The sequence below is a fragment of the Melanerpes formicivorus genome, unplaced genomic scaffold (genome assembly GCF_026170545.1).
Source record: "Melanerpes formicivorus ecotype bairdi unplaced genomic scaffold, bMelFor1.0.p_v2 SCAF_102, whole genome shotgun sequence".
Taxonomy (NCBI): domain Eukaryota; kingdom Metazoa; phylum Chordata; class Aves; order Piciformes; family Picidae; genus Melanerpes; species Melanerpes formicivorus.
The window spans coordinates 638193-776457 of record NW_027142454.1 but is presented as its reverse complement, the minus strand read 5'-3'; the positions used below and the strand labels follow the sequence as shown (position 1 = coordinate 776457).

Sequence of the window (138265 nt, the reverse complement as noted above, 5' to 3'; positions counted from 1 at the left end):
CCACCTCCTGCATGGTAGGTGCCCCCGCGCCGCCCTGCCCCCCGCGCCGCCCTGCCCCCCGTGCTGCCCCCGCCCTGCCCTCACTCTCTGCCCGCAGGGCGACTCCGGCGGCCCGCTGGTGTGCCAGAAGGACGGCGCCTGGACCCTGGTGGGCATCGTCTCCTGGGGCAGCGCCACCTGCGACCCCCAGGTGCCCGGCGTCTACGCCCGTGTCACCGAGCTGCGCGGCTGGATCGATTCCATCCTGGAGGCCAACTGAGGCCGGCAATAAACGCTGCCACCCGCCCTGCTGTGTCCCGACTGTGGCTGCGGGATGGACGGGGAGGGGGCAGGGGCTGGCAGGCGGCTGGCGACACAGGGCTGGGGAGAGGGGCCCGGGGGGGGTGCAGGGGCGGCTCTCTGGGCATAGGGAGAAGCGGCTGGCAAGCAGGAGCTGGGGACAGGAGGTTAAATGGGGGCGAGCAGCAGGCCAGAGAGAGAGGAGGGCGTGGGAAGAGGCGGCTGGGGGGGCTGGAGGCGCAGGGAAAGGTGTCCAGGTGGGGCCATGAGGCTGGGGGAATGGGGACCCCTGGGCAGAAGGCTGGAGGGGCAGGGACATGGGGTGTCTCCCGGGGTCAGGGAGCTGCGGCCGGCTGTGAGGACACGTGTGGAGGTGCAAGGAAGCAGAGCAGGCAGGGGAGACCTGCCTGGTGCCTCGGAGACTCCTGGCCAAAGAGGGTAGGAGGCCTGGGCACATGTGGGCTCCGCTGGGCCCTTGGCTGCAGGCAGGGGCAGCTGGGCAGAGGCAGGGGCAGCTGAGCAGGCTGAGGGAGATGGGGCTGTAGAGCAGGTGTGTGGGCAGGAGGCAGGTGTGGGACAGGTGAACTGCCCTGGGCACACCTGGGCAGGGAGTGGGAGCTTGGGCAGGCTTGGGGGCCATGGTCAGGTGTGGGGCCAGCAGGGTGGGACGGGGGCCAGCAGGGTGGACACATGGGGCCATGGTGGGCTGTGGGGACCGTGCCCGTGCATGGGGCCCCCACGGCTGGTGCTGGAGGCACAAGATCCGCGTCGGAGAGAGGCTCCATGTGCCAGCCTGGGCCACCTTGAGGTGCCGGAGGTGGTGTCGGCAGGAGGGGCTGTTCCTGGCGCTGGTCCTGGCTCAGCCTGTCCCCACCATGGCTCTGCAGAGGGTGTTGGGTCTGGGGGGGTGGGTGCTGGGGTGCCAGAGCTGCTGATCCAAGGTGGGGCCAGACTGGGGGTGCTGTGGGGTCGGAAGGGACTGGGTGGCAGCGAGGGACAGGAGTAGATCATCCTGGCAGCAATCACTGTGCACCTGAAGGATGGCCAAGGGCTCAGGTCCAGCCAACATGGATTCAGGAAGGGCAGGTCCTGCCTCTCCAACCTGATCTCCTTCTATGATCAGTGACCCGCCTGGTGGATGTGGGGAGGCCTGTGGATGTGGTCTGCCTGGACTTCAGCAAGGCCTTTGACACCGTCCCCCACAGCAAACTGCTGGCTAAGCTGTCAGCTCATGGCTTGGACAGCAGCTCTCTGTGCTGGGTTAGGAACTGGCTGGAGGCTGAGCCCAGAGAGTGGTGGTGAATGGTGCCACAGCCAGCTGGCAGCCAGGCACCAGTGGTGTGCCCCAGGGATCAGTGTTGGGCTCCAGCCTCTTTAACATCTTCATTGATGATCTGGAGGAGGGGATTGAGTCATCAGCAAATTTGCAGGTGACACCAAGTTAGGAGCAGATGTTGGTCAGTTAGAGGGCGGAAAGGCTCTGCAGAGGGACCTCAACAGACTGGACAGATGGGCAGAGTCCAACAGGATGGCATTCAACAAGTCCAAGTGCCAGGTGCTGCACTTTGGCCACAGCAACCCCATGCAGAGCTACAGGCTGGGGTCAGAGTGACTGAGAGCTGCCAAACAGAGAGGGACCTGGGGGTGCTGATTGACAGCTGCCTAAACATGAGCCAGCAGTGTGCCCAGGTGGCCAAGAAGGCCAAAGGCATCCTGGCCTGCATTAGGAATAGTGTGGCCAGGAGGAGCAGGGAGGTCATTGTGCCCTGTGCTCTGCTTTGGTTAGGCCACACCTGGAGTCCTGTGTCCAGTTCTGGGCCCCTCAGTTTAAGAAGGACATTGAGACTCTTGAAGGTGTCCAGAGAAGGGCAACAAAGCTGGGGAGGGGTCTGGGGCACAGCCCTGTGAGGAGAGGCTGAGGGAGCTGGGGTTGTTTAGCCTGGAGAAGAGGAGGCTCAGGGGAGACCTTCTTGCTCTCTCCAACTACCTGCAGGGAGGTTGTAGCCAGGTGGGGGTTGGTCTCTTCTCCCAGGCAAGCAGCACCAGAACAAGAGGACACAGTCTCAAGCTACACCAGGGGAGGTTTAGGCTGGAGGTGAGGAGGAAGTTCTTCACCGAGCGAGTCGTTCGTCATTGGGATGTGCTGCCCAGGGAGGTGGTGGAGTCCCCATCCCTGAAGGCATTCAAGAGGGGATTGGATGTGGCACTTGGTGCCATGGTCTGGTCATGGGTCTGTGGTGACAGGTTGGACTCAAGGATCCTCGAGGTGTCTTCCACCCTTAGTGATGCTGTGAGTCCATGGATCGCTGTTTGTGAGGGTCCCAGCTGCATGGCCCCCAGCCCTGTCCTCGCCCTGGGGTCCCTCTCCTGTCTGCCCCCCCCGCAGCCGCTGCCCCCCGACTTCGTGGGGGCGCTGAGGGCCGTGGTGGGGCTGCCCAACATGGCCACAGTGGTGCAGGAGCAGCACAGGAAGGACAAGTCCATGCACAAGTGGGTGCAGGGCTGGGACCCCTGGGAAGGGCTGGCGTGGGGAGGGGCTACGGAAAGAGTTCAGGGAGGGGAAGGGCCATGGGGAGGAGCAGGACCAGGGGTGGGAAGACTTGAGAAGGGTTTGTGGAGAGGAAGGTTCTGGTTTGGGGAGGGAGCATAAGTGAGGATAGCAATGGGGAGGGAAAGGGTCATGGGGAGGTGAAGGGCCATGGGTATGGGACATTGGGGAGGAAGGGTCTGGTGACGGGTCAGGCCCTGGGAAGAGGGAAGGGTCTAGGGGAGGGGAAGGCTCTGTGATGGGCCATAGTCCTGTGCTGTCCTGTCCCCAGCTGTGCCCCACCTCAGCAGCATGGTATGGCCCCCCCAAACACGTTGCAGGTGCAGCAGCTGGCACCAGTACAGCCTCAAGCATAGCATCAGCACCTTAGCAGCCATTGCCTTGGGTTGGGGGTGGTGGCTTCACTGCCTGGGCATGCCTCATTGCATTGATGCCCCCATGCCAGGGTGGTGTCTCCTTTCACCTGAGCCCCCATGGACACCACAGGGAAGCAAAGGCCCAAAGACTTCTCCCTGGTGGCCACGGGCACCACTATTGTGCACTGCCACAGGGGGTATGCTAGTGGTGGCAACTTCCACCATCTCCTCCTCTTCAACAGCCAAGACCCAGCCTAAGGCCTACGCCTCCACCCCTTCACCAGGAGGGCTGGAGACCCAGCACAGCATCAAGGATGTGCCAAACCTCCACAAACTCATCAGCCCTGGCAAGGTGGTCCAAGGGGACACTGGCTCCAAGATGGTGGGGAGGGGGGCATCTGGGCCAGACTGACCCCATTGCTACCTATCCTTTCTCCCTAAACCCTCTCATTCCTACACCTGTGGGTCAGGAACCCCCACCCATCTCCATGTGCCACAGCCCCTCCCCCACAACCCCTCCCCAGGTGGTCCCTCCCCCCAGCAGGCAGACACAGATAGCCAGGAGCTGGGGGCGTTTCTAGGCAAATCTTTATGCTGGGGGGGGGCAGGGGGCTGAGTCTGGGGGGGGCTGCGACTCCATAGCTTTGGGAAGCAGCAGAAGCTTCCCCTGTGTTCAGAAGGCACCAGTTTGGGTTCACATTGCAGCTCCAGGGGGGTAGAGCAGCACAACCCACGACGCAGGAACACGCAGCTCCCACCCCTCCTTCCCCCCCGCCCCCTCCTCACCCCTCCCCCCTCGGGGACACTTCTGTGCGGCCCCTGGTGCGCAGAGGGACAGCACAACCCCTCCTTGCCCCCCTGTGGCTTTCCCCACCCTTGGACCCTGCAGGAGCAGAGCATCTGCAGCATGGCCCCAAGTTGCCAGCACATCCCTGCCCGAGGGTGAAGCTCCACAGGTTCTACGGTCCCAGGGCCTCCGGGCCAGGCCTGGCAGCCAGTTTCATACTGAGAGAGGAGAGCAGGGATGGAGCAGGCACGAATCCACCTCCCAGCTTCGCTTCATGATGGGTATGGCTCCAAAACCAATCCTGGCCCCCAGCCAGAGGGAGGAAGGAGGACAATGGCCACAGCCCCCCTCTCCCACCAAAGGCCCAGGTGCCCGGTGTGCACGGGAGTCTCTATGTACAGGTCTGCTTGCACCAGGCAGAGAGGCCTCTGGCAGAGGAGGACGAGTCTCAGGGTACAGGGCAGGAGGCCGTGGGGAGGGGACATCAGCCCAGGGCCATCACATGGCCGCCAACTGGCCCAGCACCATCCTGAACTGCTGCGTGCTGTTGGCGAGGTCCTTGACGCGCTCCACCATGTCCTTGGAGGCGGTGGGGGAAGGGTAGTGGAGGGCAGCAGCCTTGGTGGTCACCACGATCTCCTTGAGCATCTCGCAGAGGAGGTTGCTGTAGTGCATCACCTTGTGCTGCACTTCCTGGGCCTTGGCCTGGCGGGACAGCGTGTCCCCGATGAAGACCAGCTTGTGGGCGCTGAGGATGACAAACTTGCTGTGGGCCACGAAGATCTTGGGGGGCTGGTTGGCGCTGACGGCGGTGAGGAAGGCGTCGACGGCGTTGGTGAGGGTGGTGAGGTTGGCCTCGCACTGCTCCAGGTAGAAGAGGAGCAGCTGGCGGTCGGCGGCGCACAGGCTGCCCCCGCCCCGCGCCGGGCTGTAGTGCTGAGGGGGCCTCCAGTTGGCCAGGTCGTTGTCGATGGGGCGAGACACCTCCTGCTCCAGCCGCTCCAGCTGCTTCAGCTGCAGGAGGGACATGGCATCAGGCAGGGGCAGCCCTGGCGCCAGCACCTGCTCCCCTCCCTGCCACCAACGGCCGCGGCCCCCAGCCCCGGGAAACACAGCAAGGGACAGGGACAGCCCCAGGCCAGACAGCCCAGACTCACCAGGAGCAAGGCATCGATGCCCCACTCCACTGGCACAACATGGCATGGGAGGTGAGGAACCTCAGGAAGTTCAACAAGGAAAAGTGTGGGGTCCTGCAGCTGGGGTGGGGGCAATAGCCTCCTGCAGCTGGGGTGTGGGGGAAGCAGCTTTACGGAGAAGGACCTGGGAGTACTGAGGGACAAGAAGTGGCCCATGAGCCAGAAATGTGCCCTTGTGGCCAAGAATGCCAATGGTCAACAGGTGGAGGGGGAAGGCTCTCCTCCCCACCTACACTACCCTAGTGAGGTCACATCTGGAGTATTGTGTCCAGATCAAGAGAGACAGGGAACTACTGGAGAGAGTTCAGTGGAGACGACAAAGCTGCTGAGGGGCCTGGAGCATCTCTGTGAGGGGCAAAGGCTGAGAGCCCTGGGGCCATTAAGCCTGGAGAAGAGCAGCCCCAGAGGGGATCTGAGCAATGCTCAGCGAGAGCTAACGGGTGGGAGGCAAGAGGATGGGGCCAGAGTCTGCTCAGTGGTGCCCAGGACAAGGGACAATGGGCACAAAATGGAGCCCAGGAGGTTCCATCTGAACAGGAGGAGAAACTTCACTGGTGTGAGGGTGCAAAAGCCCTGGAGCAGGCTGCCCAGAGAGGCTGTGGAGTCTCCTCTGCAGAGCTTCCAACCTCCCCAGCCATTGTGCTCCTGGGCAAGCAGCTGTGGGTGCCCTGCTTTAGCAGGGGGGTTGGGCTGGATGATCTCCAGAGGTCCCTTCCAACCCCCACTCTGCTGGGATTCTGTGAACCTATCATGGGGACAGCCACACAAGAAGAGAATATGGTCCAGACCAATGGCAGAGGGTACAAGGGGAGCAGAAACCAAAACTCTGCTGCCCAGCCTAGGAGCTGTGCCCAGCAGCACCCACCCCTGCCAACTGCTCTACCTGTTGGTGCTCCAGCTGGTCCTTGCTCTGCCGGATGATGTTGCCTTTCTCCAGCAGCTCCTTCTGAGTCTTCTCAAACTCCTCCTTGCCCTGTAGTGAAGGAAGGGGCATGACAGGAGGTCAGCAACACCAGCCCCGCTGGGAGTGAGCCCAAACCCGCTCTGGGACGCATTAGGTGCCCAGAGAGACCTCAGGCTGGAGGGTTAAAGCAAGAGGTGGGTGGCAGAAGCACCACCACAGTCAGAGCTGCCCAATCCCCCCGCGGTGGGGAGAGCCAGAGGCCCAAACCCCCTCTCCCCCCTGGCCCATGCCCACCTGGAGATGGACGTAGTCGTAATCCTCCATCCAGCCGCTCTCACTGTTCTCGTAGGGCCCGTCGGGTGACTCCTGGGCCAGCAGCTTGGGCGGGGAGGGCAGGGGTCGTGACTGGATGCTGCTGGCCTTGTCAGAGGGGTGAGGGGGCCCGTGGCCGCCACCCTCCCCCGTCACCTTTGTCCGTTTGAAGAGCAGGGAGGCGTTGCCGTGCAGGAAGGAGGCCAGCTGCTTGGTGTCGTCGGGGATGCCCCGCGAGTGCATGATGAAGTGCTCCAGGTCGTCTGTGCCCGCCTTGCCCCCAGCCAGGGCGCTCGGGACCCAGTGGCAAGCATCCAGCGCTTGGCCGTGCCGCACCAGGGCCTGGTAGACCTCCTCCATCTTCTGCAGCTGCTTGCTGAGCTTGGTGTAGAGGGAACGGTCAGAGGCCTGGGCAGCGTTGCCCACCGCCCCCCGGGCAAACTCCAGCAGGTCCCGGAGGGCCGTCCGGACACCCTCGGCTGCCCCTCGGATGCTGGCGGCGTTGGCCTCCATGTGCTCGGGGTTGCGCCAGTTGGCACCGATGAAGGACATGAGGTAGGAGACGGCGCCGCTGACGCTGTGCTGGAGCTTGCCCAGCATCTCCATGGCGGCGTCCAAGTCCAGGGAGAACTCCTTGCCAGCCACCTTGGCCGGCTCCTTCACAGGCACCACGTCCAGCGAGGAGGTGGAGATGTTGCTGCGGGTGCTGCCCGTGCTGGAGGCCGAGAGGCGCTTGGTGTCTGTGCCCTTGGCCTCACGGTCCACTTGCGGCGGGACATCGTAGATGTACTCCCCCTCCGTGTCCAGGGAGCCCTTGCCCGGGGCGTGCAGGTCCCGAGGCACGTCGTACACCTCCTGGGAAGGGAAGGAGGAGCCACCCAGCTTCTTGAGGCTGGGGGGCACATCGTAGATCTCGTGGGAGGCTGGCGGCTCAGGGGCGCCTTTCCCGGCTGCTGGCGGCACGTCATAGACATCCTCGGGCAGGTAGGGCTCCTGCTGGGCCAGGATGAGAGGGTGGCGAGAGGCTTTCTGCTTGGCAAAGGCAGGGGGCACGTCGTAGGTCTCCTCCCGCGCTGGGCCGTCTGGCACATCCTTGCTGACCGAGGGGGGCACGTCGTACACCTGCAGGGGCAGCAGAAGGCAGCCTCAGCACAACCAGCCCTGTGCTGCATGCAGGATGGCACTGGGTGAGCCCCAGCATAGAGCAGAGCACCCCAGAGCTGCCCCTGTACCCCAGAAGGCTGGCACAGCCCTGCTGCAGCACCTCTAGCCTCCCAGGTGCCTTTTGGGACAGGAATCACAAAATCCCAGTACAGCCCAGATTGGAAGGGGCTTTGAAAGATCATCCAGCCTCAGTCTTTAGATGAGATTATCTAGCACCCCATCCCCTTATCCCCTTGCTTCTGGAAAGCCGCCAGTGCCAGGGACACCACCATGTGCCTGGGAAGGCTGTTGGCACCATAATGAGTATCTGTCTTGCCTGCAGGAGCTGTCAGCTTCCCAGCAGCACTTACAGTTTGATGCAGGTTCTTTTCCACGCTGGGGGGCACATCATAGATCTCCTGCCCTGGATCCTGCCCGTTGGGACCCTTCACTGCCATGGGAGGGGTGTCATAGACCTAGAGGAGAGGACAGAGGATGGTGTGTCAGGGATGGCATGGGCACCCACCCCCTCCCAGGGACTGGCTGGGAAGGATGGAAGTACCAGAAGCAGCCCTGAAGCTCAATGTGCACAGCTTTAGGTGTAACTCAGAATCATAAAATAGTCTGGGTTGGAAGGGACCTTAAAGACCATCTAGTTCCAACCAGCCCACATGGGCAGGGACACTTCCCACCAGCCCAGGTTGCTCAAAGGCCTCATCCAACCTGGCCTTGAACACCTCCAGGGAGAGGGCAGCCACAACCTTCCTGGGCAAACTGTTCCAGGGTCTCCCCACCCTCACTGCCAACAATTCCTTCACAATTATCACCTGACCAGGTTTGGATCCCAAGCTGTGACAGAGCACCTCCAGGACCCTCTTTCTGCCCCCTCCCCTCCCCAGCCTCACCTCCTGGCTGAACTGGCTTGTGACCCCTCCTCGGACAGGTGGCACATCATAGATCTCCTGGGAGCCAGCAGGGAGGAGGTGGCGAGGGAAGTCGTACTCCTCCTGCTCACCCTTGGGCGAGTCATAGACGTACACTTGCCCCACACGGGTGGGCACCAGCACCTGGCAAGAGGGAAAGGGAGATGAGGTAGGGACCACTGAGAAGCCCCCCCCCAAAATCCAGCGAGGGAGCGTGAGAGAGAGAAAGAGAGGTCAGAGGCTGGAACCCACGAGCAAGCTGTCCGGTACCGGGCACACTGCTGCCCACCGGGGGGCGCTCCCTGGCCGGCGTGCGGGCTGCTCCCGGTGCCGGGGGATGATCTCACCGGTTATTTATAGCGGCGAGCCTCGGCGGCAGACAAAGCCCGGCCCGCACGGCCACGGCGTGCAGAAGGCAGGGACCGAGCCGGGCACCCAGACGTGGGCAGGGATCTGCCGACGCCCGCAGGGTGCCCAACCTTCCCCTCCCCTGCGGGTCAAACCAAACCAGCAGGTCATGGCACCCTGCCCAGAGGTGCTTCCCTTTAGGACATTGTCTGTGTCCAGGCCGTGATTTGGCAGACCCGCCCCCGCCCTCCCCCTCCTGTCACCTCCCTGGGTGCTTCCCAGGGCCGTGAGTCAGGGTAGCCTTCCTGGAAAACACGATGCCCAGGACGGGGGGGATGTGTGCCTGTGTAGTTGCGGGCGGGCAGAGCTGGGAGCAGCCCAGAGTCCAGGATGCAGCCATTAGGCTTTCCTGGACAGGGTCCCTATGCGGGCGAGCCCCCAGCCTGCCCACTTCCCCCACCTCCAGTAAAGCCAACCGTGAAGCACTGGCAGGTTCCTGCTGGCACCGGTAGCCTGCCCCTGCCCATGCTCCCAGGTGGAAGGAAACATCACAGCACCATGCTGGGCACCACAGGCTCTGCTACAGCCGCAAGATCCAGCCAGCAGGCACCTCCAAGCAGCTCTTGGGTTACCCTCCACCCACCTCAGGAACCCTTGGGGACACCAGCAGAGCCCATGTGAGAGATCAAGAGGGCTGGAGTGTCAAATGCTGTGCCAGGCTTAAGTCGGGTAGCTCACATTAACTGGGGCACCTCAACCACCACAAGACCCCCCACAGCACCCACTCATGCCAGCAGCATGGGGAAGGATGCCCACACAGCCCCCTGGGATGGGCACCAGGATTTCCCACTCCAAGAGACAGTGGTGGGCAGGTAAGCCAAAGTCCCACAGCCCGGGCACTCCCCACCATGGACTGCAAAGCACCCCACAGCCACACTGCCACCCCCTGAAAGACCCCCATCCTACCTTTCCCTGGGGCTTGTGCCCTTCCCAGCTCCTCATATCCAACGATGGGGGCACCTGGTAGATGTCTTGAGCCTGCCCAGCTGAAGGAGGAACTTGGTAGACATCCTGGGGGGGGCTGGCAGAGCCCCCGGGGTATGCCTCGGCAGCTTGGCCCAAGGAGGGGGGCACCTGGTAGATGTCCTGGCCGGGGCTGGGGAAGGCATGGGGAGGGGTCTGCTTCGGGTAGGTGGGCGGCTGCTTAGTCGGGGCAGGAGGAAACTGTCCAGCAGGTGCTGAGCCCGGGTAGAGACCCTGCTGTCCCTTGTTGGGGCCTGGCATCAGGTAGACGTTGTCTCCTTGGGGGGCATAAGCAGGGTGCATGGGTGTGTACTGCGAGGCAGGCGACAGCGGCGTGTAGCCCCCTGGGTGGTGGTAGGGCAGAGCCGGTTGGGGCACCGGCGCCTGCAGCGGTGTCTGCCCCTGCGCTGGGCCGGCCGCTTGCTGCTGCTGCTGCTGCTGCTTCTTGTCGTACATCCCCACCAGGATCTTGAGGCGGTTCCCGGGAACGATGCCCTGCCGGCCATGGAGCGAGCAGAGCCACCAGCCGTCCAGCCCCTGCGTGTTGCGCTCCAGCACCGTCATGATGTCGCCTTTGCGGAAGGAGAGCTCGTCCGGCGACTCGGCCACGTTGTCGTACAGCGCCTTGGCCAACACGTTCTGCGAGAGAGCCCCGCGCCGGGCCGGTGAGCCGGGCCCCGCCGGCCGCTGCGGAGTCATCCCGGTGCCCGGGGCGGCCACAGAGCCCCGCGGGAGAGAGGATGCGGGGGGCTGTGCTCAGTGGGGTCCCACCGGCCTGATCCCGCTGCTCGGCTCAGCCCCACCGGTCGGATCCCCTTGCTCCGGTGGGGCTCCGCTCCGGCCAGGCGCTCCAGCCGGAGCTCCCGTTCCCGGCCGGAGCTCCCGTTCCCGGCCGGGCCTAGCAGCTCAACGGCTCCGTCTCAGCTGGGCTCACCGGCCGGACCTCCCGCTCCAGCCGGGCTCCCCGCCTCGATCTCCCGTTTCCAGCCGCCTTTTCCTTCCGCCCGGGAGTTCAACCCATCCTTCCCGGAGGTGGTGCTAGGAAGGGGCTGGGCCATTCCACCTCCCGGGTTTGGGGGGGACCTCCTCTGCCTTTCCCTCCCCTTCCCGCCGCCGCTACCCGGGAGGAAGTGCCAGGGCGGTGAGTCAGCCGCAGCCATCCCCGCGCTAGCCACCACCGGGCCCCGGCCCCTTCCGTGTCCCCGTGGCGGACACCGGCTGCGCCACGACGCCTTCTCCTCCGTGCCACGGGGGCACCTGCCAGAGCTCCCTGGCCTCCGACGGGACTTACCGGTGCCATGGCGGCGGTGGGACAGGCCGCAGCCTGCCCCGGGCTCCCGCCGCCGCCTGGGATGGCGGGACCGGACCGCCGCGGCCGGGCAGGGCGGCCTGGGCTGCCTGCTGATGCCTCCGCCCCAGCTCCCTGCCCGCTGCCAGCGCCCGGCTCGCCGGGCGGGGAGGCCCCGCAGAGGCCCCGGTGGGGTATCCCCCAGGGGTCCCGGTGCACCGTCTCCCACCGGGCAGGGAGGCTCCGGGACAAGGCCTCACCGCCCCTTGACTGGGCCAAGGTCACACGAGGGAGATCGGTCGCCCCGGCGGTGGCTGTGACTGATCGCAGGGGGCCGGGCTACGGCCTTCCTCCTCCTCCACACCGGGGAGAGCCTCCCGTGAGCTGTTACCCGGGGTGGGGGGACCCCCCCGCCCATCCGTCCCCGGCTTTCCCCCCGCCCCGTTCCCGGCGGCGGCTCTCACCAGGTAGTTCATCTTCCCGCGGGGCTGCTCCGGCCCTATCGGCGAGGGGCCGGGGGCCGGGGCCGGGCCGGGGGCGGCGGGGCGGGCGGGCAGCGCGGTGGCGGCAGCGGCGCCGTAGGGATCATTATAGCGCCGCGACCGCCCGGGCCCGGCGGCTCCGCCCGCCCCCCAGTGGCTGCCACCGCCCGCCCCCTCATTGGCTGACACCGCCCGCTGGGGGGCGGGGCCGCAGCGGGGGCTGGGGCAGGGGGCAGTCGGGCGCCGGAATCGGGGTGGAGCGGCACCGGGGTGCGGGCACACGGAGAAGCAGCGGTGGGGATGGGCTCTGGGGGGGGATGGCCACCGGCAGTGAGGGGGCGGGGGCTGGCACCGGCGGGGACGGTGGCACCGGCGGAGACCGAGAGGGGTACAACGCTGTGCAGCTGGGGCGCAAACAAGGTGTAACGGGGGTGCAAAGAGTAAACGGTGTGTAAGGGGCGTGCGACGGATGTGCTAAGGATGTGTAAAGGGTAACGGAGGTGCAGAGGGGATGTAAGGGGGTTGCAAAGGCTATGCAAAGGATGTGCAAATAGTAAACTCTGTAGAGGGCGTGCAAGGGGTGTGCAAGGGGTAATGGGGTGTGGAAAAGGCGTGCAAAGGATGTGCAAAGAGTAAACTGGATTATGGGTGTGCAAAGGGAGTGTAAAGAGTAACAAAGGTGCAGAGGGGGTGTAACGGGTGTGCACAGGGCATGGGAAGGATGTGCAAAGAGTAAAGGTTGTGTAACATGCATGTGATGAGTGTGCAAAGGGTATTGGGTGTGCTGTCAGTGTGCAAAGGCTGTACCAAAGAGTAACAGGTGTGCAACAAGTCTGCAATGGGTGTGCTAGAGGAGAACAAAGCAGTACTAAAGGTTAACAGGTGTACAAAGAGTGTGCAGTGGGTGTGCAAAAGGTAGGTGGTGTCCTGTGAGTGTACTGAAGGGTAATGAGGGTGCAGTGGGTGTGTGATGAGTGTGAAATGGGTGACTGGTGTGTAATGGGCATGCAAAGGGCATACAGAGAGTAATAGCTGCAGTGGGCATGCAACAGGTAATGAGCACACAAAGGACATGCAAAGAGTAAGGGGTGTGTAAAAGGTATGCTGTGGGTGTGCAAAAGATAATGGGTGTGCAAAAGGGAAGAGGTGTGCAACAGTGCAGCTGGTGTGCAAAGGGTGTGTGGTGTGTGTGCAGAGGGCATACAAAGGGTAACAGGTGTGTAAAGGGCATACAAAGGGTGCACAAGATATGAAGGGTGTGTAAGGGGTGTGCAAAGAGTAACAGGGGTGCAAAAGGGACCAGGCACACATAATGATGTGCTGCAGCATGGCATGGCACACTAGAGCCCAGCATGGCACACCTTGGTACGCCCAAGCACTCCGTGGCACACCAGGGCAGCTGGCACACTGCCCGCTCAGCCTGTTCCGACGCAGCCCATGGCTGCCCTGCTGGCTAGCGAGCCCAGGCTTGCCCCTGCTGCACGCTGAGCTGCAGTCCCACCTGCTGCTCTGGGGATGCCTGCATCTGCATGGAGCTGGCAGCAGGCTGGGAGGGTGGCTGGGAGGCCCCCTGGGAGCTGGTGGCTGGCACGTGTGTGAGCTGCGTGGGCATGCGCAATCTGCCACGCTTGCAGGGGAGGCACAGCACCTGTGGAACATGCACAAGCTGAGGGGTGAAGTTCACACACCTGAGGGATGGGATCCATCCAGAGGGACCTGGAGAAGCTCCAGAAATGGGCCCAGGTGAACTTCATGAGGTTCAACAAGCCCAAGTGCAAGGTCTTGCACCTGGATCAGGGCAGCCTCCTGTACTGGTCCAGACTGGGGATGAAGAGCTGGAGAGCAGCCCTGGGGAGAAGGGTTTGGGGGTGCTGGAGGGTGAAAAGCTGGAGATGAGGCAGCACCACAGCCCCAGCTGTGCCATGGACTGATCCCCAGCTGCATGGGCAGCAGGGGCAGGGAGGGGATTCTGCCCCTCTGGTGCACTCTGCTGAGACAACCCTGCAGTGCTGGGGCAGCTCTGGAGTCCTCAAGCATGGCACAGACAGGAGGAAGGAGCAGGGCCAGAGGAGGCCACAGCAATGCTGGGAGGGCTGGAAGCCCTCTGCTGTGAGGCCAGGCTGAGAGAGTTGGGGTGGTTCATCCTGGAGAGGAGAAGGCTCCAGGGAGACCTTCTGGTGGCCTTTCAGTGCTTAAAGGGGCCTCTAAGAAAGCTGGGGACAGACTTTTGATCAGGGCCTGCTGTGACAGGACAATAGGTGATGAGTTTCAAGAGGGAGATTCAGACTTGAGAAAAGGAAGGAATGTTTGACACTGAGGGTGGGGAGAGCCTGACCCAGGTTGCCATAGGTCCCACACCCCTGGACCTATGGTTTGGGGCTCCAAGCAACCTGCTTGAAGTGCAGCTGCCCCTGCTCACAGAGCAGAGGGAGGTGCCATGGGGGTGACCAGCAAGTGTGCAGGGAACTGGGAGTTCTAGCAGCCAGCTGGGCACACGTGCAAGTAGATGGATTGCAAACGTGTGCCCTTTCCCCCCAAAGCAGCGCTCATTCTTCTCCCCAGGGACCACCACCACCCCCCAGCAGTGCTGACCTCCTTGTACAGCCCCTGCTCCCAGGCAGGCTCCCCCCCCAAGTGCATCCCCAGGCGAAAGGGGAAACTGAGGCGCAGCAGCGGCAGGGCTGTGGTTGAACCCACAAACCGCAGCCGCCCCGGCAGTGGCAGCCCGAAGACCGCAGTTCCCTTTTGCTGCCGGCAGTGGTGACAGTGGTGACGGTGCAGGGGCTGAGCCCCAGGGCCATTCCTGCCACTCCGAGCTCTCCGGTCCCTCTCCTGCCACCGCAGCCGATCCCACAAGGTTTGGTTTAGAGCCTCTGAGGCCGGCGAGGGCCTGGCTGCCTGGCACCACGGGCCTGTCCTGGCATCCCCGGGTTGTCCCCAGGGTGAACGAGCCGTTGCGTGACTTCAGGCCACAGGCTGTCTGCTTCGGTACTTAAAAGCAGCAGGGATTTGGATCTTTCCCTCAGATCAAAGCCTCCCTACTCAATCCCAGCCATTTTTCAGTGCACTGGAGCCAAACCTGCTGCTTGCATCTGGTTGGCAGCAGCTCCTGCACAAACCCCCAACCCTCCCAACCCTGACACAACATCCCCCCTGCTCCCACCGCTGAGCCCTTGGGGGGTTGACAGGCACCAACAGGTCTCCCTTCAGCTTCCCCCACCTCTAAGAGAACAAAATGCCAGGCAGCAGATCAAAAGGGGAGTGTTACAGACACCCTGGGGCACTGGGGATGCTCAGAACTGGGTTGGTGCAGCCAGAGCAACCCTGTGCCCTGCTGGCCCTGCAGTTCCCACCCTGCGGTCCTTCGCCGGCTCCAGTGGATGCAGGGCTGGGTGATAGGAGGCTTGGGATAGATGCTGCTTGGGATGCAGGTTGCCACAGCAACAGTTGCTATGGAAAACACTTTGGCAGCAAAATTTCCAGCCATATTCCTGTGTCCATCACTGTCTTTGGGAAGGTCTTTGGTGTCCAGTGAGCCAGGCACGGCCAGCTCCAGACCGGGCAGGCTGCCATGGTGGCTGTGGGGGCTCTCTGCACCCAGCTGGCCTTTTGCTGGCTTTTCCCACTGGCTCTTGGCACAGGAAGGTGTTGGAGGAGCCCAGGGTGGAGGTTTGGTGAGCACATTGGGCATGCATGGGATGGGGGCGCAGGCTGTGTTGTGCCATAGTCATTGGTTAATTGCTGATCAAGGCCTCGTCGGCTCGGCCATGGCCTGACTGGGATGTGTTTTGGTAAGCCCACACCCCAGAATCTCAGAATGGAAGAAGGGGTAGGAAGAGACCTCTGGAGATCATTCCCCTGCCAAGGCAGCTTCACCTAGAGAAGGTCACAAAGAAACACAGCCAGGCAGGCTTTGAATGTCACCAGAGATGGAGACTCTACCACCTCTCTGGGCAGCCTGCTCCAGGGCTCCATCACCCTTCAATTAAACTAAGTTCCTCCTCACATTCAGATGGGACTTCTGATGTTCCAGTTTGTGCCTGTCACCCCTTGTCCTGTCACTGGGAGCCACTGAAGGAAGCCTGGTCCCTAAGCCAGGGCATAGGTCCAGGACAGCAGGACATCCTGACACATGGGGTGTCACTGGGACTTTCTGGGTGACTGGGGCCATTCCTAGTGGGGACCAGCAGCTCCAAGCCAGGGCTGCCAGCTCCAGGCTTGCAGCACCTGCCTGCAGCCCCAGCAGGGCTGTGCTCAGGAAAGCTGCCTGGAGCAGCAATAGGATTACACAGCACCGAGTCTCCTAGCAATGAAGGGAGAAATAAATCCTGTAAGGCAGGAGGGGATTTATTGGAGTTCAATATTCTGGAAATAATGAGGACATTTCTCTTGCCTTGTAATATCACGGGACCCAACAGGATCACAACAAGGATTTATCCCCGTGCCTTGCCGTGACGCTGGGCTGGTTTGCAGCTGCAGAGAGGAGATGGTGCTGGGGGAGACTGCTCAGCTTTCCAGAGAGCAGGATGGTGGGGGGCACCCCCTCATCTCCAGAAAAGCTGAGGAGGAGCGTGGGCCTCGGGCTGCCCTGACAGTAGAGGCTCTGTTCCTCTCCCCATTCATCCCCCAGCGAGGGCTGGCGCTGATCCTCACCCCCGTCCAGGGCTTGCTGGCTCCGCCACCACTGCTGGATGGACTTCAAACACCATCAGGAGGTGACCCCAGGGGGGTGACCCTTGTTTGGATGGGGGTCAGAGACCCACGAACTGCCCCATTACTTCCCACTGGTCCTGAACCCACTGCAGCCAGAAGCTTCACTGTGCTGCTGGGTGGGACATTGTTGGGAGGAAAAGAGGCTGAAACCAGCATCACCCCCTGGCCACCAGCCCTTCCTGGGGCCCAGCCCCGTGCTCTGCTCCCTCCCTCTGCCTGCCAGCTCCAGCATGCTGCACCACCCTGCTTTAGAATCCTAGAATCACAGAATGCTTTGGGGCAGAAGGGACCTTTAAAGGTCACCTAGTCTAACCCCCCTGCAGTCAGGAGGGATGTCTTCAACCTTGGCCCTTGGTGCCTTACCCAGCCCTGAATCCCATCGTGGCCCTTAGGATGGCCTGGTGGGTTCCCACGGGATGCGCTCCTCAGGGAGCCATCTCTCAACCCCCTCCCACACCAAGAGCAGGACGTTAACTCCCTCACCGCTGTCACCAAAGCAGCTTTAAACAGAGAGTGCTACCCCCCCACCCATGATTCCGGCACCCTCCCACAAACAGCCTCTCCAAACCCCACCAAGGAGCTCGGGGAGGGCGATCCCCTGGGCATGGGGTGGCCGCAGCTGCTTTTGCCGCAGCTGGGGAGCGCTGCCGCCGCCACCAGAGCCCCGACAACGGTCAGGGCACAGGACACAATCGCTGCCTTGTTCGGGTCCCAGCCACACAAGGGGGCCCTTCAGGCAGCCCGGGAAGGGGGAGCTCCTTGGGGTGAGGTGATGCTCGGGCTGCAAGGGACTCCTTGCAGGGCCAAATGATCCCAAGCAGATGCCCTGGGTGAGTCCTAACCCATGGAGGACATGAGAGCTTCCCAGGGAAGGCAGCTCAAGGTGGGGAGGTCTCAAAGGAGGGACTCACATCTCCTGGGAGCTTTGCTCTTGTGGTTGAGACTTGATGTGGCCCTGAGCAATCTGATGGCGTTGGGAGGTGTCCCTGCTGCCTGCAGGGGGGTTGGACAAGATGACCTCTAAGGGTCCCTTCCAGCCCGATGCAGCCTGTGAATCTGTGAAAGCTCAGGGCTTGGGGTGGATGCTGAGGGCTGGCAGGTACTGCAGCCACCCTGCTTCTTGGAAGGGTGACTGGGCAATGGAAATAGCAAGAAGACTAGAGTTTGGGCTTCATTTGTTTCCTTCCTAAGCAGGTAAGCTGTGTTTTCTGGAGACCTGTAAATCACTCCTCATCTTCAGGAATGAGAGGCAAGGAATACATGATCCAACCAAGCAAAAACGTGGGACACTTGGGAGCGTGCTTGGAGGAAGCCAGGAATTGTCCTCAGGCTGGAGACGGCCTCCAGCCATCCCACTGAGCCTGTCCCAGCTTGCTGGGCCAGGAGCTGGCTCCATATCCTGGCATCCTCGAGCCAAGCTGGGCACACCGTGCTGCCAGGAGCCCGGCAGAGAGGGGAGCAGAGGCTCTGGGCCGCTGCTGTCAAGCTGCACTCATCCAGCAGGTCGAGTTGCTTCCAAGATTGCAAAATTTTCCAAGTTTGCTCAGCTGAAGGGAAAGAAAAACCCCAGAGGAGAGAGGCTGGAAAGCTGGAGCTGGCAGGCAGGATGCTATAACCCAGGAGTCACTGGTTTTCCCAGCGTGCCAGGGGAGCCTGTGCTGGCCAGACCCCACTATACATCATGTCTCCAAGCCCAGAACCTTCCCTCAAAGCCACCTAGAGCCTGATGCTGTTGCCTGCCTCTCTCTGGACACAGCCTGGAGCTCTTTAAGCTTTCAAGAGCAGGGCTGGGGTTGGTGCACTCTGGCCTTCAGGATCTCCAAAGCTTCCTCTGTGGCATTTCCATTCAGCTCTTGCTTGTGATGTGACCCACAGAATTAGCTTCCATTTCTAACCTACCTTCATGCCAAGATGCTGCTCAGCCCTAAAATGCAGCCACACTGGAGGCCCTACAAGGCAGGCAGCCCCCAGCAGCAGCTAGAATGCCCATGGGTAGCAAAGATTTCAGTCACCAGTCCCAGGGGAAACCCACACTGTGGGGACCCAGCCTGTGTGGGGTTTATCCAGCATGCGAGGCTCCAGGGCCAGTCATGAGAGGACACAGGGCAGAGAAGATCCCCCAGTACCTCCTCCTCTCCTTCTCCTCAGCCTCAGCAGAGAGAAAATAACTTTTCCTGCTGCCCATTCTGCTCTTACAGCCCCACTTGAGCTCTCCCAGCCAAGCTGCATCTCACCACCAGTGAGGCTCTGCTGCAAAACAAGCTCGGATTGCCTTGGAGTCCCTGCTGGGAGGGACCCTGGAAGCAGGGCAGGACGTGGTTACCTCCCCATCACATGGGGAGGACAGAGGGGCCAGGGCTACTCCTGCACCACCCTTCTGAGCAGGACAGCAGCCCAGCTTCTGGAGAAGCTCCCTCCAAGATCTAGCCCAGGGCTGCCTGCTGTCAAGCAGAAGTCCAGAGCTGAAAACCTCCCCGCAGCCACCCCTGGACAGGGACTATTTTTGCAACCCAACCCAAAGCAGCAGCTGGCTTGGAAGCATTTGGGGATGAAAAGGTGACAGCACTCCCTCTTGTTTTGTTTCTGTCCCACTTCAGGCTTGCAGGTCCACTGCAGCTGAGTCTGTCTATAACTGGGTGCCCAGGACCACAGCTCCCCCAAGCATGGGGGGTTTTGGTCTCAGCCAACCAGCAAGAGGGCCACAGAGCAAGGGCTGGCACAGAGCAAGGGCTGGCACAGAGCAAGGGCTGACTCAGCAGCTGACACGTGAGGCCGGAGATGAGCCATGGGCAAGGGGCCAGCGGCAGCAGCGGTACTGCTCGCCCCGGCAGCAGGAAGGATGAGGCTCCTGCCGCTTGCCTCCCACCTGCCCTGCTGAGCAGGCTCAGAGCAGGCTCAGAAGGGTCAGTGAGTAGCACCTCTGCTCTGAGGATGAGCACAGGGCAGATGCTGAGAGCTGCTAAACTCAGTGCCAGGCCAAAAGGGATGGCCCAGATGATGGCGTGGTGCTGGCCTCCAGCTCCAGCTGCTTGCTCCATGCCCAGCAGCCTCAGTCTGCCTTCCCAGCCAGTTTTACTTGCTGAGTGTCCTTGCATGGCCTTGGGTAGGTTTCCTTGCTCCAGTGCTGCTGCAGCAGGACCATATTGTCCCCATCGCCCTCCAGTTCTGGATTTAAGCCCACGCCAGTCCCAGTAGTGCAGAGGGAAAGCACTGCCCTGACCCTCAGGCTGCCATCAAGGCAGACACTGGGCACCCCTGGGCAGGATTTTCATGCTCACAGTCAGCCCCTCCATACTGTAGGTGACCTTTCACTCCCTTGCCCCCTGCTTCCCACACAAACCAGGCTGCCAGCACGCCAGAGCGTGGGGATGGAACACTTTATTCATGTGAACGCTCAGATCCTGGCCCATCCTGCCTGCTGCAGCTGCTCCTGATTTCTGGAGAGCATGAACAAGGAAGGATTTCTTCATCAGCTCGTTGAAAACCTCCCCCCCAGCATCATCAGACCCCACAAACAAGTACAGACAGTTCGGCTTTGTCCAGGCAGGAGCGCGGCATGGAGGGGCAGGGAGCGCTGCAGGGCTGGCGGAGAGCAGGGAGAAGGGTTCCAGCCCACAGCAGCCACCAACCCTCCCCACAGCTCTGCTTGCACAAGCTGAGCCTCACCCCAGGCTCCAGCACCCTCCCAGCCTTGGCAGCATCTCTTGCTGCTAGATCACCCCAGACTGGCAAAGGATGGGTGCCACCATCTCTTCTCCTTGGCAAGCTGCCTGCCAGGATCGCTCCGGGTGGCTTCTGTCACCTGCTGAGCCATTTAACCCTTGTGGAGTCCCCTTGCCCCACCACAAACACCCACCCCAAACCAGGACAGTAAAAGGAAAAACCTGCAGGTTGAGACAACACAGGCTGTCTTGGGTAGAGAACGGTTTCTGTGCTTGCTGGCAGCCCCCAGCCAGCGTTTGGGCACAGAAGGGGGCAGGGTACCCCCTGGCCAACCCCTGGCAGGGTCAGGGCTTCATCCTGCTCAGTCTGATGTCACGCTCGATTTCAAACTGCCTGTGGTCCACGCGCTCCAGGAAGGCTTTCCTCTCGATGTACCTGCAGGGAGGCAGAGAGGCAGAGGCTGGAAGCAGTGCCCACAGCAGCCCCAGAGCAGAGCTGACTCCAAGGCACTAGCAGGGAGGGAAGGCATCGCCTGCCTCTTTCTCTCTCTCTCCATGAGCTGATCCCTGGTGCTGAGCCTCTCCCCTCGGGCAGCAAAACTGCTCTGTGGCCTGCTGAGTGTTTCCTGGGGCACTGGCACAGGTGAAGGATCACAGAAGCACAGAGTTGTTTTGGTTGGAAGAGATCTTTAGGATCATCAAGTCCAAACATTAATCCAACACTGCCAGGCCACTACCAAGCCATGTCCCCCAGTACCACATCTCCACGGCTTTGAAACCCCACCCGGGATGGGGACTCCACCACTGCCCTGGGCAGCCTGGGTCAGGCCTTGACAACCCTTTTGGGGAAAGAACTGTTCTTTGTGTCCTACCTGAACCTCCCCTGACACAACCTGAGGTAATTTCCTCTTGTCCTGTTGCTTGTTACCTGGGTCCCTCCCGGTAGGCTGGAGATGCGAGCTGTCTGCTTCTGGTTCCAGCTCTTTTCTTAGGGCTGGAAATGACCTTCACAAACAACTTGGAAGGTCTCAGGGCAGGAGAGGCAGCTCTGATGCTCCTCCCTGACTTCCCAGGTGACCCTGCCCCACACCCTCCTCAGCAAAGCATCTCAAACCCAACCACAGCAGCACGGTACAAGCTGATAATGGGATACAAGGAGCAGAAGGGATGCCAACAGCATCACCCAGCAAGCCTGCAGCAGCTCAGGGCTTCAGGCCAGGGGTTTCCCAGCCACAAACCAGCTCTTGAGTGTTTAATTCTCCCCTCTCAGCAAGGCACCTGAGAAGTGCAAGGGAGGCAGCACCTGGAAAAGCACCTTGCTGCTCATTAATGGCAGGCAGATGAATTTGAATGCCCTTAGCTACAAACACTTGGCCGCAGAGGGCCCCGGGGCTGTGCTACTAATTAACCTACAGAGGAAGCGAAACTGCAGCTCCGAACTGGAGCTCTAATTGAATCATCACAAGTTGTTTTGCTTTTGTTCCAGGGTGGCAAGCACTCAGGGTTGTCATGACAAGGTCACTGCAGCTGGGCCCCACGCAGGGGCTGCTTGCCTTGGGCTTCTCTCTGCCCATCGCTGCTTCTCCTGCACCACAGCTGGTGCCTGCTAAGCAGGGATGTCTCGAAGGCGACTCTGAGAGATGAGCACCACTGGCTCTGTGGGTTTGCCAGGCTGGCAGCGTGCTTCGAGGCATTAAGGTTGGAAAAGCCCTCTAAGATCATCAGGTCCAACCAGCAACCCAACACCACCATGGGCATTAGAATCATAGAATGGTCCAGGCTGGGAGGGACCTCCGAAGGTCATCCCCTCCAACCCCCTCTGCAGTCAGCAGGGACATCCCCAACTAGATCAGGTTGCCCAGGGCCTCGTTGAGCCTCATCTTGAATAGCTCCAGGGATAGGGCCTCAACCACCTCCCTGGGCAACCTGTTCCAGTGTTCCACCACCCTCATGGTGCAGAACTTGTTCCTGATATCCAATCTAAACTTGTCCTTCTCCAGTTTGAAGCCATTGCCCCTGGTCCTGTCACTGCAGGCCGTTGGGAACACTCTCCATCCTTCCTGTAGCCTCCTTCAGGTACTGGAAGGCTGCTATTAGGTCTCCCTGCAGCCTACTCCTCTCCAGGCTGAACAGCCCCAGCTCCCTCAGCCTGTCCTCACATCAGAGGTGCTCCAACCCTGCAATCATTTTTGTGGCTTCCTCTGGACCCTCTCCATCATCAAACCATGCCCCCAAGTGCCATGGCCACACCTTTCTTGAACACCTCCAGGCATGGGGACTCCAGCACTTCCGTGGGCAGCCTGTGCCAACCCCTGACCACTCTTTCAGTCAAGACATTTTTTCCTCATATTCAACCTAAGCTTCCTCTAGTGCAGCTTGAGGCCATTAGCTTAGTTACTTGGTAGAAGAGACCACCCCCCACCTCACCCCAATCCCTTTCAGGAAGCTGTAGAGAGCAATGAGGTCTCCTCTCATCCTCCTCTTCTTCAGACTAACCAACCCCAGCTCCCCAGCCTCTCCTCATAAGCCATGCCCTCCAAACCCCCCACCAGCTTCACTGTCCTTCTCTGCACCTTAAGTTCATGAAAGTGCTCCAGATCCAGCTGCACTGCTTGAAGCCCCCTCCCACCACCACCACCAGAAGCAGTCCCTCCAGGCCAGCGGGCCTCTGCTGCCTCTGGGGACAAGGTCCCTGCTTCATGGCTACAGCTACTGAAGCAGTGCTGAACATGCTGCCGGCACCAGGGAGCCTTTACCCTTGCTTCAAAGGGTGGCCCTGCTGCCCCTGCCTGCCGGGCTGCCGCTGGAAATGCAGGGAGCCCAATCCGCCCTAGTGAGCAATTCCCCCCTGCAGGTCCCTGCTGCCACCCCGCTCCCATCACAGCCTGACACAACTGGGTCAGCTCCTCTTTGCTGGCTGTGAGGGGCCTGGCAGGGCAGGACACAGACCCTGAGCATCAGCAGAGATTGCTCTGCCCCTTGCCCCTGGCTGTCAGAGGAGGGTGGTGGGCCAAGGCCCCCTCCCCAGGCTGGCTCAGGAAGGTGGGCAGGGGAGTGTCATTTCCCTTCTGTCCCTGAGAGCAGGGAGGTGACCTGCTCCTGGGGCCATGGGAAGGAAGTCCGGGTGGGGGTGGGGGGCGGTGTCACGTTGTATACTCTGTGTCACAGCCCTGGGCGTTCGGCTTCCCTCCCCCGCGGCCCCCACACACCAACGGCGGCCACAGCCGGGGGGCACAGGCACAGGGGTTAGCCCTGGCAGCTGGCAACACCCTGACTGCCTGGGCACCAACAACTGCATTTGAAGCTCCTTCACAAAGGCACAGGGGTTGGTTAGCTCTGGCAGCAATACCCTGACTGCCTGGGCACCAACAACTGCATTTGATGCTCCTTCACAAAGGCACAGGGGTTGGTTAGCTCTGGCAGCTGGCAACACCCTGACTGCCTGGGCACCAACAACTGCATTTGATGCTCCTTCACAAAGGCACAGGGGTTGGTTAGCCCTGGCAGCCTGGGCACCAACAACCGCATTTGAAGATCCTTCACAAAGGCACAGGGGTCAGTGCCTGCCTCCCCCTCCCCCTGTGTGGCTGCTGTGCCTCTCCAGCAGGCAGGGACCGGCTCCAGGGGCTGGATATGGATCATGAGGCAGGAATGTGGTCTCACCAGGAGGAACTGTGATGTTACCCTGTGGTGTTGTCCTTGGCCAGCCACAGAAGAGCACTGCAGGAGCCAGCGTAGTGCCCAGGAGGCACCCCCTGGTGTATGCACCAGGGCTTGTGGGGCAGGCATCCTGGGAATGAGCTCAGCCAGTTGTTCTGCATGCAGACAGAGGCTGGAGGTGCTGCTGCACATCTGCAGGGCTGGGGGGAAGCTCCACACTGCACCCCACACCCTGCGCCCAAGCTGCGGCTGGGTCCCTGATTCCCAGCCTGGCCTGGTGCGGCTGGCAGCAAGGCGCTGCCCAAAGACAGTGCAAAGGGCATGAGGGAGGCACAAACACCTGTCCTGAGCTTGGCTAAATAACCTTTGGTACCTGACTCAGTGCCTCCCCAGGAGTTATCAGCCCACATGGAAGTGGAGCAGCTGTGAGACAGAGCAGAGGGAAGGCATTAGCTGGAGAAGAGGTCACCTCTGCTAACCAGGGCAGCTGCAGGCTGCTCTGGAGAGGGATTTCTCAGTGCTGCCAGTCCCCTGCCACTCACCACCAGCCCTCCAGGGCACTCTGTACCTAGAGCAGGGCTGCTTCCCCACTGGGCCCTACAAAGGTGGCCCAGTTAAGAGGCTGCACATTTTGGAACTGGATGATCCTGGCAGTCTCTTCCAACCCTGTCAGTTCTCTGGTTTCCATTTATAAAGCACATCACAGAGATCATCAGCAAAGGAAAGGGGAAAACTGCCTCTGCTCTAGGCCAGGCCCCCAGAATCTGACACAAATGGGCTGCATGAGCCCTGAGCCTGCTGCAAATCATCCTCTGGGGCTGCTGAAAAGAGCAAGGGTGGACAGTGTGCCCTCTGCCTCAGAAACCCCAGGGGCAGGCTGTGGCTGGCTAGCACCAGAAGCAGAAAGGTGCTGCAGCCTGGTTGCTCAGCTGGCCAAGCCTGGCTTGCTGCTGGAGAAGGATTGAGGAGGCACAAAGGAGTTCCAGGCTGTGAGCAATGACTTCTTCAAGGTTACCACAAACAGAAACTCAGCAAAAAGAAATGGCCCCTGCCTCCCTTGACTGCCTCAGCAGGGCGCAGGCACCTCCAGGAACAGGTTGTGGCCTTCCTGGTCAGGAGACATTTACAACGACATCAGGGAGCAGAGATCTGTAACGGCAGTGCCAGGGATAAAGGCAGCACCCCTCTCCCTCCTGCCTGGCTTGAAGGGGTTAACAGCCACTCATCCTGCCTTTTGTAGAGGTGGGTAAATGATTGCCAGCTGAAGGGTGAGCAAAGCTAACACTGTTAAAGGAGAAGAGGCACCAGGGAAGGGACAGCAAGCTCTTGCAGAACGACCTGAAGTGGCTGCTCTGAAATGCAGAGTGCTCTGGGTCCGCCACTGCTCCTCTCTTCTCCCTGCCTTTAGGATAGAATAGGATAGGATAGGATAGACCAGACCAGACCAGACCAGACCAGACCAGACCAGACCAGGTTGGAAGAGACCTTCAAGATCATCGTGTCCAACCCATCAACCAACACCATCTAATCAACTAAACCATGCAACTAAGCACCCCATAAAGTCTCCTCCTGAACACCTCCAATGATGGTGACTCCACCACCTCCATGGGCAGCCCATTCCAATGGCCAGTCTCTCTTTCTGTGTAGAACTTCTTCCTAACATCCAGCCTAAACCTCCCCTGGCGCAGCCTGAGACTGTGTCCTCTTGTTCTGGTGCTGGTTGCTTGGGAGAAGAGACCAACCTCCACCAGGCAACAACCTCCCTTCAGGTAGTTGTAGAGAGCAATAAGGTCACCCCTGAGTCTCCTCTTCTCCAGGCTAAGCAGCCCCAGCTCCCTCAGCCTCTCCTCACAGGGCTGTGCTCCAGACCCCTCACCAACTTCATTGCCCTTCTCTGGACACCTTCCAGCAGCTCAACCTCTTTCCTAAACTGAGGGGCCCAGAACTGGACACAGGACTCAAGGTGTGGCCTAACCAGTGCTGAGTCCAGGGGCAGAACGACCTCCCTGCTCCTGCTGGCCACACTGTTCCTAATGCAGGCCAGGACACCATTGGCCCTCCTGGCTGCCTGGGCACACTGCTGGCTCATGTTCAGCCTACCATCAACCAGTACCCCCAGGTTCCTCTCTGCCTGGCTGCTCTCAGCCACTGTGACCCCAGCCTGTAGCACTGCATGGGGTTGTTGTGGCCAATGTTCAGAACCTGGCACTTGGATGTGTTCAATCTCCTGCCCTTGGCCTCTGCCCATCTGCCCAGCCTGTCGAGGTCCCTCTGCAGAGCCTCTGTGCCCTCCAGCAGATCAACTCCTGCCCCCAGCTTGGTGTCAGCTGCAAATTTACTGATGATGGACTCAATGCCCTCATCCAGATCATCAATAAAGATGTTAAAGAGCACAGGGCCCAGCACTGATCCCTGGGGCACACCACTGGTGCCTGGCTGCCAGCTGGATGTGGCACCATTCACCACCACTCTCTGGGCTTGGCCCTCCAGCCAGTTCCTAACCCAACACAGCTTGGCCAGCAGTTTGCTGTGGGGGACAGTGTCAAAGGCCTTGCTGAAGTCCAGATAGACCACATCCACAGCCTGCCCCACATCCACCAGGTGGGTCACCTGATCATAGAAGGAGATCAGGTTGGTCAGGCAGCCTCTAGACTCCTGGAATGGGACATTTCCCTGGAGAGCCTCACCTACAGGGCTCTAACTGGTGATATTTGCCATGGGTGACGAGCTGCTCTGCCACACCTGCATGGGATGTCAATCTCCTTGCATCTAGGGTCTCATAGCAACACCCTGTCCCCCTCCAGCGCTCCTAAGGAATCTTTCTACTTACTTCAGGTCCAGAACAGACCAGTAGATCAGGACAGACCTGCTGGAGGAGGGGTGTTATGGGAGGCTGCAAGGCCAGCCTGGGAAAACCTTGCCCTTACAAGCCACCGCCCGGAACCACAGCATCCAGCCTGCTGGAACGCAGAAGGTCCTTGAGCCTTTTTTTTCCCCCCACAGGGCAAAAAAAGGACAGCTTCCAACAAAAATCCAGTTTATGAGCTGTCCCAGAGCTTAGCAAAGCACTTGCAGTAGAAACACCACTTCTGATCCCATTATCCCTCCCCGTGGTGCCTGTTATTAACTTTCAGTTTTATTTATGGCCTCGCCATTTGCTTTTACGATCCTTCCCTTAACCTCACTGGAGTGGAGGCTGCTTGATGCACACAGAATCACAGCATGCTAGGGGTTGGAAGGGACCTCTGGAGATCACCCAGTCCAACCCCCCCTCCCCTGCCAAGGCAGGGTCATCTAGAGAAGGTCACACAGGAACCCAAGCGCTGCCCAGCACTGCCGTAATCTTTAATGCACCTCTCCAGCTGTTCCACCTCTGTGTGCATTTTGAGGCAGGAGGAGGGAGGGCAGAGGCAGCTGGAATGTGTCATTTGAAGAACAACAAAAAAACAACCCTTACCTCCCAGTCTGAGACTACAGAAAACCAAAGAGGGCAAAGGCAGTTGGAACTTGTTTCATTTAAAGGTAATGGAGCCCTGGAGCAGGCTGCCCAGAGAGGAGGTGGAGTCTCCATCTCTGGAGAGGTTCAAAACCACCCTGACTGTGTTCCTGTGTGACCTTCTCTAGGTGACACTGCCTTGGCAGGGGTTTGGACTCCTTGATCTCCAGAGGTCCCTTCCAACCCCCACCATACTGTGCTACTCTGTGTGATACTCAGACCAGGTCATTCTGCATGTGCCACTGGCAGGAGAGAAGACAAAGCACAGCCAGGCTCTACCTTAGCTGCACTTGAAGCACAGCCAGGCCCCACTTTAGCTGCACTTGAAGAACTCTCAAGGTTGTAGCACAGAGCAGTAAGTGCTGTCAGCCTTAGAATCACAGAATTGTTTGGGTTGGAAAAGATCTCTAAGATCATCAGGTCCAACCAGCAACCCAACCCCACCATCGCCATCAAACCATGGCCCACAGTGCCATAGCCACACATTTCTTGAACACCTCCAGGGATTGGGACTCCACCACCTCCCTGGGCAGCCTCTGCCAATCCCTGAGCACTCTTGCAGCAAATAAATTTTTCTTTATCTCCAACCCAACCCTCCCCTGGAACCATTTCAGGCCATTCCCTCTTGTCCTATCACTTGGCACTTGGGAGAAGAGGCTGACCCCAGCCAGACTTACCTGTGACACCAGCACAGCTACTGGGTTTAGGTATGCCTAGGAGAAATTTTGGAGCAATCCCATGGGTGTGCTGAACTCCCTGCAGTAAGCAAAGCTGTTCCTACACATAGGGGAAGTGGTGGGATATGCTCAACTCCTACTAGGTGCAGTCTCTCTTACCCATCTTTGCCTCGGTTATGGATCGCCAGCTCCTCCACAATCCCCTCCTCCTCCTTGAAGTTCTCCCAGTCCAGTTTAGACTTCTCCAGTGTGCTCATCTTCTGCTTTTTGGAGTTAATCTTGCCCAGGAGGCTGCTCATACCACTTGGCCTCTTCACCCTGATGGGAGATAAGGGAGCAAATGTTACTCAAAGGCGGGGAGACAACATCAGTTCGCGGTTAAGGCCAGAGCTGACCACATGTCACACACAAGAGCAGTGGTGAGCCACCTCCCCTGAGCAGATGGCCACTAACTCTGGGGCAGCATGCAGGCAGCAGATCCCACTCTGCTGCTTCCCCTTGGAGCTCATCACACACAACTCAAGTGCTTGCTTTCAATGAAAGGGCTTTTTCATTCATCTTATGCAGGGAGTAGAAAGCTTGCAGGCCAAAAGGGATCATTAAATCATCTGCTTTGACCCCTTGTATACACCAGGCCAAGCCATTCCACTGATCACCTCCAGTGCTAAGCCTGCTTCTTTGTCTGCAGTTTAAAGTGGTGTTTTCTGGAAGGGCTCCAGCCTGAGTGCGTCACCAGCAGTGCTGACAACACATCCAGGAGTTAACCATTTCCTTGGAGCCAACCTGACTGGCTGCAGCTTGGATTTGCCTGGCTTTGGGTTCTGGTTGCAGCTTGGATTTGCCTGGCTTTAGGTTCTGGCTGCAGCTTGGTTTTGCCTGGCTTTGGGTTCTGGCTGCAGCTTGGATTTGCCTGGCTTTAGGTTCTGGCTGCAGCTTGGATTTGCCTGGCTTTAGGTTCTGGCTGCAGCTTGGTTTTGCCTGGCTTTAGGTTCTGGTTGCAGCTTGGATTTGCCTGGCTTTGGGTTCTGGCTGCAGCTTGGATTTGCCTGGCTTTGGGTTCTGGCTGCAGCTTGGTTTTGCCTGGCTTTAGGTTCTGGCTGCAGCTTGGATTTGCCTGGCTTTGGGTTCTGGCTGCAGCTTGGTTTTGCCGGCTTTAGGTTCTGGCTGCAGCTTGGATTTGCCTGGCTTTGGGTTCTGGTTGCAGCTTGGTTCTGCCTGGCTTTGGGTTCTGGTTGCAGCTTGGTTTTTCCTGGCTTTGGGTTCTGGTTGCAGCTTGGTTCTGCCTGGCTTTGGGTTCTGGCTGCAGCTTGGATTTGCCTGGCTTTGGGTTCTGGTTGCAGCTTGGATTTGCCTGGCTTTAGGTTCTGGCTGCAGCTTGGTTTTGCCTGGCTTTGGGTTCTGGCTGCAGCTTGGATTTGCCTGGCTTTAGGTTCTGGCTACAGCTTGGATTTGCCTGGCTTTAGGTTCTGGCTGCAGCTTGGTTTTGCCTGGCTTTAGGTTCTGGCTGCAGCTTGGATTTGCCTGGCTTTGGGTTCTGGCTGCAGCTTGGTTTTGCCTGGCTTTAGGTTCTGGCTGCAGCTTGGATTTGCCTGGCTCTGGGTTCTGGTTGCAGCTTGGTTTTGCCTGGCTTTGGGTTCTGGTTGCAGCTTGGATTTGCCTGGCTTTGGGTTCTGGTTGCAGCTTGGATTTGCCTGGCTTTAGGTTCTGGCTGCAGCTTGGTTTTGCCTGGCTTTGGGTTCTGGCTGCAGCTTGGATTTGCCTGGCTTTAGGTTCTGGCTGCAGCTTGGATTTGCCTGGCTTTAGGTTCTGGCTGCAGCTTGGTTTTGCCTGGGTTTGGGTTCTGGTTGCTGCTGCAGATGCTAAACCCATGAGTACTCTGGTGCAACAGGCAGGGCTCATCAGTAATACCATAACCAACTTACACCTCAGTTAGCTTTGTGACAAACGGAGCTCTTTGTGCCTCTCATTTCAATGGAGGCTGTCTCAGCCTACACATAATTTGTAAGGTTTTGTCCCCCCATTTACATTGAAGCTGAAGGAGGGCAGATTGAGACTGGAGATTAGGAAGAAATTCTTTCCAGTGAGGGTGGGGAGAGCCTGGCACAGGTTGCCCAGGGAGGCTGTGGCTGCCCGCTGCCTGGAGGTGTTCCAGGCCAGGCTGGATGAGGCCTTGAGCAGCCTGGGCTGGTAGGAGGTGTCCCTGCCCATGGCAGGGTGGGTTGGAACTGGATGATCTTGAAGGTCCCTTCCAATCCAAACCATTTTCTGACTATGACTTCAAAGCTCTTTGATGATGAGGGCACCAGAACCACATGCAACACCACTCCCCTCTCCCCCCTCCCTTCTCCTGACTGCAAAGTTTTTCTGTCCAAAGATCACTTAAATCTCATTCCTTGCACCATCACAGGACACATGGAGCCCCAGCACACAGGCACTGCACTCCCACACCACTTCCCAGCTTCAGCAGCAGGACCACCTTGCTCTTTCATCTCCCTCTTAGAAGACCTAAATCCTCACCCCCCCCCCCTCATCTATGTGGTGGGGCCCCTGAATTTGCCTCTTATGCTGGGAAATGCACACAGAAGGACTGGGGTCAGGCAGGTCACCTTCAGAGAAGACAATTCTCAAGGCTAGGAACCCATAAACCAAACTGCTTTTAGCCCCTTCCCAACCTCCCCCCCAGGAGAGGGGGACAAACAGCATCTCATTGAGCTGGGTGTTTACACACATTCCAGAGATAATTTCAGGTCTGCAGGGCCTTTGCCTCTGCAAGAAGCCTGAGAGGAAATGATTCTCGTTCCTGAGAGATGGAGGAATTTGGGGAGGCGAGGTGGGGGCTGAGGGAGGGGTGTGGGCTGGTGGGGGGGAGCCCAAGGAAGGCAGCCAGGTGAGCATGGCAGATTGCTCTCCATCAGCTCTCTCCCAGCAGAGCCCTACCCCAGGGGTAGCCTTGCTTGGGAAGGCAGCCAAAGCTGTTCTTGTCGGATCATTAGCCTGGTTTATGCTTCCATCCTTTGCAAGCCTCCAAAGGGAAATAATTCTGCAGCTTTATATGGAATTAAATCAAAGAAAATGACATCCTTGTAAGCCTCAGCCAGAAGAGCCTCAACGTGAGAACGGCTGGCCCTGGTCACTTGGGCTTGCACCTTCCTGACCTAAATAGAGAAGCATAGAAGCACAAAGGCTGGAAAGAACCTCCAAGATCATCACAGAAGCATGAAGGCTGGAAAGGACCTCCAAGATCACCACAGAGCATGAGGGCTGGAAAGGACCTCCAAGAGCATCACAGAAGCATGAGGGCTGGAAAGGACCTCCAGGATCATCACAGAAGCATGAAGGCTGGAAAGGACCTCCAAGATCACCATAGAAGCATGAGGGCTGGAAAGGACCTCCAAGATCACCATAGAAGCATGAGGGCTGGAAAGGACCTCCAAGATCACCATAGAAGCATGAAGGCTGGAAAGGACCTCCAAGATCACCATAGAAGCATGAGGGCTGGAAAGGACCTCCAGGATCATCAAGTCCAGCTGTTGACCCAGCACTGCCAGGGCACCACTGAACCACAGAATCCAGGTCTGTCAGAACCACATCTACATGTTGGGGCTTTTTTTTAACACCTCCAGGGTGACTCCACCACTGCCCTGGACAGCCTGGTCCCATGCCTGACCACTCTTGCAGTGAGGAACTTTTTCCTAATACCCAACCCAAACCTCCCCTGATGCAGCTTGAGGCCATTTCCTCTTGTCCTGTTGCTTGTTACTTGGGAGATAAGACCAACCCTCAGCTCACTCCAGCCTCCTCTCAGGGAGCTGTACAGAGCAGTGAGGTCTCCCCTCAGCCTCCTCTTCTCCAGGCTGAACAACCCCAGCTCCTTCAGCTGCTCCTCACAAGATCTGTGCCCTAGCTCCTTCACCAGTTTCATTGCCCTTCTTTGGGTGCTAACATAATTGGGCTACAAACCTTAGATTAAGGGCATCTTGGCAAGCTGCCTGCCCCTCCTCATACTGCCAGGAATGTCCTAGAGCATGGCCCTCTGGGTTCTCTCAGTCCCTGCCCACAGCTGGAGCAGGTGCTGACAGCCTACACATTGCACCCTGAGAGGACACAGAGCAAGATGGACGCTCTTTTGTTCACCTTCATCCCTGAAGGTCTCATCAAGAGGTCCACAGCCCTCACACCATGACCATGCAATAAACCCCTGATCCTTGCTCACCCCCAAGTCCTCTCTCACTTTTAAAGACATGATGGCTCCAAGCATCCTTATCTGCAGGGAGCAGGGAGGTGGTGCCAGGGGGCAGAATGTGCAGAGATGTTCTCAGCATGAGATAAAACTGGAGAGATTCCATTTCCACATCTGGGTGTCCAGGAATACACCACTTTGCACAACCACCAGGCCCTGCAGGAGCATGTTCAGGTGGTGAGGGAGTGGAAGGAGAGGAGACATGGCAACAAAGCAAACCCAACCCAAATATTGGGCAAGCAAGCCCAGTGGGGTACCCTGGATGGCAGAGCCTGGTACATGGTGGTTCCTGCTGCTGCACTGGGAGGCCTTGGCTTTTAGCACAGGACTTAAAGATGCTCTGGACTGGGAAACAGTTTCAGAGAAGGGCTATGGCTGCCCCAGCTGGCCATGTCCTCCGCCCCCAGCCTGGCAGGCTGAAGGGGGTTACATCAACACAAGATATTCATGAACACATTGCTGTGAGCACACTGAACTTCCCACTCTTACAATTTTGCCTCCTTCTGAAGCAGGAGGAGGAGGTAGAAATGGAGGGGGTTGTCCTTTCTTTTTTCTAGGTGTCTCCTAAATGCTTTTGGGGCCAAAGAACCCTGATGAGCTAAGAGCCATGTCTAAGGGCACTGACAGAGCTCTCCTCCGTCTGCCAACTCTTCTGTGGGTGGGAGCTGCCCAGGGAGGTGGTGGAGTCACCATCCTTGGTCCAAGAAATGTGCAGCCACAGCACCTGGGAACATGGTTTGATGGCCAAGGTGGTGTTGGGTTGATGGTTGGAGACTCAGTGATCTCAGAGGGCTCTTCCAACCCTGACAATTCTATGATTCTATGACAGGCCTGACTCTACAAAAGAGCCAGCACACAGCTGGAAAAGCCACTTGGAAGCTGTGTCAAATCTCTCCTGGGCACTAGGGGAAGGCCTGCCCCATAGAGTGATGAGCAGGCTCCCAGGCAGCTTGGCACATGCCAGGACTGACAGCTTTACAGCTGCCAGTGGGGAAGAGCTGAGTAGGGACAGGCTGGGCTGCATGTCCCTGCATGAAACAGCCTGGGACATGCTGACAGGCAACTGCCATCCCCAAAGCACAGTCGGGGATACACAGGGGGGAAGGGAACCAAAGGCAGGATGCTTGGTGGCCAGAGGTGGAAGCAGAGGAGGTGCTGGCTTCACAGCAGAAGGCTGCAGGCTAGGTGAAGGTTGCTTGCCACACATTTTTTCTCCCTTGGGAATTCCTGGTGTAAATGAGCAATGTTTACATGGACACATCCAGCTGCAACAGTGCTCAAGGTCTCCTCTCCTCCTGGCCATGGATCTCAGGAACATGCCTTCCAAGATACAATTCCCCAAGATACAATACAATTGAAGCTACAGAATCTAGGTGACGAACATGGATCTTCACCAAGGGCTTCCAGAGGGCCACAAAGATACTTGGAGGTCAAGCACCCCTCAAGGCAAGGGAATCTGATGAAACAGGGCAGGCTGTGCTGCACCCTCCTGTTGATGGCTACTCCAAAAATACTGCTAGGGTCTGGTGTCAGCTCCATGCTGGAGGCAGGCCCTGGGCTGCATGACCTGGCTCTGCTCCTGCCTGGACAACTCTGTGCTGTTTGCAGCAGGACCAAGCAACGAGACAGAGCCAGGCAGGGGCTGGAGGACATGTCTGAGTCTGCTGCTGAGTCCTCCCTCTGCACTGAGCCTTTCATCATCCTGAGTAAATCCAAACCTGGGGGTGGGAATTCCTACGCTGGTGCCAAGCTGAAGTAAATGAGAGACATTAAAGTCCAATTAAAAACTTGCTTGGCCTTAAATGCCTCATCTGTTTAAAAGGCAAGCAAAGGGGCCTGATTAATTGCATTGGGTGCCAACAAGAGGAATTAGTACCCTTTTTGTACTCATTAAGGGTATCTGCTGTGGCATCTTTAATCACCAAGGCATTTAAAAGGGAGAAAGTAATTTGCTGAGACATAATGGATCCTGGGGATGAGAATCAGGACAGTCGCCTATTTAGGACACAAAGGCAGGCTCTGACTCTCCAGGGTGAACAAGGACAGCTCAAATCAGCCTCTGAACCAGCAAAGAAGAGCTCTGACTTGTGGAGGGGGTTCTCCTGCACTCACCTAGTGTCTTCAGGACAAGGACCATGCCTGTTCATCACCCAACAGGTTCACACAGAGGTACAAACAGCAAACCAAGGGCTCCAGTCCTGTCCCACCGCAGCTGGATATGCTCTGTACTCCTGCCCTGAACTTCTAGTGTGAGCCTGCAGCCTGAGCAGGACCTTGGAGGTCTGCAGCTAGACCAGCAAGAAGGTGGCACTGTCATGGCTAATCCCTGCTGTGTAATACAAAGGCTGGCAGCATGTGGGAAACCTGTGCCTGCTTCCAGAGGGACAGACTTCATCAGAGGCCTTATAAAACCATCTCTGTGCAAGAGGGAAACAGGGTTGCAAAGGTCTCATAGCCAAAGGAAGCTGAGTTCCTCCCCCACCCACCCAGAGATGAGGCCTGGAGCATCTCTGTGGGGAGGAAAGGCTGAGAGCCCTGGGGCTGTTGAGCCTGGAGAAGAGCAGCCCCAGAGGGGATCTGAGCAATGCTCAGCTAGAGCTTAGAGGGTGAGTGGAAAGAGGTTGGGGCCAGACTCTCCTCAGTGGTGCCCAGGGACAGGACAAGGGGCAATGGGCACAAACTGGAAGCCAGGAGGTTCCATTTGAGCAGGAGGAGAAACTTCATTGGTGTGAGGGTGCTGGAGGCCTGGAGCAGGCTGCCCAGAGAGGCTGTGGAGTTTCCTTCTCTGGAGAGCTTCCAAAGCCACCTGGCCATTGTGATCCTGGGCAAGCTGCTGTGGGTGCTCCTGTTGGATGATCTCCAGAGGTGCCTTCCATCCCACACCATGCTGGGATTCTAGGACTCTGAGAGTGCTGTGAAGGCCTCCTGCTACAGATCACAGAATCATAGAATCAATAAGGTTGGAAGAGACCTCAAGGATCATCAAGTCCAACCTGTCACCCAACACCTCATGACTACTAAACCATGGCTCCAAGTGCCACATCCAATCCCCTCTTGAACACCTCCAGGGATGGGGACTCCACCACCCCCCTGGGCAGCACATCCCAAGGGCCAACAGCTCTCTCTGGGACGGACTTTCGCCTCACCACCAGCCTAAACCTCCCCTGGCACAGCTTGAGATTGTGTCCTTTTGTTCTGGTGCTGGTTGCCTTGGAGAAGAGACCAACCCCCTCCTGGCTACAACCTCCCTTCAGGGAGTTGGAGACAGCAAGAAGGTCTCCCCTGAGTCCACACACACTGCTGGTTTCAGTACTCCATCAGCCTTTCACTTAGGCAAGTTTTCCCCCATGACTAAATTTCCTTGCTCAGCCCATGACTCCTTATCTTATCCCTAGGAACTCCTAAGAACAGATCATTCCCTCACTTTTCACAGCAGCTTTTCATGTCTTTGAAAGCTTTTTCATACCCCATTCCTTGCTCAGCCTGCTCCTTCCTAGACTAAACAATCCTGGGTCCTTGCTCATTCCTCACCACTTCCAGCCCTCTGACCTCTCTCACCGCTCTCCCCAGACTCTCTGCTCTTGGCCCTCATCTTCCTCCAAAACAGCATCCAAAACAGGAGAGGAATGGCTCTGGCTGTGGCTTTACCAGCACCAGGAGCAGGAAGAATACTTCAGCTGCCTGCTGGGGCAAGCAGCTCCTCCCGGGGCCTCTGCTGACATGTGCCTTTGTCACAGCCGTGTCACGGCCCTGACTCACAGTGAGCCTGTGATTCAGCGAGGCCCCTGGCTGCTTCACCACTGCCAAGCACGTTGTTTCCTTCCTTCAGCCCTGCAGATGGCTGCTGCTCCCCAAAGGCAGAGCTTTGCACTGGCCCTTCCGGGATGTTCCTCCCGTTTGCCCTCGGCACGGCAGATCTTGCGTGGCTTCGTGGATCAGCCTCTCTGTGACCTCACTGCTGCCTACAGTGCTGAAAGGAGGTTGTGGAGAGGCTGGTGCTGGTCTCTTCTCCCAGGTGATTAGTGATAGAACAAGAGGGAAACAGCCCCAAGCTGCCACTGGGTAGGTTTACACTGGACATTAGGAAGAAGTTTTTCACAGAAAGAGAGCTCAGGCACTGGAATGTGCTGCCCAGGGAGGTGATGGAGTCCCCAACCCTGGCTGTGTCTAAAGGTGGTTTGGATGTGGTGCTTGGGGCTATGGTTCAGAGGTGACCCTTGTAGAGTAGGGTTCTGGGTTGGACTGGGTGATCCTGAGGGTCTCTTCCAACCTGAATGTTTCTGTGGTTCTGTGATTCTGTGATGCCTGCAGCTGTTGGAGTGACCCCAGGGCAGTACCTCCTGTCCTAGAGAAATACCCATGGACACAACACAGCAGCTGAACCAGCACCAGCTGGCCAAAGCTGATGGTCAGAAGCAGGCAAGGACCATCAGGGCTATTTCTGTTGTCCAACTCCAATGATGTGCCCAAAGGACACCTACTCATGTGCTGGCCAAGGAGCCAGCAGCGTCCCCAGCTCGACCTCCACTCTTGGACACCATAAACCCTCTGCTGCTCTGTGCCTACTGCCTCTGGGGCAGTGTGCAGACTGCAGAACCTGCACTGCTGCTCCATCCACCTTCTATCACCCTCCTGCTTGCTATGGTGTGAGGGTGCTAGAGGCCTGGAGCAGGATGCCCAGAGAGGTTGTGGAGCCTCCTGCTCTGGAGAGCTTCCAAAGCTTCCATTGTGATCCTGGGCAAGCTGCTGTGGGTGCCCTGTTTGAGCAGGGGGTTTGGACTGAGTGATCTCCAGAGGTCCCTTCCAACCCTCACCATGCTGGGATTCTGTAGAGTAGGACATTGGTGAGTAAATGTCTCTGAGGGCAGAAAGGTGGCACCTCATCCCATGCAGCCCTGAAAGTCCCATGGTCACCATCAAGCCCTGGCTCTCCTCAGCCCCCCTGCTGCCCACCTCCCCTTCCCACTGCAGCCTCTGATATTCACTTGCAGCACAGCAATGGCAGCTCTGCTCCTCTCACCCCAATGGCAAGGACACAGGTGAGAAAGTGCCACCCAGCAGAGGGAAGAGCACAAGGTTTTGTCAACAGCAGTATCTGTTCCTGCCACCAGCTGCTGCAAAATTGAGTAATTTCCTCAAGGGTAGGAAATAGTTCTCACAGACACCAACCATAGCTGGGGAGTTGATGCAGCCAGTAAATCCCTCTTGTTTTAACAGAAGTGGAAGATTCCTGCCCACCAGGGATGGCCTGACTTGCTGCCCTCCCTTCAAACAACAGGCACAGGCACCTGAGAGAGACTGCAGGAGGAGAACCTGGGCACACACCTGGATGCTGGCCCCTGTGCCAGCTCTGCTAAAGGCTGGGGACAGAGTGGCTGGAGAGTGGACAGGTGGAAAGGGACCTAGGGGTATTGGTTGGTAGTGCCACATCCAATCCCCTCTTGAACACCTCCAGGGATGGGGACTCCACCACCTCCCTGGGCAGCACATCCCAATGGCCAACAACTCTCTGTGAAGAACTTTCTCCTAACCTCCAGCCTAAACTGTGTCCCTCAACACCACATCCCAGGGCTTTTCAGTCCATCCAAGGATGGGGGCTCCACCACTGTCCTGGGCAGCCTGTTCCAAGGCTTGACAACCATTTTGGGGAAGAAATTGTTCCTCATGTCCAACCTAAACCTCCCCTGCCACAAACCTCCCCTATCACAGTATCACTAAGGTTGGAAGAGACCTCAAAGATCATCGAGTCCAACCTATCAACACAGACCTCATGACTAGACCATGGCACCAAGTGCCACGTCCAATCTCCTCTTGAACGCCTCCAGGGATGGGGACTCCACCACCTCCCTGGGCAGCACATCCCAATGACGAACGACTCGCTCGGTGAAGAACTTTCTCCTCACCTTGAGTCTAAACCTCCCCTGGCACAGCTTGAGACTGTGTCCTCTTGTTCTGGTGCTGGTTGCCTGGGAGAAGAGACCAACCCCTTCCTGGCTACAACCACCTTTCAGGTAGTTGTAGAGAGCAAAGAGGTCACCCCTGAGCCTTCTCTTCTCCAGGCTAAACAATCCCAGCTCCCTCAGCCTCTCCTCACAGGGCTGTGCTCAAGGCCTCTCCCCAGCCTTGTTGCCCTTCTCTGGACACCTTCAAGAGTCTCAATGTCCTTCTTAAACTGAGGGGCCCAGAACTGGACACAGGACTCAAGGTGTGGCCTAACCAATGCAGAGTCCAGGGGCACAATGACTTCCCTGCTCCTGCTGGCCACACTATTCCTAATGCAGGCCAGGATGCCATTGGCCCTCTTGGCCACCTGGGCACACTGCTGGCTCATATTCAGGCGGCTGTCAATCAGCACCCCCAGGTCCCTCTCTGTTTGGCAGCTCTCAGCCACTCCGATCCCAGCCTGGAGCTCTGCATGGGGTTGCCATGGCCAAAGTGCAGCACCTGGCACTTGGACTTGTTGAATGCCATCCCATTTCTTCTTGTCCTATCCCTTGTTCCTTGGGAGAAGAGGCCAACCCCTACGTCGTTCCTACATCCTTGCAGGGTGTTGTAGAGCCAGCAGGCTGCATGGAGCCTCCTTCAGGCTGAACAACCCCAACTCTCTCAGCCTGGCCTCACAGCAGAGGGCTTCCAGCCTTCCCACTGTTGCTGTGGCCTCCTCTGGCCCCACTCTCAATGGGTCTATGTCTCTCCTGTACTGAGGACTCCAGAGCTGGATGCAGTCCTGCTTGCCTCAGTCTGTTGGCAGGATCACAAGCAGGATAATTCCATTCCAGCAGCGTGTTTGGATCTCTTGCTGCCTCTGGATGTAGCCCTCTGCTCCATCATGCCCTATGGCACCTCCAAATGGGATTTGCCCCAGTCTTGGCTGCCCTTCCACAGTGCTTTACAAACCTCACCATAAAGACACAAGTTTCTAACCCTGTCTCAGAAATCCTTGCTGCTCCCACAGCTTTCCAGGCAGGTTCTTTGGCTCCGTGCATCCACGCCTCAGGGCATCTGCCACCAGCTCAGTGAGCAGAGCATATGGCCAGGCACCACTGAGCTGGCAGCCAGCTCCTCAGCCTCTGCTGCCCTGGCCAAGCAGTGGCAATCAGGCAGTCCTCCCTTGCCAGCCCGTCCCGGGTTCACTCCATCCAAACAGCATCACCACCACCCTGCCAGCCCTCCAGCAGCATCCACCCTGCTTTTATCTTCATTTCCTCCTCCCTCAGCTTTCTGTTTTCTCCACCTGGCTGTTTCAGTGTTTGTTTGTTTGCCTTCAGGGAGGCTTTCTCATTTGCTTTCTTAAATACCTGTTGTGACAGGCAGGGCTGAGACAGAGCTGGGCTGCTGGCCACATCCATCCCAGTGCCTGCTCAGGAAACAATGCCAAGTGGGAAAACAAAAGCAGAAATGCACATGTGCTTAGCCTAGGAGATTATTCTGCCCTGGGCTGGTTATGTGGGGTGAGGGATGGAAAGAGCTGGTTGGTTTGAAGGTCCTGTGGTGGTTTAAGCCTTAACTGTGAGTTAAGAGCTCAGATGGGGGCAAGGCTGAGAATCTCTCCCCTACTTCCCCCCTCCTCCCTCCCAGTAGAGAGGGGAAGGAAAGGAAGGAGCAAATCCACCAAGCAATGATTTTGGAGTTGGCTTGGAAGTAGAGAGGTGAAGAGTTTTCTTTAAACAATATAAATATATATATAACAATAACTGGTATGGTTCACAAGGGCAAGGCACAAGGATGGATGGGAGGGGGACAAAAAAGAATAATACAAAACCAGTCTCTCTCTGAAGAGGCATGGAGGCAGCAGGGATCTCTTGCATGGCAGAGGAGCAGGAAAGCAGCCACAGTAGCTCTCATCCAGGAGAGGCAGGAGCCCAAAGGAGACCTGATAGCTGCAATGCCCTGCTTTTTATACCCTAGCTGGGCAGGGAGGGGGGAGTGGAACAGACTCAGCTTCCTAGGGGCAAAATGCCCTGCAAGGAGGGCAAAGCGCTCGCAAGCCCTCCCCCCTTTGTTTTCAGAACAGGTGTTAACCCACGACAGGTCCTCATTCTGGGGAAGGTTTCTTCAAGCTGGCAGTGCTGGGCACCATTGTTCTGCTGCCATCTGCTCCGTCCAGCCAGACCAGCCTGACCTCGAGGAGCAGATGGCACCTTGCCTCCCATCCTGCTGTGTGCCACTTTTCCTCCCAGCTGGAATTTTCACTCCTCTCTCAAGGAAAAGGGTCTGGAGAGGCTGGGAGCAAGCAGCAGAATGCAGAATAAACCAGGCTGGAAGAGACCTTCAAGATCATCAAGTCCAACCTATCACCCAACACCATCTAATCAACTAAACCATGGCCAAGTGCCTCATCCAATCTCTTTAGGCTCTTTAGGCTCAAGGTGTGGCCTAAGCAGTGCTGAGTACAGGGGCACAATGACTTCCCTGCTTCCTTCCCATCATGCAAATCATGATGAACTATCTCCTGATGAAGAGGTATGAGATGAGGGTGTACCAGAAGTCACTAACTGGGATCTCTGCCAGCACCTTGCGGTGCGGTGCCCCACGAGCCCCTTTCACCTCCTGCCACAAAGGTTTCAGTGTGCAGAAACAGGTTCTGCAGCACTCATTTCCCTCCTGAGGGTGAGGAATGCTCCACCAGAGCAAAGCAGCATTGCACAACTGGTGAAGTTGCACCCAAACTGGCCCTGCTGGATTAATGGCATCCTGGCCTGCATCAGGAACAGTGTGGCCAGCAGGAGCAGGGAGGTCATTCTGCCCCTGTACACTGCACTGGTTAGGCCACACCTTAAGTCCTGTGTCCAGTTCTCAGCCCCTCAGTTTAGGAAAGATGTTGAGGTGCTGGAAGGTGTCCAGAGAAGGGCTGGGGTTGCTCAGCCTGGAGAAGAGGAGGCTCAGGCTCTCTACAACTCCCTGAAGGGAGGTTGTAGCCAGGAGGGGGTTGGTCTCTTCTCCCAGGCAAGCAGCACCAGAACAAGAGGACACAGTCTCAATCTGCACCAGGGGAGGTTTAGGCTGGAGGTGAGGAGAAAGTTCTTCCCAGAGAGAGCTGTTGGCCATTGGAATGTGCTGTCCAGGGAGGTGGTGGAGTCACCAACCCTGGAGGTGTTGAAGAGGGAATTGGATGTGGCACTTGGAGCCATGGTTTAGTAGTCATGAGGTGCTGGGTGGCAGGTTGGACTTGATGATCTTTGAGGTCTCTTCCAACCTTATTGATTCTATTCTATTCTATTCTATTCTATTCTATTCTATTCTATTCTATTCTATTCTATTCTATTCTATTCTATTCTATTCTATTCTATTCTATTCTATTCTATTCTATTCTATTCTATTCCATTCCATTCCATTCCATTCCATTCCATTCCATTCCATTCCATTCCATTCATTCTATGAACAATAAACTGCACCAGTACAGGTTGGGAGGTGATCTGCTGGAGGGCAGCCCTGTGGAGAGGGACCTGGGAGTCCTGGTGGCCAGGAAGTTCTCCATGGGACAGCAATGTGCCCAGGGAGTCAAGAAGGCCAATGAGATCCTGGGGTGCACTAGGAGGAGTGTGTCCAGCAGATCAAGGGAGGTTCTCCTCCCTCTCTACTCTCCCCTGGTGAGACCTCACCTGGAATATTGCATTCAGTTCTGGGCTCCCCAGTTCAAGAAGGTCAGGGATCTGCTGGAGAGAGTCCAACAGAGAGCTACCAAGATGCTGAAGGGACTGGAGCATGTGCTGTATGAAGAGAGGCTGAGAGCCCTGGGGCTGTTTAGTCTGGAGAAGAGAAGACTGAGAGGGGTTTTAATAAATGCCTATCAATATCTGAGGGTTGGGGGTCAAGAGGGAGGGGTCAGGCTCTGCTCAGTTGCACCCTGGGATAGGCCAAGGGGCAATAGATGGAAACTCCAGCACAGGAGGTTCCACCTCAACGTGAGGAGGAACTTCTTCACTGCGAGGGTCACAGAGCACTGGAGCAGGCTGCCCAGAGAGGTTGTGGTCTCCTCCTCTGGAGACTTTCAAGACCCATCTGGATGTGTTCCTATACAACCTGTGCTACATTCTACAGTCCTGCTACGGCAAGGGGGCTGGACTCGATGCTCTTCCAAGGTCCCTTCCAACCCCTAACATCCTGTGATCCTACAAACATCAAAATGCAGGGCTGGAAAAACAGACCCCAGGGCTGCCTTGCTCCAAAGCAGGACAGCTTAAAGGTGGCACCACCTTGATCTCCAGGGTGCTCCCCAAAGTGGGGAACCACCCAGCTGCAAACACAGGACAGCTGCGCAGCTGGATATTGTTCTTCCAGGAGTAAAACCAGAGCTGGGTCTCCATGTAGACCAAAAGGCAACCTGCTGAGCAGGGCAGAGATGGACTGCTTGGGCTCAGGAAGAGCAGAGAGCAGCAGCACTCACATGGGTGCACCAGCTCAGCTGGAGCTGGCCTTTCCTCAAGCAGGCCCCACCTCACAGCACCCAGGTCCGTTCCCACCTCTCTGCAGGGCCTGGTCAAAAAGCCTGGGGCAGGGTCTCATGTTCAAGGCTCTGGAGGACATGCTCATCAAGAAGCAGACCAGTTCTCAGGCAGCTGGCTGGCTTAGGACAGCCCCTGACCTGCAGGTCCTCTTATCAGCAGGAAGGGCTCATTAGGGAACGGCATAGAGTTTCCTGCTCAGGACCAAACCCTTTGTGAAGGGAGTGCTGCCATGGAGAACTTGCTTCCTAACGGCCAGAGAAAGGAAAATATTTTCCTTGGGGCCTCCAAGACAAGAATTGCTACAGGGTGATTGTCAACAAAGTCACACAGAGATCACACTGAGACATTCAGGCTGGAAAAGACCCCCAGGACCACCAAGTCCAACCCAGACCCCTACTCTAAACCATATCCCCAAGCATCACATCCAAACCACTTCAAACACAGCCAGGGCACACCACCCCTCTGGACAGCATGTTCCAGTGCCTGACCTCTCTTTCTGTGAGAAACTTCTTCCTAATGTCCAGTCTAAACATACCCAGTGGCAGCTTGAGGCAGTTTCCCTCTCCTTCTATCACTAATCACCTGGGAGAAGAGACCAGCACCAGCCTCTCTACAACATTCTTGCAGGTAGTTGCAGGCAACAAGGAGGTCTCCCTTCAGCCTCCTCCTCCTCTTGAAACTAATCATCCCCTGCTCCCTTAGTGCTGGTTGAGCTGAGCAGCCCATACGGTGCGGGGGCTGTCGCTGTGGGATGAAGGCACTCCCAGCACCACCACCTGCCCCCAGAGCCAGGGACAAGCCCCTTCTGTACCACTAAAACTGCTGCTGCCCTCGGGGCTGTACTGGTAAAACTGCTCCAGCAAGCACAAACCCAGTGGGACATTGTGTGGAGCCCAGGGCTTGGTCTGGCTCCTCTCCAGCCCGGAGCACGGCCAGAGTCTGTTTTGGAGGTGGCCTCTCCTGCTGCACTTGCATTGGGCCAGCCAAGAATGGGACAATATCTGTGTCTGCAGCTCCACAGGAGCTTAATTGAAAGAGCTGCAGCATTCAAAGGGCTTCTGAGAGGATGAAGACGTTAAGGAGCCCCACCCGGCACGAACCAGCCCTGCCTGCTGCTCAGCTGATGGGTAAGGACCTGCAGCTCAGGGCTTGGGCTGCAGCCAGCGCTACACACCCCTGTGAACTCAGCACCGCAGCCCTGGCCAAACACTGAGAGAGCTGCCCCTTCCCAGCTGGAAGCTGCAGTAGCTCCCCCACGGCAGCTCTCCTCTGCCCAAGGTGGCCACACAATACAAACCAGACCCCAAAGGATCATGGATTTATCACAGAACTGTCAGGGTTGGAAGGGACCTCAAGGCTCAGCCAGTTCCAACCCCCCTGCCATGGGCAGGGACACCTCACACTACAGCAGGTTGCTCACAGCCACATCCAGCCTGGCCTTCAAAACCTCCAGGCATGAGGCTGCCAGCACCTCCCTGGGCAACCTGTGCCAGTGTCTCACCACCCTCCTGGGGAAGAACTTCCTAACATCCAATCTGAATCTACCCATTTCTACTTTTGCCCCACCCCCCCAGTCCTATCATTCCCTGACACCCTAAAATGTCCCTCCCCAGCTTTCTTGTAGCCCCCTTCAGATACTGGAAGGCCACAATTAGGTCTCCTCAGAGCCTTCTCACACTGAATAGCCCCAATTCTCAGTCTGTCCTCACAGGAGAGCAGCATCAGCCCTCTGTTCATCCTCGTGGCCCTTCTCTGGACGTGCTCCAGCACTTCCAGCTCCTTGGGTCACAGGCTGCAGCACCTGGAGGGCAACCCCCATGCCCTCACTTAGCCATGGACATCAGTGGGACTTGACTTCCAAACACTTGCAGCTCTCCCTGACTTCACTGAGACGTTTCAAACGAGACCATAATGACCACAGCTCCAGGCTGGGACCAAGCAGGCAGCATTTTTCCTCTTAAAAGGAATTTGTCTCAGAACATTCAGAGCTGCTAGGACCAACAGCACTGCAGTTAGTTGCACCGTGCAACCTTAAAACCAGTGGCAGGGATTAAACGGGGACCAAGCCTTCAAAGAAAGAAGAGCTAGGAAGAAACAAAAAGGGGGGGGGAGGGAGAAGAAGAAAAGAAGAAGGAAAAAAAAAAAGACTGCTGGCAAAGAGAGGAGAAATTCTTCCTCTCTTCAGAGGCTCCCTCTCCATCCTACTTTGTCTAACAGCAGATCTTTTGTTCGGGAGTTCGGTTGCGAGCAGCCCCGAGGTACGTGGGGAATGCCTTGCTGCTGACGAGCCCTCCAGACTGCAGCCCTCCAGACCAGGGAATGGACACGTTGGGAAGCAGCAGAAAAAACTGCTCCATGCCACACTGAAGGAGGGCTGCTAATGGAATTGTTCCAGCACTAAAGGGATTTCAGAGTGAATGAGAGCACGGCTGGCGAAGCAGCTGCTGCCACTCCCAAGCTGCTCTTTGCAGCCCGAAGGGGACTGAATGCACCCTCAGGAAGTTTGCAGATGACACTGAGCTGGTCTGGGTGGGTGGAGCTGCTTGAGGGTAGGAAGGATCTGCAGAGGGATCTGGCCAGGCTGGATCGATGGCCCAAGGCCAATGGGGTGAGGTTCAATAAGGCCAAGGGCTGGGTCTGACACTTGGGTCACAACAATCCCATGAAGGCTCCAGGCTTGGGGCAGAGGGGCTGGAAACTGCCCAGGAGACAAAGACCTGGGGGTGTTGATTGACAGCTGGCTGAAGATGAGCCAGCACTGTGCTCAGGTGGCCAAGAAGGTCAAGAGCATCCTGGCCTGGATCAGCAGTAATGTGGCCAGCAGGACAAGGGCAGGAATTGTATTCAGCACTGGTGAGGTCACACCTTGAGTACTGGGTTCAGCTTTGGGCCCTTCACTCCACAAAGGACATTGAGGGGCTGGAGTGTGTCCAGAGAAGAGCAACCAAGCTGGTGAGGGTCCGGAGAACAGCTCTGGTGAGAAGCAGCTGAAGGAACTGAGGTTGTTCAGCCTGGAGAAGAGGAGCTGCACCAGGGGAGGTTTAGGCTGGATGTTAGGAAGAAGTTCTTCATAGAAAGAGAAATTGGCCATTGGGATGGGCTGCCCAGGGAGGTGGTGGAGTCCCCATCCCTGGAGATGTTTAGGAAGAGACTGGCTGGGGTGCTTGGTGCCATGGTTTAGTTGATTAGATGGTGTTGGGTGATAGGTTGGACTCAATGATCTCAAAGGTCTCTTTCAACCTGGTTAATTGTATTGTATTGTATTGTATTCCATTCCATTCCATTCCCTCCCCAGCTCTCCTGGAGGCCCTTCAGGTACTGGAAGGCTGCTCTAAGGTTTCCCTGGAGCCTCTTCTCCAGGCCGAACAGCCCCAACTCTTTCAGCCTGTCCCCACAGGGCAGGTGCTCCAGCCCACTTCTTCCCTGAAGTGCTCCACCCCAGATGAAGAGCTGGCCAGAGGATGCAGATCAAAGAGAGTAATTCAGGGGGAAAGGAAAGGAGGGAAATTCCCTGAAAGCTTGAAAGGTATTTGCCATGGAAAATCTGAAATTCAGCCCAGGAGAAAGCAGGCAGTAAAAAGTCAGCTGATGAAAGGATGCACTTTTATTCTCAACTACAACCTTTTGAGGCTGGTGGCTGCAGAAAAAGCTCAGTAACAAATCAGAGGATGGTGCAGAGAACTCAAAAATGTATGCATCCAAGAGAAGAAACTAAGATTATCCCATGGGGTTTTATTTTCAGGGCTTGACTGAAGGGTTTGAAATGCCTGAGGCTGCCAAAGCTGCCTCCCAGTGCCTCCCGGCTTTGGCAGCAGCCACTTAGAAGAGCTGCCCTTCCTCTTCTCAGGGTCCCACCTCACTGGAAATAGATCCCATGTCCCCAAAGGAAAGACATGGAAACAGCTGACTTCTCCCAATTCAGTTGTCACCTTGCAGCTGGAGGCAGGCAGGGGGGTAGGAGCAAGGCTTCCCTTACGCCCCTGCCTAGCAGGAGGCTCCCAAACAGATTTCACAGCTAATGTCCACCAAGCAAAAGCTGCTCCGGAGCAGCCAAAGCTCTCCCCCTGAATGCAGGGCTCCCACTAGCCCCAGCAGCCTCATGCAGAGGAAGGGGTGGCAGGGTTGGGGTTTTCATGACGCATCATCTCTGGAATTTGCTGGTGAGATCCCACAGCCTCTCTTGGCGCCATGCCAGAGCCGTTTCTCAAATCCTGTGTGACCTACCAGCTGCTGAGGGCAGAGCAGCAAGGCATGCATCATCCAGAGAGGGCTCCTGATGAATCAACAGCCAAATGCTTCACCAGACTCACTCCTGTCCTCTCGGTTGGAGGCAGCAGGTTGAGATTCCTGGCTCTCCTGGACAGCCTGCTTGACCCCGGGCAGGTTCCTGCAGTCCCTTTTGTCTTGGGAGTCAGAGAGCTGCGCAGTGGCGCTGAGTGGGGCAGGCAGGCTGCCAGCTGAGGATTCCAGCTCCTTCAGGGAGCTGTAACAGTTAGGCAGTAAACTCATTAACCATGGGAACAGCTTCCCAAAGGATGTGGTGCATCCCAGACTGTGTTTCCATTGCAAGTGGATGCCTCTTCCAAGAACGCAGGCTGGAGTTCAATCTCAAGAGCTTGCAGGGCAATGCCACTGCCCTGGCGAGGGCAGGGGCTCAGGCTGGGCACCCAGCTGCTGCTGACCTTCAGCTGCAGACCTACAGAGTCCCTGCCCTTTGCACCTTGCCATGGTAATTCAAGACACTTCCTGGCTTAGGCTCCTTTTCCAGCCCAGTTTTCAGCTGTTTCCATGGTCTGCCCTCAAGCCAGTTAAATTCCCTTTGACCCACTGAGCAACCCTTGTCACCACTCCTCATTTGCCCCTTTGTTTGTTGGGTTTTAACTGCAAAGCAGATCTCCCACTGAAAGTTTCTCTGCTTTCACATTCTCTTCCCCTTGGCACCAGTTTCTTGGTGACACTCCCAGATAAGGCCTAGTGAAAGTCTTCAATAGCATGCAGCACCCAATGACCCACACTGCTGGAGTCCTCCACCACCCTGCCTCCTCTCAGCTCCTGCAGAAGCTTCCTCAGCAAGGGAGAGATGGGATTGACCCTCACACATAGCACACCCCCTGCCCCCTCTTTCCATAGAATCACAGAAGAGTTTAGGCTGGAAAAGACCTTTAAGATAATCAAGTCCAACCATTAACCCAGCACTGCCAAGTACACAGTTAAACCATGTCCCTCAGCACCACATCTACACAGCTTCTAAATCCCTCCAGGGATAGGCACTCCACCACTGCCCTGGGCAGCCTGTTCCAAGCCCTGCAACCCTTTTGAGCAACAAATTATTCCTCATGTCCAATCTAAACCTCCTCTGGCACAACTTGAGTCCATTTCCTCTTGTCTTGTCACTTGCTGTATTTCAGAGAGTTGTAGAGAGCCAGAGGGTCTCCCCTCAGCCTGCTGCTCTCCAGGCTAAACACTCCCAGCTCCCTCAAGCTGTTCCTCCCCAGCCCTGTTCTCCAGACCCTTCACCAGCTTGGTTGCCCTTCTCTGGACCTGCTCCAGCACCATAGTGAGTTTGGAGTGAGGGGCCTAAACCTGACTGCAGTATCTGAGACACAGTCTCACCAATTTTGAGTACATGGAGACAATCTCCCTGCCCTGGTCCTGCTAGCCACACTACTGCTGATCCAGGCCAAAATGCTGGTGGCTTTCTTGGCCACCTCAGCACACTGCTGGCACATCTTCAGCCAGCTGTCAACCAGCACCCCCAGGTCCTTTCTGCTGGGCAGTTTCCAGCCCCTCTGCCGCAAGCCTGGAGCACTGCAGGGCATTGTTGTGACCCAAGCACAGGACTCTGTGAATTCATCTGTGACAAGTGCACCAAGGGTCAGGGCTATAATGCTCTGTCTTGGAGCTGCCTCAGGATACCCCAACACATCTTCCATAAATGTGCTCAATGACCCTGAGCACTCCTCTAAGGGGTTTAATCAAAGTCTTCTCTTGTCCCTCCAGATGTCTCAAGCTGCTTCAAGACATTTGGTGGTTTCCAGTGGTTTGCAGCAGGGACCCTGCCCATGAACATGCATGGATGTTCTGATGCATGGAACAGGTAGCCCAGAGAGGTGGTTGAGGCCCCATCCCTGAAGATATTCCCTGGAGGCTCAACAGGACTCTGGGAAACCTGATCTGGTTGAGGATGTTCCTGCTGACTGCAGAGGTGCTTGGCCTGGATGACCTTTGGAGGTACCTCCCAACCCAAAACCATTCTATGACTCACAGGGTCTCTGCACTGCTGGAGGGACACTGGGGGCTGTTTTGGCAAGGCTGGGATTGTTGGGCTGGTATAATCCCCTTAGAGTCATATTGTTTGGGTTGGAAAAGACCTTTTATGTCCTCTAATTGAGGATGTCCCTACTAACTGCAGGGGGGTTGGACTAGATGACCTTTAGGGGTCCCTTGCAACCCAAATGATTGTATGATTTCAGAAGCTGCTGTTGGCACAGGGAGGAGAGGGGTAGATGCTCCCTTGGACTAGCCAGGCCCATGATCTCTTGTCCCTTAACTAGGGTTGACCCTTCATTTTTCTGAAGCCCATCAAAAGCAGCCTGTGCTCCTCAGGAGGTTGGAGCAGCCACTGATGTGCCCCACCTCAACTGCAAACCAGGCTACAGCTCCAGGACCACGCTCTGCAAACAGCAAGGAGGTCATGCTGAACATCCCAGGGGACCAAGCAAGAAGCAGGAAGCTTTCTTCAGGAACTAAAAGCCTCCCTGGAACTAAACCCCTCCCTTATCTGCCTCAATCAGTCATATTGGGAGAAAATGTTCTTGATTGTATCTGGACGATGACTGGTGCTTCAGAGGCCCTGCTCACATGTCTCTGGCCACACTCAGTGGATCCATGCATGGACCTTGGCTGGAAAGGGTTGTTGGATCATTCACAAAGATGGTCCTCCTTTTCCTGTCTCTTGGGCTTTCCAATTTCTAGCTCCCATCAGGGTCTACAATCAGAGATTTGAGGGGATGATTTACACCCAGTGAAAAGTGACAGTCGCTTCCATGATGCCTCTGCTACACTGCAACTCTTCCACCCCTTACCAACCCAAACCACCTCCATGAGCATCAAAATTCAAGCCAAGGGAAAAAAGCCTTGCCAAGGAAAGAAACTCTCCCATTATTCTCATCCAAGAAAGTGGCACAAAGGAAATGAAAAAAACAAAACAAACACCCAACAAACCACCAGAAGGGATGGCTGGCATCCCTGGGTCATGGCAGAGAGCTGGAAAGGGCTCATCTCCAGAAGGACTGAATGCCAGAGCTTGTTTTTTACCTCAGCCAGCAGCTGCAGAATTTAAGCTTTATTAAAAGCCCACTTTGCCCCTGCTGCTGCAAGGGAAGCCATCTCCCTCCTCTCCCCTCCCAGATCACAGTATAACTGAGGTTGGAAGAGACCTCGAGGATCATCAAGTCCAACCTATCAACACAGACCTCATGACTAGACCATGGCACCAAGTGCCACATCCAATCTCCTCTTGAACACCTCCAGGGATGGGGACTCCACCACCTCCCTGGGCAGCACATCCCAATGACGAATGACTCGCTCGGTGAAGAACTTCCTCCTCACCTCGAGTCTAAACCTCCCCTGGCACAGCTTGAGACTGTGTCCTCTTGTTCTGCTGCTGGTTGCCTGCGAGAAGAGACCAACCCCTTCCCGGCTACAACCACCTTTCAGGTAGTTGTAGAGGGCAATGAGGTCACCCCTGAGCCTCCTCTTCTCCAGGCTAAGCAACCCCAGCTCCCTCAGCCTCTCCTCACAGGGCTGTGCTCCAGACCCCTCCCCAGCCTTGTTGCCCTTCTCTGGACACCTTCAAGTGTTTCGATGTCCTTCTTAAACTGAGGGGCCCAGAACTGGACACAGGACTCGGGGTGTGGCCTAACCACTGCAGAGTACAGGGGCACAATGACTTCCCTGCTCCTGCTGGCCACACTATTCCTAATGCAGGCCAGGATGCCATTGGCCTTCTTGGCCACCTGGGCACACTGCTGGCTCATATTCAGGCGGCTGTTGATCAGTACCCCCAGGTCCCTCTCGGTTTGGGAGCTCTCAGCCACTCTGACCCCAGCCTGTAGCTCTGCATGGGGTTGCTGTGGCCAAAGTTCAGCACCTGGCACTTGGACTTGTTGAATGCCATCCCACTGGATTCTGCCCATCTGTCCAGTTGGTCGAGGTCCCTCTGCAGAGCCTTTCCACCCTCTAACTGACTAACATCTGCTCCCAACTTGGTGTCATCTGCAAACTTGCTGATGACTGACTCGACCCTCTCATCCAGATCATCAGTGAAGATATTAAAGAGGATGGGGCCCAGAACTGGACACAATACTCCAGATGTGGTCTCAGCAGGACAGAGCAGAGGGAAAAGAGAATCTCCTTTGACCTCCCAGCCCTGCTAGCTTTCAGGCCTGGCTTGGGGATTGCCTCTGGAATCTGTCAGCATTGCTCTTTAAACCAGCATTGGGAATCCTCACTGAAGGACAGGAGTAACCATCCCTCCTCCAACACCAAATGTGTCCCCTCCAAGCTCTCCTTGTGTCCCTGCTCGGCAGGCCGCGAGTGCCGCTTTGGCTGGCACCATGCTTCAGCTGGCACCCATGCTTCAGCTGGCACCCAGCATAGCCTGTTTCATAACACAAAAGGAAGCTCCAGCCCCTCAGGGCTCAGATTTTCTTCCTTTTTTTTTTGTTTTTGCCAAACTGGATAAACACAGGCAAACACCCACTGTTTGCATGCATAGTAAGTGGGACAAAGGGAGCTGTGGCCAGGTAGGTGTCTCAACTGGTGGTCCAAGCAGGTGGGAATATGCCTGCGAGCCTAGAAATCCTGAGCTGAAAGGGACTTATCTCTAAGACTGATTCTGTGCTGCTTCCAAGTCTTACTTGGAGGTTAAGCATCAGCCTTTGTTGTTTGGAACATTACCATTTCAGAAGGAAAACCCCACCCCTGCATAGCCCTCCCACCCCCCCCACCTCCTAGCCTACAGGTTTGGTTTCTAACTCCAAACGTTGGTGTTTTAACAGCAGAAGGTCAGAGCCCTCCAGTCATTAGGCAGATTATGTTTAACAGCCTTATTCCTTGAAGGCTTGAAAGGTGGAGATGGAGCAGCCCAGCAAGCCAGCTCGTTTAATAGTCAATTAGCAGATATGGGCTCCTCTGAGCTAAAGATCACTGCAGACAGCTGCTAAAAAAACCCAAAGAAAAACTCCACCAGGTCTCCTCCACTGCTGCTACTAAACCAGCTGATCCATCCTGCCCTTAAGTGGCAAGACTAGGATGCATTCAGAAGTCACCCAGTGGCTTTACCCTATGCAGTGTAGTAAATTTCTTGATAATAAACAATTATTTTCTTAGCCTAGATACCTAGAAGCCAGAAGAAAAACCCCAGCTTCTACAAGACAAAGCCTTCTCTCTAGGCTTGTAATCAAACCAGGGTGAACCCACAGAAAGGCTGGGGAGGGACTGTTTAGAAGGGCTGGGAGCAAAAGGATGAGAGGCAATGGTTTAAAACTGGAAGAGGGTAAATTTAGGTTGGACATTAGGAGGAAGTTCTTCACAATGAGGGTGGTATGACACTGGAACAGCTTGCACAGAGAGGTGGTGGAGGCCCCCTCCCTGGAGATATTCAAGGTCAAACTCGTTGGGGCCTAGAACAACCTGATCTAGTTAAAGATCATAGAATGGTTTGGGTTGGAAGGGACCTTCAAGATCATCCAGTTCCAAGCCCTCCTGTCACGGGCAGGGACATCTCTCACCAGCTCAGGTTGCTCAAGGCCTCGTCCAACCTGGCCTTGAACACCTCCAGGGAGGAGGCATCCACAACCTCTCTGGGCAACCTGTTCCAGTGTGTCCCCACCCTCACTGTCAAGAATTTCTCCCTCATCTCCATTCTCAATCTCCCCTCTCCCAGCTCCCATTGTCCCTTGTCCTGTCACTCCCAGCCCTTGTCTGAAGTCCCTCCCCAGCTCTCCTGTAGCCCCCTTCAGGTACTGAAAAGCTTCTGTAAAGTCTCCTTGGAGCCTTCTCTTTTCCAGGCTGAACAGCCCCAACTCTCTCAGCCTGTCCCCATAGGGTACCTGCTCCAACAGTTCCATGTCCTTCTTGTGTTGGGGGCACCAGAACCGGAGGCAATGCTCCAGGTGGGGTATGAGCAGAGCAGGGAGCAGAATCTCCTCACAAGGTCCTGCTGGTCAAAGATGTCCCTGCTCTGCTCACTGCAAGGGGGTTGGACAAGATAACCTTTGAGGGGCCCTTCCAGCCTGATGGTTCTATGATGATAACCCTCCCCTTGCAGACCTCAATACCCAACCCCCCTGGGCACAGCCATACACCTGGAGCAGGGGACAACCAACCAGAGGCAGATTTGCATGGTGTTGATGTATTAGCTGCATCCAAACCACAGGGGTGGGCAGATCACTTACACCCAACCACGTGCTGGTTTCACATGGACACCAGTGTAACCAGGAGCACATTGGGAGCTCCTCTCTAGAGCTGCCAAGCCCAGTGTTCAAAAGCCATGAGTCAGCCTTCACACCCCCTCCAGCCCAGCCTAGCTCAGCTTAAAAGGCAGGCTTGGCACAGAAGTAAGGAAAGCAGAACCTGTGTTCATTTGCCTTCCAGTTTCTATGGCTTAGGTGAAGCCAGCCATGGTTTTGTGCTTTCCTTCCAGCCACAAGAGGCAAAAATTTGCTTCTCTCCTTGCTTGAAAGCTGATGCTCTTACCTGACTGCTCTCCCTGCAAGAACTGAACATTAGGAGGAAAAACTGCCAAACATTGCAAGACTTGGCAGCTCATTCAAAGCCAGCATGGTTCCCTCCCACCATCAATCAAATGTGACACTTGGTGACTTGGGATCTGCAACAAGAGGCTTGTGCTGGCTGGTTGAGAGAGGAGAGATACTGTCCACAGCCCAACCTGGAGGTTCTCCTCCCCCTCTACTCTGCCCTGCTGAGGCCACAGCTGGAATATTGTGTCCAGTTCTGGGCCTCTCAGTTCTAGAAGGACCTCAGGGAACTGCTTGAGGGAGTCCAGCACAGAGCCACAGAAATGATGAAGGGAGAGGAACATCTTCCTTATGAAGAGAGCCTGAGGGAGCTGAGGGCTCTTTAGCTTAGAGAGAAGGAGCCTGAGGGATGACCTCATTAATGCTTGTAAATATGTGCAGGGTGGGTGCCCGGAGGCTGGAGCCAGGCTCTGCTGGGTGATGCCCAATGCCAGCACAAGTGGCAATGGTGGAAGTTAAGGCAGAGGAAGTTCCATGGAAACAAGAGGCAGATTTTTTTCCCTGTGAGGGTGACAGAACACTGGAACAGGCTGCCCAGGGGGGCTGTGGAGTCTCCCTCTATGGAGATATTCAAGATGTGTCCCTGCTGACCTGCTCTAGCTGCTCCTGCCCTGGCAGAGGGGGTTGGACTGGATGAGCTTTGGAGGTCCCTTCCAACTCCTAACATTCTGTGTGATTCTGTGAGACTGTCATAGAAAGGTTTAGAGAATCAGAGAACCATTTTGGTTGGAAGACTCCTTTAAGATCAAGTCCAAACATTAACCCAGCACTGCCAGTTCACCGCTAAACCATGTCCCTCAGCACCACATCTCCATGGCTTCAAAGCACCTCCAGGGATGGAGACTCCACCACTGCCCTGGGCAGCCTGGGCCAGGCCTTGACAATCCTTTTGGGAAATTGTTCCTCATGTCAGACCTAAACCTCCCCTGGCACAACTTGAGCCTATTTTCTCTTGTCATGTTGCTTGTTCCTTAGGACAAGAGACCAACCCCAACCTCACTGCAACCTCCTTTCAGGGAGTTAGAATCACAGAATCAATAAGGTTTGAAAAGACCTCAAAGATCATGGAGTTCAATCTGTCACCCAACACCTCATGACTACTAAACCATGGCACCAAGTGCCACATCCAATCCCTTCTTGAACACCTCCAGGGATGGGGACTCCACCACCTCCCTGGGCAGCACATTCCAATGGCTAGTAACTCTCTCTGGGAAGAACTTTCTCCTCATCTCCAGCCTAAACTTCCCCTGGTGCAGCTTGAGACTGTGTCCTCTTGTTCTGGTGCTAGTTGCCTGGGAGAAGAGACCAACCCCCACCTGGCTACAACCTCCCTTCACGGAGTTGGAGAGAGCAAGAAGGCCTCCCCTGGGCCTCCTCTTCTCCAGGCTGAGCAACCCCAGCTCCCTCAGCCACTCCTCACGAGACTTGTGCTCTACACCCTTTACCAGCTCCATTGCTCTTCCCTGGACATAGCCAGTACCCCAGTGTCTTCCATTCCAGGCTATGGAAGCTGTCAGTACCAGAACAGAACCTTCAGGGATTCCAGACTCATGCTCCTCTGATGCCAGACAACATCTGGACACAGCAGAGAGGCACTACAAAAGGCTCTGCATGTCAGATTAGGCTTCCTGCTAGATTGGGGGCTACAACAAACATCTCTGCAGACTGGAACTTACCCTGGGGACTCTGATTTACCCTCCTGCCTTGAAGAGCAGGGATAACACAAAGATGGCCAAAGCCTGATAGCCCTTGTGGTGACAATGGGCAAGGAGAAACCGGAGCTTCTTTTCTGCTCTTATCAGTGCCACGCTGGCTCTGCACAGAGGTAAGCAAAGCAAAGCAAGACTGCCTGACCACACTTCTTTTTCAGCAGCAGAGCCAAACAAGGCCAATTCTGAACAGCAAAAGGCTGTGGAGAGAAGGTGCCACCAGAGATAATCGTTTTTCACCACACACCCTCCTCCCCTGAACACAGAAGAACAAAGTCTGAGGGAAGAAAAACTGACAGCGTTTGCCCTTCAAATCTGTGCCTAAAGGCACAGCTTAGAAGCAAGATTCTTAGGTTATGAACAACAAAACCAAAACCCTTCTGTTTTCTTCTCCCTCCCAGGAACATCCCCCAGGTTGGGAGAAGCTCACTTGAGCAGACCCTGCTGTGCTCAGCTCTGTGGGGAAGGGAGCAGAGGGGAGAAGCTGCATCGCTACTATCCCAAGTAACCACTTCAGAAGGCCCAGTGTTCATTCTGCTTTCTGACTTGGGGGAAGAATTTCCCTGCTGGCTTCCTGACCTTGCACATCTGGTTGGAGATGAAGGCATGAAGCATTTCTTTCAAACTCGGGAGGAGCAAAGGGCTGCATGAGCAGAGGGACTAAAGTTAGAGGTGATGCTGGTTGTTATATACCAGGAAAGGTGACCTGGAGGTATTAACCCTCTCAGAGCTAAACCATCACATGATTATTTCAGTTTGAAAAGACCATTGAGTCCAATCATTAACCCAGCACAGCCAAGTCCACCACTAAACCAAGCCCCTCAGCACCACATCTCCACAGCTTTTCAACACCTCCAGGGATGAGGACTCCACCACTGCCCTGGGCAGCCTGTTCCAGGGTTTGACAACCCTTTTGAGGAAGAAATTGTTTCTCATATCCAACCTAAACCTGCCCTGGCACAGCTTGAGGCCATTTCTTCTTGTCCTGTCACTTGTTGCTTGGGAGAAGAGACCAACCCTCACCTTGCTCCAACCTCCTTTCAGGGAGTTGTGGAGAGCCAGAAGGTCTCACCTCAGCCTGGTTTTCTTCAGACTAAACAATCCCAGTTCCCTCAGCTGCTCCTCACAAGTCTCATGCTCTAGACCCTTTACCAGCTTCATTGCCCTCTTCTGCGCACCTGCTGCAGCACCTCACTGTCCTTCTTTTCCTTCTTGCACTTCAGCATACAACAGACACAACACTTAAGCCCTCCCCAAGTAGGAAAGAGGAAAACACTGGGACCTGGGGGAGAGAACAGCAGCATGGGAAGATGAAGTCTCATAGCAAACTGAGGCAGGGCTAAGGGAAGCTGATGTGTCCTGGCACCTAGCTACCACTCAAGTGCCAGGATCACCTCCTCCTCACCTCACACTTCTTGCCTTCAGACCATGAGGCTGTTACAACTGGATAAGCTACCAGTGCAAAGGAATCATGGCAAGGAAAATCCCTGTCTGGATTAGGCATGCAGCTGAGCTGCTGGCCAGGCTTTCTCAGCACAGCTGCACATACAGGTAGTGTACAACCCAAGGGAAAAAGCAGCCAAGGAACAAAGGGTACTTTTGATGGCATGGTTTCCTCAAGGCCTTCATCCCTCCTGGGGTGTCTGCACCCTGAGCCACATGGAAATCCAAAGCTGGCTCAGAGCACAGCAGCAGCAGAATACAGAGATTCTTTCTGCATCCCCAAACCAGTGAGTGGGCTTAGCTGGGCTGAAGCTCCCCATATCCTCCTGAGCTCTCCATATCCTCCTCCACATGAGCCAGCAGTATGACCAGGTAGCCAAGAAAGCCAATGGCATCCCGGCCTGCACTAGGAATAATGTGGCCAGCAGGAGCAGGGAGGTCATTGTGCCCTGTGCTCAGCACTGGTTAGGCTACACCTTGAGCCCTGTGTCCAGTTCTGGGGCCCTCAGTTTAGGAAAGATGTTGAGATGCTGGAAGGTGTCCAGAGAAGGGCAACAAAGCTGGGGAGGGGTCTGGAGCACAGCCCTGTGAGGAGAGGCTGAGGGAGCTGGGGTTGCTTAGCCTGGAGAAGAGGAGGCTCAGGGGAGACCTTGCTTTCTACAGCTACCTGAAGGGAGGTTGGAGCCAGGTGGGGGTTGGTCTCTTCTCCCAGGCAACCAGCACCAGAACATGAGGACACAGTCTCAAGTTGTGCCAGGGGAGGTTTAGGCTGGATGTTAGGAAGAAGTTCTTCCCAGAAAGAGAGATTGTCCATTGCAGATGACACCAAGCTGGGGGCAGGAGTTGATCTGCTGGAGGGTAGAGAGGCTCTGCAGAGGGACCTCAACAGGCTGGACAGATGGGCAGAGTCCAAGGGCATGAGATTGAACACATCCAAGTGCCAGGTTCTGCACATTGGTCACAACAACCCCAGGCAGTGCTACAGGCTGGGGTCAGAGTGGCTGGAGAGCAGCCAGGCAGAGAGGGACCTGGGGGTACTGGTTGATGGTAGGCTGAACATGAGCCAGCAGTGTGCCCAGGCAGCCAGGAGGGCCAATGGCATCCTGGCCTGCATCAGGAACACTGTGGCCAGCAGGAGCAGGGAGGTCATTGTGCCCCTGTACACTGCACTGGTTAGGCCACACCTTGAGTCCTGTGTCCAGTTCTGGGATCCTCAGTTTAGGAAGGAGGTTGACTTGCTGGAACGAGTCCAGAGAAGAGCAACAAAGTTGGTGAGGGGTTTGGAACACAGCCCTGTGAGGAGAGGCTGAGGGAGCTGGGGTTGCTTACCCTGGAGAAGAGGAGACTCAGGGGTGACCTTATCACTCTCTACAACTACCTGAAGGGAGGTTGTAGACAGGCAGAGGTTGGTCTCTTCTCCCAGGCAGCCTGTACCAGAACAAGAGGACACAGTCTCAGGCTGCGCCAGGGGAGGTTCAGGCTGGATGTTAGGAACAAGTTCTATACAGAGAGAGTGATTGCCCATTGGAATGGGCTGCCTGGGGAGGTGGTAGAGTAGCCATCGCTGGAGGTGTTCAGGAGGAGACTTCATGGGGTGCTTGGTGCCATGGGTTAATTGTTTAGGTGGTGTTGGTTTGGTTGATTGGTTGGACTTGATGATCTTGAAGGTCTCTTCCAACCTGCTCTGGTCTATTCTATTCTATTCTATTCTATTCTATTCTATTCTATTCTATTCCTATCGGTGTGTGGGGGATGAAGCAAAACCACAAGTGGGTAAATTCAGATTGGATGTTAGGAAGAAGTTCTTCCCCATGAAGGTGGTGAGACACTGGAACAGGTTGCCCAAGGAGGTGGGCATCATCACTGGAGGTGTTTAGGAAGAGACTGGCTGGGGTGCTTGGTGCCATGTTGAGCTGATTAGATGATGTTGGGTGATAGGTTGAACTTGATGATCTTGAAGGTCTTTTCCAACCTGGTTAATTCTATTCTCCTCACCAATGTCACACACATCTGGTGACACAGAGGGTGCTGGGTCTGGGGTGCTCAGCCCCTCCCAGCACCTCCAGGCCTACTGATCACTAATTCAGAGTGTTCTATGTCTAGTTCAGCTGTTAACAAAGCCAGCATCCCAAGACAATGGGGAGGCTTGGGTTGGACACAAGGAACCATCTTTTCCCCCAAAGGGTTGTTGAGGCCTGGTACAGGCTGCAAAGGCCAGTGGAGAGTCCCCATCCCTGGGGGGAATTGAAAAGCAGTGTAGATGTGGTGCTGAGGGCCATGGCTTAGTGGTCACCTGGCACTGCAGGGCCAAGGGTTGGACTTGATGAGCTTAAAAGGTCTCGTCCAACCAAAACGATTCTGTGACACCCGGGAAGCCAGTTCTGCCACACACCAGCAGCTCACCATCGCACACTCCCCTTGAGGCAACTCCACCACTTGTTTCAACCTGCCAGTGTAAAGATGAACAGCTGGCAGAAGGACATTGAACACTGTTCCAGGCTGCTCTTGAGGTTGTGTGGGAACCATTCACACCCTCCTCCGAGCACAGGCTGCTGCGAATGCAGCCTGTACCCTGCTCTGTGTTGGCATCGTGCAGCTACAGCATCTTTGTTCCTGCCACATGTGTTTGCCTTAAAGGCGACACAAGAGCTGCTGGCTGGCTTTGCTTGACACTGGCATCTGTGTCTTCCTTCCCTCTTCCCACAGCTGGAAGCCCTTCTCCAAACTATTTTCCCTTGCTTCTTTCTTTTCCCTTTGTTTAGCTCCTTGATGCTTTTGCCAGATCTCAGGGAGATCTCAGGGATGGTTATTTCCTGATTAAAGATCTGGAGCACCACAATGAAGACAGTTTGATAGTCAGTGGGAACAGCAAAAGCAAATGAGCAGGGGAACCTTTCAAAGCTTCCTGCATTACAGGCAGAGAAAATAGCTCATCCTCTCCTTTGTTGCTCATGTTTAAAGCCTCCCAAGCCTGGCGGATTTAATTCTCATGTGCGTTGCTCATGCTCCTACATTGCAAGCAAGCCCATGTTATGAGAACTCCAGCACAGCACATCCTTATACCCATCAATTTTGGGAAGCAAGGCAGGGCTGTGGTGAGCAGCAGCCCAAGAAGGAGATGGTTTTATTCCCTGTAGGATCTCCACATGCTCCCCGACCCCCCACCCTGGCTCAGAGGAAGCGGCGGGGAGGAGAGGAACGCATTAGATGCTTCAGCCTTTAGTCTTTTTCGTATCTGCAAATACAAGTTTCTTATTAAAAGATAAAGGGGGGAAAAAAAACCCAAACCCTTTCATCCTCTATGGCCCAACCTAATCTTTAAATACCTTGTGAAATCTAAGTAATGGAGAGATGCTGCCTTCAGCAGCTGCAGGCTCACTCATCCCTTTCACGTGCACAGACAGAAGCTGACAAGGACTAAGGGCTGCTTAACTTAAAACCGATAAAGTTTGATCACTGTGTCTGGCAATGAATATTAAAAGCAATGACAGGATTGACATTATCTAGCTGCACTGTGGCTTCTGGGTTGGTTGTTTTTTTTTTTCCCCTCTGCTGTTGATATGCTTCATTCCTCAGATCTTACTGCAAGGATCTGAGTCAGGAAAACACAGCTCGGGCTGACATCTTCCCAAAGTGCCAGAGCCCAGCTTTTGGGGGATGCCAAAGTTAAGACACTTCAAAGGGCTCTGCTTACAAAGCAACATGATTTCCTGGGAATAAACACACAAATAAAACCCCTCCTCTCATGTGCCCTGTGCTTCAAAGAGGCATCACTTAACGTATCTAATGTAGGGCAATGTCACTAAGCCACCTTCTTCACCTTTGATAGCCAGCTCTGCTCTCCAACAGGCAACTGCACGGCAGCACTAAGGAACTGGAGCTCTCCCACGCACCCCAGGGACCACAGTTACTACAGTTTCTGCTCCAAATGATGACAGATGTTTCCCTGAGTGCGTAGAATTCATTTCCCTCCCCCCACCCAAAACATCTTAGAAACTGCTAAGTGGCTGTAACCAAAAGAGCAGTGGTTAAACAACAGCATAAGATGGAACAAGCAAGTTGCCAAAGTGCTTTCTCTCTTTAAATAGGAGGAGAAAGCACCACTGCCTGCAGAGACTTGCTCCAGTGCCCAAATTGCTCTCCACCAGGAAATATATCTACCTTATTTCTAGCTCCAGCTCTTTCAGTCACTGCTTACAGCTGTTCCGTGGTGGGCTGGGTTAAAGAGCACCTCCCTCAGCTGGGAATGCCATCCCTGTGCAAAAAAACCACTAAGGCTAAGGTCAAGTCAATTCCTAGCATCACAGAATCATTGTGGTTGGAAAAAAGGCTGCTCTGAGACCATCAAGTCCAACCTTTTGCTCCACATCTCCATGATCACCAGACCATGTCCCAGAGTGCCACATCTACTGGGGGTTGGTCTCTTCTCCCAGGCAACCAGCATCAGAACAAGAGGACACAGTCTCAAGCTGTGTCAGGGAAGGTTTAGGCTGGAGGTGAGGAAGAAGTGCTTCACAGAAAGAGAGATTGGCCATTAGGACGTGCTGCCCAGGGAGGTGGTGGAGTCCCCATCCCTGGAGGTGTTTAGGAAGAGACTGGCTGGGGTGCTTGGTGCCATGGTTTAGTTGATTAGATGGTGTTGGGTGATAGGTTGGACTCGATGATCTGAGGTCTCTTCCAACCTGGGGTATTCTATTCTATTCTATTCTATTCTATTCTATTCTATTCTATTCTATTCTATTCTATTCTATTCTATTCTATTCGTTTTCTGAACACCTCCAGGCATGGTGATTCCATCACTCCCCTGGGCAGCCTGTTCCAATGGATAGGATAGGATAGGATAGGATAGGATAGGATAGGATAGGATAGGATAGGATAGGATAGGATAGGATAGGATAGGATAGGATAGGATAGGATAGGATAGGATAGACCAGGTTGGAAGAGACCTTCAAGATCATCGCGTCCAACCCATCAACCAATCCAAAACCACCTAAACAACTAACCCATGGCACCAAGCACCCCATCAAGTCTCCTCCTGAACACCTCCAGTGATGGTGACTCCACCACCTCCTTGGGCAGCCCATTCCAATGGGCAATCACTCTCTCTGTATAGAACTTCTTCCTAACATCCAGCCTAAACCTCCCCTGGTGCAGCCTGAGACTGTGTCCTCTTGTTCTGGTACAGGCTGCCTGGGAGAAGAGACCAAGATCTGCCTGTCTACAACCTCCCTTCAGGTAGTTGTAGAGAGTAATAAGGTCACCCCTGAGTCTCCTCTTCTCCAGGCTAAGCAACCCCAGCTCCCTCAGCCTCTCCTAGCTCCTCCTAACTCAAAAGCTGTAGTTAAGCTCTCACTTAGTCAGAGCCATGACATGATCCAACATCAACTCACATGGGATTTTGTAGCAGAGGTGGGAGCTGCTTCCAAGCAAGAGGGCTAAAACCATGGGCTGCCCAAGGCTGCAGAGGATCTCTCTGCTGTGGAGCACGCTCAGGCCCTCCTGCAGCTGTTGCCCTGACTTCCATAGAGACCATGCAAAGCCTCTCTAGGGATCCCCCTCCCTTCAAGTCTGGGCCAGCTGGTTTCTCTGCAGCTTAGAACAAATCTAAGCCCCACCTATTCTGCAGCAAGGATGCAGGCAGCAACAGCACTGCTTACTTCTCCACAGTGGAGATGTCCTCCCCCAGCTCCCTGGGTTTTGCCTCTGCTCCTCTCACCCTGCAGTGATACATGAGCATTCCTGGCAGGCTGGTCCCATGCTACCACCAAGCCTCAGCCATATTCTGGACTTGTCAAGCTGCCTCATGGTACCAATTTAATAATCACAGGGCAGGGACTCACCTCTTACCACCTCCTTCCCACCCCCTCCATCCTCCAAAGAAAAGAGGCATTTGCTGTCACAACCAAGAAGCATTTTCATCAGCAGATGTTCTCCTTGAGCACCCTGTCACCAGAGTTAGTGCTCTTAAATCTTTCTGAAGTAACAAGGGGCTTGCTGAAAGATGATGGTCAAGTGCCTGAACAGTGAAATCTAGCTCAGCCTGGCCACGTTCCAAGTAGAATCCCAGCATGGAGGGGGTTGGAAAGGACCTCTGGAGATCACCTGGTCCAACCCCCCTGCTAAAGCAGGGACACTCACAGCAGTTTGCCCAGGATCACAATGTCCAGGCAGGTTTAGAATCTCTCCAGAGAAGGAGACTCCACAACCTCTCTGGGCAGTCAAGGCTTGGGCACCCTCACAGGAAAGAAGTTTTTCCTCCTCTTTAGGTGACAGATTGTTTTATTGTACATTTAAAAAAAGGGCAAGAAAAGCCCAGCACTGGGCATAAACAAGCTGAACACACATAATAGACATTGTTAGGTGTCTGAATAGGTCACTGAGTCAAAGGAAAGTTCAGCTCCACAATGCAGGTCCTGAGCCCTGAATCCCAGGCTGAAAGCATCCCTGGTGCACTCCCTCCCTGTCCATTCAGCCCAGCTGGATCATTTTGTAGTTCTCACTGTCCATTTCCTCCTGAATTTCCCTGGTTTCCTTCCATTGGTGTTACCAGCCTTTGTTCTCTTCTCTGCCCTCTTCCTCTCACTATTTTGAAGCGTGCAGATGGGAGTCTAAGGGTGGGGGAGCCAAGCAGAGTCACACAGCATGGTACAAAAAAAATCCCCAACTTCCACAGCTAAGGCAAACTCAGCTGTGGAAGCAGTGACCCCTGTTGCAAGAGGCAGGACCCTGCCAAGCTGCAGCTACGAAGAATTCTGCATGCTAAGGAGTTAAAAATAGGGCCCTGCATGGAATTTAGTTCATCCAGGCATTTGCTAGTTGCCCAAGTCTTTCTACCAGGACTCCCACTGTCCAGCATGGTGGACAATCCCTGCACCTTCCCATCACCAGGTCTCAAAGTACCACAGCAGTCTATCCACTGGAGTTATCAGAGCTCTGCATACAGTGTGGCCAGCAGGAGCAGAGAGGTCATTCTGCCCCTGTACACCGCACTGTTTAGGCCACAGCTTGAGTCCTGTGTCCAGTTCTGGGCTCCTCAGTTTAGGAAGGATGTTGAGATGCTGGAAGGTGTCCAGAGAAGGGCAACAAAGTTGGTGAGGGGTTTGGAGCACAGCCCTGTGAGGAGAGACTGAGGGAGCTGAGGTTGCTTAGGCTGGAGAAGAGGCTCAGGGGAGATCTTCTTGCTCTCTACAACTCCCTGAAGGGAGGTTGTAGACAGGTGGATGTTGGTCTCTTCTCCCAGGCAAGCAGCACCAGAACAAGAGGACACAGTCTCAAGCTGCACCAGGGGAGATTTAGGCTGGAGGTTAGGAGGAAGTTCTTCCTAGAGAGAGTTGTTGGCTATTGGACTGTGCTGCCCAGGGAGGTGGTGGAGTCACCATCATTGGAGGTGTTCAGGAGGAGACTGGCTGGGGTGCTTGGTGCCATGGGTTAGTTGATTAGGTGGTGTTGGATGATAGGTTGGACATGATGATCTTGAAGGTCTCTCCCAACCTGGTCTGGTCTGGTCTATTCTATTCTATTCTATTCTATTCTATTCTATTCTATTCTATTCTATTCTATTCTATTCTATTCTATTCTATTCTATTCTATTCTATTCTATTCTACCTTAACTGAGACTTCCTGAGGTGTCGCTTCAGCATAGGAAGAAGGTATTTGTTCATTGTTTGATGAGCTGCTCCTTTGCACTCAGACAAGTCACAGATTAACTTCTAATGAGATGAATTTTTAAGAGGAACTCGCTGTGAAAACAAACCCAGAAGCACCAGACTGTCAGAGCAGGTCCAGAGGGAGCCATGCAATAATAGGAGGGCTGGAAGCCCTCTGCTGTGAGGCCAGGGTGAGAGAGTTGGGGTTGTTCAGCCTGGAGAAGAGAAGGCTCCAGGGAGACCTTATTGCTGCCTTTCAGCACTTAAAAGAGCTTCTAATAAAGCGGGGGATAGACTTTTGAGCAGGGTCTGTTGTGACAGGACAAGGGGTGATGATCTGAACTGAGAGAGATTCAGGCAGGGGAGAAGGAAGAAATGCTTAACACTGAGGGTGGTGAGGCTCTGGCCCAGCCAAGAAGGACAAAACCCTAAGTGAGGAGGGTTAGGAAACAGCACTACTGAGAGCACCAGGGAAATGCTGAAAACTCCTGCCAAAGGAGTTGCCTCCGTGTCAACAGCCTCACTTTGCTCCAAATTTCATGATTAGAAATGCCCCTCACTGATGCCCAAGACACTCTGTGATCTTAGAGATGCTCTGGAACCAGGGTAGATCCCGTCCACCTTTGGTGGTGGTGCAGGCAGGAGTGCTGAGCGCTGCTCTGCTCTGAATTATTGTGCAAGCTACAAACATCATCTAAGTTTTTCCCAACCTTTCCTCCCAACCACCATCTGGGCTTCTCCAGCGCTTGAGACTACCAAGAGCTGTCAGCTCTTTCAGCAATAATAATCACCTGTCAAGAAATGCAGATCAGACTGGAGAAAAGGGTTAAAAGGAAAAACCAAGCCCCGTGAATGCAGCACCTGAAGCTGTAGCCAAGGCGATCAAAAGGCTGAATTGAGCTGCTTTGGTTAGGAATCTTTTAAGACAAAAACATTCCCCCTGCTGTGCAGGGGGTCCCAGGGTGACTCCACAGCAGTTTTTGTGCTTGTGGCTTTAAATTTGCTAATAAATAGGCTGTGCACTCAGGCACACACACACACACAGAGGATGGCGGGTGGGGGGAAGGGAGAAGAGCGAAAATATTTCAGATTACAACACAAGGACTGCATTTCTCCCTTCCTTTTGATGGTGTGAGAAGCAAGTTTCCAGGCTCTTGGGCTCAGGAAGAAGATTTTTCTGTTCCATTCCTGATGTGCTTGGCTGTCTTCTGCCAAAACCTGGTTTAAATCCATTAATGTAACTAGGACAAGGCTGCATAGTTTCTTTAATTCCCTGGTGGAAAAAGGGCACTTGAGTGTATTTCCGGGAACGACAGCCACCCACGGTTCCCACCATTGTCATGGAAGCACTGCTCCCTGGCCAGCAAACTCCTCAGACCCCACTTTCTCCCTGGAATATCACCCCAAGCTGTCACTGATTGGTTTATGGGGGACACAGGAACTTGGGAGAGATTCATTCCTCTCTTCAGAGCAGCACCTCACTCGCTACCGGCTGGTCCTGCACTGCTGAACAGGCTGCCCAGAGAGGTGGAGGTCCCATCCCTGGAGTCGTTGAAGGTCAAGCTTGATGGGGCCCTGAGCAGCCTGGAGGTGTCCCTGCTGACTGCAGGGTGTTGGGAAGAGATGGATCTTTCAGGGTCCCTTCCAACCCAAGGCATTCTGTGGTTCCATCCCACTCCATACATGTCAGTGACATCACCTGGGCACATGGAGCAAGTCTTGACACCCATTCACCTTGAGCTCATGGAACTGTTCCAGGTAGTAAGGATGCCAGGAACAATAGGTAAGGCTGTTTACTCCTGTACTGCACTGTGCCTGCTCTAAAGGCACCCACCCAGCACCTAGTCCATGTTCCCCTCTCTCTGGGGGGACAGTGACACATCCCTACAGCTCCATGCAGTGCTGAAGAGCTGAGGAGATGCTCCCAGCAGGAACTGCATTTGCCAGCTCCAGAACCAATCCTGCTTCCAGGTGCTGAAACAGTCACAGAATCACAGAATGGTAGAGGTTGGAAGGGACTTCTGGAGATCACTGAGTCCAACCTACCCTGCCAAGGCAGGTTCACCTCAACAAGGCCACACAGGAGTATAGCCAGGTAGGTTTTGCATGTCTCCAGAGATGAAGACTGCAGCACCTATCTGGGCAGCCTGTTCCAGGGCTCTGTCACTCTTATAGAAGTTCCTCTTCATATTCAGATGGAACTCATGTTCCAGTTTGTGCCCACTACCCCTTGTCCTGTCACTGGAAACCAGTGACAAAAGCCTGGTGCCATTCTCCTGACACCCACCCTTGAAGTATTGCTCAGCACTGATGGGATCCCCTCTCAGTCTGCCCTTTTCCAGACTAAAAAGCTCCAATTCTCTCAGTCTTTCCCCATAAGAGAGATGTTCTAATAACATAAAACTGGTGGATTGCTGGATTGCTCTTTGTGGTTCCATGGGGGAGAGGAAGACCTGATCCTGCAGGACCACAGGCCCACGTCCTAGCATTCAGACTGTTCCTTCCATCTGGTAATTCCCAGTTTGCAGAGGGTGAAACCCTTTAAGGACAGGGACCACTTCTGGCCAGAGCCTTTCTCCAGAGATCTGGAGAAAAGATCCCAAACTCTGCTTCTAGAACAATCAGAATTATTCCAGCATAGCAAAACTCTCCTTCCCAGACTGTTAAGGTGCTAGCAGCCCACATTCTTTTAAAATGCTAAGTTAAAGGACAGAGCAACAGCTAATCAAATGGGCACCAGTTCCATGACAGCAGCAGAATGTTTTGGCAGGAGCCCTTTGAAGGCAAACCTCCTGTTCCATGCACAGTGGCAGCCTGAATGCGAAGGTTAGGATGGCTGAGTCAGCTCCTGCTTTGGGCTTCACAATGTGCTCTGTGTTTTCCAGCAGGGGAAAGCTGAAGTGGGGGGAAGAGGGTGAACACAGGAGCTTTGAAGAAATGTGGAAAGATGAAATTCAAGCCTCCCTGGAATTAAGGAGCTGAACCAAATGGTGTCACAGCCTTGTAGGTCTGAGGGACTGCAAAGACCTTGGGCACTAGGAATCGTGATGGCAGCAATCAGAGTGGTTTGGGTTGGACCTTTAAAGCTCATCCAGTCCAACCCCCCTGCACTCAGCAGGGACACCTGCCACTACAGCAGGTTGCTCACAGCCCCAAACAACCTGATCTGATCTGAAATGGTTCCAGGGATGGTTCCAGCATCTACACCTCTCTGGGCAACCTGGGCCAGGCTCTTGCCACCCTCAGTGTCAAACATTTCTCCTTTGTCTCCACTCTGAATCTCCCTCTTTCAGTTCAAACCATCACCCCTCAGCCTGTCACAACAGACCCTGCTCAAAAGCCCCAGCTTTCTGAGAGGCCTCTTCAAGCACTGAAAAGCTACCAGGAGGTCTCCCTGGAGCCTTCTGTTCTCCAGGTTGAACAACCCCAAGTCTCCCAGCCTGTCCTCATGCCAGAGGACTTCTACCCCAAAGCAATGCTCTGTGGAGACATGAAATACTTTCTCTTGCAAGCATATGCAACCAGTGATACTACCCTAATAGTCAACCTAACATGCATGCACACAGAGCATCTTTCAGAACAGGAGACTCTGCAAGCCATGTGTTGACCAAGGGTTGTGTCTAACCCAGGCCCTTGTCTCCTGCACTGCCCAAGAACACACTTAAAGAGAAAGAAAAAAGTCCAAGTGAAAAAATGATCCTTCCTCAGTGGACCTTGCTTGCCTCAGGAAATCAAGTCTATTTGGGAAAGATGAGGGTCATTAAGACTGAGGTTCCTTCACCATCTAAACCCCAGCCACATCTTCCCTGAGTGCTCCAGCACTTGGCTGTGGCACAGCTGGTTTAGCAGGCGATTGTGGCAGCAAGGCTGCTTTTAACTAAATGAACTGAAATAGCTCAACAAAAAGATCCAACAAGCATGGAGGTGAACACAGAACCATAGAACTGGTGAGGCTGGAAGAGACCTTTGAGATCATCCACTCCAACCACTCACCTAGAGCTCACAATGCCACCATGGCTGCTAAGCCGCTGCCACTAAAACACATCCTTCAGCACCACATCCACATGGCTTTTAAACACCTCCAGGGATGGAGACTCCACCACCTCCCTGGGCAGCCTGTGCCAGGGCATGAGAATCCTTCCGTGGAGACATTTTTCCTACTGTCCAACCTTCCCTGGCACAACTTGAGGCTGTTTCCTCTTCAGACCAAGTGACAGAATGAGGTTTCCCCTCAGCCTCCTCTTCTGAAGACCGAACAGCCCCAGCTCCCTCAGCTACTCCTTGTGTTCAAGGCCTTTCGCCAGCTTGGCTGCCCTTCTCTGGACTTGCCCCAGCACTTCCATGTAGTGAGGGGCCCAAAACTGAGCACAGTATTCGAGGTGTGGCCTCAACAGTGCTGAGTTAGAGGAGGACAGTCACACCCCCAGACCTGCCAGCAGCAGTGGCCACATCAGCTGGCTGATGCTGCAGTGGAGCCTCAGCCTGAAGGAAGTGTCCTGCCCAGGACCACTCTGCTATACCAGTGTCTTCTGCAAGGAGGCAAGAAAAGTCTTTCATGTTTCAATAAGGAACTCAGCAAAGAAAAATCTTTCTCTCATTTTGCTGAGTGAGTGAAACTTCAGCTGAATCCAGAGTCTGGCTTGCTGTTCTTCACTCCCAGCCTCTCAGTGTGGTCACCCAAAGGTTTTAGAAGCATTTTATTTACCAGTTAGCACCCCAAGGTGCTCACACTCCACTCTCTATACAACTGGTATGCACAAGAACTCATGATGCCTTCCCAGGCTTCTGCCCTGATGCATCAGATGCAGGGACCCTTCTGGCACAGACAAGAGGTGAGTCCTCTCCTGCACAGCTTCAACCTGCCCAGCTGTGCTGTGATGTTCTGTGATACTGTCACCAACAACCACTTAGATGTGAACACCTTTCCTAGAAAGAGCTATACCCTGCACTGGAACAGCCTGAGAAGCTGAAAATCACAGTATCACATTATCACAGTATCAACAAGGTTGGAAGAGACCTCGAGGATCATCGAGTCCAACCTGCCACCACAGACTTCATGACTAGACCATGGCACCAAGTGCCATGTCCAATCCCCTCTTGAACACCTTCAGGGATGGGGACGCCACCACCTCCCTGGGCAGCACATCCCAATGGCCAACAACTCTCTCTGGGAAGAACTTTCTCCTCACCTCCAGCCTAAACCTCCCCTGGCACAGCTTGAGACTGTGTCCTCTTGTTCTGCTGCTGGGTGCCTGGGAGAAGAGACCAACCCCCACCTGGCTACAACAACCCCTCAGGTAGCTGTAGAGGGCAATGAGGTCACCTCTGAGCCTCCTCTTCTCCAGGCTAAACAACCCCAGCTCCCTCAGCCTCTCCTCACAGGGCTGTGCTCAAGGCCTCTCCCCAGCCTTGTTGCCCTTCTCTGGACACATTCAAGTCTCTCAATGTCCTTCTTAAACTGAGGGGCCCAGAACTGGACACAGGACTCAAGGTGCAGCCTAACCAATGCAGAGTCCAGGGGCACAATGACTTCCTTGCTCCTGCTGGCCACACTATTCCTAATGCAGGCCAGGATGCCATTGGCCTTCTTGGCCACCTGGGCACACTGCTGGCTCATATTCAGGCAGCTGTCAATCAGCACCCCCAGGTCCCTCTTTGTTTGGCAGCTCTCAGCCACTCTGACCCCAGCCTGTAGCTCTGCATGGGGTTGCTGTGGCCAAAGTGCAGCACCTGGCCCTTGGACTTGTTGAATGCCATCCCATTGGACTCTGCCCATCTGTCCAGTTGGTTGAGGTCCCTCTGCAGAGCCTTTCTACCCTCTAACTGACTAACATCTGCTCCCAACTTGGTGTCATCTGCAAACTTGCTGATGACTGACTCGACCCTCTCATCCAGATCATCAATGAAGATATTAAAGAGGATGGGGCCCAGCACTGATCTCTGGGGGATGCCACTGGTGCCTGGCTGCCAGCTGGCTGTGGCACCATTCACAGTCTGCTCAGTCTGCATAAAGCCCTCCAAGAACTGGGGGATAGGCTCTGCATGGGGCTAGCTTGAGCTCCATGGTCCCCTGTGGCAGTTTATTTCCAAGCCACGTGATGGTGTCGTGCTGGGAAGGGGACATCAGACACGCAAGGAAGCCAGGGAAGCCAGGAAGTCAGAAGACTGCCTATCAACTCCACACGTGGCTGGAAGTCCTAAAAGAATCAGAGAGATGAGAACAACCCTGAAAGCTCCTTGCAGAAGTTTCTCAGCCCTCATCACTGTGCCTTCAGGCTGACTACTCAGCTTGATTAGCTGATGAGGAACCCCACAGCAGAACTGCTCAGTGCTCTCCGAGCTGAGGCTCTACGGATGCTGCCGACCTACCACATCCAGCTCACTCTGCCTCCAGCCTTTCCAAGGAGCAGGGTCCTCACCTCTTCCTCCACAGCAATCAATCCAGAGGCGCCTGGGTTTCTGGGCAGCTGCTTTCTTTTCAGTTACATCACAAATCAAAGCAAATAAACTCTGGCAGGGGCCTCTTCCCAAGGCTCAGGCTGAACCTTTCCCATTTTCAGCCCCACACATCACAGATTCACAGCTTGCATCAGCTTGGAATGGATCCTCCAAGGTCATCTTGTCCCAACCCCCTGCAGGCAGCAGGGACATCTCCAAGTAGGGCAGGCTGCCCAAGGACACACCGAGTCTGACCTTGAATGTCTCCATGGATGGGGCCTCAACCTTTCAGGCAGCCTGTTCCAGTGTCTCACCACCCTCACTGTGCAGAACTTCCTCCTCTTGTCCAACCTAAATCTGCCCTGCTCCAGTTTCAAACCGTTGCCTCTTGTTCTATCACTCCAAGCTCTTCTGAACAGTCCCTCCCAACATTCCTGTAGGTCCCCTTCAGACATTGAAATACTGCTTTAAGGTCTCCCCTGAGCCTTCTTCTCTCCAGGCTGAACAGCCCCAGTTCCCATAGCAGAGGTTCTCCAGCCCCCTGATCATCTTTGTGGCCTCCTCCAGACCCTCTCCAGCAGGTCCATGTCTTGCTTGTGTTGGGGGCCCCACAGCTGGATACAGCACTGCAGATGAGGTCTCTCCAGAGCAGAGGAGCAGAATCCCCTCTCTCCAGCTCTGCCCACACTGCTTTGGATGCAACCCAGGCTGCCCTTGGCCTTCTGGGCTGCAAGAGCCCACTGCTGGCTCCTGTCCAGTTTCTCCCCCACCAGCACCCCCAAGTGCTCTGCAGGCCTGTTCTCAATCTCATCACTCCCAGCCTGCATTGTCATCTAGCACTGCCCCTACCTAGGTGCAGGACCTTGCTCTTTGCCTTATTGAACTTCATGAGATTCTCCTCAGCCACCTCTCCAGCCTGTCCAGGTCCCTCTGGATGACATCCTGGCCAGCCACACCACTCAGAGCTTGGTACCACCTGCAAAGCTGCTGAGAGTGCCCTCAATCTCCCACGACCAGAGGTCCCCATCCATTCTTTCTGCACCTGAAGCACGTAACCACACCTCACAAAGCCCTTTCTTTGCCTTTGCACCACACCAAATCCCCCAGGGCATTCAGCATAATCTCCAAGCTAACAGAATAGAATTAACGAGGTTGGAAGAGACCTTTGAGATCATCGAGTCCAACCTATCACCCAACACCATCTAATCAACTAAACCATGGCACCCAGCACCCCAGCCAGTCTCTTCCTAAACACCTCCAGGGATGGGGACTCCACCACCTCCCTGGGCAGCACATCCCAATGGCCAACAACTCTCTCTAGGAAGAACTTTCTCCTCACCTCCAGCCTAAACCTCCCCTGGCACAGCTTGAGACTGTGTCCTCTTGTTCTGCTGCTGGGTGCCTGGGAGAGGAGACCAACCCCCACCTGGCTACAACCTCCCTTCTGGTAGGTGTAGACAGCAAGAAGGTCTCCCCTGAGCCTCCTCTTCTCCAGGCTAAGCAACCCCAGCTCCCTCAGCCTCTCCTCACAGGGCTGTGCTCCAGACCCCTCCCCAGCTTTGTTGCCCTTCTCTGGACACCTTCCAGCAACTCAACATCTTTCCTAAACTGAGAAACTTGTAAACTTGTAGAAACAAATCTAAATACATAGTTCTTCTTTTTGGAAAACTCTCCAGGGTAGCACATTGGATGTGGCAACAGGAGTAATTAGAGACTCAAAAACATTGTCAGCATGGAGAACGAATGTGTTGCATGATCAGGCAGAGAAAAACTTAAAAGGATAACAATTCCCTTCAGATTCCCTACCTGAAGGGTGATTGTAGCCAGGAGGGTGTTGGTCTCTTCTCCCAGACAACCAGCACCAGAACAAGAGGACACAGTCTCAAGCTGCGCCAAGGGAAGTTTAGGCTCAAGCTGAAGAGAAAGTTCTTCCCAGAGAGAGTTGTTGGCCATTGGGATGTGCTGCCCAGGGAGGTGGTGGAGTCACCATCCCTGGAGGTGTTCAAGAGGGGATTGGACGTGGCACTTGGTGCCATGGTCTAGTAGTCATGAGGTCTGTGGTGACAGGTTGGACTTGATGATCTTTGAGGTCTTTTCCAACCTTGTTGATTCTATGATTCTATGAGGAGCCCAGAACTGGACACAGGACTCAAGGTGTGGCCCAACTAGTGCTGAGCACAGGGCACAATGACCTCCCTGCTCCTTGTAGCCACACTGTTCCTGATACAGGTCAGGATGGCATTGGCCTTCTTGGCCACCTGGGCACACTGCTGGCTCATGTTCAGCCTACTAGCAACCAGTACCCCCACGTCCCTTTCTGCCTGGCTGCTCTCAGCCACTCTGACCCCAGCCTGTAGCACTGCCTGGGGTTGTTGTGACCAAAGTGCAGCACCCAGCACTTGGGCTTGTTGAATGCCATCCTGTTGGACTCTGCCCATCTGTCCAGCCTGGCAAGGTCCCTCTGCAGAGCTCTCCTACCCTCTAACAGATCAACTCCTGCCCCCAGCTTGGTGTCATCTGCAAATTTACTGATGATGGACTCAATCCCCTCATCCAGATCATCAATATAGATATAGAACAGGATGGGGCCCAGCACTGATCCCTGAGGGACACCACTAGTGATTGGCTGCCAGCTGGCTGTGGCACATTCACCACCACTCAGCCCTCCAGCCAGTTCTTAACCCAGCTCAGAGTGCTGCTGTCCAAGCCAGGGGCTGACAGCTTGGCCAGGAATTTGCTGTGGGGGATGGTGTCAAAGGCCTTGCTTCGAGGCTCTCAGATTGTCACAGCCACAGCCCTTGATATTGGCATCAATATTTCAAACCAGCAGGTCCTCTGCCTCCAACACAAGCAGTACAAAAAAAACCCCAGACACATACTCTCAGCTCAAGGTGTGCACACAAAGGCAGAGTCACTGAAGGCCAGAGAGCTGACATCCATCCTGACAGGTGTCTCCATGTATGAGGAGGAAAGATGAACAGCTCACAGCTCTGCAGCTCTGGAGTTTGCCCTTGGTCAAGCTGGTGAACGTCACAAATCATCCACGGTGCACCCTCAGATAAAGAGGGAGGCTCCCAGTGAGAGCTGGAGAGCAAGAGGGGCAGCAGCAGCCTCCTCTGAATTGAACAGCAGTTAACTGCAAAATAGCTTTGGGATGGTCTAAATCATCTTCTTTGGGAGCATCTTGTCACAGTGACTGCCAGAGACAATTCCTCTTAGTGTTTTATGCTGGAACAAAACATGGTGAGCTGTGAGAAATGTCTTACTGCTTTTCTTCAGCCACCCTGGTGGGCTGAGGAGGAAAGTAAAGCAGGCATACTTGCTGGGACTTCTGACAAGGGCTGGGAGTGACAGGACAAGGGGCAATGACTGTGAGCTGGAGGAGGGGAGATTGAGACTGGAGATTGGGAAGAAATTCTTAGCAGTGAAGGTAGTGAGAGACACTGGAACAGGTTGCCCAGGGAGGCTGTGGCTGCCCCCTCCCTGAGGGGGTTCAAGGCCAGGTTGGATGAGGCCTCGAGCAATCTGGGCTGGTGGGAGGGGTCCCTGCCTGTGGCAGTAGGGTTGGAGTAGATGATCTCTAAGGTCCCTTCCAACCTAAGCCATTCTGTGATTCTCCAACCACCCCAGGCTGCCCAGGTTTGTAAGTTTGATACATCCAATGAAGCTTTCCTAACTGTAGTGGCTGATCTCCAGCCATTCCCCATCCCAGCCTGCCACAGAGCAAGCAAAGCAGAAGCTCTGGCACAGAGACAAGCAAGTGTAGGGGATGTGCCAACTTCTGCCTGGATTTTCAGTCCCAGGACACCATACTCAAAGCTTTTCCACAACCTGTGACAAAAGCCTGCATGGATTTCTAGTCTCAGTCATAATTCTTCTCTCTCTAGTGCCCCTCCTCAGCTGTGCCAGTGAAGAAAGGACAGCCAAATGCAGAATCAGGACCTGTCAGCATGATCTCATTGTCTCCCAAAGGAAGAGTGTGGCCAGAAATCCCATGGCCAAAGGCAATATTCATCTGTTTACAGGTGTCTGCGGTGCCAAGGAGTCCCTTCCAGGCTCCCCCAGAACTGATGCTGAGTCTCATACTTGTGAGATGACTTCAGCAGCACAAACACCTACTGAGCTAGCACACCACAAGCAGGAAGGTCCCAAAGCTGACCCAAGGATCCCCATGCCATGCACAGGCAGGAAAGCACTCCTTGGAACAGCAGTGCTACCTACTTCCCCTCCAGCTCGACTAGTGCTAAAGGAAGGAGGCAGAAGGCAATTTTTTTCTCCAGGAGCCTTTTGTTTGCAACAAAGGAAGTTGAAGACAGATAGCTCTGTAGTGTCCCTCAACAGCTAGGACCAACAAGCTCTTACTAAATCTTGGCAACTCACTTTTACTCCCCAAAGGCTTCAGAGAAAAGTCAGCATACAAATCCTGCCCAAACCCTGCCCATCTGTCCTAACAACAGACTCAAACCCTGCACAGCACTGAGCAGGGGAAAGCTGCTAAGCATCCTGACTGTCCCACAGGCCCAGTCAAGCTGATGTTGTACTACTCTGTTCCAGTGAGACCCCACCTGAACTACTGTGTCCAGCTCTGGTGCCCCAACACAAGGACATAGAACTGTTTGGGGCCACAAAGATTATCAGAAGGCTGGAGCACCTCCCCTACAGAGATAGACTGAGAGAGATGGGGCTGTTGAGGCTGGAGAAAAGAAGGCTCCAGGGAGACCTTAGAGCAGCTTTCCGGTACCTGAAGGGATTGCAGGAGAGCTGGGAAGGGACTTTTGACAAGGGCTGGGAGTGCCAAGATGAGGGGGAATGGATTGAAACTTAAGAAGGTGAGATTGAGACTGAAGATGAGGAAGAAATTCTTGGCAGTGAGGGCGGTTGAGACACTGGAACAGGATGCCCAGAGAAGCTGTGGACATCCTCCCATCCCTGGAGGTGTTCAAGGACAATTTGGATGGGACCTTGAGCTACCTGGGCTAGTGGGAGGTGTCCTTGCCAATGGCAGGGGGGTTGAAACTAGGTTTCTTTAAGGTCTCTTCCAACCCAAAGCATTCTATGATTCCTTCAAAGGTTTCTTAAGAGTCCTTGCTAACTGCAGTGGCCATGAAACCATAAAGCAAGGAAGGAGCCTGACTCTTGTACAGTCATCCAGAGCCAGCTCAACGCACACCACTTGGTTTGTGCCGATCTGTTTGCAGAGGCCATGGAATTCTCTTCTCTAAGAGCAGGGTTGTTTCCAGAATCAAATGCTACACTTCTTTGACCTGGGAAAAGTAGGAAGGGGGGAAGGAAAATAACAACTAGAAATCCTCCCCCTCACTCCAAACATCCAAACAGTGCTGGCGAGGCTCGAAGGAGCACGCGTGTGAGCAGGAAAGGAAACTGAGAGCCCTTCCAGCTTTCCAGAGGCTTATTGCAAACAGCAGGGAGGGAGAAGGGATTTTACACGTTAGGAAAAATCCTGTGCTGCTGCTTTGTCCTTAAAGGGGAAGCTGCACAACAACAGGCACGGGGCTGCACTGCCTGTTTAGCACTTCTGTAATGCAAAATGCGTTGTCAGACGTTGTGAGATGGAGCCTGCTGGGCGCTGCACAAGCCACTGCTGAAGCATCTTCAGGCTCTTCTGGCCTAAGGCACTCTGCTCTGCATCATTCACAAGGCTGCATTGATGGGTTTGGGTCAGTTCTATCAGGTTTAAGAAAGCCAAGACCTGGCTCCTGTGCTTAGGTCACAACAACTCCATGAACGCTCCAGGCTTGGGGTAGAGCTGCTGGAAAGTTGCCCAGGAGAAAAGGACCTGGGGGTGTTGGTTGATAAGGCTTGAATATGAGCCAGCAGTGTGCTCAGGTGGCCAAGAAGGCCATCAGCATACTGGCTTGGTTCAGGAATAGTGTGGCCAGCAGGAAGAATAAAGTCATTGTGCCCCTGTACTCAACACTTGTGAGGCCACACCTCAAACCCTGGGCTCAGTTTTGGGCCCCTCACTCCAATAAGAGTATTGAAGTGCTGGAGACTGTACAGAGAAGGGCAACAAAGCCGGGGAAGGGTCTGGAGAACAGGGCTGGGGAGAAGCAGCTGAGGGTGTTTAGTCAGGACAAAAAGAGGCCAAGGGGAGACCTCATCGCTCTCTACAGCTCCCTGACAGGAGGCTGCAGTGAGGCTGGGATTGGTCTCTTCTCCCTAGTCTCAGGTGACAGAATGAGAGGAAATAGCCTGCAATTGTGCCAGGGGAGGCTGAGGTTGGAGATGAGGAAAAATGTCTTCGCTGCAAGAGTGGTCAGGGATTGGCAGAGGCTGCCCAAGGGGGTGGTGGAGTGCCCATGCCTGGCGGTGTTCAAGAAAGCTGTGGCCATGGCACTTGGGGTCACAGTTTCATGGCCATAGTGGGGTTAGGTTGAAGGTTGGATTTGCTGACCTTAGAGATCTTTTCCAACCAAAACAATTCCGTGATTCTCTGCAGAGCCTCCAGCCAAGCCAAGGCCATCCCTGCAGGCTGCTCTCCAAAGAGTCAGAGCTCTCCTGTGTGCCAGCTGCTTCCTCCGCCACCCTGCGCTGGGAAATGAGTAGGTCACAGCTGAAAGGGCAGGCGAGCTGCATGCCAGCCATCCTACAAGGAAACAGCCTAATCACGCTGGAAAACACCTCTGCCAGCTCTCTCCCCAAGCAAGTTTAATCATCTCATCTGTCAGACCCCTCACGCCTCTGCTGGGTCTGTGCAGAGCTTCCCTGAGCAAGCCGCTCTGGCACTGACTGCAGCTCCAGAGCGCTCAGCAAGGTTAGCTCAGGGAAGGGGGAGGAGAGAGGAAGCTTTGGGCTGAATTCCCACCGGCTTTGCATTACGAAAGCCATGAGCTGCAATCAGCAAGCCTTTGCAGGTTGCTTTAACCCCCTCCTCGTTGCCAAAGGAGCATCTCAAACCATCCTCCTAACAGCACACAGCCTACCGGTGACCTGCGCTCAACCCCAGGGCAAAACAGGCAAGCAGCAAGAAACCAGCTCCGGGCTTTCTCTCCAGGAGCCTTCTCCCAAAGGTGCATGTTTCTTCTGTGCCTCAAGTAGAGTGTGGCTGGCAGGTCAAAGGAGGTTCTCCTCCCCCTCTACTCCGCCCTGGTGAGGCCACATCTGGAGTACTCTGTCCAGTTTTGGGCTCCCTAATTAAAGAAGGACAGAGGGGAGGGCTGCAAAGGGCTGCAAAGATGCTGAGAGGACTGGAATACCTTTCTTGTGAGGGAAGGCTGAGAGAATTGGGGCTTTTTAGGCTGGAAAAGAGCAGAATGAGGGAGGAGCTCATCAGTGCTGATCAATTCTTCAAGGGTGGGTGTCAGGAAGGTGGCACCAGGCTTTTTTTCAGTGGCTCCCAGTGAGAGGACAAGGGGTAACAGGCACAAACTGGAACATCAGAAGTTCCATCTGAACATGAGGAGGAACTTCTTTAATTTAAGGGTGATGGAGCCTTGAAGCAGGCTGCCCAGAGAGGTGATGAAGTCTCCATCTCTGGAGACATTCCACCTAGCCATGTTCCTGTGTGACCTTCTCTAGGTGAACCTGCCTCGGCAGGGGGCTGGACTTGATCTCCAGATCTTCAGACCCTACCATTCTGTGATTCTGTGCATGCATTCATGGTTGCTGCCTTCTGCTCTCAAGTCTTGAAGGAAAAAAAAAGAACAAACTAGTGCTACAATCCCACCCTGCACATGCCCAGGACTCATTACTTCAAGAAATATCATCATTGTTCCCAAGCAGGCAATGAACAGGAGCCTGTATTGTCCACTGGCTGCCTGGGAGCTTTGAGCAACAGTGCTGAAGTGGGGAACCCCACAAGGGTATCAAAGCTGCCACAGAAGGTCAGCTCAAACTCCTACATCCCAGATGATTTGCTGATAAATCAACAGTAGATGCTGTAAAAAGAGAGGACAGAGCCTGCATCGTCCCCTGGGGTTGCCAGAAAAAGGAGAAACAGAAACTCCAGCAGCAACTTCAAAACCATTCCCCCTGACTCCCCACCTCACTGGGTACAAGAGCATCTCACACATGTCCTTGCCCACCCACAGGGATGTCTGCTGCCAAGGTGACACCAGTTATCTGCCTCTGCAGAGGGCCCTTTGGCACAGCAACTGCCCCAAGGGCTTCACTTGCTCTGAAGAGCTGCAGCAGCAAGGGCTCCGGGGCAAAGCCAGCTAGGCTGCTACCCAACGCATTGGGAAGGCTTTGAAACTCCTTGGATAGAGAAATAACATACTCCATGTCTTGGCAGACAGGATTAGAGCATCCTGGAGCGCCTCAGACAGTCTGGAGCTTGTTTAAGGTGCCCTTCCATCTCAGCCCCATGCAGCAGTTCACTGAAGTCTTAGGGTTTTGGGCAGGAGTAACTAAGGGCAATGGAAGAACTTGGGGGGGGGGTCTGCTGCCAGCAGGGCAGGTCAGCAATAGCTGAAGTGAAGCCCAAACTATGCTAAGCATCCTCACAGCCAGAAATGGGCAGAGGAAATCCCCATGGCTGGGGCAGTTGCTCAGCCTCTCCTGGGCTTTTTCTGGCAGCAAACAAAAGAGCAGTTGCTGCCAACTGGAAAAAGTTGGAGCTCTGAAGAGAGACCACGTGGCCTTGGAGAGCTCAGAGTCACACCAACACCTCCTTTGAGACCAGGAAAGGAGAAAGCCCAGTATTTCAGTTGGTAACCAGCCCTAATTGCTTGACTTCACATCTTGACAACAAGCCAACCAGCCTGGGCATGCCCATTTTCTAAGCCTAGCCCTGCACAAAGCTGACAACCCAGCCAGCAGATCAAAGTTTTGGCTGTCAACCATGCTGGAAAATATTGGTGAGGCCATGAATAGAGGCCACCAGTATGTGATTTGTCCATGAATGAAGCCACCAGTATGTGAAAAGCCTCAGGGCAAGAGGACTGCCTGAAAGCAGGGAGCATGGCTCTGCTCCCACTGCCTCCTCCAAGCCTCACTTAGCTGGTTCATGTTTTATGAAGAATGATTCAGCTGAACTTGCTCCCTGACGTGAGAAAAAGGGAGGAAGAAGAGTGTGGGAAAGCAAGAGGATGTAACACAGGCATGGGGTATGGGGGAGACACTCAAGGGACGTGGTGGTGCAGCTCGGTTAACATGCAAGAAAGCACTGTAAAAGCAAAATAAGGCAGGAGGGGAAACAAATCTTGCTAGGCACACCCCCAAGGCATGGGAGAGCTGGAAATGGCAGCTCTTAGCATCCACCTCCAATCCCAGGCTTTAACCACAAAGCAAAGCTTGCCCCTCTGACTCCAAGCAGAGTCTGACATGGGAACACAGAGGGGTTTCCCTCCACAACTTTGTGAGGGGGTCTGGAAGGAAAAAAAAACCCATAACAACAAAAATGCAGCTGGCTTCATTCCCCATGAGCAGTTAATTTCCTCAATCATTTTCACAGAAAGAGGAAGGCTCCTGATTGAAGAGATGAAAGCAAATGAAGAAGCTGCCTTATAACACCCCCCTCCCCCGCCCCTGTGCTGCCCTAGGGGAAAAGTGCCCCACAACTTTCAGGGGGGAATTTATCAAAGGCCCCAGGCTGGTGGGGGGTTGTTTGTATTTTATAAGACAGATGCTTTACAGACTATAAGTCTTCAAATAGCTGAGATTCCATTCTGCTGAACCTCCAAACAGACTAGAAAAAGCAACAGCTGATGCCAGTTAGGCCAGCCCAGGGATCCAGCTTAGCTACATCAAGAGGAGAGGACTGAAGCAAGGCACAGAGCTGGAGAGGCGCTGCTCAACTTCTTTGCAAGGAGATGCCACCACCCCCAAAGACTCAGAGAATTGTCAGGGTTGGAAGTGACCTCTGGAGATCATCCCACCCAATCCCCACGCCATGGTAAGTTCACTTAGAGAAGATCACACAGGGACAGAGTCAGGCAGGTTGTGAATGTCTCCAGAGATGGAGACTCCAACGCCTCTCTGGGCAGCCTGCTCCAGGGCCCCATCACCCTTACATTAGAGAAGTTCCTCCTCATGTTCTGGTGGAACTTCCTATGTTCAAGTTTATGCCCATTACCCCTTGTCCTCTCACTGGGCACCACTGAAACAAAAGCCTGATCCCAATGCCTCCACCCAGGCTGCCTTCAAGAGGAGAGGCAGATGTTCAGTGGGTGAGGTTATTTGGGATGCTTTACAAATGTGCAGCAATCAGCATCTTATTTACCAGGATTGATGGAAACCCTTCCCTTCAATACTGAACCAGCCATCACTTTCCCTTGTGACAAAGCTTCTTCTCCTCACACACATACCCACCAACACCTTGCCACAGCAATACCCTCCCCCCCCTCCCCTCCCTGTGGGGTCACTAATTTCAGTGCCCCAAGGAAACAAACCCAAGAGATTTTAAATGAGTAAGGAAAAAATCACCCAGCCTCAAATTAATACCTTTGATTCAAGGAGAGGAGAGGCATCAACCAGCAGAGAGAGAGAGAGAGAGACTCACAATGAATAATTAACATTAAAAAGAAAAACCTAAAACATCTAAACCCAGCAAAAGGATCTAAGACCTGAAGAGAAATTACTCACTTGGAACAGCCACTGACACGTTTTAATCTTTCACAACCCAAATGTATGAATAGCAAATCAGTCAAGCTAGCCCTAGGGCAGATGAATTTTGCTCCTGGCTGGTTCAGATCGCTGTGCACAAGGGGGAAAAAAAAGAAGGAAATGCGTCTGTCCTGGACTCCTCACAGCCTGGGTTTGGCTGCGGAGCAAGGGGCTGGACCGCTGCGCCTGGGAGAACAGCACACCCTGGAGCACAGCAAAGGGAGAGCAGGAGAAAGCCCTGGAATGCTCAGTAAGGACACAGCTTCACAGATTGCAGTGGCTTGGAAATGACCCTCCAAGAGCATCTTGCCCAACCCCCCCCCCAGAGGCAGCAGGGACAACTCCAGCTGGAGCAGGCTGCCCAGGGACACAGCAAGGCAGAGCTCAACCCCAGCTCCCTCAGCCTCTCCTCACAGGGCTGTGCTCCAAACCCCTCCCCAGCTTTGTTGCCCTTCTCTGGACACCTTCCAGCATCTCAACTGAGGAGCCCAGAGCTGGACACAGGACTCAAGGTGTGGCCTAACCAGTGCTGAGCACAGGGCACAATGACCTCCCTGCTCCTTCTGGCCACACTATTCCTGATACAGGTCAGGATGCCATTGGCTGTCTTGGCCACCTGGGCACACTGCTGGCTCATGTTCAGCCTACTAGCAACCAGTACCCCCAGGTCCCTTTCTGCCTGGCTGCTCTCCAGCCACTCCGACCCCAGCCTGGAGCACTGCATGGGGTTGTTGTGGCCAAAGTGCAGCACCCAGCACTTGGGCTTGTTGAATGCCATCCTGTTGGATTCTGCCTCTCTGTCCAGCCTGACAAGGTCTCTCTGCAGAGCTCTCCTACCCTCTAACAGATCAACTCCTGCCCCCAGATTGGTGTCATCTGCAAATTTACTGATGATGGACTCAATCCCCTCATGCAGATCATCAGTAAAGATATAGAACAGGATGGGGCCCAGCACTGATCCCTGGGGGACACCAGTAGTGCCTGGCTGCCAGCTGGCTGTGGCACCATTCACCACCACTCTCTGGGCACAGCCTGTTTTGCAACCAGCACTTCATAGTCAGAGGATGTTAGAGACAATGAAATCTCCCCTGCAGCTCACCGCAGAGCCACTGCCTGTGTGTGCTTGTGCACAGGGGACAAGGAGGGGCTGAGCTGGGAAATACCTGCACAGACCTGAGCCCTTGGATTATGTTGTTGGTAGTTCTGCATTATTCAGTAGTATTCAGTATCACTAAGGTTGGAAGAGACCTCAAAGATCATCAAGTCCAACCTGTCCTCATGACTAGAGAGGACACTACTGCCCATTGCAGGCTTGAACTCACGACCTTCCCATTAAGGGTCTTATGTGCTACCAACTGAGCCACATTAGATGCTGAGTAGAAGGATGCTGAGTAGCTGTGAGCCACCCATCAGTCCTCAGAGGTGGTGGTGTGTAGGGAGCAGTGCTGCTGTGGCAGCTCTGAATGTGCCTCCCTCTCCCCCCCCCAAAAAGATGTAGTTGGTGGATCTTGCCTGAGACTCTGCCCTAGGCAGCTGTTTCTACACAACCTGAACAGGAGCCAGGAAGAAAAAGGGAGCTTTTCCACTGCCTTTGTTCTTGCTTTTGCCAAACCCCTTTGTAATTAAAGGTGGACTTGCTCACTCAGCCCAGCTGTTGCTTTGCTGTTTGATCCTGCCCGAAATTACAGTGGTGGATGAGTGACCTCCTAGGCCTTTTCATGCCCCGTGGGCCGCTATAAACACAGGGTAAAAAGTGCCTTTGAAGCCAGCACGCACCACGGAGCTCAGGAGGTGCAGTGCTTGCTGACCCCGGGGCTGAGCTTGGGCTGTGAAGGTCTAGACCTTGGTGCAAGATCTGGCAGGAACACTCTGACCCAGAAACACAGGCTTGCCCTGAACAGAGAAGCAAGATAAACTCCAGCCTGTTCTTTGTGAACCTTTCCTCTCCTAGATCAGCTCCTGTGAACTGACCATTGAACAGTGTGAAGAGCTTCAGGCTTTTTTTGCTTTTAGAAGCCTTTTACTCTGTTGCATGCTGATCACAGAATTGTTTTGGTTGCAAAAGACCTTTAACACCATCACGTCCAAGCATTCTTTAACTCTAGCAGGGCTGGTGCTAAACCATGTCCCTCAGCACCACATCTCCATGGCCTTTAAACACCTCCAGGGATGGGGATTCAACCATGTCCCTGGGGAGCCTATTCCAGTGTTTGAGAACCTTCCTGATGAAGAACTTTCTTCTAAAGCCCAATCTGAATCTCCCCTGGTGCAACTTGAGGCTTTTTCTTTTTTCTCCTATCACTTGTTACTAGAGAGGTGAGACCAGCACCCACCTCCTTGAGCCTCCTTTCAGGAGCTGGAGCGCAGGGGCTCCATCAGCAAGGTTTCATAGTTTCATAGTTTCATTCAGGGTTGGAAGGGACCACAAGGATCATCTAGTTCCAACCCCCCTGCCATGGGCAGGGACACCCCACACTAGATCAGGCTGCCCAGAGCCTCAACCAGTCTGGGCTTAAACACCCCCAGGGACAGGGCCTCGACCACCTCCCTGGACAACCCATTCCAGGGCTTCACCACTCTCATGGGGAAGAACTTCCTCCTCACCTCCAGCCTGAATCTCCCCACCTCCAGCTTCATTCCATTCCCCCTAGTCCTATCACTACCTGAGATCCTGAGAAGTCCTTCCCCAGCCTTCCTGTAGGCCCCCTTCAGATACTGGAAGGCCACAATTAGGTCACCTCGGAGCCTTCTCTTCTGCAGACTGAAAAGGTGTTTGTCCATGGCTCTTCTTCTACCCTCAGTGTGCAGGAGGAGGCATGGTGGCAGTCTGTGGGAGATTATGGATGGAGGGAGAACCTGGAGCCCATCTCCAGCATCATGACCTGGTAATTCAATTTCTGAGCTGGCCTTTCCCTCCAGCCTGGCTGCTCCCAGGAGCTGCTTCACGTCCAAATCTTGGCAAAAGGTACAATTTCTGCATGAGTTGGTGGGAGCTATTTGGATCCCTTTGCTGTCATGACCAAAGCTGATTGCTTGACATCTTAAGTAGACACCAGTGAGGCAAACACTGTGAATCTCAGATGATCCAGAACAAGTGACTCCAGGGAGCAATTTCTCTTCACAGCATTTCTGTGGACAGGAATTTACAGACCCAATTCCAGCTCAGCATCAACTGCAAGAGGATACTTAGCTAAAACTCTTGCACTTTCTACTTGTAGGAACTAAGAAAGGGTGCAAATAAAGCAAGCAATCAGCACCTCTGGGAGAACTAGAGGTAAGGGCTATTTCAGCAGTCACTCAAGCAGCTGGAATGAGCCATCAATGGGCACTTGCAGCCCAGATTGCCAGTGGCAGCCTGGGCTGCATCAAAAGCAGTGTGGCCAGAGATAGAGAGAGGTGATTCTGCCCCCCAGCTCTGCTCTGGGGAGACCTCACTTGCAGTGCTGTGTCCAGCTATGGGACCCCTGACACAAGAAGGACATGGAGCTGCTGGAGCAGGTCCAGAGGAGGCCACAAAGATGATCAGAGGGCTGCAGAACCTCTCCTGTGAAGACAGGCTGAAAGAAATGGGGCTGTTCAGCCTAGAGGAAAAAAAGCTCCAGGGAGACTTTAGAACTGCATTTCAGTATCTGAAGGGAACCTACAGGAAGGCTGGGGAGGGGCTTCTTAGAAGGGCTTAGAGTGATAGGATGAAGGGCAATGGTATGAAACTGGAGCAAAGCTGGCACTGGTTAGGCAACACCTTGAGTCCTGTGTCCAGTTCTGGGCCTCTCAGGTTAGGAAAGATGTTGAGATGCTGGAAGGTGTCCAGAGAAGGGCAATGAGGCTGGGGAGAGGTCTGGAGCACAGCCCTGTGAGGAGAGGCTGAGGGAGCTGGGGTCTGCAACTCCCTGAAGGGAGGTTGTAGCCAAGTGGGGGTTGGTCTCTACTCCCAGGCACCCAGCACCAGAACAAGAGGACACAGTCTCAAGCTGTGCCAGGGAAGGTTCAGGCTGGATGTCAGGAAGACATTCTTCACAGAGAGATTGGCCATTGGGATGTGCTGCCCAGGGAGGTGGTGGAGTCACCATCCCTGGAGGTGTTTAGGAAGAGACTGGATGGGGTGCTTGGTGCCACAGTTTAATTGATTAGATGGTGTTGGGTGATAGTTTGGACTCAAAGATCTTGAAGGTCTTTTCCAACCTGGTCCATTCCATTCCATTCCATTCCATTCCAATGGGAAGGCTGGGAACCCAGCCCATCCCTGGGAACCAAGGGCTTCTGACCTTGCTAGCAAAGCCTGCTGAGACAACTGGGTGGGTTGTTCTGTACTCCTGGCTTTAATTACAGCCAAGTTGTTTAAGTTGCTCTCCTCCAGCCACCCCCCATGTCCCCCACCAGCCCTAAGCCAGCTTTTTATAGCACATCCGGTCTGGATGTTAAAAAAATACATTCAGGAAATGCATTTTCAGCCCCAAACATCCCTTCCCCTGCACTGCTTGGGGCTGCAAGGGGTGGTGAGGTGGAGATGTGGAACTGGATGTTTGGGTTTTGTGGCCACTGCTTTTCTGGATTACTTCTGGCTGTTCAGAGAAGGGAAATCAAATCAACGCAGCCTAGGCTGGCTGCAGCCAGGAAGGCCAGCTGCTTGCAAGGTGAAGAAGGGAAAGCCAGAGGGAGAGGCCACTCTTAGCTGCTCCAATCCCCTGCACACAGAGCAAGGCTCTTTTTGTCTTATTTGAAATAGATGACAAAGCTCCAGGGATCTGCCAGTGGCTCACAGCACAGGGGGTGTCCACAAGCATGTCAAGCATCCCAGATCATAGAATTGTCTGGGTTGGAAAAGATCATCCAGGCCAACCATCAACCCAACCCCACTATGACCAACAAACCATGGCCACAAGTGCTATGGCCACAAGAATAGAATATAATAGAACAGAACAGAACAGAACAGAATACCCCAGGTTGGAAGAGACCTTCAAGATCATTGAGTCCAACCCATCACCCAACACCATCTAATCAACTAAACCATGGCACCAAGCAACCCAGCCAGTCTCTTCCTAAACACCTCCAGGGATGGTGACTCCACCACCTCCCTGGGCAGTACATCCCAATGGACAACCACTCTTTCTATGAAGGATTTCTTCCTAACATCCAGTCTGAACCTCCCCTGGCACAGCTTGAGACTGTGTCCTCTTGTTCTGGTGCTGAGTGCCTGGGAGGAGAGACCAACCCCCACCTGGCTACCTCCCTTCGGGGAGTTGCAGACAGCAAGAAGGTCTCCCCTGAGCCTCCTCTTCTCCAGGCTAAGCAACCCCAGCTCCCTCAGCCTCTCCTCACAGGGCTGTGCTCCAGACCCCTCCCCAGCTTTATTGCCCTTCTCTGGACACCTTCCAGCACCTCAAAATCTTTCCTACACCTGAGGAGCCCAGAGCTGGACACAGGACTCAAGGTGTGGCCTAACCATGGCACAATGAGCTCCCTGCTCCTGCTGGCCACACTGTTCCTGATGCAGGCCAGGATGCCATTGGCCTTCTTGGCCACCTGGGCACACTGCTGGCTCCTGTTCATGCTAAGATCCCCACAACCTCCCCCTGCCCTCTCTGCTGAAAAAAGGAGAGCAGGAGTGGAAGCCCTGGAACATGCCAGCTCTTCACCTCTTCTTCTCAGGACACGCAGCCCTCGCTTGGGAATCCTGCCCCAGTTTAGGCCTGACACAATTAAAACAAACTTTCCACATGATCTCAATGTGGCCTTCTTGGCCACCTGGGCACACTCTGGCTCATGTTCAGCCTACCATCAACCAGCACCCCCAGGTCTCTCTCCACCTGACTGCTCTCCAGCCACTCTGACCCCAGCCTGTAGCACTGCCTGGGGTTGTTGTGACCAATGTGCAGAACCTGGCACTTGGATGTGTTCAATCTCCTGCCCTTGGATTCTGCCCATCTGTTCTCTCCTGATAGTATCATAGTATCAGTCAGGGTTGGTAGGGACCACAAGGATCATCTAGTTCCAACCCCCCTGCCATGGGCAGGGACACCCCACACTAGATCAGCCTGGCCAGAGCCTCAGCCAGCCTGGGCTTAAACACCTCCAGGGACAGGGCCTCAACCACCTCCCTGGACAACCCATTCCAGGGCTTCACCACTCTCATGGGGAAGAACTTCCTCCTCACATCCAGCCTGAATCTCCCCACCTCCAGCTTCATTCCATTCCCCCTAGTTCTATCACTACCTGAGATCCTGAGCAGTCCTTCCCCAGCCTTCCTGTAGCCCCCTTCAGATACTGGAAGGCCACAATTAGGTCACCTCGGAGCCTTCTCTTCTCCAGACTGAACAGCCCCAACTCCTTCAGTCTGTCCTCACAGGAGAGGTGCTCCAGCCCTCTGATCATCCTCCTGGCCCTGCTCTGGACATGCTCCAGCACCTCCAGATCCCTCTTGGAATAGGGGCTCCAGAACTGCACACAGTACTCCAGGTGGGGTCTCACCAGGGCTGAGTAGAGGGGGAGGATCACCTCCCTCGACCTGCTGGCCACACTTCTCCTGATGCAGCCCAGGATCTGATTGGCTTTGCGGGCTGCAAGTGCACACTGAGAGCTCCTGTTGAGCTTTTTCTCCACCAGCACCCCCAAGTCTCTCTCCTCAGGGCTACTTTCCAGCCAGTCCCTGCCCAGCCTGGATTTGTGTCTGGGATTGCCTTGACCCAGATGCAGGACCCTGCCCTTGGTCTTGTTGAACCTCCTGAGGTTGGCTTGTGCCCACCTCTCCAGCCTGCCCAGGTCCCTCTGGATGGCCTCCCTTCCCTCCAGCCTGTCTGCTGCACCACACAGCTTGGTGTCATCAGCAAACTTGCTGAGGGTGCACTCAGTGCAACTGTCCATGGCACCCACAAAGATGTTGAATAAGGTCCCAGGACTGATCCCTGAGGGACTCTGCTTGTCCCTGGCCTCCACTGGGACATGGAGCCATTGACAGCCACTCTTTGGGTGCGGCCATCAAGCCAGTTCCTTATCCATCTAGTGGTCCACCCATCAAACCCATGTGTCACCAGTGTGGAGACCAGGATGTGCTGTGGGACAGTGTCGAAGGCTTTGCTCAGGGCCAGGTAAATGACATCAGGTAAATGACATGTTCCACCAGACCAGGTTGCTCAAGGCCTCATCCAGCCTGGCCTTGAACACTTCCCAGGAGGGGTCATCCTGGACCTCTCTGGGCAACCTGTGCCAGTGTCTCCCCATCCTCATTGTAAACAATTTCTTCCTCATTTCCAGCCTCTATCTGCCCTCCTCCAGCTACAATCCATTCCCTCTCATCCTATCACTCCAAGCCCTTGTAAGGAGTCCCCACTCCAGCCCAAGGACTCCTTGAGCTCCTTATTTCTTTTTATTCCCTTTTTTCCGTATTTGATGTGGATCCTTCGCTCCAGATACCTGCAGTATTAACTCAAAATGGGCTCTGGCTGTTTCTCCCAAGGGATCAGAGCTCCAGCACAAGCAGCTGGATAACAAGCAGGCTATGCAGGCCAACTGGCCATCAACCTCCTCCTCATGGCCAGCAAGACACAGAAGGAAGCATGGAACTCAGCAAAGCAGGAAGGTGAGCAGCCCATAGGGCTTCCCCAGGGGGCTACCAAACCTGCCTGCAGTCAGAGCAGGGCAGTTGGTGGGCAAACTGAGAGGCAGATTTGAAGACACAGGATCACCATCAGCCTGCACAACAAGGAGCTACCACCCCAAGCACCTCTGGTGGCCACCCAAATTGAACAAAGACCACCAGTCCAACTCAAGGCAAGGGTTGGTTTTTTTTCCAGCACAAAATCCTGTACACAACACTCAGGTCCCAATTAAGGAGCTCTGCAGGGACAAAGCCATGTGTGGAGTGAAGGAGAGCAGCAAGACCATGGTCATCTCTGTGCTCATTCAACTGAGGGAAGAGCAGCTGCACCAACTGCACAACAGCCCAGGCAGCCTTGCCTCACGCTGCAGAGCTGCTCCTCAGAAGGCTGGAAGGACAACCTCTGTCTTTGAGGGGGGGTTGTTTCTATGTGACCAAGCTGTGCACAGCTTATGTTTTTCAAATCTAAATGCAAATGCCTGGTTTCAAGAAAAAAATCACTGGTGGCAGACAGGAGCTCTGCTCCTTGGGTGATCTCCTGAGCTCATCAAGAAGAAGTCGAGTGACACATCAGATGCACAGGGGACCTGACCTCTTTGTACCTTTGACAAGCATTATGATAATCTTGGAACTGGGTGTCAGAGCTTGAACAGAAAGGGAGAAATCCACACCAAGATGATGCCAGGGAACATCAAACAGGCCAAAGCACCTCATTCAAATGCTCCCCTCCAAGTTTATAAGCAGCCACAGCCTAACCTGGTGCTGAGAAGCACCTCTCAAAGTAGCTGCAGGCAATCACAGGCACGTTCCTTGGCTACCTGCAGTTTGCAAAGGCTGCTCAAGACATTCAGAGCAAAATTTCCTTCCTGGGATGAATGATTTAGGATTGAGAAATTCAAGGCTACAAAGTGAGTCACTGGGAATCAGGGGCTGCTTCCCTTCCCCCTGAAAAACATCACCCCCTTCCAGGCCTAGCCTTGCTCCCTGAAAGCCTGCGGAAAACAGACACCCATTAGGTTTAACACCACCCAGTCTATGTTTACCAGCTCCAGTGAGGATCAGCTCTCACTGAGGATCCATCCCTGGGCAGAGCAACCAGACACTCACCCAGAGCCTGTTGGGAGGGAAGCTGGAGCTGCTGGCTGCCGTTTCTCTTGCTGCTTCAGGAAAGATTTAGCTTCTTTCGAGGTCGAGTCCACCTCTTTCGTCACTCTGTTGGAGGGAAGGAGACAAAGCAGAGGGTAAGGGAGAGCCACGCTCACTCAACAGCAGCAACACCAAAGACCCAGCAAGGAAACACAGAAAGCAGGTCCAGGAGTTCCCCACAGCACCTGCATGGAGATTCATCTCCCTTAGCTGCAAGGTGAGGAACAGGCATCTTGGAAAGAGTTCATTCCAGAGACAAACCCTTGATAGTGATGGCAGGGGAGAAAAAAAAGGGGGAAGAGGAGCTAATTAGAGCTGGGGGAGGAGGGGAGTTTTTCCCTTCAAACAAACAGGAATGCTCATTCATTCAAAGAGGAGGCCTGGCTCCCTGGCAGCTACTAAAGGCCCTGCTCAGGTCACTGGGGGCAATCCCAGGCTCTTAATTGGGCTCTTGATTTCCTCATTTGTCGGTCAGTGAGGCAGCTCCTCTGCCGCAGCTGCTCTGCCACCCACTGCACACCAGCTTGGTGACATCTCCAAGCCAGAGGAAGCTCTGACAAGGGCAAGAAAGCAAAGACATTTGCTCTGATTTTCCTAGTTCATTTTTGTTGGGAGGCCCTGAGGGTGCAAAAACATTGAACTTCAAGAAATGATAAATCAATACAGCATCCACACAGCAGGGAACGAACTATCAACATGAGAAAGAATCTCTAGAACCCCACTCAATAATTAATTGCTCTCAACCCCAGCCACTTTAGCCCCTCACGTACAATGCCCTGCCTCCAGCAACACACTTTGCCTGCCCTCAGTAGCTCTGAATGAGGTTGCCCCCAGTTTGTGCTAACAATTTTCTTCTTTGTGAGCCTCTCCAGGGCTCTGCAGCTCTGTGGGTACAGACCCACGGCTCAGCCAGCTCAGAATCACGGAACTGATTCGCTTGGAAGAGATCTTTAAACTCATCGAGTCCAACCATTAACTCAGCACTGCCAGGTCACCACTAAAACTCAGCAGCACATCTCCAGGGCTTTTCAGTCCCTCCAGGGATGGGGACTCCACCACTGCCCTGGGCAGCCTGTTCCATGCTTTGACAACACTTTAGAGGAAGAAATTGTTCCTCATGTCCAACCTAAACCTCCCCTGGTACAATTTGAGGTTATTTCCTCTTGGGCTGTTGCTTGTTCCTTGGGAGGAGAGACCAACCCCCACCTGCTCCAACCTCCTTTCAGGGAGTTGTAGAGAGCCAGAAGGTCTCCTGGAGCCTCTTTCTGTCCAGATTAAACAACCCCAGTTCCCTCAGCACTGTTCCAGGACAATCACTTTACTACCCAAGGTCTCAAGAGAGATTGCTACCAAGGGATGACCCAGGCTTCCTCCACCACCTTAAAGGTGCAAACAGCAATGGCTGGACACAGAATTTAACATCTTGTTGCACTGCACTCACTACAGGAAAGAGACTGAGGTGCTGGAGCAGGTCCAGAGAAGGGCAATGAAGTTGGTGAAGGGTCTGGAGAACAGAGCTGGTGAGGAGTGGTTTAGTCTGGAGAAAAGAAGGCTCAGAGGAGACCACCTCATTCTCTACAACTCCCTGAAAGGAGGCTGCAGCTAGGTGGGGGTTGGCCTCTTCTCCCTAGTGGCAAGTGATAAAATGAGAGGAAATGACCTCAAGTTGCACCAGAGGAGGTTTAGGTTGGACATTAGAAGAAAATTCTTCACTGAAAGGGTTCTCAAACACTGGAACAGACTGCCCAGGGAGGTGGTTGAATCCCCACTGCTGGAAGTGTTTAAAAGAGGCAGAGATGAGGTGCTGAGGGCCATGGTTTAGCACCAGACTAGGCAGAGCTACATAAGGCTTGGCCTGGATGATCTTAAAGGTCTCTTCCAACCAAAAATGATTCTGTGAGTCTATTTCCCCCCTGCCTCTTTGCCTGCCAGCAGCTGATCCAGAGGATATTTTGGAAGCTGTCTGCTGTAGCCACAGAGCTGCAAAACTGTGGGCAGCCTGCTTCACCAGGGCTGCCCAGCTGGGGACAGCTTAATGGGTCAGAGATGTTAATTAAAAGTGACCTTCTGAGGCAATTCCATCACAAGACCCAACGCTGATCGTCTCAAATTGAAACAGAAACAGCTCTGAGGCAGCCTGGCAGCAGCAATTCCTGCACCACTCCTGCAGGACTGCCAAAAGAAAGAGTGGCCAAGAGGCTTGGGGTGATATTCATTCAGGTTATTCACATCTCAACTTTTCCCAGATCCCAGGCCTGGGAGGAGAGAAATCCTCTGCTCTGCGTTATTATGGGAGGCAATCACACTCTGTGTAGAAACCAGGGCAAGAACAACCCCCCCTGCACCAGTACAGATTAGGCTGACCTCCTGGAAAACAGCTCCGTAGAGAAGGACCTTGGAGTACTGGTGGACAGGAAGCTATCCATGGGACAGCAATGTGACCTTGTGGCCAAGAAGGCCAATGGCATCCAGGGGGGCATTAAGAGTGTGGTCAAAAGGCCAAGAGAGGTTCTCCTCCCCCTCTGTTCTGCCCTGGTGTGACCACATCTGGAGTCCTGCGTCCAGTTCTGGGCTCCCCAGTTTAAGAGGGACAAGGAACAATTGGAGAAAGTCCAACAGAGGCTACAAGGACGATGAGGGAAGTCACTGTGCCCCTGGACTCAGCACTGGTTAGGCCACACCTTGAATCCTGTGTCCAGTTCTGGGCCCCTCAGTTTAAGAAGGACATTGAGACTCTTGAGTGTGTCCAGAGAAGGGCAACAAAGCTGGGGAGGGGTCTGGAGCACAGCCCTGTGAGGAGAGGCTGAGGGAGCTGGGGTTGCTTAGCCTGGAGAAGAGGAGGCTCAGGGGAGACCTTCTTGCTGTCTACAACTCCCTGAAGGGAGGTTGTAGCCAGGTGGGGGTTGGTCTCCTCTCCCAGGCACCCAGCACCAGAACAAGAGGACACAGTCTCAAGCTGTGCCAGGGGAGGTTTAGGCTTGAGGTGAGGAGAAAGTTCTTCCCAGAGAGAGTTGTTAGCTGTTGGAATGTGCTGTCCAAGGAGATGGTAGAGTCCCCATCCCTGGAGGTGTTCAAGAGGGGATTGGATGTGGCACTTGGTGCCATGGTCTAGTAGTCATGAGGTGTTGGGTGACAGGTTGGCCTTGATGATCTTTGAGGTCTTTTCCAACCTTATTGATTCTATGATTCTATGATAAGAGACTGGAACACATCTGTCTGAGGAGGAAAGGCTGAGAGCCCTGGGCCTGTTTAGCCTGGAAAAGAGAAGGCTGAGAGGGGATCTGATCAGTGTCTAATCAATATCTGAGAAGTGGGTGTCAAGGGGAAAGGGCCAGGTGCTTTTCAGTGGCATCCTGTGATAGGACAAGGAGCAATGGATACAAACTGGAACCCAGGAAGTTCTACCTCAAGATGAGGAGAAATTTCTTGGGTGTGAGGGTGCTGGAGCCCTGGAGCAGGCTGCCCAGAGAGGTTGCGGAGTCTCCTCCTCAGGAGACTTTCAAAGCCCATCTGGATGTGCTGCTGTGTGACCTTCCCTGGGTGATTCTGCTTTGGCAGTGGGGTTAGGCTCAACAATCTGTGGAGGTCCCTTCCAACCCCTCCTATTCTGTGGTTCTATGAAAACACTTCTGCTCTTTCTTCATGGGGAGAAATGGGAGCCATTAATGCAGCTGGAAGAAGCCACAGTCAGTACTGAGGAGAATTAGAAGACCTTTCACTTTTAAAGACTTGCTAAACAATGAGGTGCCTGGGGTGCTATTCACACATTGTCATCCAGGAAGAAACATGAAAATAAGAATATTGTCAGCAATAAAACAAGTGGCTACTGTGTCACCCCCTCCCAGCCCCTGTAATCCACACACAAAAACACTGTCCCTCATCATTTTCTCCTTAAGGATTCCATTGTTCTGCTGTGCTGTGCTTAAAGAAGCCTCCCAAAATACAAGACACTTATTAAAGATTGGACTGTGCTGGTGCTGGGTAGCACAGAGTGCACAAGGTGCTGTGCAACTGCAACATCCCAAGCAAGGGAAGCTACCTCTGGCACAGTACAACACCCAGGCCCCAAGACTTGGCCCTCAGTGTGTCAGGAAAGAACTCAGCTCAGCAGCCAAGCTTTTAGAGGAAGGAAGACACATGGCGACAAAGAGGGGGAGACCAAAAGGCAGGGTCTCAGGAGAAGAACAGGGAAGCTGGGAGAGACAAACAGCCACATCAAGAAGGCTTGCAGGCTTCTGTCCACAGCCTTGTGCATCCCAAATGCCAACATTCCTCCCAATTCCCACTCAACACAGCATCACTCTCCTCACCAAAACAGCTGCTGCACATCAGGCTGAGAAAGCAGATGGTGATATTTGAGTGTAAGGGGAGTCAGAGCTGAGCAGAATAGAATAGAATAGAATAGAATAGACCAGACCAGACCAGGTTGGAAGAGACTTTTGAGATGATCAAGTCCAACCTATCACCCAACACCATCTAATCAACTAAACCATGGCAGCAAGCACCCCAACCAGTCTCTTCCTAAACACCTCCAGGGATGGTGACTCTACCAACTCCTTGGGCAGCACATCCCAATGGGCAATCACTCTCTCTATGAAGAATTTCTTCCTAACATCCAGCCTGAACCTCCCCTGGCACAGCTTGAGACTGTGTCCTCTTGTTCTGGTGCTGGGTGCCTGGGAGAAGAGACCAACCCCCACCTGGCTACAACCTCCCTGCAGGGAGTTGCAGACAGCAAGAAGGTCTCCCCTGAGCCTCCTCTTCTCCAGGCTAAGCAACCCCACCTCCCTCAGCCTCTCCTCACAGGGCTGTGCTCCAAACCCCTCCCCAGCTTTGTTGCCCTTCTCTGGACACCTTCCAGCACCTCAACATCTTTCCTAAACTGAGGAGCCCAGAACTGGACACAGGACTCAAGGTGTGGCCTAACCAGTGCTGAGTCCAGGGCACAATGACCTCCCTGCTCCTGCTGGCCACACTGTTCCTGATGCAGGCCAGGATGCCATTGGCCTTCTTGGCCACCTGGGCACACTGCTGGCTCCTGTTCATGCTAAGATCCCCACACCCTCCCCCTGCCCTCTCTGCTGACGAAAGGAGAGCAGGAGTGGAAGCCCTGGAACATGCCAGCTCTTCACCTCTTCTTCTCAGGACACGCAGCCCTCGCTTGGGAATCCTGCCCCAGTTTAGGCCTGACACAATTAAAACAAACTTTCCACATGATCTCAATGTTGTTAACTCTGGGGAAATCACAGGCCAAGGGGGTTGCAAAAGGAGGCTAATTATCCTTTATTCCATATTCCCCATCTGTGTCAAGCCTCATTAAGTAGTCCTCCAGTCTTCTGGAATGAGCACTTGAGGAGCAAACACTATGTGTCTGCTGGGGTTTGTAAAAATAAACTAAGCCCTCCTGAGCCAAGAGGAATTATTTGGTCTGAACATTCTTTTGGTGGACTCCTGTGCTTGAGCTGCCCTGTCTTGGGTGCCCTCCATAGAGAGATGCTGGTGCTCCAGCTTCCAAGACCCCAAGCACCAATACAGGCTGGGCAGAGACTGACTACAGAGCAGCCCTGAAGGAAAGGCCTTGGGGGTGCTGGGGGAGGAGAAGCTCAACAGGAGCCAGCAGTGAGCACTTGCAGCCCAGAGAGCCAAGCAGAGCCTGGGCTGCAGCAAGAGAAGTGTAGGCAGTAGAGCCAGGGAGGGGATTCTGTCCCTCTGCTCCATTCTGCTGAGACCACAGCTGCAGCTCTGGGCCCAGTTCTGGAGCCTCTGTGCCAGGGAGGATCTGGAGGTGCTGGAAGGTGTTCAGAGAAGGGCCACGGGGATGAGCAGAGGGCTGGAGCTGCTCTGCTATGAGGACAGACTGAGGGAGTTGGGGCTGTTCAGTCTGGAGAACAGAAGGCTCTGAGGAGACCTTCTTGTGGCCTTCTAGGATCTGAGGGGGGCTACAAGAAAGCTGGGGAGGGACTTTTCAGGGTGTCAGGGAGTGATAGGACTGGGAGGAATGGAGCAAATCTAGAAATGGGTAGATTCAGATTGGATGTGAGGAAGAAGTTCTTCCCCATGAGGGTGGTGAGACACTGGCACAGGTTGCCCAGGGAGGTGGTGGAAGCCTCATGCCTGGAGGTTTTGAAGGCCAGGCTGGAGGTGGCTCTGGGCAACCTGCTGTAGTGTGAGGTGTCCCTGCCCATGGCACAGGGGTTGGAACTGGCTGAGCCTTGAGGTCCCTTCCAACCCTAAAACTTCTGTGATTCTAAGAGACTGGAGTGCACATGTGCCCAGAGAGGTGGTAGATGCCCTATTCCTGGAACCACTGCAGGTCAGGTTGAGGCTTGCAGTTGTCCCTGCTGACTGTGGAAGGATTGGACTAGATGACCTTTAAAGGTCCCTTCCAACCCAGACCACTCCATGATTCTATGCTCAGCACCATCCAGAAGAGAATGAAGTCCTCACAGCACTGGACCTCCAGCCCACATATGCCTTCCCACTGAGCATGTCTTTATATCTGGTGTCAAGCAACCAGAACCAAAATTAAGAGGTCTCCATTACTTCTCTAATTTCAAACTATAACAGTTTTCCCCCTTAGAGGGGAAAAAACCCCAACATTCTCCAAACCTTGCCCTTCAAATCAGGTGGGAGAAGCTCTTCCCTGAGTGGTGCAGCCACCTGAGACACTGACCAAGCTGTCAGACCCCTATGGGCTTCTGCTTGCTCCATCTTCAAGAGGCTCTCTAAATTCAAAGGGAAGTGGCACTCTGGTTAGCAAGCTCCCACTGGGACTTGTAATAGGTAGAGCACATCAAACTGAGGAGCTGACCCACAGCTGGCACAGCCAACATGGATTTAGGAAGGGCAGGTCCTGCCTCAACAACCTGATCTCATTCTATGCCCAGGTGACTCCCAGGTGGATGTGGGGCAGGCTGTGGATGTGGTCTACCAGGACTTCAGCAAGGCCTTTGACACTGTCCCCCACAGCAAACTCCTGGCCAAGCTGTCAGCCCCTGGCTTGGACAGCAGCACTTTGAGCTGGGTTAGGAACTGGCTGGAGGCTGAGCCCAGAGAGTGGTGGTGAATGGTGCCACAGCCAGCTGGCAGCCAGGCACCAGTGGTGTGCCCCAGGGATCAGTGCTGGGCCACATCCTGTTCTATATCTATATTGATGATCTGGAGGAGGGGATTGAGTCCAGCATCAGTAAACTTGCAGATGACACTAAGCTGGGGGCAGAAGTTGATCTACTGGAGGGTAGGAGAGCTCTGCAGAGGGACCTTGACAGGCTGCACAGATGGGCAGAGTCCAACAGGATGGCATTCAACAAGTCCAAGTGCTGGGTGCTGCACTTTGGCCACACCAACCCCATGCAGTGCTACAGGCTGGGGGCAGAGTGGCTGAGAGCAGCCAGGCAGAAAGGGACCTGGGGGTACTGGTTGCTAGTAGGCTGAACATGAGCCAGGAGTGTGCCTAGGTGGCCAAGAAGGTAAATGGTATCCTGGCCTGCATCAGGAACAGTGTGGCCAGCAGGAGCAGGGAGGTCATTCTGCCCTGTTAGTCCACACCTTGAGTCCTGTGTCCAGTTCTGGGCTCCTCAGTTTAAGAAGGACATTGAGACTCTTAAACATGTCCAGAGAAGGGCAATGAGGCTGGGGAGGTGTCTCCAGCACATGAGGAGAGGCTGAGGGAGCTGGGGTTGCTTAGCCTGGAGAAGAGGAGGCTCAGGGGAGACCTTCTTGCTCTCTACAACTCCCTGGAGGGCGGCTGTAGCCAGGAGGGGTTGGGTTGGTCTCTTCTCCCAGACAACCAGCACCAGAACAAGAGGACACACTCTCAAGCTGTGCCAGGGGAAGTTTAGGCTGGAGGTGAGGAGAAAGTTCTTCATAGAGAGAGTTGTTGGCCATTGGGATGTGCTGCCCAGGGAGGTGGTGGAGTCCCCATCCCTGGAGGTGTTCAAGAGGGGATTGGATGTGGCACTTGGTGCCATGGTTTAGTAGTCATGAGGTGTTGGGTGACAGGTTGGACTTGATGATTCTTGAGTTCCTTTCCAACCTTATTGATTCTATGATTCTTCCCCTCCCTACTGAATGCAGCTTTAATCCACCCCAGTTTTAAGTGTCTCCAAGCATCCAAGCTTCTTTGGATAACTATTCCCTTGGCCACCCACAAATCCTGCCATGCAGTTTCATCTCAGTCTTTGATGTATTCCATTGTTCCTCCCAGAAGGATTAACTTCAAGTTATGGAACACACTCCTGAGGCTGAGGGAACTGGGGTGGTTTAGTCTGGAGAAAAGGAGGCTCAGAGGAGACCTTCTCACTCTCTACAACTCTCTGAAAGGAGGATGCAGCCAGGTGAGGGTTGGTCCCTTCTCCCTAGGAACAAGTGATAGAGTGAGAGGAAATGGCCTCAGGCTGCACCAGGGGAGGTTTAGGGTGGACATTAGAAAAAGCTTCTTCATTGAAAGGGTTCCCAAACACTGGCACAGGCTCCCCAGGGAGGTGGTTGAATGCCCATCCCTGGAGGTGTTTCAAAGAGGCAGAGATGTGGTGCTGAGGGCCAGGGTTTAGCAGCAGCCTTGGTAGAGTTAGAGAATGGCTGGACTCAATGATCCTGAAGGTCTTTTCCAGGTGAGCAGTGAGGTATTGGCTGTGCCCTTGTCAACCAGGAACTGCAAGTCCACCAGAAGCATTACAGATCCCTGCAACTCCACAGTTGCTGCAAAGCAGTGCAGAGAGCACCTCACAGATCTCCTCTGCTGCCCAGAGGAGCCCTGTAGGTCCTGTACTGTAGGTCTCAAGAGCTAAAGCTCACTTACAGCTGTGAATGCTGGACACAGAGGTCACACAGATCACAACAGGAGCCAACAACACATGCTACAGAACAGAAGTATCCCCACAGGGCAAAAGCCAGACTAAGCTTGACTGGCTCTGTAAAGTGTTAATGAGATAGGAGGGCAAACAGCTTTGCCTTCCCTTCAGGCTACCACAGAAGCCCTCCTGCTCCACCACCTTAATTGCAATCCCAAAAAACCCAAAGATGTTTAAAAAGAAATCCATCTCCCAAGCTGCACTTCCCAGCAGGGGAAACCCCAGGCCCAAGGGCTGCAAAGCAGAGGCTCTGCCAGTATCTCACCAGACATCAAAAGCTTCTGAGTCCTGGGGCTGTTGGGAGTGAGGCAGCAGCTTGGAAGCAAAGGGAAACAGAGCAAGCAGGAAAAGGCTGGGATTGAAGCTGAAGGCCCTGCAATGAAAGCATGAACAGAAGGACAAAAGATGCCTTTCTTAATAGCAAAGGAGCTCCTGGGAGACCTCAGTAGGTCACTAAGCACCTCCTACTTCCACAGGGAATTGTCTGAGAGCCAAGCACAAACCCAATGTCAACTCCATTGCCTCCTGGGGAAGGGTGGGATTTATTGCCACACTAGCTGCACACAGCATCAGCAGAACACACTCAGAAGAACCTGAACACAGTAGGTAACCCAGGCCCCAAAGCTGGTGTACACCCAGAAACCAGAGATTTGAAAGCCCTGGAAATGGCCAATTTGATCTGGAGGTCAAGCCATCGTTTCAGAGACTCCTCCCACCTCTGGAGACCCCAGCTGAGCCTTCTTCATCATCACACACCAGCAAAAAAAAAAACCAAAGCACAAAGGAACCAAGCACCCCACTACCACCACCCCTTATTTCCTTAAAAGCATGAAGGGTATAACAGACATAAGATGGCTTTCAGATGCACATCTGCTCTGTCACTCTGGTGTCTTCAAAAGCATGGTCAGATAAAGGAAGATGACAGGAGACAGGTGTCAGTGAGTGCCAGACAACCACAGAGTCATGGAATGGGTTGGGTTGGAAGGGTTCTATAAAGGTCATCCAGTCCACCCCCCCTGCACTCAGCAGGGACATCTGCAACTACAGCAGGTTGCTCACAGCCCCTGACTTCACCTGCAATGGTTCCAGGGATGGAGCATCTCCCACCTCTCTGGGCAGCCTGGGCAAGTGTCTCACCACCCTCAGTGCCAAACACCTCTCTCTTCTCTCCACTCTCAATCTCCCTCTTTCAGTTCAAACCATCACCCCTTGTCCTGCTCAAAACATTGTCCTCAGCTTTCTTAGAGCCCCCTTTAAGCACTGAAAGGCCACCAGAAGGTCTCCCTGGAGCCTTCTCCTCTCCAGGATGAACCCCAACTCTCTCAGCCTGGCCTCACAGCAGAGGGCTTCCAGCCCTCCCAGCATTGCTGTGGCCTCTTCTGGCCCTGCTCCTTCCTCCTGTCTGTGCCATGCTTGAGGACTCCAGAGCTGCCCCAGCACTGCAGGGTTGTCTCAGCAGAGTGCACCAGAGGGGCAGAATCCCCTCCCTGCCCCTGCTGCCCATGCAGCTGGGGATCAGTCCATGGCACACCTGGGGCTGTGGTGCTGCCTCATCTCCAGCTTTTCACCCTCCAGCAACCCCAAACCCTTCTCCCCAGGGCTGCTCTCCAGCCCTTCATCCCCAGCCTGGACCTATACTGGAGGCTGCCCTGATCCAGCTGCAGGACCTTGCAATTGCCCTTGTTGAACCTCATGAAGTTCACCTGGGCCCATTTCTGGAGCTTCTCCAGGTCCCTCTGGATGGATGCCATCCCTCAGGTGTGTGAACCTCACCCCTCAGCTCCTGCATGTTCCACAGGTGCCGTGCCTCCCCTGCTGTGCCCCACATGCACGCCCAGGCAGCTCCCAGGGAGCCTCCCAGCCTGTTCCCAGCTCCATGCAGCTGTAGGCAGTCCCAGAGCAGCAGGTGGGACTGCAGCTCAGCATGCAGCAGTGGCACACTGTATTGATACCAGGGGTCACCCAGACCCAAGTGCAGGACCTTGCACTCGGCCTAAAGTGCACTGGACAAGCTGGCACTACTGGGTCACACTCTACAAATCACAGCTCCTCTTGGCTTCAGCCTCCCCATTTAAGCAGAAGCTTCTCCTGCACAGCTGCTCATGAAAACCCTGAACAGAAGCTGGGCCATTCCCCTGCTGAAAGCACATCAAAGCAGCCCACGAGGTGATTTATGTCAGAAGCAAGTGCTGTGGCTCAGCCTTCTGGCCAGGTTTGTCACACTGCTTATGAAGTTTTAACTCCTGCAGCTGCCTTTGTGAAAGGCAAATGCCTGGTGAGTGAGCCAGCAGCACACAGCAGAGCTCCTGCTCACTGCTTCACGACCTCACTGCTGAGCCCCCCCCCGTGCCAAGCAGCGCTGGACTGCATTAGGACTCTCCAGGGACATCCTCCAGCACCAGAGAACGGATGAAGGCAGAGGAAAGGTTATCAAAACGTGCCCCCACAACGACCCTTTCACTCCCCAGCAGCTTTTCAAGGGTAACAGATCTTCCACTCAGTGGCTTCCAAACAAAAACCAATCAATAGCTGGCTCCAAATTGGAGGAGGCCATGGAGGAGCGAGGGAGGCGCCGAGCTCCACCAGGAGCAGCACAAGGACTGGAACAGGTTCTTGCCTCCACTCCCTCCTGCCAAGATCAGCAGAAGGGCAATCCTGGGCCATTTGATTTGTCTCACAGTCCCCAAGTCCTCAGGTTTCTCCTGTTCATTACATTTGGGGAAGAGTCTTAAAAGCCAAGGGTTTGGCACTGTGCAAGCTGCACTGAAGAAAAGAGGGCTCTGGAGAGACCTCAGAGCAGCCTTCCAGTACCTGAAGGGGGCTACAAGAATGCTGGGGAGGGACTGCTTACAAGGGCCTGTAGTGACAGGATGAGGGGCAATGGCTTTGAGCTGGAAGAGGGGAGGTTGAGAGTGGGGATATGGAAGGAATTGTTGGCAGTGAGGGTGGGGAGACACTGGAACAGGTTGCTCAAGGAGGCGGTGTATGCCCCCTGCATGGAGGTGTCCAAGGCCAGGCTGGATGAGGCCTTGAGCAACCTGGGCTGGTGGGAGGTGTCCCTGCCCATGGCAGGAGGCTTGGAACTGGATGATCTTGAAGGTCCCTTCCAACCCAAACCATTCTGTGAAGCTATAAATCTGCAGATCTATGCAAGTGACCAGGACACACTTCTCTAGAGGCCCTCAGCCAAAGAGGGCCTAGGAACATCCAACCTCAGCAGTCATCAACACAAAACCAAAGCCCTCAGAAGGGCTGGACTTTGTAGTGACTTTTCAAGGGGCTGCTGAAACTCATCTGGTTTACTTTTCCTCACCACTTCCTTGCTGCCACAGTGAAAGCCACTGCACCATGCACACCAAAACACAGTGAGACACCTTCTGCTTCTGCCCTTCTTAGTTCAGTTCACTGTCTTCATATCTCATCTAACCCAACAACCAACCATCTACCTCATCTGGTGGAGGCTGTGAACCTCTTCTACCCACCTGGGGAACAAAAAACAAAACAACAAGGCAGAGCTTTGTAAACAGAAGGCTTCAGGAGACAGATTCTAGTGATGCTCACTCATTTCTGTGTCACAAACACATCAGCCTTGATCTGACATGCACCACACCACCTAAACACCAGGAAGAGAGGCAAACCCCAAATTCCTGATTTCAAAGCAGCTGACCATAGAATAGAATAGAACAGAACAGAATCAGACCAGGTTGGAAAAGACCTTTGAGATCATCAAGTCCAACCTATCACCCAACACCATCTAATCAACTAAACCATGGCACCAAGCACCCCAGCCAGTCTCTTCCTAAACACCTCCAGGGATGGGGACTCCACCACCTCCCTGGGCAGCACATCCCAATGGCCAATCTCTCTTGCTGGGAAGAACTTTCTCCTCACCTCCAGCCTAAACCTCCCCTGGCACAGCTTGAGACTGTGTCCTCTTGTTCTGCTGCTGGGTGCCTGGGAGAAGAGACCAACCCCCACCCAGCTACGACTTCCATTCAGGGAGTTGCAGACAGCAAGAAGGTCTCCCCTGAGCCTCCTCTTCTCCAGGCTAAGCAACCCCAGCTCCCTCAGCCTCTCCTCACAGGGCTGTGCTCCAGACCCCTCCCCAGCTTTGTTGCCCTTCTCTGGACACCTTCCAGCACCTCAACATCTTTCCTAAACTGAGGAGCCCAGAACTGGACACAGGACTCAAGGTGTGGCCTAGCCAGTGCTGAGCACAGGGCACAATGACCTCCCTGCTCCTGCTGGCCACACTGTTCCTGATGCAGGCCAGGATGCCATTGGCCTTCTTGGCCACCTGGGCACACTGCTGGCTCCTGTTCAGCCTGCTATCAACCAGTACCCCCCAGGTCCCTTTCTGCCTGGCTGCTCTCCAGCCACTCTGACCCCAGCCTGCCTGGGGTTGTTGTGGCAAAACCCCATGAGCCAGAAGGAAACACCCACGTTTCACACTCAGCAAGAGGTGTGAGCGTGCTGCCAGCCCCTTGCCACCCCTCAGCAGCTGAGCTTCCTGGAAAGCAGCACCAGGGAAAGAGAGAGTTAAAGTGATGAGTGTTCCCTCAGAGCTAATAAGCCCAACACATCTGACTGAGCCTTGCTGAGACCACAGAGCAAGGATGCAGATGGACAATTACATGCTCTTAACATTGCTCTCTCTGCCAGCTCTAAGCCCTGAGACTTGTAGGAGTCAACTCCCTGCTCTTTCCCTGCCCCTGCCCCCTCCCCTTTGAACTAGATGGACTCTGCCAGCATCCCAGATGGGGAATAACAGCACTTCTATCACAGTATAACTTAGGTTGGAAAGGACCTCAAGGATCATCGAGTCCAACCTATCAACACAGACCCCATGACCAGACCATGGCACCAAGTGCCACGTCCAATCTCCTCTTGAACACCTCCAGGGATGGTGACTCCACCACCTCCCTGGGCAGCACATCCCACTGACAAACGACTCACTCGGTGAAGAATTTCCTCCTCACCTCGAGTCTAAACCTCCCCTGGCACAGCTTGAGACTGTGTCCTCTTGTTCTGCTGCTGGGTGCCTGGGAGAAGAGACCAACCCCCTCCCGGCTAAAACCACCTTTCAGGTAGTTGTAGAGGGCAATGAGGTCACCCCTGAGCCTTCTCTTCTCCAGGCTAAGCAACCCCAGCTCCCTCAGCCTCTCCTCACAGGGCTGTGCTCAAGGCCTCTCCCCAGCCTTGTTGCCCTTCTCTGGACTCTGGGGTGATTGTCCCCAAATGAGACCAATCTGCCAAGGCAGTTCAGCCTCTAAATGGAAGTTCAAAGTGTTTCTCACTGCCAGAGGAGATTGAAACTCCTTTGAAGCCTCTGGTTTATGAACTTGCCTGGAATGCAGGCCGTGTGGTTGCATTAATAGGGAATTGCATCCCTGCTGCCAGGATTTTTCTATTGCAAAATGGACTTGCTCTAGGGTGAGTCATGGAATCACAGAATTGTTAGGGTGGGAAGGGACCTCAAGGCTCAGCCAGTCCCAACCCCCCTGCCATGGACAGGGACACCTCACACTACAGCAGGTTGCTCACAGCCACATCCAGCCTGGCCTTCAAACCCTCCAGGCATGAGGCTTCCACCTCCTCCCTGGGCAACTGTACTCCAGGTGGACACAGTACTCCAGGTGGGGTCTCACCAGGGCTGAGTAGAGGGGGAGGATCACCTCCCTTGCCCTGCTGGCCACACTTCTCCTGATGCAGCCCAGGATCTGGTTGGCTTTGTGGGCTGCAAGTGCACACTGAGAGCTCCTGTTGAGCTTCTCCTCCCCCAGCACCCCCAAGGCTCTCTCCTCAGGGCTGCTTTCCAGCCAGTCACTGCAAAGCCAGTTACTGCAGAGCCAGTTCAGCAAAGACTAATCAAAATGGACATGAAGGGCAACAATAACCTCAAAGAGAGGAGCTGACAGCTTAAAGAGGAAGGTCTTTCACTATTTCATTAGTCCAGATTGATATCAAGAGACTTCTGGAAGAGCCCTTGGAGCAGGCTGCCCAGTGAGGCTGTGGAATCTCCTTCTCTGGGGACATTCAAAACCCACCTGGATGCATTGCTGTGTGGACTACCCTAGGTGATCCTGCTTTGGCAGGGGGGTTGGACTTAGTAATCTCTGAAGGTCCATTTCAACCTCTAATGTTCTGTGATGCTGTGATTCTGCCACTCCAACCACACCAAAAAGATCACACCACCTGCTCACAGGAGGAAAGGAATTGCTCTGCAACATGAGCTCAGGGCTAAAGGATCTTCTGCTAAGAGCTTCAGGGAGCAGAGTGTGGAAGCTGTGCCTGAATCTATCAGTGCTTAAACACTGATCTACATTCAAAAGGGGCCCTAAACCATCATTTTGAAAGGAAAGCAACAGAAGCAGCACTCTGGTTTCAGCCCTTTCAGCCTAGAAACAGCCACCAGGTGTTGGCCTTTGTAAGCAACGATTCACCAGCTGCTTCCCACAGCATCACTAAGGGTGGAAGAGACCTCAAGGATCCTTGAGTCCAACCTGTCACCATAGACCCCATGACTAGACCATGGCACCAAGTGACACATCCAATCCCCTCTTGAACACCTCCAGGGATGGGGACTCCACCACCTCCCTGGGCAGCCAGATTCCAATGACGAACGACTCGCTCGGTGAAGAACTTCCTCCTCACCTCAAGTCTAAACCTCCCTTGGCACAGCTTGAGACTGTGTCCTCTTGTTCTGCTGCTGGGTGCCTGGGAGAAGAGACCAACCCCTTCCCGGCTACAACCACCTTTCAGGTAGTTGTAGAGGGCAATGAGGTCACCTCTGAGCCTCCTCTTCTCCAGGCTAAACAACCCCAGCTCCCTCAGCCTCTCCTCACAGGGCTGTGCTCAAGGCCTCTCCCCAGCCTTGTTGCCCTTCTCTGGACACCTTCAAGTCTCTCAATGTCCTTCTTAAACTGAGGGGCCCAGAACTGGACACAGGACTCAAGGTGCAGCCTAACCAGTGCAGAGTACAGGGGCACAATGACCTCCCTGCTCCTGCTGGCCACACTATTCCTGATGCAGGCCAGGATGCCATTGTCCCTCTTGGCCACCTGGGCACACTGCTGGCTCATATTCAGGTGGCTGTCAATCAGCACCCCCAGGTCCCTCTCTGTTTGGCAGCTCTCAGCCACTCTGACCCCAGCCTGTAGCTCTGCATGGGGTTGCTGTGGCCAAAGTGCAGCACCTGGCACTTGGACTTGCTGAATGCCATCCCATTGGACTCTGCCCATCTGTCCAGTCGGTCGAGGTCCCTCTGCAGAGCCCTTCCACCCTCTAACTGACCAACATCTGCTCCCAGCTTGGTGTCATCTGCAAACTTGCTGATGACTGACTCGACCCCCTCATCCAGATCATCAATGAAGATGTTAAAGAGGATGGGGCCCAGCATTGATCCCTGGGGCACACCACTGGTGCCTGGCTGCCAGCTGGCTGTGGCACCATTCACCACCACTCTCTGGGCTCAGCCCTCCAGCCAGTTCCTAACCCAGCACAGAGTGCTGCTGTCCAAGCCACGAGCTGACAGCTTAGCCAGCAGTTTGCTGTGGGGGACGGTGTCAAAGGCCTTGCTCCCCAGGCAAGGGAGTCAGCCTTTGGTACTCAGAGCATTTGCAGACCTTGGGGTCCTGCAAGAGAAAAAAAACCAAACCAACAACAAAAAAACACCATCCTCCTGCTTTTCTAAAGGAAAATCACCCCCCCTGGCCCTCACCTACTGGAAAGCAGCAGTAGCTGTAAGCAGAGATAACTCCTGCTACCCTCCCCACCACGTTTAGAGGCGCACGACAGAGCAAGCAACACCACAGCTTCAGGTTTGAATATCACAAAGATCAAGGGCGTGAGGGATAAAAAAACAAACACTGAAGGATTCTTCTGTTATCAGAGAGCTAAAGCAAGTAGCATGTTGTGAGTCTGGCAGCAGCAGCAGCCCCTCCAGACCTCGCTGCAGAATCGCTGCTGCTGCCTCTGCAAAGCGGTGATGCAAGGGCTGCTGTAAACAGAAAGCACAGCAGCCTTGGTGCTTGGCAGGGTGACTGCTTTAGAGTCAGCTTTCCACAGAAACACAGAAGCCCAGGAGCCTATGGAGATCATCCACTCCAAGCTCCCTGATAAAAGCAGGGCACCCACAGCAGCTTGCCCAGGAGCACAAGGGCCAGGGGGGGGTTTGAAGGCTCTCCAGAGGAGACTCCACAACCTCCGTGGGCAGCCTGCGCCAGGGCTCCAGCACCCTCACACCAAAGAAGGTTCTCCTGTTCAGGTGGAACCTCCTGGGTTCCAGTTTGTGCCCACTGCCCCTTGGCCTGTCCCTGGGCACCAATGACAAAAGCCTGGCCCCAGCCTCTTGCTCCCTACCCTCAGCTCTTGCTGAGCATTGCTCAGATGCCCTCTGGGGCTGCTCTTCTCCAGGCTCCACAGCCCCAGGGCTCTCAGCCTTTGCTCCTCACAGAGCTGCTCCAGGCCCCTTAGCAGCTTTGTAGCCTTTGTTGGACTCTCTCCAGTAGTTCCCTGTCTCTCTTGAACTGTGGAGCCCAGAACTGGATCCAGGACTCCAGATACGACCTCACCAGGGCAGAGTAGAGGGGCAGGAGAACCTCTCTGCCCCTGATGGCTGCACACTTCATGCACTTCAGGAGACAACCCCAGCTCCTGCAGCTGCTCCTCACCAGACATGTGCTCCAGACCCTTGACCAGCTTTGCTGCCCTTCTTTTGACACACTCCAGCCCCTCAATGTCCTTCTTGGAGTGAGGGGCCCAAAACCAAACTCAATATTTGGGGTGCAGCCTCACCAGTGCCCAGTACAGGGAGATGATCCCTGCCCTGGTCCTGCTGGCCACACTATTGCTGATCCAAGCCAGGATGCTGGTGGCTTTCTTGGCCACACTGCTGCTCCTCTGCAGCCACTGCAGACCAGCACCTCCAGTCCTTTTTCCACCAGGCAGTTTCCAGCCACCCTGCCCCATCCTTGAATATTCATGGGGTTGTCGTGACCCAGGTGCAGGACCTGGCACTTGGCCTTGTTGAACCTCATACAACTGGCCTCAATCCATGCATCCAGCCTGTCCAGATCCCTCTGTAGAGCCTCCAGACCCTCGGGAAAATTGACACTCCCACCCAACTTAACATCATCTGCAAAGTTACTGAGGCTGCCCCCCAGGAATGCAGTTCTGCTTCTGCTGCCTCAGAGCCCAACAAGGCTTTTGTACAGCCCCCCCTGTGATCCTACAACCTCTCACCTGCTAGGCCATCACCTTTGAACCAGGAAAATGGGGACAAACAAGGTGGTGGCTGAGGAAGAGAGGCTGCATCAGAAGACAAACCTTCTGTCAGTAATTCTGCAACAGACTTTTCTCTCCCCATGGGAACCACTTTGCCTTTCCTTTGCAGGCAGAGTATGATGGATACTCTCTCTCAGGAAAGCTGCAGAGCATAGCTCTTTGCCACTTTCCCAGTGAGTGAAAGGTATTCCTATAGCCTGGATTGTGCAGGGAAACAGGGAAAAATCGCTGCCACAGCTCACACAAGCTGTCCTCAGCTGTTCAACCAGCTCAGGCAGCAGCAGCACTAACGTGAAAAGCCGAAGCCCCAACTCCCTGCTTCCTCCTCCTGGGTGTTACTGCTGGGAGCTGCTGCCCTCTGCTGTCACACAAGCCAACAAAACCAGGTTTGCAACGACACCTAAATTAAAGAACTACAACAAACCACACCTACACCAAATAAAACACCACCTTGGCAATGGCCCCGGGGTCACCTCACAGTCAGATTTCACCTGCCTTCAAGCAGGCCCCTCAGTTCTGCTCTGAGAAAAACAACTGCTGTTTTTTGCAGCCCGTCCTGAGAGGCACCTTGCAACTCAAACTCAGCCTAAAGGGTGGTTTTTACCTAGCCCATCACCTTCATGGCAGCTCTTTCAGAGGCTGAAGCACTCAGCTGCTCAGCAAAAGGCTTCTGACTGTCTGCAGCTCTTTGCAGTGGATTGTGAACATCAGCAGGAAAAGTGCCAGCACATAGCCTGCCCCCAGCACAGAGCTTGGGCTAGACTGAAGGAATAAAATGAAGCACCATGACTCCTGTGGGTCCACACTTCTCTTTGCTTCAGTCTTCACACAGCCCCACCAGGAAGTGCTCTACCAACTATCCAGGTGGGGGAACCCATGTGAATTTACAGGCACAGTCTGAGGCTGAGCAGAGACTCAGGGCTGCCTAGAAGTATATGATGCAGCAGCCCTGGGGCAGAAAAACCTTGGCCTCGCTCTCCTTCAGGCCTGTTTGTGCTCATGACAGAAACAAACAGTGCAAAGGACCAAGGAGAAGGCACACAGTGCTTCACAACATGTCTCTAGCCTGCCTGCAGCATCCAGGCTGCTCTGAGCCTGCAGGGGATGAGTCACATTTTGCCAACTCACCTGACTTCCTCACCAGCAAAATCAAACACTTTGGTGATTGTCACTTTTCCTGACTCTTTTGGCTTCTCAAACTCTTTTGGTTTCTCCTGAAGCTTGTTCCCACTCTTCTCTTCTTCAGCCTATAAAATACAGGAAAGGAGAAAGTAAAACAATGCACTTGCTGTGCCAAGACAAATTGTCCCAACAAGGGGCCAAGGGCACACCTTGGGTAGCACTGCAAGCAAGTCCCCTTCTAGTGGCAGAGGGGTTTGTTTCCTTGCCTTGTCCATGGGGTATTCCCTGCTTGGGTTCCAGGCCTGCAGTGGAGCTCAAGGATCAAAACAGCCCCCCAGGGAGAAATGAAACAGCAGTTCAGTTTAGGAATGAGCAGGAATACTCTGGTGTGGTTCATAAAGCTAGCAAAAGCCTGAAGACTCAGCTCCCCAAGGGTGGATCACACAGAGATGTTTATTTTAACTCAAAAATACAGAACACAACCCACCAGGAGGAAAAGCAAGGCTGATCTTCCCAGGGAACCCTGAAGACAAGAAACTCCTTGTCAATGATGCCTCTTCAATTTGAGAGGGAAATGTCTTTATGAAGCAATTGGTCAACACAATCTCTTAATTTCCTCAGTCACAGATACACCTTTCAACAGCACACATGGGAAAAAAGCTATTTACAGTCTGAGGTTTGGGTTGGTTTAATCAAAACAGCCCCCTGAATTCTGGGTCTGCATCAACCACACACCACAGGGCCCTTCAAGTAGGCCAGTTTAAGAAGTTCCTGGAGAGAAGAGAGGAACTGCATCTTCTCCATGAACGATTCTAGGCACAGAGGAACTTTCAAAGACCACTTGTGGTTTAGCAGTCAGCCCACAAAGGCAGAACTGCTCAGAAGAGAGCTTTTCCTCTCTCCTGCTCTCTGATTCCACCTGTAGCCAGCTCAGCCAGTGACAACTGAAGTGGGGAGAAGCAGGAAGGCTCAGATGAAAGCTGCCAGCAAAGATGACAAGAGGTGCACTTTGCACTTGTGCTGCAGCTTTCCAACAGGTGGAGAAAGAAGCTTCACACAGTGAGGAGAACTTGACAGGCATCACTGAGCCAGGAGTCCAGACTTTTATCACTAAATGCCTTTTTAGCTGACCACTCAAATAAAACCTCCACAAAAAACACCAGACAATTTGAGCAACAGAGAGTCAGCCTGGGTACCTTCTTCCCTTCTACCACCTTCACTGTGGAGAGACTTCGCAAGGCAAAACTACACCTTGATTTCTTCTTACTACAAATGTCCATCCCAACAGGCAGCACCTTCCAGACCCCCTCACTGTATGAGGATAAAGGCACAGAGATGCCAGCACTGCTTCCCCACTCACACACACACAGAGTTTCTCTTTCTGAGGGTGAGGAAAGGTACAAACCTTGGGGGAGATCAGTGTCCACCAGCACAACTCAGACTGAACCTCTCTTTGCTGCTCCTATGCCCCAAGGAGACTCCAGGATCAAGAAGAGAAGCAAGAGGGCTCTGTGGGACATGCTGAGATGCTGACAAGCAGCTCCATAAGCAGCATCCCCAGACCACAGAGCTCCCCAATTAGAAGGAAACCAGCAGCTTGTCCGGTGGTGGGGCCTCCAGGCTGACAAAGCAGAAGGGGAAGGGGTAAACCAAGCCTCTTCCCAGCTGTGACATCTGGCACCAGCCAGAATCAACACTGGGTGCCCTAAAGCTTCCAGCCCTTCCCACACTCCCAGGCTCCTGTTACCTGCTTAGCTTGTGTTGCTTGTGTGGCAGCCCCTGCTTTGGGCTTCTCTCCCACGTCGCTAAGGAAACGAGCCCAAAGAGCATCCTCTTTCTTTTTCTCCTCTTCTTCTCTGTTTCTTTCCACCTGCTCTATGTTATCCACTTCCTCCTCTTCCTCTCCCTTCTCCTCCTCTTCATTCTGCTGGGCCTTTTCTTCCTCTTTCTCATCTGGCTCTAGCAAGAGACCTCCTTTCTTCCTCTTTCTGCAAGCAGATGCCAGAAAAAAAACCCACAACCAGACACTGAAGTGCTGCAGCACACTCCCAGGGCTGAGCCATGAGCATGGCTGAAGCCATACAGGAGCTCATATTCTCCCTAAGACATTTGACCTGGGAGGTTTCCCCTACCCTTGTGTGTGTGTGTGTGTGTGAATCTACACAATTAACAGATGCTGCTGTTCAGAAAACCCAGTGAGATGGCAGCAGGCAGCCCCCTGACGTGGACAGGCACCTGTGTGTATCTATAAGGATGGAAGAGACTCCAGGATACTACAAAAACTAGGAGAGGAGAACTCGGGCTGGATAGGAACCAAGCTTAAACAAACTGGGTCTATACATGTGGGTTTCCTCCCCATGAAACATGCTTTGTGCTTAAGGGAGGCAGAAGGAAGGCAGCAAGGTCCTGGGGCAGATGTTCAGGCCCGATGTCTTCCAAGCCTGAGAATCTCTGCCTTTGACGTTACAGCGGCAGGAAGAAAAGCGTTTCTTTGGCATTCCTCAGCCCCACCAGCCAGCAAAGGGAGCACCGGCGGTGGCGGCTCCCCGCCGCGCCAGGCAGAGCTGAGGCAGATTCCCCCCCCCAGGCACCCCTTGTCTGTGCAGAACCAGAGGCGGCTCCGCCAGAGGCCCTACCTGCTGCCGGGGCGGCGGGGACTCCTCCTGCCGCGGGGTGGCCGCGGGCTCTCCCCCGGCTCTTCCTGCACCAGCTCGCTCACGTCGTCCTCGCTGTACTCCGCACCTGCAAGCGCGACCGATGAGAACCGCAACCGGCACCACCAGGACCGGGACAGCCGGGACGGGCAGGACTATCCCCCCCGCCTCCCTCGCCCCGCTCACCTGAGGGGACATAGTCCTCATCCTCGGACGAGGAATACTCCTCCTCCTCCTCCGAGCCCGACATGGTGCCAGCCCCGCCACCGCCGCCTCTCACATCCGCGTCACCGCCCCCTCCTCCTCCTCTCCGCGCCCGCCCTCGCCTAGAGCGTCACTGCTGACCGCGGGCTCCCCCTGGCGGGCCGGAAGATGACCTGTGCCTCCAAAGCGGCGTTAAGCAGGGGGATCAGCGAGAAGAGCTCAGACGGCAGGCTAGAACGTCCCGCCAGCCCCAGCCAATGACATCTCCCCATGTGCCGAAGGGGCCTTCCGATCCCAAGAGGCTCCCGGCATCCTTTGCGTCCGACAGCCGTTGCCATGGCAGCGCGGGGGTGGGACCGGGGCCCGGCTCCGCTGGCTCTCCCTAGAGGGTGGCGGTTGGCGAGTGTGGGTGTCTGTCACCCTGCGGTGCTTCCCATTGGCTGCGAGGGGCGGAAGGAGGCGGGCGGAAGAGGCGGCGGCGGATGGCGGCGGCGGGGCCGGTGAAGGGATGGAGGGCGGCGAGGCGGGCGGCGGCGGCGGGGGGCTTTTGCAGCAGATCCTCAGCCTCCGCCTGGTGCCCCGCGTGGGCAATGGCACTACCACCTACTCCAGCCCGCTGTCCACCTTCCCAGGTACTCTCCCCGCCGCGGGGCCTGCTCGGAACTGGGCCCTCTCGCCGCCTCCGCCGGAGGCCTGCGGGCCTCGAGCCTGCCTCACGGCCCTTCTCTCTCCACAGAGATGTGGTATGGTGTCTTTCTGTGGGCCCTCGTCTCCTCCCTCTCCTTCCACGTCCCGGCCGCTTTGCTAGCGCTCTTCACGCTGCGGCACCACAAGTACGGCAGGTTCATGTCCGTGAGCCTCCTGCTGATGGGCATCGTGGGACCCATTACCGCCGGCATCCTGACAAGTACGGTAGATGGTCGAAAATATCGGCCGGGTTGCCTTTGGGACCGTGTCGCACCTCAGCGTTCTCTGGGACAGAGGGAATAATGCTAAGGCTATTTTCCCCCTTGAAAAGTTGGACCATCCCACTCATCGAGCCCTTTGCTGGGGTATCAGCAATGTGCCCCTTGGGTGCTGAAGCAGCTGGGCTCCCAGGTCGCTGAGCCCTTGGAGAAAAGCCACTTAGAATCATTTAGGCTGGGAAGGACCTCCTAAGATCACCCAGTCCAACTGTTGGGTCACCACTAACTGTGGCCCTCAGCATCTACAATCCCTCCAGGGATGGGGACTCCACCACTGCCTTGGGCAGCCTGGTCCATGCCTTGACAACCCTTCTGGGGAAGGAATTGTTCCTCATGTCCTGCCCTGGTGCAGCCTGAGGTCATTTTCTCCTATCAGTTGCTACTTGGGAGAGGAGACCACCCTGCCCCCCACTCCCCCTCCTGGGTTCACCTGCCTTTCAGGGAGTTGTAGAGAGCCAGAAGGTCTCCCCTGAGCCTCCTCTTCTCCAGGGATGGCAACCACAGGTCCCTCAGCTGCTCCTCTTGAGACTTAGGTTTGGTGGGATTGCCCAGAACTGGGTAAGATTGCAGCCTGGTGGCTGTGGTATAAAGAACCTCGTGGGGAGAGCATGACCAAAACCACCTCGACCTCTGCATCTCCTGGAGGCTTCAGCAGAGCTTTGCCACCAGCTTGGGTTGGGGATTGTTATGGTAAATCCAGCCAGGCCTTTCTGCCAGCTGGTGCACCAAGGTGGAGAGCCCTCTCCTGTAGACCCTCAGTGTTCTCTGCCCTGCTCTTACAGCCTCCAAGGCCTCCCCCTTCGTTCCTGGGTTACAGACCACACGCTCACAGTGTGGCTTTTCCTCCCCCTCTCTGCAGGTGCTGCCATTGCTGGAGTTTACAGAGCTGCTGGGAAAAAAATGATCCCCTTTGAAGCCCTCATTTTAGGAGTGGGGCAGACGTTCTGCGTGGTGGTGGTCTCATTCCTGCGGATTTTAGCCACTCTCTAGCTCTTCCTTGGACTCTCAAGATCCCCAGAGCAAAGGAAAGAGCAAAGGATCTGCTGCCTGCTCCTTGGCAACAAACTCCTGAGGGAGCACAACCTGAGGCATCCCTCGGTGTGTGTGCTTCTCCACCAGCCAAAGGCTACCTGAAGGTCTGCTCCTGCCTCCAGTGTGGCTGGGAATTGAGCTTAAAACCTGTGAATTTTGTTACTTTTTGGGTAACATGAAGTGCCAAGTGAAACATCATTTCCCTGGAGGATAGGAAAAGGGCTTCTGGAGGAGGAGGAGGAGGAGGAGGCACAGATCCCTTTTATACCAGTGATGAGTTGTAGTAACAGGACCTTGACTGAGAGGTGACACCAGCTGTCCTGGGCTGGAAACTGCTGCAGTGATGTGCTGTCTTCAGAGCTCACTTCATGCTTTGACCTCTGGCTGCTTTGTTTGCACTGAACCTGAAGGTCTTTTAATGTGATTTTGGGATTTTACTTTATTTTTAATCAGAGTATTGATTTTCTGTCTTGTTTTTTTTGCCCCAAACTTCCTTGGTCAGAGTGAATTTGGGAGCAGCAAAAGGAACAATCATTTTAGACATATGGAAGTGCAGGTTTGCAGCTGAGAGCTGAGCCTGTGGGGATGGTGTGGAAGGGGGAATGAGCCCTGGCAAAAGAAAACTTGCTCTTTTGCTGAATTGTATTGTGGTGAAGCTCTCCTGCCCCTGCCCCAGAGGTGAAGCACAGCTGAGCAGGTGCCTCACCCTGCTGCCCACACTGGAAAGCCCAGGGCACTCCTCTGAGCCTGTGCTGTTGCTTCTCTGGCATGAAGGAGACTCCTGGTTTTTAACTTCTCTGCTCCCCTTTGGCTTGCTGACCAGTCTGAGGTGGGTGTGGAGGCTGTGGGTGTCTACACTGAGCTCTGAACCTCACTCCTCAGCTCCTGTGAAGTTCAGCATGCTGCTGCTGCTGTATTGGTGAGAACCTTCTGGTTGGCACTGGGCTGTCGTGGCTTGGGGCTTCCTGGGCACAGAGGTGAGGAGTGGGCTATGGTTTTGGTGTCCATCCTGCAGGGTGCCAGTGCATGGGATGCTGTGAGCACTCTCTTGTCCCATCAGTGACTGGCAGTGTGAGCAGAGCCCCAGAGCACTCCTTGCTGGCAGGCAGCCTGGCTGTCTTCTAATTAATCCTTTTAACATGCTTGGTTTTAAGTGATTTTTAACAGATCCTTAGCTCTACCCTTTGCCCAGAGGTGTGCCACAAAGCCAGGGCTCCCTGCTAGCCAGCTGAGTGCTCTCTGGGGGCTGAGTGTTTTGGGGGCCCTTGGGGAAGCTGAGGGGAGCTTGGAGGCTGAGGCAGGGCGGTGTGGCCAGCCCCTGTGGCTTGGCTGAGGTCCCTGTTGGTGTGTCACCCAACCATGTTCGTGTGGGCTGGGAGGGCAGGCTCTGTGTGTCTCCAGCCTTGCAGGACATGTCCCACCCATGGTTTTGTTGAACTCCTTTGGTTTCCAAACCAGCACACCTTTTGTACCTGCAGCATTCCCTCAGTGATGTTTCCACGAGCTCCATGTCCTGTGAGCTGGAACAGCCTTCAGCAGGGCCTTGTATTTAGCACAACAAGGAATTTCTCCCTGCATTAACTTCTCTGGAGGGACTGGGTGGTGAGGGGTGTTTTTTCAAGTGCTTCTTACTGAGGTGACTCCAGATTTGAGCCCACCTTAAGGAATAAAGCTGTGCATTTTAGGAGAGGCTTTCACATGAGTCCTTCTCCTTGGGTAGGTGAGGTCCAAGCACCATGGCACACAGTGAGCTTGGGATCTCTGGAGTGCCCTGTGTGCTGTGCTGCTTGTAGAGAGCTGCTTTTCCTCCCACATGATTCCCCTGGGGGAAAACTGGGCCACCCCTCCCTCTGTGCTTCTTTCCCCAGGGAGAAAGCAGGAGTAGTGCTCTCTCACTGGTGTCTTGCCCCCTTCCCATCTCAGCTGGCTCCTTACAGAGTGTGTGTCTGGAGTCCCTGGTTGAACCCATGTGAAGTATCCTGGCTGGATTAAAACTCCCTCATGGGACTTAGCCAGGGTAGGTCTGGCCTTAGCTTTCAGGTGATGCTAAAAAGCAGTGTCCTGGGCTCCCACTGTGCTCCCCTTTCCCCCATCTCAGTGCCTGGCAGCTCACAGCAGCAAGGACTAAGCTGGTTGCAACTGGGAAAGCACTTTATCAGCATGCCAACTGCAGTGGTGGAGCTGAGGTGGGCAGGGAGCAACCCCAGGCTGTTAAGAGCTCAGAACAAGTGAATGAAAATGGCTTGCTGGGCAAACCCAAAACCTGTTTGCTATCTGTCCAAGTCTGGGTTGGGGGGTGGGGGGAACTGCTTTACTGAAGAGCTGGCAGCTTGGCCACCTGTTGGCAGTGCTGGAAGGTGGGTGCTTGGAGGTGGTGGTGCCTCTCTGTGCTCAGGAGTCAGGATGTTTGCAGGGAATTCTGGCAGATAGGGTGAACAACCTGCTGCTGACTTGTCTTGGCAGGCATTAGAGCTGGGGGCTAGGTCTTGGTGTCACCTCAGTAATTGTAGAGCATCCTGGCTGATCTCCTTCCAGTAAAACCAGATCCACATGGGAAGGAGGAGAGTCTGGAGCTGAGGCACCAGCTTGGTCACTGCTGGCAGCTTTCTTCTGTCATTTAGTCTTCCCTTTGTGTTCCTTACCCTGGGTGAGGTTCCCTGGCTCATTCCTGCTGTCACTTTGGTCTTCCCTTTGTGTTCCTTACCCTGAGTGAGGTTCCCTGGCTCATTCCTGCTGTCAGTTTGCTCTTCCCTTTGTGTTCCTTACCCTGGGTGAGGTTCCCTGGCTCATTCCTGCTGTCAGTTTGCTCTTCCCTTTGTGTTCCTTACCCTGAGTGAGGTTCCCTGGCTCATTCCTGCTGTCACTTTGGTCTTCCCTTTGTGTTCCTCATCCTGAGCAAGGCAAGCAGAGGAATGCCTTCAGTTTTGAGCTGATGTTGGTAGATTTTGCTCAGACAAACTTGCCAGAAGCTGCTGAAAGCGTGTGAGAACATCATTCTGAAGTGTCCTGGGCTGGGCAGAGCTGTGAAGCCCTGCCCAGGGAGCCCAGCCAGGAGTGTTGGTCAAGGAGTGCAGCCTGCAGAGAAGCCACCTGCCCTGGAGACACAGCACTGCTGGAGCCGAGAGTTGTGGGCCCTGCTTTCCACGTGTGCACATCCCCTGTGCTGGGCTGAGTTAACCACCACCTGGCTTCCCCTCCTGCTAACATGAACAAATCTTTGTATGAGAGACAACTGGAGATTTTATTTTTCTACTGACACTTCTAATCCTGCTGGTGAGATCATTAAAGGCTGTTAACAAGCACGATGAGCTGAGGTGTGTTTCTCCAGTCTCTGGTGGGTCATTTGGCTGCCCTTAGGAGCTAGGCTTGCTCCTGCAACCAGCAGAGGGCATCTCGCTGCTGCTCAGCCTGTTTTGAGGAGTCCCTGTCCCCAGAGGGGCTCCCCTGAGGCCCCAGGATTCAGTCTTGATCCACACCCATCACCCCAGGGCAGCCCTCACCCTGGGAGAGTGGCTTTGCCAGGGCTGGGGGTCAGTCCCAATGCTCTGCCAGGGGAGCATGTGTGGGGGTCATAGAATTGTAGAATCAATAAGGTTGGAAAAGGCTTCAAAGATCACCAAGTCCAGCCTGGCACCCAGCACCTCATGGCTACTAAACCATGGCTCCAAGTGCCACATCCAATCCCCTCTTGAACACCTCCAGGGATGGGGACTCCACCACCTCCCTGGGCAGCACATCCCAATGGCCAACAACTCTCTTTGTGGGAAGGACTTGCTCCTCACCTCCAGCCCAATCCTCCCCTGGCACAGCTTGAGACTGTGTCCTCTTGTTCTGGTGCTGGGTGCCTGGGAGAAGAGACCAACCCCCACCTGGCTACAACCTCACTTCAGGTAGCTGTAGACAGCAAGAAGGTCTCCCCTGAGCCTCCTCCAGGCTAAGCAACCCCAGCTCCCTCAGCCTCTCCTCACAGGGCTGTGCCCCAGACCCCTCCCCAGCTTTGTTGCCCTTCTCTGGACACCTTCAAGTGTCTCAATGTCCTTCTTAAACTGAGGGGCCCAGAACTGGACACAGGACTCAAGGTGTGGCCTAACCATTGCTGAGTCCATGGCAGAATGACCTCCCTGTTCCTGCTGGCCACACTATTCCTGATGCAGGCCAGGATGCCCTTGGCCTTCTTGGTCCCCTGGGCACTGTTTGCTGCTCTCAGCAGAGGACCTCAAACTGCACCTGCACGGCTCTGGCTAATCCCAGGGCTGGAGCAACACCTTCACTGCGAGTCCTACAGTATTTTATCTCTATGTGCTCCTTACAAAGACCAAGCTGTGCCAACCAGGTCTTTGCAGGAGGGCAGCAGCAGCCCCTGGTGGCATTTCCCAAGAGCCGGGACCCAGGTGCCATCACTACCCACACCCCCACACCCCCCCCGAGCTGAAAACTGGCCTGAGCAATGCACAGCCCGAGGCAGCAGGGAGCTTTATTGGCAGTAAAAGGTCAGCACGTTCTCCTGGTTGCCTCGGATGAGGATGAGGGGCGGCCTCAGGTCCTGCGAAAGTGTCTCAAGCCAGGCCATGTAGAGGGAGCTGGGGCAGCGTCCCTTCCTGCCAACGGGCAGCGTGCTGCGGGCAGTGAGGGCAGCGTCAGGCCCTCCCCCTGCCGCCTGCTCCCTGCTCGCCCTAAAAGGAGGCCACACCGCCCCTCCACCCCTCCTCCCCTCCAAAGACCCCCGGGCCGGACCCCTTGGTGCCTTCCAAGGGTTGTTTCCCTGCAGGGAGAAGGGACCATCCCCGCAGGAGCCTGTCTGTGGGGCACGAAGGGCACAGGTGCGCCGCGGGCACCTACATGGCAATGAGCGCCGCGTCCCGCGAGTAGTCCTGCAGGATCTCGTTCAGCCTCACCTGGCGGAGCGACTGCGGGGCACGGGGAGGGGGCACTCACAAACCATCGCACTCTCGCTCGAAAAGCAAGAGAGGCTTGGCAGGAGACCCCACCCCGCCCCAAGCCCGGCAGCGCTGCTACCTTGGCTCTGTGTTTGTCGACCTCCTCGTCAGAAATCTTCCAGGGGCAGCCCTGCCTCAGCTCGGTCACCGTAGCCTCATCCTTGAAGCCATCGTTCAGCCTGAAGGGAGCGATCAGCTCCTCAAACCTCCTGATGCTGCAAGGCAAGTGGAACGGCGCCAGGGAAGGGGGCCCGGGGTGGGTTTGGGGGTGCAGGGGGGTTGGGGTGGGTGAGGAGAAGGAGAAGCAGGAGGTTACTGCTCTGGCCGGGGTTTCTGGTTGATGTCAGGGAGGATGTGGACCTCGTGAAAGCCAAGGCGGAACTTGCTCAGCAGAGAGACGATCCTGCCGGGAAGGGGGGGAGGAAAGGGGGGAAAAGGACACAGCTGCCATCAGTGAGCAGGAGGTGGTGGCTCCGGCAGGGACCTGCCTGGCTACAGCCCTTGCCGGGGTCCTTGCTTTGCACTCCAGATTTTCCTGCTCCACAATCACACGGAGTTTTGGGGGAGTGAAGCAAAAGCAGCCGGGTGGGAGCCCACGGATCCCATTGTGGCAAAGCCTGGGGGGGGCAGGGAGAGGAAGAGCCCTTGGCACCCACCCGTGGGGGCAGCAGGGTGGCCGAGCAAGGCCAGCAGCACTTACGCCTTCCTCTCCTCGTCCATCCTGTTGATCTGGCCGCCGACAAACACCCGGACCCTGCACTTCCCCCACCGCTTCTTGCGCCCCAGGAGGTAGGGGATGAGCAGTGTGAGACCTGGCCCCAGAACACCGTTGGAAGGCATGGCAGTGGCAAGCCCACCCGTGCTTCCCTGACTCTGGATGCCAGGCACGTCCTGGCACCCTGCAGCCCAGGGGCACCGTGGGGGAGGTGCTGTGCTCCCCCCAGCTGGGCAGACAGATGGCAGAAGCCTCAGCAGCAGGGGATGGTTACCTCCGTCATCGAAGAGCCAGTAAATGTCGATGGTCTTCTTGCCCTGCTCACTCTGGAAGATGGTGCTGGCCTGCTGCTCACCCGCCACGCTGCTGGGGTCTGCTGCCAGGGCCAGAGCATCCTGGCATCAGCGAGGGGCACCACTTGCCCACAGATTAAAAGCACTGCTCCTCCTGGTGCCAGCCCTGCTCCCCATCTCTGCCTGGAACCCACCCCACTGCCTGCAGACCTGGCTCCCCAGAAATGAATCCTGGGAGCCAGGGATGTTCCGAGTGGCCCTGAGCCAACACCAACCTGTGCCAGGGGCAGCTCTGCTGCCGGTGCCATTCTCAGGGTGCTCCGCTGCCTCGAACGTGGGGTTAACTGGGGAGGGGGCAGAAGAGCACAGGCAGCAGGGCAGCACCCTGCTGTCCCCATCCCCTTCGGTGCCAACCCAGGAATAATATCCCCCCAGGACTGTGACCTTCACTGGGGACACAGTGCCAGCTGAGCCTGGCAGGTGCCTGGGCATCCCCAGCTGCCCCCAGCCCCTCACAGTGAGCCTGCAGGTGCCTGGGCATCCCCAGCTGCCCCCAGCCCCTCACGATGAGCCTGCAGGTGCCCGGGCATCCCCAGCTGCCCACAGCCCCTCACGGTGAGTCTGGCAGGTGCCCGGGCATCCCCAGCTGCCCACAGCCACTCACAGTGAGCCTGCAGGTGCCTGGGCATCCCCAGCTGCCCACAGCCACTCACAGTGAGCCTGCAGGTGCCTGGGCATCCCCAGCTGCCCACAGCCACTCACAGTGAGCCTGCATGACGCGGGAGACATTCAGCCCTTCCTTCATCCTCATCAGGCACACACCATACTTGAAATCGAAGGCATCGCTGGAAGGGGGGAGGAGAGGGCAGTTAAGGGTGGCAGCTGGTGGCAGGTGGCACTGCCAGCCTGGACACCACACAGCAGGCAGGGCTGCAGCATCCCCACGCCCAGCCGCCAGGCCCCTGCCGGGTGCCAGCATCCCCGGGGGGCCAAAGGAGCGGTGTGGCCATACTGCAGGATGCCCACGTAGTCCTCCAGGCTCTGGGGGGGCACCGTCTGCCAGTTCCTCTTGTAGCCCAGCACCAAGATGTTTGGTCTCATCCTCCCGAGGCCGGCAGCCTGTGGAGAGATGTCCCCATGAGACCCCTCTGCAGGGACAGAAGGGCAAGGTGGTGGTGGTGGCAGTCCGCAGGGCGGCGATGCAAAGGAGGCCACCTGGAGGCTAGGGGAGGGGGTTCAGAGCTCCCCAAGCTGCAATGGAAGAGAAGAGACCCTGACAGTCAGCAGCCAGGCAGGGATGGCTCTACCTGGAGGAGCATTTGCACGCCACTCCTCAGGTCCTCAGCCACCACATCCGTGTAGAAAGCTTTGATCTTCCTCTTCATCAGCCACTTGGTGTGGCCGTCCGCAATCAGCCAGGACTCTGGCGCCTTCTGCTTCCACGGCCCCTGGAGGGAGTAGGGGCTCAGGCAGCCCCTTCCAGCTGGTGACCTTGCCACCAAGGATCTCCAGCTTCACTCTTCCCAAACCATTGGCAAGACCTGGCTGCAACCACTGTGCACATGTGGGAGGTTGCAATCACAGCAAGACACCCCAGGAGAGCTGGGGAGTAATCAGGCAGTGGCTGCGGTGCCACAGCTGCAGCTCAGTTGGCACTCCCTGCACCAACCATCCCCAGCTGCTCTCAAGGCTTCACAGCTACAGAGAAGGCTCCAAGGAGACCTTCTTGGGGACTTCCAGGATCTGAAGGGGGCTACAAGAAAGATGGGGAGGGACTTTTGAGGGTGTCAGGGAGTGATAGGACTGGGGGTGGATGGAACAAAACTAGAAATGGGTAGATTCAGATTGGCTGTGAGGAAGAAGCTCTTCCCCAGGAGGGTGGTGAGAGACTGGCACAGGTTGCCCAGGGAGGTGGTGGAAGCTTCATGCCTGGAGGTTTTGAAGGCCAGGCTGGATGTGGCTGTGAGCAACCTGCTGTAGTGTGAGGTGTCCCTGCCCATGGCAGGGGGTTGGAACTGGATGAGGCTTGAGGTCCCTTCCAACCCAGTGATTCTATGACCACCCCTCTCCCATTGGCAAGGGGAAGCCATTAGCCCACAGGCACATCCCAGGGCTTCACTGCTGCTGCTGAGCAAGCTGGAGAGGCTTCCAGATGAAACCTTTTCATCACCTGGCAGCACACAAATTGGGCACGTTTCAATCCTCACTCCCTGAGCCCAGCAGGGCACCACCCCTGGGTTTGCCAGCTTTTGGGTGGCCAGAGGCCCCAGGGCAAGGAAGCAGCCAACTTTGGCAGGTGACTCACAATCAGCACGTTGCCACAGAGCATCAGGCTGAGGTTCTTGGTGAACGTCCCCACAAAATCCACCAGGGCCGGGCGGAAGTTGGGAGGGCCAGTCAGCACCAGGCACTGTGGTCTGTGGGGGAGAAAAAGGGGGGTTGGAGGCACTGACAGCAAGCTTGGGTCTCCTCTCCCACACCTGACCAACAGCAGCTATAGCAGTATCATCAGGATGAGATGATGTCCTGTGGCTGAGGGCCCAGCCTCGCTTGTTGGTCTTTTTGTCTCAGATGAGGCCGAAGCGTCTGCATCTGCCTGGTATGAGGCAGGCAGGATTTGTCCTGCTTCCCATCTCTGCCCACATGGAAAGGTCAGGGTGCTTTGGAGACAGCCATGCCCTGCTGTGGCTTCCAGCTCCTGAGGGGGGTGGTGAGAATGTGAAAAACTTCACTGTGAAGGTGACAGAGCCCTGGAGCAGGCTGCCCAGAGAGGCTGTGGAGTCTTCTCCTCTGGAGACTTCCAAGACTCAGCTGGATGCATTCCTGGGTGACACTGCTCGGGATGGGGGTGGACTCAATCTTCAGAGGTCCCTTCCTAACCCCTACCATGCTATGATTCTATGATCTGGCCACGGGCATGAAGCCATCATGGGGTCTGCTGGTGCTGGCAGCTGGTTCTGCATCCCCTTCCCTCCACGCCCAGCACTGAGCCGCCCTTGCCTGTAGTTCTTGATGTGCTCATCCACCTCACTCAGCCCCACTGAGTAGCTGAGGGCCATGTTGTACGAACTGGCTTGCATGGAGGAGCCCCAGTTGACATCTGCATGGAGAAGATGGATTAGCGACGGGGGCGGAGCAGACCCCTCCCGGGGCATCCCCGGCGCCGAGTCACGGCCGCGCACCTGGCTTTTTGTAGAGGACATATCCCAGGAGGAAGATGACGATGCCGAAGGCGATGAGGGCCGCCCACCAGGTCAGCAGGAACATGATGACCACCGAGACGGTGGCCCCGAAGAGCGCTGCCCACTTGCTGTAATACCGAAAGGAGGGTCGCCAGCCTGCACGCAAACAACACAGAGCGGCCGCTGCCGCCACGGGGAGCCGGCACGGGGCGGGGGGCAAGGGGCCGCGGGGCGGGGGGCAAGGGGCCGCGGGGCGGGGGGCAAGGGGCCGCGGGGCACGAAGCGGGGCGGCCCGGCCCGGCCCAGCCCACCTGGGGAGTTGGTGATGGAGGCGTGGAAGCAGCTGAAGTTGATGAGGGCGTAGGAGCAGAGGAAGAAGTTGGAGATGATGGGGGCGATGGCGTTGAGCTCGGCTGCGGAGAAGGAGGAGGAGAAGTGAGTGCCGCCGCCCGGCTGGCAGCGGGCGCCGGGAGGGTGCTGGGGGCAAGCACCAACCGATGAGGATGAAGCCAACGGCGATGAGGTAGGTGAGCATGTAGCCACGGATGGGCTCGCTGTTCCTGCCGTAGCCCTTCCCGAAGAAGCCTATGAGGGGGTAGAGCTGGTCCCTGCAGAGACACTGCGGGGAAAGCGGAGCTAGGGACAGCAGGCACCGCTGGGGACAAGGAGGGGCAGCGCCACCGAATCTGGAGTGGTAGGGGTTGGAAGGGACTTCTGGAGATCTTCCAGCCCAACCCCCCTGCCAAAGCAGGGTCACCCAGGGCAGGTCATGCAGGAACACATCCAGACAGGTTCTGAAAGTCTCCAGAGGAGGAGACTCCCCAGCCTCTCTGGGCAGCCTGCCCCAGGGCTCCAGCAACCCTACAGCAAAGAAGTTTCTCCTGTTGAGGGGGAGCTTCCTGGTAGTGGCTTTCACATTTGTTCAGCAAGGGCTGAACTGGCCTCATACCTTTGCCCATGGCAGTGTCCTTCTCACCACAGGGCTGCTGGTGGTTGCAGAGCCCCACACTGGTGAGTGCCTACCCAGGCACATTGCCTGCAACCAGGCTTGGGGATGGGAGCTGGGGGCCACGGGCACACCACCCCCTCACCTGGAAGACTTTAGGTGCTGAGACAAGGCAGGCCAGTGCCGAGGAGAGGGTAGCACCGAAGATCCCTGCTGTGATGAGGGGACCAAATCCAGACACCATGCTCATGCTCTGCCCAAAAACCAGGGGGTCAGGAACCTGGCACCCCCAGTGCATCAACCTCTGCCCTGGCCCTAAGGGATCTCTAGCCCTCGAGCCCCAGCAGGGATTTTCCATCATTGGTATAATAGAGTCATAGAGTTGTTAGGGTTGGGAGGGACCTCAAGGCTCAGCCAGTTCCAACCCCCTGCCATGGGCAGGGACACCTCACACTACAGCAGGTTGCTCACAGCCACATCCAGCCTGGCCTTCAAAACCTCCAGGCATGAGGCTTCCACCACCTCCCTGGACAACCTGTGCCAGTGTCTCACCACCCTCCTGGGCAAGAACTTCTTCCTCACATCCAATCTGAATCTACCCATTTCTAGTTTTGCTCCACCCCACCCCCCAGTCCTATCACTCCCTGACACCCTCAAAAGTCCCTCCCCAGCTTTCTTGTAGCCCCCTTCAGATACTGGAAGTCCCCAAGAAGGTCTCCTCAGAGCCTTCTCTTCTGCAGCCTGAACAGCCCCAACTCTCTCAGTCTGGCTCATAGGAGAGGTGCTCCAGCCCTCTGCTCATCCAGACAGTGAAGTCCAGCTGCACCCACAAGTCCACACCTGCACCCAGGAAGATGTGCTCCCCAGTGCATCCCAGTTACATCCCGGTTAGTTACACCCCCGCTGCATGGGTGCCGTGACAGCACAGGTGCCTCCCGGGCTGCTGGGGGGGATGTTGGGCTCTCCAGGTAGTGACACCAGCGGGCAGCAGCAGGAAGGTGGTGGCCCCGAGCGGCACCTGGTAGTAGTTGCTGAGGCCGTAGCGGCAGCTCTGGCGCTGGGCACAGGCGGTGAAGTTCCAGCCGAGGGCGCAGGTGAGCCCCTCGCAGCCGGCCGAGCCCACGGCCACGCTGTCGTTCAGGCTGCCCGAGGCGTCCCGGACCACGCAGGCACCTGCAGGGGCATACGGTGCATGCTTAGTGTCCTCACACCGCACCAGCAGCGAGGGAGCCGTCGGGTTCACACCACCCAGCCCCACGTCCTGCCGCCTGGGATGTTCCCCAGGGCACTTCTGTGGAGCTGCTCCACTGCAGGACAGCTGTGAGCAATGCCAGCAGCTGCTTTGCCCTCTCGATGGGGGGCAGGGATGAATCATAGATTCTAGAACTGTTTCAGCTGGAGAAGTCCTCTGAGATCATCCAGTCCATGGTGGTGCTGGGTTGATGATTTGCCATTATTAAACTGTGTCTCAAAGTGCCATGGCCACAGGTTTCTTGAACATTTGCAGGCATGGGGATGCCACCACTTCCCTGGGCAGCTTCTGGCAATCCCTGACCACTCTTGCAGCAATGAATTTTTTCCTCATCTCCAACCTCAGCCTCCCCTGGCACAATTTCAGGCCATTTCCTCTCCTTCTATCACTTGATACTGGGGAGAAGAGACCAACCCCAACTCACTGCAACCTCCTTTCAGGGAGTTGTAGAGAGCAAGGAGGTCTCCCCTCAGCCTCTTCTACTCCAAGCTAAACACCCTCAGTTCCCTCAGTTGCTCCTCACCAGCCCTGTTCTCCAGACACTTCCCCAGCTTTGTTACCCTTCTCTGGACCTGCTCCAGCCCCTCAAAGTGCCTCTTGGAGTAAGGGACCCAAAACTGAACACAGTATTTGAGGGGCAGCCTCACCAGTGCATAGTACAGGAGCATGATCACTTCCCTGGTCCTGGTGGCCAGGAGGTCTGGCACAAGTGGCACTCACCCCAAGGTGGAAGCCCCAAGCTGGTGTCCACAGCTTGCTCCTAGCTGCCACCACCTGCATCCTCCCAGATCACCCATTTCAGGGGGGGGTGTCCCACCCAGCTCACCTGAGGATGTGCTGCTTACCGATTGTAGCTGATAGCACCAGGTAAGACACAGTGGTCCAGAAGATGGCCATCAAGGTGCCTTTGGGGATGGCCACAGCAGGATCCTGCCCAAGGAAGTGGCAGAGAGATGTAAGACAGCTTCCCAGCAGCACGACCAAAATGGGGTCTTAGCTGTGGCTGCTACACAAGAAGAGGTTTGAACTCCTTGTGGCACAAAGCTGCAGGGCAGCTCCTGGCTGAGCCTTGCCCAAAGAAGAAATAAAATAGGGTCTAAAAGTTGGAGCAAAACCAGAGCCCCGAGGAGAGCAGGAGCTGGGCCCCGAGAGAGGCTCAGGCAGCAGGGGTCCAAACCCACCTTCAGGTCACCAGAGATGTTGGCCCCAGCCAGGATGCCAGTTGCTGAGGGGAAGAAAATGGAAAACAAGCCGAAGAAGGAACCATCAGGTCCACGCCAGTTGGGTACAAAGTTCTGGGCAAAGATGTCAGCTGGGGAGGAAGCAGAGGAGAATTGTTTGGGGCCTCCCAACTGCCTTTCTCCTGGCTGAACCCTCTCAGTGCTGGATGGTGGTGGGTAACACACAGAATGAAGGCAGTGTGCTTTCAGGGATGTATCTTAGCGAGGAGCACCTTTCCATAGCAAACATCTTCCCCAAGAGCAGCAAAGAGGGATGCAGTCCAGTGATGCATTTAGACCTGTCGAGCATAACCCCAACCCATGACAGTCTCACCTCGGTAGCTGAAGAAGCCCTTTGCCTGCTTCTCAGCAGTGGCTGGGATCACTGTTCCCACCAGGTAGTTGATGAAGGAAACCAAGATGACCAGGAAAAACAGTATCTGTGCCTGCCAGACCAGAAAGAGACAGCTGAGGGGTTGGGTTTGGGTGCTAGAGGTGGTGAAGAACTCCTCAGCAGAAAGCTTCCCCTGTTCTGAGGGAGCTACAGGCACCTTCGGCTCTCTGGATGCGTGCTGGGCAGCAGGAGCCCCTCTCACCAGCCCAAGGGAATCCAGTGAGTGGATGAAGGGAGCCTTACCTTGGCCTCCCACTCCATGCCAGCCAGGGAAATGCCCAGCAGCACAGTCACGGTGACCACCCCGATGATCCGGATGTCGTTGGTGGGGTCCACGATGAGGGAGTTGTGCTCCTGGGGACGAGGTACCGTCCACAGGTGGAAGCAGCTCCCTGCCTTACCAAACCACCAGGACTGCCGCCACTGGGAGCAGCTGCTGGCTGCTGCTCGGTGGCCCAGCATCAACAGAAGCGTTGATGGCTTGTGGGGATGGAGGAGGTGGGAGAGGACAGGAGCCAGGGGACACACACGGAGCTGATTTGCTACCTGCAGCAGGTCCCGGACGGTCTCAGCAAAGCCCACGGTGTGCATGGCCACGGCCACCGCGTTCGCAAAGGCAAAGATCAGCCCGATGGAGCCGCCCAGCTCCGGCCCCAGGCTCCGGGAGATGAGGAAGTAGGTGCCTCCTGAGGTGTGGGGAACACCTTGAGGTGTTATTCCATGCCTCCCCACCACGTTTTTGGGATCCCCCCTGCACTTTGCAGGCCATGCCAGGCGTTGGCGTCCATGGGACAGCCCCGGGGTGGAGGAGACCCACCAGGGTGTCTGGAAGGGGCCAGGCTACCTGACTTGACTTTGCCGTTGGTGGATATGGCAGAGATGGACAGGCCGGTGATGGTGGTCACCGTCACGGACATCAGGATGATGAGCCACGTCAGGGCTGTGGGGGGAGGGCACCGCTTCATTCCCGCAGCCGCCCCAGCCCCACAGCCCCCCCTGCCTTCCCTGGGAGACCCACAAGGGACCTCGCCATCGCCCCACGCTGGGTGACGCTTGGCATTTCCACCACCGTCCCAGGGGTTCTGGGCCACCACCCTGCCCGCCGCGGCACCCACCGATTCCCGCCTGGGCGGTGATCCAGGGCAGGCGCAGGTATAGGATGACTCCCCAGATGTTCAGCATGCAGCGAATCTGGGAGGACAGAGATGGGCACCGAGCCTCAGGACGCGGGCAGCTGGTGCCAGTTCCCCGTCGGTTCCCTTGCACCCTCTGGGTTGCAACCAAGCCACCGAGGGGGGCAGGGAAACGTTTTGGGCACAGATGTTTGTGAAAGATGCATATAGTGGGGCCCTGCTTGGGGTGGGGGTGGAAAGGCAGGAGGCTGCTCCCCACGGGACGAGTCCCACTCACCATCACCCCCTTCACCCAGCCGAAGCGGACGGGCTCTGCTGCGGGCGCCCCGCCCGGCTCCTCCGCCGCCTCCTCGGGCCCGGCCTCCGGCAGCCCGTTGCTTCGCTGCGGCTCCGCCAGCGGCGTGTGGAAGCGGCCGGGATCGGGCTGTAGGGGCAGGGGGGAAAGGTGGGGACACGGGGAAAGGTGAGGACGGGTAGGGCTGAAGGCAGCTAGCTGTGCCCAGAAGGTGAGCTCTCGCCGCAAGCACAGCTGGAAACAGCTGGGTTTATCCCTTCGAATTCTCTTGGGGCTGCCCCGAGGACGTCCACACCGGCACCAGGTACAGCACCACGAAGAGGGAGACAAAGCGCCACGCCACGGGCACATCACGGGAACCGATGGCACAGGCAGGGGATGCCAAACCTGCCGGCGGCACGGCCGAAGCCCACCTTACCTTGAGGATGGAGTGGAGGTCCGCCAGGGAGGGACGGCCCCTCCCGGTGTCGCCCACCCCCCTGCTGTTGGCATAGTGCTCGTAGGCGGGCACCACATCCACCGTGTTGTAGCCGAAGGTCCTGGTGCAGAGGGTGCTGCCGGACGGGAGGCTGCTGTCGCAGCCGGCCCCCTCGCTGGGGGCGTAGGGACCCCGGACCCCCTCCTCCGTGCCCAGCAGGGTGCTGATGGTGAAGCGGCCGCTGCAGCGGGCCAGGGGGGTGGGCAGCTCCGGGACGGGCAGCTCAGCCATCGCCCCTGCGCGGCTGGCTGCGGGGTGAGGGACGGGGCGGCCGAGAGAGGCTCTTCGCTTTTATACCCGGCGAAACCGGAGCGAGGCAACCGGGCAGCCGCCTACCGCCGCGGCTAACGGGGAATCGGCTCCAACCGCCGCCAGCTGGTCAGGGAGAGGGGAAAAAAATAGCCGGCAGCGACGTCCAAAGCACCGCGATCGGCACCGCCGCCGCCCGAGCGCGATGGCAGCGCCGATAACGGGTTTGAGATTAAGGCCCAAGGACAGAGCAGCAGAGAAAGGCGGCGCGGACCTCGCCTCTGGCCCTGACCCGGGAACATTCAGTTCCCACCGGGACTTATGATGGAAAATGGAACCAGGACTCCCACGCACCTTTGCCCTTCCCTGGGATGCTGCCCCGGAGCCGGCAGACCCTGTAAATCAGCTTGGCTGGCCTGTGGCACTGAGCTGGGGAAGGAAAAGGTTCCTTTATGTCCCAGTGAAATCAGGGCAGGGATGGGAGAGGGATGGGCCTGGCCCGGACTCACTTCTGTGAGATCTGGTTGGAAGAGACCTCCAAGCTCATCCAGTCCACCCAGCACTGCAAGGTCACCACTAAACCATGTCCCCAAGCACCAGGTCCGCAGGCTGCTTGAACACCTCCAGGGTTGGTGACTCCAGCACTGCCCTAGGCAGACCATCCCAACGTCTGAGAACCCTTTCAGGGAAGAAATACTTCCTAACATCCAGCCTGAATCTCCCCTGGCACAGCTTGAAACCATTTCCTCTGCTCCTGTCACTTGGCACCAAGAAGAGGCTGCCCTCTCCTTGCTCCAACCTCCCTTCAGGGAGCTAGAACTCCCCTTGGACACTAAAAGGCTGGGAAGGGGGATAGAGAGGCAGGGGGACACAGAATGATTGCCCGGGGCTGGGAGCTGGCAGCTCTCCTGTGCCAGGCAGCTGAGACTGAACAACACACAGAACCCCAGCATGGTGTGCTGGAAGGGACCTCTGGAGATCATCCAGTCCAAACCCCCTGCTAGAGCAGGGCACCCACAGCAGCTTGCCCAGGGTCACAATGGCCAGGGGGAGTTTGCATCTCTCCAGAGAAGACGACTCCACAACCTCTCTGGGCAGCCTGCTCCAGGCCTCCAGCACCCTCACACCAAACAACTTTCTCCTTGTGTTTAGGTGGAGCCTCCTGGGTTCCAGTTTGTGTCCACTGCCCCTTGTCCTGTTCCTGGGCACCACTGACAGGAGTCTGGCCCCAGCTTCTTGCCCCCCCACCCTCAGCTCTTGCTGAGCATTGCTCAGCTCCCCTCTGGGGCTGCTCTTCTCCAGGCTCAACAGCCCCAGGGCTCTCAGCCTTTCCTCCTCACAGAGATGCTCCAGGCCCCTCAGCCTTCCCAGGGTTCAGACCTGCCCCAGACCCCACCCCTCGTTCACTGGAGCCCCTTAAACCCTTCCCCACATCACACAGCACACGCTGGGGCCGTGCTGCGGCTCAGCCTCCGCCCTAGAGAGGACAGGAGGAGTGACAGGGGTGTCTTTTATACCTCAGCAGCCCGGCGTCACATTGCCCCTAGCGGCAGTTCCCGATAAGATCTCTGAAGACAGCAGCAATAAACATCGAGGGCAGCGCTGGAGCCCATTTGAAGCTCAGCCCCCTGTGCTTTGCAGGGTAATGGAAAATTCGGGCTGCCCGCCCCGCTGCCTCCGGCTGTCCTCTGCATTCACACACAACTTCACACCGGCCTTCTGAGGACTCGTTCCAGCCCCCTTGTTTGCTTTGGGCACGGGCAGATGCCTTCCGCCCCTGCAGGAGCTCCCCCTGGGCTGGTGCGCACCGGCCCGCCCGGGGGAGCCGGGGCCAGGCAACTCTGCCCCACATCTGCATGGGCCAGCCCCTGCCGGCCGCGGGCACTGCGGCGCAGAACGGCGCCGGGAGAAGGGTGAGATGGGGACAAGGGAAAGCAGCCTCAGCCCAGCACCAGCTTCCTTTCCTCCCAGACAGACACAGCAGCAGACTAATGCTCAGCAGAAAGGGCTTTATTTCAGAACCTCACAAAATCAGAGAAGAGAGTCACACAATGTTGGAAGGGACCTTTGAAGCTCATCAACCCCCACCCCTAAAGAAGAAGTTCTTCCCCAGGAGGGTGGTGAGACACTGGCACAGGTTGCCCAGGGAGGTGCTGGCAGCCTCATGCCTGGAGGTTTTGAAGGTCAGGCTGGATGTGGCTGTGAGCAACCTGCTGTAGTGTGAGGTGTCCCTGCCCATGGCAGGGGGGGTTGGAACTGGCTAAGCCTTGAGGTCCCTTCCAACCCAATTCTATGATTCTACGACCATGCAACAAGGACCATTCTGTGCCATACAGGGAATCCTAGAATCATTTTGGTTGGAAAAGACCTTTAAGAGCATCAAGTCCAACCAATATCTAACTCTACACCTCCCTAGCTCTATCAGCCGGGAGTCTCAACAGCCAGGAGACACAGGTTTGGGTGGCTTGGCAAAGCCATCCCTTTGCCTCCTGTCCAAAAGGGTGGCAAAATGTATGCTACAAAAGTCATTAGGAATTAATCAAGTCAGTCAAATGTCCTTCTGTGCCACCACACTTTGGCATCACAAAATGAAGCTTAGTTCTCTCCCACAACAGCTACTTGAGAAGGTCACAGAATGGTAGGGGCTGGAAGGGACCACAGAGTCCAACCCCCACTTGCCAAGGCAAGGTCACCCAGAGAAGGCCACACAGGAACACACCCAGGTGGGTTTGGAATGTCTCCAGAGATGGAGACTCCATCACCTCTCTGGGCAGCCTGTTCAGTGCTCCACCACCCTTCAAGTTTCTCCTCATGTTTAGATGGAACTCATGATGATCATATTTGTGCCTGTTACCCCTTGCTCTTTGGCTGGCAACCACTGCAGAAAGCCTGGGGCCACCCTCCAGGCCTCCACCCTTGAAGTAGTGCTCAGCACTGATCAGATCCCACCCCCAGTCTCCTCTTCTCCAGACGACAAACCCCCAGCCCAGAACTGTTTTGCTTGGAAAACGCCTCCAAGCCCACCAAGCCCAACCAGCAACCACTGGGCACCCCAAACCATCGACTTGCCCATGCCAGCAGGACTCAGGATGGGGTGGGAAGCCTCTGCTCCAGCAGAGGGTGGTGAGAGGTGCTCCAGGAGAGGCAGGAGGTGGCGGGTGAGGAGCGAGGTGAGTGGTATGGTGCCACCCTGGTGTGGTGAAATAGCCGGATAGTAGGAAGCGCTGCTCGTCGGCCTGATTCACAACACCAGCTGCGGCACCCATACCGCGGCTGGCTCCGTCAGCATGGCACTCCTGCAGGGCCATGGCCCTCCAGACCCTCTTGCTCCACTGGGAAGAGCTGCTGAGCTGCTGCTGAAGGCCTTTTCTTGCTTCCAAGAACATCCTCCTGGGGCCTTCCAGCTGCCGAAGGCGTCGACCGGAGCCAGGCTGTGGTTAGACAGAGGGTGGCGCAGCGCCGGGCAGCACCAGGCAGGCACTCCAGCAGGCCTGGCATGGAGGTAGTTACACAGAACCACAGAATGGGAGGGGATGGAAGGGACCTCTGCAGATCATTCAGGCCCTCTGGCATCGCAAAACAGAGCTTAGTTCTCTCCCACAACAGCTACTGAGAAGGTCACAGAATGGTAGGGGTTGGAAGGGACCCCTGGAGACCATGGAGTCCAACCCCCCCTTGCCAGAGCAGGGTCACCCACAGCAGGTTGCACAGGACAGTGTTCAGACAGGCTGTGAGGGTCTGCATTCCCCTCTCAGACCTCATCATCAGCTCAGACCTCATCCTTTGAAGGAGGTGTAAACCTTGAAGAGCTGCCACGCAGCGCTTGGGAGGTGTTTCACCACAGAGGAGCTGTGCAAAACAGAGAACTGACCTGGAGACTCTCTGTGTCCTGCATCCACACCAGGACAGAATCACAGAATGGGAGGCACTGGAAGGGACCTCTGGAGATCACTGAGTCCAACCCCCTGCCTTGCCAAGGCAGGGCCACCCAGAGAAGGTCACACAGGAACACACCCAGGTGGGTTTGGAATGTCTCCAGAGATGGAGACTCCATCACCTCTCTGGGCAGCCTGCTCAGTGCTCCACCACCCTTCAATTAAAGAAGTTCCTCCTCATGTTTAGATGGAACTCATGATGATCATATTTGTGCCTGTCACCCCTTGCTCTTTGGCTGGCAACCACTGTACAAAGCCTGGTGCCACCCTCCAGACCCCCACCCTTGAAGTATTGCTCAGCACTGATCAGATACCCCCCTAAAGGTTGGTCTTTTCCTGGCTAAGAAGCCTCAAATCCCTCAGCCTTTCCTCCTCAGAGAGATGTTCCAGTCCCCTCAGCACCCCTGCAGCAGAACATCATAGGCTCTCAAGTCAAACACCCTTCCACCTTCTCCAGCAACACAAGCTGCACCTGACTCAAACCAGGGAGGCACCCTCAGAACACATCTCATCTCCCTGGAGGATCTTTACTACCTCGGAATAGTCCCAGAGCAGGACAAAGCAGATGGAAGTCTCCTAAATGGGATCTGCAGCAGCATTCACCTGTACTTCTTTCTTCTCTGAAGAAGCAAAGCTCCCCTGGCTTAGAGAAGATCTGTCAGTTCATACCAGGATGAAATTCAGCTGAGATGACCACCCACAGCTCTGCTGCCAACTGTGCCTGGCCAGCTGCAGGCATAAACTTGTTCAGATGCTGCTGCACCCTCCAGATTTTCAGCCAAGCCTTTGCAAGGCCAGTCTGATCTAATGTGGGGTGTCCCTGCCCATGGCAGGAGGGTTGGAACTAGATGATCCTTGTGGTCCCTTCCAACCCTGACTGATACTGTGATACTAAGGCTGTCCAAGTCCAGAGTGAAGCCCTTTGCAGCTGAGGAACCTGGAGGTGACTCTTGCCCCGCTCACAACAGCACCACACTGTGAATGCCAGAGGTGCTCCCTGTAGCAAAGGGAGTGACTGGTGGCACCAGCATTGAGCAGGCTGCACCTAACATCAGGCATGAGCTTAGTGACACCCCAAAACCCTCTTCTAGCAGATGAACCATTTAGAAAACCAAGGCTAAGGTGCACAATAGCTAAGTCAAGAGCATGAAGGTACAAAGGGTTAATGAACTTCAGCCCAGAAGCAGGAAGTCCCTGGGCAGAAACCTGAGGGTTAAGTGCAGGGTGGAGTGGAAACAGCAGCACCTGGAAAACCATGGGGGTGCCTTCTTCAGCAGAGCACAGACACCTGGGTCAGCATCTACCTCAGAGCAGCAAAGAGTCCTGCAGAGCAGAGCCAGGTTTGCCAAAGCCAGGCCTAGGCTTGCAGCTGGGATCTGCCTCCCTAGGCAAACAGAGGAAGGTGGAGGGGCTGCAACGTTCAGCACTTGCACAGACCTGAGAAGAAATCACAGGGCAATCAACAAGAAATGATTTCATTGCAACCACCTGGGGCACCTTCTGCCACACCCAACACCTCTCACACCTGGGCTGAAACAGGCCTGGGTCTTACCTTTGCAGGGCTGTGACCTCTGGGGTTTACCTTCTCTGTCCATCCATTACAGAAGGACCACTTTGGCTTTTCCAAGTGTGAAATAACTCCGCTTCTGTTTAGCTCAGAAGGGACCTGAGGCAGGAATCATAACCACTGAGCACAAAGGCAGTAAGCTACACATGGACATCCATTTCCCCTTCTACTTACACCTGTGAGGGCCAAGAAGCACCAGAAAGCATCTACTAGAGCTGTCCTCAAGGGGCAGAAAGGGCAGCTGGCTATGTTCAAAAGGGCCCCAGGCTCAGCTTCTGACATGGGCAACGTGCCAGTGAGGCAGCAGGGGATGGGCAAAAGATGGGAGAACAAGGTCCTGCAAATGGCAGGTGCTAAGGGCTGAGCCCCAGAGAGCTCCAGGAAGGGCAGAGGTGGGAGGGAGAACTTCATCCTTCCCAGCAGACCAGGGCAGACACTGTCCCTCTCCTGCTCCGGTCAGTGGCTGCCCGAGGACAGGTACAGACCTTCCACAGCCTCTCTGTGCATGTGGTGGTTTGGTACTGGGAACAATCCAGGGACAAGGGGCTGAGCAACAGCAATGAAAAACAGAGGAGCAGGATTTCTCCTGGGACAACCCTGGCCCATGCAGGGTTGTGCTCTGCCTCCTGCTCGTTGGTAACCTGTTCACTAGACACATCAAGCAGCACTCATTCCTCCCCAAGCACACCAGAAGAGTTGAGAGCTAATAAAGCTTCCCACATTCACCTGCCTCTGGGAACTCACCCTTTCCTTGAAGGAGCTGCCCAGGTCTCTCTCAGCCTCCAGCTGGCACAACCCTGACCATGCAACAAGGACCATTCTGTGCCATACAGGGAATCCTAGAATCATTTTGGTTGGAAAAGACCTTTAAGAGCATCAGTTCCAACCAGTATCTAACTCTGCACCTCCCTAGTTCTAGCATCTGGGAGTCTCAGCAGCCAGGAGACACAGGTTTGGGTGGCTTGGCAAAGCCATCCCTTTGCCTCCTGTCCAAAAGGGTGGCAAAATTTATCCCACAACATTGATGGTGGGGGGAAAACCAGGTAATTAGGAAACTCTCAAGTGTCCCTCTGTGCCACCACACTTTGACACTCTCCCATGACAGCTACTGAGAGGATCACAAAGTGGTAGGGGTTGGAAGGGACCTCAGGAGATCATGGAGTCCAAACCCCCTTGCCAAGGCAGTGTCACCTAGAGAAGATCACACAGGAACTCATCCAGGTGGGTTTGGAATGTCTTCAGAGATGGAGACTTCACCACCTCTCTGGGCAGCCTGTTCCAGGACTCTGCCACCCTCAAATTAAAGCAGTTCCTCTTCAGGTTTAGGTTGAGCTTCTGGTGTTCCAGTTTGTGCCCATCACCTCTTGTCCTGTTGCTGGGCACCACTGAGAGAAGCCTGCTGCCATCCTCCTGACCCCCACCCTTGAAATACTGCTCAGCACTGATGAGATCCCCCTCAGGGTGCTCTTCCAGGCTAAACAGCCCCAATTCTTTCAGCCCATGCTCCTCAGAGAGATGTTCCAGTCTTCTCAGCACCACTGTATCCCTATTGACACGCTGAGGTTGCAGTCGGCTTCTGTGACCATGCCCAGCCATGTCCTCCTGGCCCAGTGGGGGCAAACAGCAGCAGTGCAGACCATGGGCACAAGGAGAGCAGCCACCAACACTCCACCCATCTGCTGCCAAAGGGACAAGCTGACACTGCACCATGCTCCCTGGGCCTTCACACTGATTGAACTGCAGCTCCAAACATTTGGAGAGACTCAGGTTCCTCACCAAACCAGCAGCAATGGTTACCTATGCCCAGCACATCCATCCACACTTAGGGCTTCCCTGGTTAGCTTGCTTATTTCTGGTGAACTCAACGTGGGCCCATTTGGACTGCAACTGGCTGAAACTCACATGTTGCTCACAAAAATCCCTCCTACCAAAGTATCAAAGCTGGAAAAGACCTCCAGGAACGTCAAGTCCAACAACGAAGCCAGCACTGCCAGGTCCACCACTGAACCATGGCCCTCAGCACCACATCCACATGCTTGGCTTTGAACACTTCCAAGGATGGTGATTCCAGCACCTCCCTGGGCAGCCTGCTGCAGGGCTAAATCACTCTTTCAGTGAAGAAATGTTTCCTAACATCCAGCCTAAACCTCCCCAAGCTCTTTCCTCTCATCCTGTCACTTGTCACCTGACTCCAGCCACAGATCTATTTCCAGCCCCAGCTGCTCCTGCACCAGCTTCAGCGGAGCTCTGGGGTTTGCAGAGCTGTGAACACCTGAGCCCCTGAGAGTTTAAAGGTTGCTGAGCACAGGAGGAGTCCCTGCAGCACATGGAGCTCCTTGGCACCATGCAAATCCACCAGACAAGGTTATGAGAGACAGGGGTGGCACATGTGGGGTGCACCAGGAACAGGCTTTGCAACACTTAATAGAATAGAATAGAATAAACCAGGTTGGAAGAGACCTTCAAGATCATTGAGTCCAACCTATCACCCAACACCACCTAATCAACTAACCCATGGCACCAAGCACCCTGTCAAGTCTCCTCCTGAACACCTCCAGTGATGGTGACTCCACCACCTCCCCAGGCAGCCCATTCCAATGGGCAATCACTCTCCCTGTGTAAAACTTCCTCCTGACCTCCAGCCTGAACCTCCCCTGGCACAGCCTGAGACTGTGTCCTCTTGTTCTGGTGCTGGGTGCCTGGGAGAAGAGACCAACCTCTGCCTGTCTACAACCTCCCTTCAGGTAGTTGTAGACAGCAATAAGGTCACCCCTGAGCCTCCTCTTCTCCAGGCTAAGCAGCCCCAGCTCCCTCAGCCTCTCCTCACAGGGCTGTGTTGTTCCAAGTCCCTCACCAACTTTGTTGTCTTTCTCTGGACATCTTCCAGCAAGTCAGCAAGTTAACATGCATCCACACCCCAAAAGAGCCTAAAACTGCCAAGCTGGCTGCTCCAGAAGCCTCCAATCCAAGCTGCCTGCCGCTACAGCAGCGCTCCCGGCCTGATTTCTGCGCAGGAACTGGGAACGGTTTCCTCCCTCGAAACCAACCGCAAGCAAGATGAACCAAAACACAAAACCACACACAGACACAACAGCAACAACAACAAAAAAAAAACCCCAACAAACCACACCCCACCAAACCAGCCACAAAGAGTGAAAATGAAAATATCAAAACCAAATAGAAATCAAAAGAAATTTATTTAATCAACTGAAAAACCCAAACCCAAACCCAACCCCAAACCAAACCAAACCAAACCAAACCAAACCAAACCAAAACAACCTAATGACCCAATAAGAAAAACAACCCAAAAAAAAACCAAACCCCAAACCCAAACCACAATACAAAAGGCCACTGGTCCCAGCCTCTGAACATAGGAAAGAGAGGTGCAGGGGGGGGCTGCAAGCCCTGGGGCAAGGAGCTGCTAGTTCATGAGGACCTCCATCTGCACAAGCCTGGCGTTGGTGTCTCCTGACGTGCGGTAAGGGATCATGCCAGCAAAGGTGATCAGGGCACGAGCTTGAGACCTGAGTTGCTAAAACAATAAACCCCAGAGAAATCCAAGTTATTTCAGTTTCAACCCATCCCTCCCCTGCCTTGCCCCCCCCCACCACCCCCCCAAGGAAAGCTGATGGAGACCAGAATGAAACTTTGGCTGGAGGTTGGGCTGGAGCACCTCTGCTACAGAGACAGGCTGAGGGAGTTGGG

The 138265-nt window shown here is 55.2% G+C and overlaps 5 protein-coding genes across 12 annotated transcripts in view; 1 reads left to right on the top strand and 4 right to left on the bottom strand.

Annotated features, from left to right (window-relative positions):
* Positions 1-3749: 3749 nt before the first annotated feature.
* Positions 3750-11708, bottom strand: BCAR1 (BCAR1 scaffold protein, Cas family member). 3 transcript variants are annotated; one of them, XM_068166623.1, is made up of 7 exons: positions 11572-11708; positions 9763-10458; positions 8431-8592; positions 7897-8001; positions 6365-7504; positions 6050-6139; positions 3750-4984 (listed from the first exon to the last, which is right to left on the bottom strand). In XM_068166623.1, exons 1-7 carry the CDS (start codon positions 11581-11583, stop codon positions 4469-4471), a joined length of 2721 nt encoding a protein of 906 aa, XP_068022724.1. In that variant the 5' UTR covers positions 11584-11708; the 3' UTR covers positions 3750-4468. The 3 variants fall into 3 exon arrangements, with proteins under 3 accessions (XP_068022724.1, XP_068022725.1, XP_068022723.1); XM_068166624.1 differs by lacking the exon at positions 11572-11708 and adding an exon at positions 11111-11544; XM_068166622.1 differs by lacking the exon at positions 11572-11708 and having other exon boundaries at positions 9763-10726.
* A 7953-nt stretch (positions 11709-19661) lies between these two features.
* On the bottom strand, positions 19662-112066 carry CFDP1 (craniofacial development protein 1). Its single transcript, XM_068166616.1, has 7 exons — positions 111950-112066; positions 111746-111851; positions 110857-111097; positions 109116-109234; positions 89812-89916; positions 27957-28115; positions 19662-20400 (listed from the first exon to the last, which is right to left on the bottom strand). Exons 1-7 carry the CDS (start codon positions 112011-112013, stop codon positions 20310-20312), a joined length of 885 nt encoding a protein of 294 aa, XP_068022717.1. The 5' UTR covers positions 112014-112066; the 3' UTR covers positions 19662-20309.
* Positions 112067-112457: 391 nt separating this feature from the next.
* Positions 112458-117272, top strand: TMEM170A (transmembrane protein 170A). Its single transcript, XM_068166516.1, has 3 exons — positions 112458-112599; positions 112704-112874; positions 113792-117272. The coding sequence occupies exons 1-3, from the start codon at positions 112476-112478 to the stop codon at positions 113920-113922; spliced, it is 426 nt and encodes a 141-aa protein (XP_068022617.1). The 5' UTR covers positions 112458-112475; the 3' UTR covers positions 113923-117272.
* Positions 117273-118412: 1140 nt separating this feature from the next.
* On the bottom strand, positions 118413-129080 carry SLC12A3 (solute carrier family 12 member 3). Of its 5 annotated transcripts, none has more exons than XM_068166537.1 (26): positions 128750-129075; positions 128314-128460; positions 128019-128094; positions 127748-127843; positions 127450-127589; positions 127147-127257; positions 126844-126955; positions 126471-126601; positions 126135-126219; positions 125056-125210; positions 124183-124290; positions 123587-123710; positions 123403-123504; positions 123092-123247; positions 122910-123009; positions 122215-122326; positions 121217-121357; positions 120922-121028; positions 120672-120754; positions 120185-120253; positions 119891-119989; positions 119602-119713; positions 119218-119304; positions 118981-119116; positions 118804-118871; positions 118413-118580 (listed from the first exon to the last, which is right to left on the bottom strand). In XM_068166537.1, the coding sequence occupies exons 1-26, from the start codon at positions 129038-129040 to the stop codon at positions 118439-118441; spliced, it is 3090 nt and encodes a 1029-aa protein (XP_068022638.1). In that variant the 5' UTR covers positions 129041-129075; the 3' UTR covers positions 118413-118438. The 5 variants fall into 5 exon arrangements, with proteins under 5 accessions (XP_068022638.1, XP_068022637.1, XP_068022640.1 ...); XM_068166536.1 differs by having other exon boundaries at positions 119891-119992; positions 128750-129074; XM_068166539.1 differs by lacking the exon at positions 119218-119304 and having other exon boundaries at positions 119891-119992; positions 128750-129080.
* An 8658-nt stretch (positions 129081-137738) lies between these two features.
* The window catches only part of NUP93 (nucleoporin 93), a 131545-nt gene continuing 131018 nt past the window's right edge, over positions 137739-138265 (bottom strand). For both annotated transcript variants that reach the window (XM_068166541.1, XM_068166542.1), the window contains one exon: positions 137739-138092. In XM_068166541.1, coding sequence (XP_068022642.1) covers positions 137982-138092 — 111 coding nt within the window. In that variant the 3' untranslated portion in view covers positions 137739-137981. The remainder of the gene's footprint in view (positions 138093-138265) is intronic.

Coding starts and splice junctions, on each gene's coding strand:
- SLC12A3 (XM_068166536.1), bottom strand. CDS start 129,040: ATGGCTGAGCTGCCCGTCCCGGAGCTGCCCACCCCCCTGGCCCGCTGC. Junction 128,095..128,313: donor GCTGGGTGAAGGGGGTGATG/GTGAGTGGGACT, acceptor CTGTCCTCCCAG/ATTCGCTGCATGCTGAACAT. Junction 122,327..122,909: donor GAGCACATCAAGAACTACAG/GCAAGGGCGGCT, acceptor TCTCCCCCACAG/ACCACAGTGCCTGGTGCTGA.
- CFDP1 (XM_068166616.1), bottom strand. CDS start 112,013: ATGTCGGGCTCGGAGGAGGAGGAGGAGTATTCCTCGTCCGAGGATGAG. Junction 111,098..111,745: donor CCCCGCCGCCCCGGCAGCAG/GTAGGGCCTCTG, acceptor ATCTGCTTGCAG/AAAGAGGAAGAAAGGAGGTC. Junction 20,401..27,956: donor CATAACCGAGGCAAAGATGG/GTAAGAGAGACT, acceptor GCCTCCCTGCAG/GTACATCGAGAGGAAAGCCT.
- BCAR1 (XM_068166622.1), bottom strand. CDS start 10,518: ATGACTCCGCAGCGGCCGGCGGGGCCCGGCTCACCGGCCCGGCGCGGG. Junction 7,505..7,896: donor AAAAGAACCTGCATCAAACT/GTAAGTGCTGCT, acceptor CTGCCCCTGCAG/GTGTACGACGTGCCCCCCTC. Junction 6,140..6,364: donor ACGACTACGTCCATCTCCAG/GTGGGCATGGGC, acceptor CCTTCACTACAG/GGCAAGGAGGAGTTTGAGAA.
- TMEM170A (XM_068166516.1), top strand. CDS start 112,476: ATGGAGGGCGGCGAGGCGGGCGGCGGCGGCGGGGGGCTTTTGCAGCAG. Junction 112,600..112,703: donor CCCGCTGTCCACCTTCCCAG/GTACTCTCCCCG, acceptor CTCTCTCCACAG/AGATGTGGTATGGTGTCTTT. Junction 112,875..113,791: donor TACCGCCGGCATCCTGACAA/GTACGGTAGATG, acceptor CCCTCTCTGCAG/GTGCTGCCATTGCTGGAGTT.